The sequence below is a fragment of the Macaca thibetana genome, chromosome 9 (assembly GCF_024542745.1).
Source record: "Macaca thibetana thibetana isolate TM-01 chromosome 9, ASM2454274v1, whole genome shotgun sequence".
In the NCBI taxonomy this organism is placed as follows: domain Eukaryota; kingdom Metazoa; phylum Chordata; class Mammalia; order Primates; family Cercopithecidae; genus Macaca; species Macaca thibetana.
Genome location: NC_065586.1, coordinates 63,927,455 through 64,049,350, shown reverse-complemented (window position 1 = coordinate 64,049,350; position 121,896 = coordinate 63,927,455). Strand labels below are relative to the sequence as shown.

General features: G+C 48.1%; 1 protein-coding gene and 2 pseudogenes across 2 annotated transcripts; 1 reads left to right on the top strand and 2 right to left on the bottom strand.

Annotated features, from left to right (window-relative positions):
• Window positions 1–1,735: 1,735 nt before the first annotated feature.
• LOC126962260 (ATP synthase F(0) complex subunit C1, mitochondrial-like) lies at window positions 1,736–4,866 on the bottom strand (annotated as a pseudogene).
• A 12,129-nt stretch (window positions 4,867–16,995) lies between these two features.
• On the top strand, window positions 16,996–76,068 carry TSPAN15 (tetraspanin 15). Of its 2 annotated transcripts, XM_050805248.1 has the most exons (9): window positions 16,996–17,005; window positions 20,902–21,109; window positions 53,455–53,640; window positions 54,903–54,977; window positions 64,132–64,227; window positions 66,779–66,895; window positions 72,816–72,863; window positions 74,517–74,633; window positions 75,215–76,068. In XM_050805248.1, exons 2-9 carry the CDS (start codon window positions 21,014–21,016, stop codon window positions 75,362–75,364), a joined length of 885 nt encoding a protein of 294 aa, XP_050661205.1. In that variant the 5' UTR covers window positions 16,996–17,005; window positions 20,902–21,013; the 3' UTR covers window positions 75,365–76,068. The 2 variants fall into 2 exon arrangements, with proteins under 2 accessions (XP_050661205.1, XP_050661204.1); XM_050805247.1 differs by lacking the exon at window positions 16,996–17,005 and having other exon boundaries at window positions 20,884–21,109.
• Window positions 76,069–92,090: 16,022 nt separating this feature from the next.
• On the bottom strand, window positions 92,091–93,197 carry LOC126963181 (transmembrane protein 256-like; annotated as a pseudogene).
• Window positions 93,198–121,896: the final 28,699 nt, after the last annotated feature.

Here is a 121,896-nt window from a genome sequence, read left to right as displayed (position 1 = left end):
TCTGTTGCCGAGGCTGGAGTGTGGTGGTGAAATCTCGGATCGCTGCAACCTCTGCCTCCCAGGTTCAAGTGATTCTCCTGCCTCAGCCTCCTGAATAGCTGGGACTACAGGCACGCGCCACCATGCCTGGCTAATTTTTGTATTTTTTTAGTAGTGACGGGGTTTCACCATATTGTCCAGGCTGATCTTGAACTCCTGACTTCTCAAACTCTTCACCTCAAGTGATCCGCTCACCTTGGCCTCCCAAAGTGCTGGGATTACAGGTGTGAGCCACTGCACCCGGCCAAAAATTCTAAATGTACCTATTAAACTAAGTTTATTGATTTTATTGCCCAATCCTGTATACATGATTATTGTTCGCTTACTTGATTTATCAAGTTTTGAACATGTATATTAAAATGCCCAACTATATTGTTTTATTAATTTTGTCTGTAGTTCTAGGGATGTTTACCTTATATATTTGGCTGCTGTTGTTAGGTACATAAAGATTTCTGGCTCTTCCAAAGGTTTTTCTTTTTTTCTTTTCTTTTCCTTTTCTTTTATCTTTTCTTTTCCTTTTTTTTAATCTTATCTTTTCTTTTCTTTTTTTTTTTTTTTCTTTTCCTTTTCTTTTATCTTTTCTTTTCCTTTTTTTTAATCTTATCTTTTCTTTCTCTTTTTTTTTTTTTTTCTTTTTCTTTTTTTCTAGACAGGGCCTGGCTCTGTCACCCAGGCTGGAGTGCAGTGGCGCCATCTTGGCTCACTGCAACTTCTGCCTCCTGGACTACAGACACACACTGCCACTCCCGGCTGATTTTTGTATTTTTTTTTGTAGAGACAGAGTTTTGCTATGTTGCCCAGGCTGGTCTCAAATGCCTGAGCTCAATCAATCCACCCATCTCGGCTTCCCAAAGTGCTGGGATTACAGGCTTCAGTCACGGCTGCTTTTCCAGAGGTTTTAAAGTTACATAATATACTTCATCCAGTTTCATGCTTTTTCTTCTTCTTCTTCTTCTTCTTCTTCTTCTTCTTCTTCTTCTTCTTCTTCTTCTTCTTCTTCTTCTTCTTCTTCTTCTTCTTCTCTTCTCCTCCTCTCCTCCTCCTCCTCCTCCTCCTCCTTCTCCTCCTCCTCCTCCTCCTCCCTCCTTCCTCCTCCTCCTTCTCCTTCTCCTTCTCCTCTTCTCTTTCTCCTTCTCCTCCTCCTCTCCTTCTTCTTCTTTTTTTTCTTTTTTTTTGAGACAGGGTCTCACTCCTAGGCTGGAGTGCAGTGGCGCAGTCACAGCTGACTGCAATCTCCACCTCCTGGGCTCAAGCGATTCTCCTGCTTCAGCTTCCTGAGTAGCTAGGACTACAGGCTCCACCATGCCTGGCTACCTTTTGTATTTTTGGTAGAGACGGGGTTTCACCATGTTGCCCAGATGGTCTCAAACTCCTGCGCTCAAGCAATCCTTCTGCTTTGACCTCGAAATGTGCTAGGATTATGGACCTGAGCCACCATGCATGGCCGTTTTATGCATTTTATCTTGTCACATTGATATTAATGTTGTGATGCTGATTTTTTTTCGTAGGCTGCCTTTGCTTGCTACCTCTTTGCCTATTCCTTTATTTTCAACTTTCCTTGTTCACTTTGTTTTTGGTACATCTTACATTAACCATATATAGCTAGATTCTTTTTCAATGCAACTGACAATCTCTTGAATAGGTGCATAAACCCATTCATATTTGTTGTAGTAACTGAAATATTTTTATTCCTTTCATCATGTTTTACATTTATGCTTTATTTTAGGCAACATGGTTCTTTTCTCTGTATCTCGTTCTTTCCTTTTTTTTCTTGGTCAAATTCTAGAATACCTGCTTTGGAGTTTCTAACCACCTTAATTAAAGTTTTAGTTCTCTAATAATACATAAAATTAAATAGCTACATTTTCCCCAATAAGATATTTTACTTACTTTTTATTTTTCAAGGTAAATAAAATTTTTAGACAGTTTTCTGCCCCCCATTCTCTCCTCTTCTCCACTCAAGGTCCTGGGTTTCACCGATATCATTTAACTTCTTTAGTCCTTGGAGTATTTTTTCGTTTTGTTTGCTTTTCTTTTTATTTTTTGAGATGGTGTCTCATTCTGTTGCCCAGGCTGGAGTGCAGTGGCATGATCTCGTCTCAGTGCAGCCTCCGCCTCCTGGGATCAAGTGATTCTCCTGCCTCAGCCTCCTTAGTAGCTGAGATTACAGGTATGCGCCACCATGCTTGGCTAATTTTTTTTTTTTTTTTTTTTTTTAGTAGAGTTAGGGTTTCACCTTGTTGGTCAGGTTGGTCTCAAACTCTTGCCTCGAATGATCCACCTGCCTCAGCCTCCCAAAGTGGTGGGATTACAGGTGTGAACCACCTCGCCTGGCCTGTTAGTTTGTTTTTAGAGAAACATTGTGTTGAATGGTAAAGCTTAGCACACCCCAGCACCAGGAATGGCATGGAGTTGCAGCAACAGGGACAGGCAGGTGATCCCCACAGAGCCTCACATGGCGAAGAGGATGAGGAAGACGACCATCAAACAGAAGAGCCCCATGGCCTCAGACAAGGGAAGCCCAGAATGGCATAGGAGAAGAGCTGCTGCTTGAGAGATGGGTTCTTGGCATAGCCAATGATCAAGCTGCCAAACACAGTTCCAATGCCAGCCCCTGAAACAGCCACACCAACTGTGGCTGCCCTAGCACCAATCAACTTGGCTGCTGTGTCAATGTCTCCAGAGACAACACTGGTCTGGAACTCTTGTTTGGCTCTTGGAGTTGGGGGCTGCTGTAGGAAGGCTGTTTAGATGAATTCTCTGAGCTGTTCAAGAAGGAGGCAGACACAGGCCCTATTAGACACCTGGTACAACAGCAGATCAGAGCTGGAGAAATGAGTACTGCCCCGGTGGTCCATATTTTTTTCAGTCTCCCAGCTCTAGCCCTTGGTCTCAGCTGTCTTGGAGTATTTTTAAATCTGGATTATTTATTCCAAGAATTCTCACTTAAAAACGTATCTATATCTACACACACATACACACACACACACACACACACATTTCATACCCAGTCATGTTATCATAATCCATTTAGGTTTTTTCTTTTTTTGTAGAGATGAGGTCTTGGTATGTTGCTCAGGCTGGTCTTGAACTCCTGGGCTCAAGAGATCCTCCCGCTTTGGTCTCCCAAAGTGCTGGGATTATAGGCATGAGCCACCATGCCCAGCCCTAGATTTTTTAAAAATAAATTTTATTGTGTTTATTTAAGATATACATCGTGATATTATGGGATACATATAGATAATAAAAAGGTTACTATTGTGGAGCAAGTTAACATATCCATCATTTCACAGTTACCTTTTTTTTGTTTTTATGGCAAGAACAGCTACATCTACTCATTTAGCATGAATCTCATTGACAGTACAATTTTATTACCTAGAGCCCTAAGTAATAAAATTAGATCTACATTTTATTAGATCTACCTACATTAGATCTCTAGACTTCTTCATCCCTCATGTCTGGTACTCTACTTATGTCTTTCCATTTCTTTCTCCCTGACTCCCAGCTCCTGGTAACCACTGTCTGGTTCTCTATCTTTGTATATTTCAATTTTTAAAAAAGATTCCATATATAAGTGAGATCATGTAATATTTTTATTTCTGTTTGGCTTGTTTCACTTAGTGTAATGTTCTCCAGGTTCATCCGTGTTGTGGCTAATGGCAAGATCTCGTTCCTTTTTAGGGCTGAATATATGTGTTGTATACATGTACCAGTTTCTTTATTCGTTCATCTGTGGACAGACACTTGGACCCATTTGGCTGGGTCCTGAGTTCTTGTCCTGTGTCCAGGAAGAATGAACATGGGAGTGCAGATATCTTTATGAGGTGGTGATTTCACTTCCTTTGTGTATATGCCCAGAAGAGGGATTTCTGAGTCCTATGGTAGCTGTATTAGTCTATTTTCACATTGCTATAAAGAACTACCTGAGACTTGGTAATTTATAAAGAAAAGAGGTTTAGCTTACCCACAGTTCCACAGGCTGTACAGGAAGCATGGCTGGGGAGGCCTCAGGAAACTTACAATCATGGCAGAAGGCAGAGGAAAAGCAAGCACATCCTACATGTCTGGAGAAGGAGGAAGAGAATTAAGGGGAGGTATTACACACTTTTAAACAACCAGGTCTCATGAGAGCTCACTCACTATCACGTGAACAGCAAGGGGAAAACCTGCCCCCATCATCCAATCACCTCCCACCAGGCCCCTCCTCCAATGCTGGGGATTACAATTTGACATGAGATTTGGGAAGGGACACAAATCTAAACCATATCAGTAGCATTCATTTGGATTTAACTACATCTATTGCTCACTACTGTTTTCTCTTTGTCTTCCCCCCATCAGTGGCTCATGTTACGGGATCCTTGAAGGTACCGCTTTGCCAACCGGAAACGTCTGTGGCCAGTGGTGCCTTTGCCTGAGTTTTACTTGCGCCCACTGGGCTCCTTCTATCTACTTGACCTGGCAGGCTGCACTTGAGTCACGCTACTGGCCTGGATCCCATGCCTACCAAGGGTGAGCCAGGCACAGAGCGGTAAAGGGTGCATGAGTGAGTGAGCATGGGGTCTGGCCACTGCACACAGTCAGGCATGCCAGCTGTGGTGGGGTGGGCAGCTCCAGGCGCCAGCATGGGTGCTGGCTCCCTGCAAGGCTGCAACTGGACCAGGCGTACCACAAGTGGCCTCCAACGTGGGCACCTGGGAATGCAGTGGTGCCCAAAAGATTGGGGAATGCCAAGAACCACAGAGCCCCAAACAGGGTGTCACAGCCCTGTGCTGGGGAGCTCCTAGGTCTAGGATCCCCAAAGGGCTGCAGCTCTTCTCTCCTTCTCATGGTCCGCAATGTGGCAATCCAGCGGGTGGGTGTGTTTCAGCCCTGTTTGTGTTACAGCTCTTTCAGTCCTGCCATTTGGCTGGGTCCTGAGTTCTTGTCCTGTGTCCAGGAAGAATGAGGCACATGGACAATTGGAGGGTGAGCAAGGTGAAGAGGTGCTTTATCGAGCAATAGTGCAGCTCTCAGGAGACCTAAAGTGGGTAACTCCTTTCTGCAGGCAGGTTGTCCTGACAAGTGCAGCTGTCAGCAGAGAGGAGACCTGGAGTGGGTAGTTCCTATCCACAGGCAGGTTGTCCCGATGTCTCTGTGAGTCTGGTTGAGTCCAGGGTTTTTACAGGCTTCAGAAGGGAGGAAGTGTGTGCTGACTGGTTCATGGGCAGCCATGGGTGGGCCTGGAAAAAACACCCTTAAGTTCTCACTCTGGGCTGTGGACTCTACACAGAACTGACAGCCTGGCCCTATGCTTTAGGACGTCCCTGGCTTGAATGTGAGGCTTCACCAAGGACCTGCCCCTTTCCACCCAAGAGTCTATATGCCTCCTGCCGCCATCTACATGTCATCCGTGGCATCCAAGCAGTTCCTGCCAAGGCCTGGAAGGCTGGCAGGCCCATGCTGAGCCACCCTCAGTCCCACCTCAGCCTCCCTCCCAGGCTTGTTTGTGCCCAGAGTCAGGAGGGGGCTGAGGCAGCAGGGGGCTGGCATATCAGCACCGTCCCAAGCATGCACACACCCGGTTGGGTCATGAGAGTACCCGGGCTTGGTCACAACCTTGCTCCGTAATTGGAGCAGGCACTGGGGGCAGGGAGAGGCCAGGCAGTGGGAGCAGGCACTTCGAAGCCTGCAGGGCAGGGAGCTTCCTGGGCCCCTGAGAGTACAGGGATGCTTGGGTCTGTAGCTGCGGCTGGGCAGCTGCAGCTGTGCCCAGGATGGCAGGGCTCCCACCCCGCCAACTTGGAAGGAGGTGGGGCTCCCATCTGTTCCTGGCTCCCACCAGCTCCGTGGAGCACGTAGCCCTGGCTGAGCTACAGAGACAGAGTCTCTCTCTCTCTCTGTAGGCCAGGCTGGAGTGCAGTGGTATAATCTTGGCTCACTGCAACTTCCGCCTCTCAGGTTCAAGCGATTCTCCTGCCTCAGCCTCCCGAGTAGCTGGGATTACAGGCACATGCCACCACACCTGGCTAATTTTTGTATTTTGAGTAGAGACAGGGTTTCACCATGTTGGTCATGCTGGTCTTGAACTCCTGACCTCGTGATCCACCTGCCTTGGCCTCCCAAAGTGCTGGGGGTTACAGGCGTAAGCCACCGTGCCTGGCCGCATTTTATAGTTTTTAAAAACCCAGAAAATCTTATTGGAAGCTTATGTCCCATTGGCCAGAACTGTGTCATCCAGCAAGGGGAGCTGATAATGAGTACATTTTACTCTTCCAGTCTCCACAGTGGAGTCAGAGAAGGGAACGGATGGAAATGGGGTTGACTAGCCAGCCAACAGCAGCTGCTACGTTTCTTCATCTTGGATTTCGCCTCCACATCTCTTCTCGTTCCTTTCAGATTCCCACTTCTTTATGTTTTTGCTCTATACTGCAAGACGTCTCTCTCGCAATGTCTTCCGGACCACTGATTCAATTCTCAGCATTTACTGTCTTCTAATGAATTGCTATATTTGAAAGTCATGCATTTTAGTTTGCAAGAATCTTTTTGAGTGTGCTCTGATCACATCTTGAGAGTTCCCATACCCGTTTCCCTCCTTTTTCTTTGGAGTTCTTTTCTGCCTTTCCTACTAGTTCACCTAGGGCTTCCTCCTTCGTGTTACTGAGTCCTCTTAAACAGGTGCAATTTTTCTTTACTTGCTCATGTTTTTTTCCTCTTGGTTCCCCACAGGGACAAGCCTGTTGATATTTCTAGAGTAGGGCAAAACCAGTGAAGTGCTGGAAGATCACGTACTTTGTGTTCTCCTGGGCCCATGGTGAGGGACAGGTCTGGCAAACTGTCACTTCTTCACTCTCTCCTTCCCAGTTGTCCTCAGAGTCTCATGGCCATCTGGGATCCATCAGTCAGCTCGTGCAGTTTCCCCTGCTCCACAGAGGTCAGGTGGGTAGGGCAGGCCCCCAAGGGCCACACACAGCCTGCAGCAGAAGCAGCCCCTCCCTGAGAAGAGTTCTGCTGGTGGGGTCATCTCCAGACACCAGAAATTCCCTGCCATCTGATGCTGAAAGGAGGACGTGCCTTCTCTCTGGCCACTGGCCTCTCAGCTCTTGCTCAGGAGACAGAAGCCCCAAACCCATTCTTGTCCTTGGAGATGTCGGGGCTCTCTGGGCTTCAGGTGCGCCTCAGGGCTTCCTGATTATGTTACCCAAAGAGTGAGTGAACTGACAGGGTAAGGGAGGTGAGGAACACTGGCATTTAACGCTTCATCATGGAACTTTCAGGATCACTGGAGCCATATTTATATAGGTTTGACTGTTGTTTAATACCTCGATATTTGCTGTAGAAACAGATGTTGTAAATCCAAGTGCATCTTTCCTGTTTGCCAAAATGGGCCCAGCAAGGCTTCTCTGGAAGCATTCCGTCAGCAGTTTGATTCAATTAGATGAGTGCTTTCAAACAGTGGGTTGTGAATAGAGTTCAAACAAAAGGATGGTATAGGAAATAAAAGAATGCATCACATGGTAAGGGCGAGTTTGTTTCAGGCTCAGTTGCGTGATTTGTATGCACATTGTGCTATAGTATATCATACATTTCCGGGTAATGTTAAAAACATATGAGCAATGCTAAGCTAGAGGACATTCTGGGGGCAGTTGACGTGGCTTCCTGAGAGAATGAAATTGGAGGGAGTTTAGATCCGTTACCAAAAGAAGTCTATGACCCCTCTAGCTCCAGCTGACTTTAATTACAAGGTAGCCTCACAGCAGTTACACTGCACTATAACTAAGCACTAAATAGTAGGTGAAACTGAGCACCCACAGTGAATGTTTCAGCAGCCCCTAGCAGTGGTCTTTCCCCAGACCCCCTACTTCTATCCCCCAGGAATTCCGGGCTGACTTGGTTTCTCTGCAGTTGTGAAATGCTCAGGGCTGTATGCTCTGGCAGAGTGAGAAACTTTGGGCAAAAAATCTGAGACTGTCTCCTTTTGGGTAAACCTGGGAGAATCCTTCCTGTTTTTTTCTCCACACGGAGTGATTATGATGACCCATGAGAAAGAAAACAACAGTTTAGTCGACACATGTTGTAACGAACATTGTATTTTGTTAATGAAGCGCCTTCTGTTTATTCTGAACAAGGCTGAGAGGGATTTGGGTGTGTAAGATAGAAAGTAGGTGCTGCCGCTGAGCTGAGCTCAGTAAACAGGAATGAGGAAGTTAAAATGCCCTGAGGGAAAATAGGAAGTAGGAGAAAGCCAGAAAGTCTGGGAGCAGATAACTGACGCCTCCTGGAGACCCAACAAGATTGTCATCAAATGGCAACTGAATTTCAGGGGAAGCCTGGGGAAGGACAGAATTCTGCGGAATTCAGCAGAAGTCTTCAGCTGCCAGAAGTCTAAGGTGGGGCTGCCGGAGAGTCAGTCCTCATGGCTGAGGGGACAGCTGGCTTCCATGTTTAATGAGCACCTACCTGTGTCCGGCACCCCCCAGGCACCCAGACACCGGGGTGGCATCTGGAAATAAGATGGTTCTTCCCACCCACAGTGCTGACAATCCAGCAAGGAAGGGGGCACTCTCCAAGTAAATCTGCATGTGGAAAGTGCTCTAATATATGAGGTGGAGGTGCTTTGTCAACCGCAAACTGTAAAATCCATCTTTAAGGGCTGCTGGTGTTCCATAGCAACCAGCACATGGCCAGACGCTGTGGTTCGTTGATTGCTGCTCATGAACCAGCAGATCCGTGTGTGTTTTTGAATGTAAAAGCCTTCCAGCCTTTCTTCTGCCCACCTTCCTCTATAATCACAGGTTCAAGTCCAGACCCCATTTCAGTGTCCCCTACTACTCTATCCTTGGTACCCTCAGGCTGCCCTGGGAGCACAGCTGACTCCCCTGAGGTTCCCCTCCCCCAGAAGCACCCAATCTTTCCCAGAGCAGCTGCCCTGCCCTCCTGAGTGACAGGTGGAGCTGCTCGGGGCATGATGCCCAGGCACCGGGACATCGAACCTCTTCCAGTATGAGTCAGGCAGGCCTGGTCCAACATCCCATCAGCCAATGCTCCCCAGCTGCTTCCCCGGAATGCCTGGCTGAACCCCAACAAGGCCAGGCCCTGCAGGCAGATGGCTCTGAGACTCTTCCTCTGTCAAAGCTCTGCAAGATGTCTGGGCGCGGTGGTTCACGCCTGTAATCTCAACACTTTGGGAGTCCAAGGCAGGTGGATCACCCGAGGTCAGGAGTTCGAGACCAGCCCGGCCAACATGGCGAAACCCCGTCTCTACTAAAAATACAAAAGTTAGCCAGGTATAGTAGTGGGCACCTATAATCCCAGCTACTCGGAAGGCTGAAGCAGGAGAATCGCTTTAGCCCGGGAGGCGGAGGTTGTGGTGAGCTGAGATCGTGCCGCTACTATACTCCAGACTGGGCGACAGACAGAGACTCTGTCCACATCTCCCCCCAACAACAACAACAACAAAAAACCAAAATAAAACAAAACAAAAAGCTCTGCAAGACCAGCCTGGAGTCTCCTCATCTAGAAGGGCCCCTCTCCTGTGGCGATAAGAGGTGTGAATGGCATTTTCTCAGCCTGTCAGCCACCTGGCATTGGCCACTTACAAGAATCTCTTAATTGGAAAATGTGCAAAGGATAAAAACAGGAAATTTTCAGAAATGTGTGTCCTCAACCTCACTAATCATCATAGACATGAAAATTAAACAGGATATTTCTCATTTAGAAAACATTTTATTGTGCAATACAGCACATAAATAGAAGAGGACACAAACTTAAATATATAGCCGTGAGCAACACGCCACCCTTTTAGCTTGAGTTTCTCTATCCACTCATGTGGATGTTGGACACAATTATGTCTAAGATCCTCCCAGCTCTGGGACTTCTTGAATCACCACTACTGTCAGTCTTGGTTTACTGCTAATTCTCTCAATGACCTGGGGAAATAGTCTAACCTGTTTTCTCATTTGTAATTGGGCATACAAACAGTTACCCACCCTGCCTCACAGCACTGATTCAGGTGACTCCAAAAAGATTTAAAATTTTTTTGGGAGGTATAATAAGCTATCAAGCAATCCAAAAACTTTTGGTGGAGAAAGCCAGCCAGAAGACAGATACCTTACAAGGGTGGATGCCAAGTACAGGGCTAGCCCTGGGCTGTGAGGAAGAGAAGTGGCTCTGGGGGTCTCGGAGGCTTTGCCTCTGAAGGTGAGGGAAGATTTTCCCTCTACTCTCTGAGGGTTTCATATATATATGTATATATGTATACACACACACACACACACACACACACACACACACACACATACTGCCGAAAAATGAACAAGTCCCAAAAGATGCGCAGTTGCACCTGGGGTCCAGGCTGGGAAACTGGTCATACAGGAGAAGAATGGACATCTGCATATATATATATATTTTTTTAGACGGAGTCTTTCACTGTTGCCCAGGCTGGAGTGCAGTGGTGCAATCTTGGCCCACTGCAACCTCTGCCTCCCAGGTACAAGTGATTCTTGTGCCTCAGGCTCCAGAGTGAGATTACAGGCACCCACCACCATGCCTGGCTAATTTTTGCATTTTTAGCAGAGGCGAGGTTTCCTCAGGTTGGCCAGGCTGATCTGGAGCTCCTGACCTTAAATGATCTGCCCGTCTCGACCTCCCAAAGTGCTGGGATTACAGGCGTGAGCCACTGTACCTGGCCTGACATCTGCATGTTTCTATTTGAGGAGAACTCCCTTCCACTTTTTTCTTTTATAAAGGTGTGACCTCATCCTTATGAATGGAGGTACAGTATGTTTTGGGAAATAGTTATTATTATATTGAACTTACTGTTGTGTGTCCTGCCCCACATACCCTCCCCACTACATCATGAAATGGCCCAGCACCCCTATGCTTAGTGACCCACTAGCCTTCCCCAACTCATGCACTGCCATCACCTAAGGGCAGTGCACAATCAGAGCCTGTTGCCTCAGAAAGGCTCACCAGACACAGCAGAACTCTAGTAGGCTCTGCCAGCTCCTGACTGCATTCCCAGCCCTGGGACCCCAGCCTGGAGTGACCATCTCCCATAGCATATACCCACTTGCCAGATTCAGGACCCTCTAGTTTGGTTCTGTCATCTGGCCTAGGCCACTGTCTGCAGAACTCCCCAGATGTCCCCTTCTAAAGGCTGAAGATAGTTCTTCTGTGGGTTCCAAAGGCTTCATACACCTGCTGGTATCACCTCTCTGCTCCCCCTACCATTGCTGGGGATAAAGGCCCAGAAAGCCTGCTGAAGTCTCAGAACTTAAAGAACCTGACTTATGTTCCATTTCCACCCCCAAACACACAGACAGAACCTCAGGGTATGAAGAGCAGTTCCCAGCACACTCAATACCTTTCTACAACACCTCCAATGGCTGCACAGGGCTCACAGCATGGCTGTGTCAATCATCCACTAATAGACACTGTGGTTGGTCAGTTAGGTCATCATGAGGCCATCCACTCTCCCCAGCTGGTGGTCAGGAGCAGTCTTTCATCAGGGGATGGCAGGGGACAGGAGGAAGGACAGGAGTTCTGGGATAGGGGCTGCAAGGACGGCTGTTCAGTAGCCAAGGGTAGGAATGGCCCAGGGATGCATGGAGGAGGATCTGGGCAGTCGGCCTTCTGTGGGGGCAGTGGTGGGGGCTGCGGAGAGGAAGCCAGAAGGAGCAGGGCTTTTAGAGGCAGCTCTCCAGGGGATTTCTAAAACAGGAAGCCGCTGGGGTGACCCAGGCCCTTCTGAGTAATGAGCATTTTGCACGTCCTTGGAGGCTGTTGTCCTGAATCCCCTTGGGCCCAAAGTCACTAAAATGTGCCCATCTCCCATGTAGGACCCTAACACGGGTGATCATAGCCCAGTCTGGTTGTTTGACAATCATTGCAGAATAAGTTGTGTAATTTGCAAAGCCAAGCATAAAACATAAATAATCACTGTTGTCTTTAACTTTCCTCTTAAGTATAGAGCATAAAACTTTGAGGAGGTTGCTTTCAACTTCAAAAGAATTAGGAACTAGTGCCATGGGACAGCATTTCCCGAAGTATGTTTCAAGATATGTAGTTCCTTGAGATGTTAATAGCTGGTGTCTAGGGAAAACGTTGTGTCCTCAAATACAGTTCAGAGAGGCTACATATCCTTCTTTCCTCTTAGAGATACACAATACTGTATCTGTTCTCACTAAAGGTCATGAAGAAGTCCTGCAGTATTTCCTAGACTTATTTAATGGATCCTTTAAAAGAAAAAAACACTTAAAATCTCTTGGAACTACTATTTTGCAGTAACCTGCCTCTCCATGTAAAGCTTCAACTCCAGCCAGTATTGAACTGCCAATATTTGAACTGAGTGTATTGTTCCAATTTGCTTTTTAGCCACTTAGTTAAATCATTTTATTCTAATGTAGCTGGGGCTACAACTGCATTGGAGTAAAAAGCACATTGCTTGCTGGGTCAGGGGGCACTTTAACTTTTTTTTTTTTTGACATGGAGTCTCGCTCTGTCGCCCAGGCTGGAGTGCAGTGGCGCGATCTTAGCTCACTGCAACCTCTGCCTCCTGGGTTCAAGCGATTCTCCTGCCTCAGCCTCCCGAGTAGTTGGGACTGCAGGCACCCGCCACCATGCCCAGCTAATTTTTTGTATTTTTAGTAGTGACAGGGTTTCACTGTGTTAGCCAGGATGGTCTTGATCTCCTGACCTCATGATCAGCCCGCTTTGGCCTCCCAAAGTACTGGGATTACAGACGTAAACCACCGTGCCCGGCCCACTTTAATGGAGAAAAATCAGTTTACTTCTTTGAACTTCAGTTTCCTTATTTGCCAAATTCCATGGGTTGTGAGATTTAAGAGGTAATTATGTGAGAGCCCCCAGCTCAATGCCTGTTGCTAAAGAAATAACTAGTAGAGAATGAATATAGAGCCTTGGGAGTTGAAAGACAGGAGTCATGGAAAACCTGGACAACGGTAGTCCTTTTTCTTTTTCTCCTTTCCCTTTTCCTTTCCTTTCCTTTTTCCTTTCTCTCCTCTCTCCTTTCCTTTCTTTTCCTTTCCTCCTTTCTTTCTCTTTCTTTTTTGAGATGAGGTCTCACTATGTTACCCAGGCTGGTGTCAAACTTCTGGCCTCAAGCAATCCTCTCGCCTCAGCCTCTCAAAGTGTTGGGTTTACAGGCTTGAGCCACTGTGCCCAGTGAAGTCCTTTTTCTTTCTTTCTTTCTTTTTTTTTGTTGTGTGTGTTTTGTTTGTTTTTTGTTTTTTTTACTCATCACTCTACTAATGAGGATGAAGTCCCATTTCAAGAATAAGTATATAGATTCAAAATTGCAGTATTTCGGGGGAAGAACTAGAGGAATAGGAAAGAAAGGGATGGGTATTTGAGTTCCTTTTTTTTTTTTTAAGTATCTATGAGGCTGGGCGTGACTCACGCCTGTAATCCCAGCACTTTGGGAGGCCGAGGTGGGTGGATCAAGAGGTCAGGAGCTCAAGACCAGCCTGGCCAAGGTGGTAAAATGCCATCTGTACTAAAAATACAAAAATTAGCCGGGCGCAGTGGCAGGTGCCTATAATCCCAGCTACTCGGGAGACTGAGGCAGGAGAATCACTTGAGCCCAGATAGCAGAGGTTGCAGTAAGCTGAGATCGTGCCACTGCACTCCAGCCTCAATGACAGAGCAATACTCCATCTCAAAAAAAAAAAAAAAGGATCTATGAATGTAACAGTTAGCTTTTGCTGTAAAACAAATTACCCCAGAATTTAGTGCCTTAGTGCCTTAATACAACAATCATGCATTAGTTCATAATTCTGTGTGTGGACAAACTTGGGCTGGACTCAGCTGGGTGGTTCTGCTGGTCTTGCCTGGATCCACTCACATGGATATAGTCAGCGGTTGGGTTGATGGGCTGGATGGGCTAAGATGGTTTCACTCACATGTCAGGCAGTTGGTCAAGGAGCCATGGCTCTACTTCATGTGGTCTCTCCAGCAGGCTAGCTCAGAAGTGTTCTCATGACAAGTCAAGGCATTTGATTCCTAGGCTTAGAACTCAAACCTCACTTCCATCACATTCTATTGATGAAAACAAGTCAGAAGTGCAGCATAGACTCACAAGGTGGAAAAATAGATTCTACCTCTTGATAGAAGCTGTAAGGAGTTCATGGTCATTTAAAATCTCCCAAATAGAGGTTACTCTTGTGTATTTTGTGGAATGGGAAGAAGTCCATGTGCAAACTCCCTTGCGAATGGTTTCACAACTGCTTGAAGGAATGTCTTCTTCCCTGTGTTTCCTGTACTTGTTTCCTCTGCTTCTCGCCCTTCCTCTCTTTCATCCATTCTAATAAGGCTTTCACCCCGATGCTCTGTGGAAAGAGCTCTCATCAGGTCATTGTGACTCACATCTTGCAAAGCAAATGGATAATTTTCTGTGCTGCCCCTACTTGACCTCTCAGGACATAGTGGAAGCCTTGGCGCAGGTTGGAAGGGGAGTTGCCAGGACACGTAATCCTTTCCCACATCTTTTCTCCTTCTCCAAGCATCCCTGTCCCCTCACTGGCCTTATTTTCCTTCTTCCTTACTGACTGTACCTTCTCTGTTGCTGCCTCTCTCATTCTCAATGTAGGAGGGCCCAGGGTCGGCCTTTGTCTCTCTTTTTTCTTCTTGCTATACTTTCTCCCTAGATGACCTCATATAGGCCATAAATGGATCAAATGACTCTCAAATCTATATCATCCAACCCAAACCTCACCTCTGAGCCCCCCAGACAGCTGCACCTGGATTTTGAAAAGACATCTCAAAAAATAAAATAGCCAAATAAAGAAATTGCATTTTTTTAAAAAGCATATGTGCTGCTGAAACAAGCACAAAAGTAATTCCAGTTTTGGGCTAACCTCCCTTGCCACTCTTCTTGATGTCTCTTGCCTTTGTAAGTGACAGCAACATCTACCTAGTTGCTTGAGGCAAAAGAATTTGGGATCATCCTTGGTTTCTCTTTTTCTCACACTCCACACCCAGTGCATCAGTAAGCCCTGCTGGCTCTACCCGTAATGTATATCCCCAATGAAACTGCTTGCCACTATTTCCAGTGCTGTCCTCTTAGTCCAAGTCAAAACCTTCTTGCACTGGGACTGCTGCAATGGCCTCCTAACCAGTCTTCCTCCTCCCTCCCCTTCTGTAGGTTCCCCCAACTCCTGTCCATCCTCCATACAGGAGCCTGCCCAAGCACAAATCAGATTCTGTATCACCTTCCTGCTTAAAACCTACCAATGGCCCTCAGTGAAACTAGAAATAAATCTAAACCATTTTCTAAAGCCACAGGCTCAATGTCTCTGACCTTGCCTCCTTCCACTCTCCCAGGAGCCCATTGCATGAGCCACACAGATCTCTCCAAGGCCTTTCCTGTCTCCTGCCTTTGCACTTGCTGTTTCTTCCACTTCAAAGCTCTACTCTCAGATCTTTAGCAGGGATCCATATCTGAAATTATACTTTTCTGTTTTCCTTTATTTATTTATTTATTTATTTTCAGGCATGGCCTTGCTGTTGCCCAGGCTGGAATGCAGTGTTGCAATCATAGCTCAATGAAGCCTCAAATTCCTGGGCTCAAGCAATCTTCTTGCCAGTGACTCCTGAGTAGATGGAACTGCAGGCATGCACCACTGTGCCCGGACGGTTTAAAACATTTGTTTTTGTAGAGACAGGGTCTCACTTTGTTGCCCAGGCTAGTCTCCAACTCCTGGCCTTAAGCCATCCTCCCACCTCAGCCTCTCAAAGTGCTGGGATTACCAGTGAGCCACTTTGAGGGCTGAAATGATACTTTTCATGTGTCTGTTTTCATGTGTTGCATGTTCCTACAATCCCCCACTCTCCAAGAGAATAGAACAGAAGCTCTTGTGTGTCTTGTTTGCAGTTGTATCCTCAGAGCCTGGGCAGGACTTGACTCATAGGAGAAGCTCGTTGTGCATTTGCTGACTCATCTATTGACTGTGAGAATTACAGCTAAGATTGTTAGAGCTGGAAGAGAAACAGGCCAACCTCATTGTTTCACAGGTGGGGAAACAGAGGCACAGACAGAGTCCTTTGCCCAGTGGCATGAATACAGACATACTCAAGTCAAGTTGGTCATGCATGATTGTTAGCTTCTTTTTCACAAACTGTAATAGCCACTAAAGGCAAGGGTTAGTCATTTCCCCCTAAATCTCACTGCCAAGCTAACATGAAAACAGATCTCAGGACGGATTCTGCTGCCCATACAAATGTCTATAAAACAAACATTTATTAGCAAGTAGCCATAAAATTGGTTCATACAACCTCTTCTGTGAAACTCAAGAAGGCCCAGCTTTCTGTCCTTTTAGGAACTTTTCCACCTTGCAGGAAGGGTCTGCTGGAGGAAAATACAATGTTCTAAAGGCAAGATTCAGTTTGACAGATGGCTGCATTGGAATACTTCGAGACAGAAGCACTCTCAAGCCTTTAGCTCAGTATATTATCCATAAGTGAGAATTAGCAGCTTCCCAAGATTCTTTGACACTGTTTGAACAAGGAATGGGTGGGGCCAAAACTATTTTAGCCAATCTAAATATCTTGAATACTGTTAATTTCTCCAAAGGAGACTCATTTCTAATACCTGTTATGCTAATTAATAAGCCCGGAATTTTACCGCATTCATTATGCTAATTAGAAAGGCCTTGGGGTAGATTGAGATATGGATATTTGCATGGGATACTGAGTGATTGTTCCAGACTCTGCACGCCTCTGAACTCCCAAGTTCATTGACTTGAAGTTGGTAACTTAAAATCAGACATGGTGGAAGTATTTACTTTATGGAAATTGGAATCCCCCACACCAGCCAGTTTTTAAATATTTACCAGTATATCAGTGGATAGCTGAGTAAGTGGCCTCTGGAATGTGGCTTTCTGGTAAGATGTTGGCTGACAACCTTACCCTCATGACTACCTCTGTACCAGTGATGCTTAATTCTGGCTGCACTTTAGAAATTACTTGGGGGAGGCCAGACACAATGGCTCATGTCTGTAATCCTAGCACTTCCGGAGGCTGAGGTGGGCTGATGATTTGAGGTCAGGAGTTCAAGACCAGCCTGACCAACATGGTGAAACCCCGTCTCTACTAAAATACAAAAATTAGCTGGGCGTGGTGGTGGGGGGCTGCAATGTCAGCTACTTGGGAGGCTGAGGGAGAAGAATCACTTGAACTTGGATAGTAGAGGTTGCAGTGAGTCAAGATCATGCCACTGCACTCCAGCCTGGGTGACAGAGCGACACTGCCTCTCAAAAAAATAAAAATAAAAATAAGAAATTACCTGGGGAGTTTAAAAATAATACTGATTACCAGGTTCCTGTTGGTGGGGATTTTGACTTGACTGCAGTGGGGCTTGAATATCAGGATACATTTAAAGCTCACCAGGTGCTTTTCATCTGCAGCTAGGGTTACATTCACACCTGTATGTCACACTATGCCACACATTCTAACAGTTCTACAAAAAAGTAATGGCAAAACCAGGATTTGCACCAGGCCGACTGGCCTCTAGGCCAGAGTTCCTGGCTAAAGAAGGAAAAGTGGGAAACAGATGGCCATTTCTTCTGAGGTCTCAGTGTTTGCAAATATGATTCAGGAGGAGCGCTAATGCTTGGGGCCAGGGTCAGGGTTGCAGGTGGGGAGGCACAATGAAGGAGCCCAGCAGCCGGGGAAAGGCTGTGCCAGCCCCAAAGAGCTCCAAGGCTCTTTGTAGGGATGGCTCACCTCAAGGTCTTAGGGAGAGCTGAGAGGGCTTGCTAAGAAGCTTGTGTGTCACCAGGGAATATTTGAAAGATGAGAGAAAATGCAGCTGGTTGGAGAGGCCAGAAGGGAAGAATAGAAGTCCAGGGGCAACTAGGAAGGAAACCCGATGGAGGAGGTGTGTGGCAGTTGGGACTGTAGTTTAAATACGGAGAGTGAAAGGGAACTAGGAGGCTAAAGTAGCCTTCCAGGGTATGAAAAGGATTCCAAGCTTCTATGGGTGGGGAAGAGACTAGCACCTCAAATAATGGGTGTGAACTTAGCTCTGCAGGGCTGGATGGAGGCTCTAGCCCTCAAAGAGGAATAAAAAGTTAGTCTTCCTCCTCAAAGGACAGAAAGGACAACTTTTTTTTTCTTCTTCTTTTGGGACAGAGTTTAGCTCTGTCATCCAGGCTGGAGTGCAGTGGCGCAATCTTGACTCATTGCAACCTCTGCTATCCAGGTTCAAGTGATTCTCCTGCCTCAGCCTCCCGAGTAGCTAGGATTATAGGCACCCATCACCATGCCCGGCTAATTTTTGTATTTTTAGTAGAGCTGGGGTTTCACCACGTTGGCTAGGCTGGTCTTGAGTTCCTGACCTCAAGTGATCCCCCTGCCTTGGCCTCTCTAAGTGTTGGGATGACAGGCATGAGCCACTGTGCCCGGCCAAAATGGACAACTTTTAACCCTATGGTAAGCTGTCTTCTTGGCTCTCAGATAATCATTTGAGGGCAGCTTGCATTCGTCTCTGGTTCTCTTTCCACCTTTTTTTTTCTGTTTTTTTTTTAAACCAGGATCTGTCTTTGTTGTCCAGGCTTGAGTGCTATAGCACAATCATAGCTCACTGCAGCCTTGATCTTTCGGGCTCCAGAAGCGATACCCCCACCTCAGTCTCCCAAGTAGCTGGGACTACAGGCACGAGTCACCATGCTTGGCTAATTTTTTTTGATTTTCAGTGGAGACGAGGTTTGCTATGTTGCTCAGACTGGTCTGAAACTCCTGCACTCAAGCAAACCTCCCACCTTGGCCTCCCAAAATGCTGGGATTACAGGCATGAGCCACTGTGCCTGGCCCTGGTTCTATTTCTCTACCCCACACAAACATCCTCCCAAGGTTTGCTCGTTTTGTACCAGGAAACTGGTTTCCTTTTACCCTTCCAGGCATGGCACTGCCTCCCTCCCACCCCCCAACCTTGCTTTCTTCCTCCTAGGGCAGAGCCCTGGGGGCTAGAGCCAGCCTGGACTCAAGTCTCTGAGACTGTCCTTCTCTGTTGAGTTTGTGTATGCAGGAGCCCTGGGAACCCAGGACTGGGGACTTGTATAAGAGTGTCATTCCTGAAATCACCACCAGGGACCCCACCCAGCACTGCTTGAGCTTATGACCTCTGTGCCATGGATTTAATTACTGAAGGCCACAGCAGGGATTGTCTGGCTCCCAAGTCCCAGGCTGAGCTAGGCTTGGGGAGACAGGAAAGCAACAGTGAGTAAAACTGGGACCATCTAGCATGAGAGACAGGCTCACAGCCACCTCTGGTCCCAGGCTGAGAAAAGGCCAGGTGGGAGGAGGCTGGGTTAGTGGTTGGCTATGTGCAAGAGAGGGAGCTGCCTCCCTCATCTGTAGTTTCTGTTTGTTTGTTTTTTGTTCTTTTGAGACGTAGTCTCCCTTTGTCGCCCAGGCCGGAGTGCAGTGGCAGGATGTCGGTTCACTGTAACCTCCGCCTCCTGGGTTCAAGCGATTCTCCTGCTTCAGCCTCCTGAGTAACTGGGACTACAGGCGCGTGCCACTCTGCCCGGAGTGCAGTGGCTTGATCTCCGCTCACTGCAAGCTCCGCCCCCTGGGTTCACGCCATTCTCCCGCCTCAGCCTCCCGAGTAGCTGGGATTACAGGCGCCCGCCACTACGCCCGGCTAATTTTTTGTATTTTTAGTAGAGACGGGGTTTCACCGTGTTAACCAGGATGGTCTCGATCTCCTGACCTCATCATCCGCCCGCCTTGGCCTTCCAAAGTGCTGGGATTACAGGCGTGAGCCACAGCGCCCGGCCTCTGCCCGGCTAATTTTTTGTATTTCTTAGTAGTGACGGGGTTTCACCATTTAGCCAGGCTAGTATCGAACTCCTGACCTCAAGTGATCTGCACGCCTTGGCCTCCCAAAGTGTTGGTATTACAGGCCTGAGCCATCGTGCCCGGCCTTGTTTTTGTTTTTGTTTTGGAGAGAGGGTCTCACTGTCTCCCAGGCTGGAGTGCAGTGGCACAATCACGGCTCACTGCAGCCTTGACTTCCCCGACTCAAGCCATCCTCCTGCCTCAGTCTCCCAAGTAGCTGGGACAACAGGCGCACCACCGTGCCTGGCTTTTTATTTATTTTTTAATTATAGAGTCGGGGCTTGGCCATGTTGCCCAGGCTGGTCTTGAACTCCTGGGGCTCAAGCCATTCGCCCGCCTCAGGCTCCTTAAATGCTGGGATTACAGGCGTGAGCCACCGCGCCAGGCCTTCAACCTAATTTGAAGATGGCGTTTCCCGGGAGGAACCCTTCCCAAGGCTCGGTTATCACCTGGCAAAAGAAAGGGACTTCCGAGGTCGTTTGGTGAAGGCCTTCAGCAGATCTGTTTCACGAGCAAACCCCAGACTCCAGCTCCATGGGGGCCTATTGGCCCCACCCTGGTCTACCACACATCCCAAGATGCCGTACTCCGCCTCCCTGAGGCCGAGCAACTCCACTTCCTTATTCCATTCACGTTTGGCACACTCATTTGCACTTTCAACACCTGGGCGATTAATTCCTGCCCTTTTCCCATAGTTTTCCCTCTTGACAACAGAGGAAAGTTCGCATTTCTAAGTACCCCGATTAGGCACGCTCGCTGTCTCCCTAGAGCACCTCTGGGTCACACTCTCCCACGCCCCCCTGCATTAGCACAGGAGTTGCCAGAGTTGCACTCGAGCTATTTGCTAGACCGTCTCCCGGTCCCATCCCTTCTTGGTCCCCTCTAGGGCCCAGGGCAGCAGCTCCGCCCCTGGCCCGCCCCCTCCCAGAGGCTGGGCCGCCGCGGCCTCCCATTGGCCGCCAGGGCTGGCAGGCTTCCCGGCTGGGGCTGTGATTGCCGCGCGCCAGTGTCAGTCCCGGAGAGAACGCCGGTGGCGGGGCTAGTAGCCGGGCAGCCGCAGGTGGGGCCTCGAGCTCTGGCTGAGAGACCAAGCCGGAGAGCCCCGGAGCCCCCGTAACCCGCGCGGGGAGCGCCCAGAATGCCGCGCGGGGACTCGGAGCAGGTGCGCTACTGCGCGCGCTTCTCTTACCTCTGGCTCAAGTTTTCACTTATCATCTACTCCACCGTGTTTTGGGTGAGTGACCCCAGTAGGGCCCCGGGATGGGGGGTGTGGACCACACTCCGACCGCCGCCTCACTTACCCGGGGTTGGGTCCAGACTTAACCGCTCCAGGGAGTGCGCAGGGGAGCGCGCGCGAACTCCTTGTCTTTCTACCCGGGAACCGGAAAATTCTGGCGGCCAGAGCTCAGCCTGAATTTTCAGCCGCCCTCTCGGGAGTGTTAGAGCTGGTTGCCGACCGGCCGAGTGCCACCTGGCTCACCTGTGTGCACCCGGTGGGCGGTTTGCCCGCTGTGCGTCCGCTGGCCGACTGGCTAGGACGAGGTGACCGCGCTGGCCGCACCCACCACGCCTACCCGGTAGGACTGACTTTGCCTCTGCATCGGCCTGTGGAGCTTAAGTAGTTAGGCTTTGCAGTCGGGGTTGGGAGACCTGGATTCCGGGTCTGGTCCCTGCTAATTACTTGCAGATGCCCCTGAGCAAGAAAGACGCTTCCCCGCTGCGTCTTGGTTTCCTCTTTGGTGGATGCGCGTGCCTCCTGCGTGGCGAGGAGGATTCCATCAGACGACGTCTCCTGCACTCCTAGGTGCTCAGTTTCCGCTGTCGCTGGGCTTCACCTCCTCCTCTGCCTTGTTAGGGGACAGGATGGTAGCGGTTAGACATGAACCAAGCTTTGAATTCCGTCGCTCCCAGTGGTCTTTTATTTTACATTTTAATTTTTATTTAAAACATTGCTAATCTCTGTATTGTTCGAATTTTAGTTTGTGCATTTCTGAAATGAGCACTTGCTGAGTGATCTAGGGGAGGTTACTTAATCCTTCTCGGCCATGGTTTCCTCATCTGTAAATGGACACAGTAATTATTTTCAACATGTAGGATGCTCGCGGAGATTAAATGAAATAGGCCGGGTACGGTGCCTAGCTAAGAGCTCAAGAAGTGTGAGACATGATTACTATCATGCGCAGGGAATCTGGACACCTGTGGTGTAAGCTGCCCCAAAATACTGGGTTTCTGTAAGGGTGTCTCAGATTAGGCTGGGCCCTGGTCTAGAGATGAAGATATCTTCCTACAGGCCAGCTCTGCCCCGTCACTCCGGGATCACTCCCTGCCTCCAGTACGCCAGGAGAGCAGACTTGGCCAGGGACCCCAGGGTGGTTACTGACACCCCTTTCCCACCAAACACACACACTCTCCCCTGTTGTCCTCCTTAACCCCTTGCTGGGTCTCTTCTGCTAGCAGGAGCTGCTGGATTTGCCATCAGGACTGGTTTTGCCTGTGACCCCTTTGTGGGTGGGGCCTTGCCTAGTAATCGGATATCCAGATTCAGCTCTGTTACTGACTTATGGATATCTTAGGCAAGTCACTTCCCTGTTTTGGGCCTCAGAACTGTTCGTTGACTTTTCCATCTATAAAACTAGTCTGAGACCAGTTTCCAATCCAATTCTCTGACTCCAGGTAATGTGGAAGAGAGATGAGCAGTATGTTTGGGGTGGGAGGGTGGAGCAAGGACCTGTTAGTGGAAGCTCCAGGGAGACAGAAGGTCATATGTGGGATGGGAGTGCGGGTGATTTGAGCTAGAAATCAGCGATTGCATCAGAATCTACAGATTCTTGTGCCCTGGCATAGGTATTTATTTAAATTTACTTAAGCTTAATTCTAGTAAATTACTTACCAGAATTAAGGTAATTCTAGTGTGCAGTCAGTATTGAAAACTGCTGCCCTAGGTGGTCTCATAGGTCCTTTACGTCCCTAGGATTTCTGTGCCTGCCCCTTGTCTGGCCTGTGAGCCCTTCTCTCTGTAGATCAGAATTGAAAGAGGAGAGCCCAAGATTGATGGATAGGGAGGTAGGAAGATGGGAGTTGTATTTCGGGCTTCACCCTTTCCCCAGATGTATAATTACTAACCAGTCTCTCTACCTCCTCACACTTCCATTTTCTCATCTGTAAAATGAATAAGTGAATCTCTGCCCTGCACCTCACTGAATTATTTTAGGATTAGCAATATGGGGAAAGAGTGACATATGAGCAAAACAAGTGCAGTACAAACATACATCATGCAGTTAAATAAAACCGAACTCTTTTTTTTTTTTTTTTTGAGATGGAGTCTTGCTCTGTTGCCCAGGCTGGAGTGCAGTGCAGTCTTGCCTCACTGCAAGCTCCGCCTCTTCCCGGGTTGACGCCCTTCTCCTGCCTCAGCTTCCCGAGTAACTGGGACCACAGGCGCTCGCCACCACGTCCGGCTGATTTTTTTTTATTTTTTAGTTGAGACGGGCTTTCACCGTGTTAGCCAGGATGGTCTCGATCTCCTGACCTCGTGATCCGCCCGCCTCGGCCTCCCAAAGTGCTGGGATTACAGGTGTGAACCACCGCGCCTGGCCCCCGAACTCTAATTTTTAAGGCTTTGCTCTGTCGCTGTCCTTTGCAGCTCCCAGAGAAGCCCACTCAATGACCCTTGCCTTGCTTCTCTTGGGCAGGGTGGTTCTCAGAACTTGGACTCCCTCCTCTGCCGACTGAGGTTGCCTTACTAATCCTTAACTCCCATCTGGAGAAGTATTTCTGTTTAAAATCTCCACACCCATGCCAAGAACTCAGCCACCTGCCAGCTCTGCCAGGGCAGCTCCAGGTGCCAGAGTTTGACTGCAGGGCAGGGCCCAGTGTGAGTTAAGTAATTTGTCCTGGACCAGGTGTACTGTTATTTGGAAACCATTTACAGGAAAGCCCATTATCTCTGGGTCCATCTCTGGGGTTGAGGGAAGGGTTACTTGCTTTATAAGTACAAAGTGCTAACAATTTGCATCTGTTTTTAGGTCTAGAGGGTTCATAAGTTTTATGACAGGCTTGTACCTTCTGTAAGACTTTTTGCTTACTTTAAAAATTACTACTGGGGCTGGGCCCAGTGGCTCACACTTGTAATCTCAGCATTTTGGGAGACTGAGGTGGGAGGATCACCTGAGGTCTGGAGTTTGAGACCAGCCTGGCCAACATGGTGAAACCCCATCTCTACTAAAAATACAAAAATTAGCCAGACGTGGTGGCGTGTGCCTGTAATCCCAGTTGCTCAGGAGGCTGAAGCATGAGAATTGCTTGAACCCAGGAGGCGGAGGTTGCAGTGAGCTGACATCGTGCCATGGCACTGCAGTTGGGAGACAGAGCAAGAGTCAGTCTAAAAATAAAAAAAATTACTATTGGCCAGGTGTTGTGGCTGATGCCTGTAATCCTAGCACTTTGGAAGGCCAAGATGGGCAGATTGCTTGAGCCTGGGAGTTCGAGACCAGCCTGGGTAACATGGTGAAACCCTGTCTTTACTAAAAATAAAAAAATTAGCTGGGCGTGGTGGCATGCACCTGTAATCACAGCTACTTGGGAGGCTGAGGTGGGAGGATCACCTGAGCTCAGGAGATGGAGGTTGAAATGACTTGAGATTGTGCCACTGCACTCCAGCCTGCATGAGACTCTTGCAAAAAAATAAAAAATAAAAAATAAATTACTATTGATGGAAATGCATGGTTTCCATCATGATGGCTTGGTACAAAATTTAGAAGTAGAAAAGGGTAAAACTGGGTGAGGTGTAATCCCAGCACTTTGGGAGGCCGAGGCAGGTGGATCATGAGGTTGAGAGATCGAGAACATCCTGGCCAACATGGCGGAACCCCATCTTTACTAAAAATACAAAAATTAGCTGGTGTGATGGCGCGTGCCTGTAGTTTCAGTTACAGCTAGAGGCTGAGGCGGAGGATCACTTGAATCCGGAAGGTGGAGGTTACAGTGAGCCTAGATAGCGCCATTGCTCTCCAGCCTGGCAACAGAGTGAGACTCCGTCTCAAAAAAAAAAAAAAAAAAAGAGAAAAGGGTAGTGGTTAGTGAAGAGCCTCCCCTCCTACTCCTCTCTCCTGGCCTGCCCAGTCCAGAGGGGGCCTTTGTTATCAGTTTCCTGTCACTCTTTTCTGAGCTATCCTAGTCAAAGGATGTCCTAGGCCAAACATATGTATATTTAAAATAAGGTAGCACACTATGCACAAAACTATGTACCACTAGAGTGGAATCTATGCCACATTTATTTAATAGTCCCCAGCTGGGGAACTCTTAGGTTGTTTCCAATGTTCATTCGTTCTTTCTCCTTCTTTCCTTCCTTCCTTCCTTCCTTCTTTCTTTCTCTCTCTTTTTTTTTTTTTTTTTAACTGAGAACAGTGACACAGTGAGTATCTCTGAATGTGTCATTTTGCATGGGTGTATATGTCTGCAGAGTAATTTCTAGGCGTGGGGTTGTTGAGTTAAGGGGTATGTGAATATATGTTATACATGCAGACACACGCCTGTCATCAGTGTATTTAGCTTGATAAGTTTTCACAAAGTGAACACACCTGTACAGTGAGCCCCCAGGTCAACCAGCAGAATGGACAGCGGAAGCCAGATACCCCTCAAGCCCTCTTCTAGGCACTATCTTTTACCTTTGGGGGTGGTCACCACTGGATTATCTAGCAGTATAGAATAGCTTTGCCTGTTTTTGTATGTGTATTTAACATTTTGATGTTATTAAATTGTCCTATATAGAGGTGATACCAATTGTAATATTATTTACTTAATATGCTTATTTAAATTTACTTTTTTTTTTTTTTTTTGAGACAGAACCTCACTCTTTCACCTAGACTGGAGTACAGTGGTGTGATCTTGGCTCACTGCAGCCTCTGCCTTCCGGGCTCAAGCGATTCTGCTGCTTCAGCCTCCCGAGTAGCTGGGACTACAGGCACCTACTAACACGCTGGGCTAATTTTTGTATTTTTGATAGAGACGGGGTCCCACCATGTTGACCAGACTGTCTCAAACTCCTGACCTCAAATGATCCACCAGCCTGGGCCTCCCAAAGTGTTGGGATTACAGGCGTGAGCCACTGCGTCCAGCCTAAACTTACTTTTTAAACTTAAATTTCTTTTTCTTTTTTCCCTTTTTAAAATTATATATTTTTTTATTTTCTAGGCACATAGATTCAAGTTGCCCTGAATATACACGCCTTTAAATTTATTTTTAAAAGAAGGTTTTATGTTAGTATTATGAATGAGAAACCAAGACCCCTCATCATAAATAGCAGGTAAAGTTTTAAAGTAAATATAGTACAGGGAAAACAAAACAATGATACTAAATCCTAGCTAGATGTCGTGGGTGCTGAAGGCTGTGACCCTGATGCCCACCCTCTCTGTTCAAAAGGTAGGTTGGCAAGTCCTTGATGCAATCGGAGGGGTTGAAAGGGCATTGAATGAGGAAAGCTCAGTCTGTAAGTCCCTATGAATATGCCCCTAAACCACTTATGGTTATCTGTCCCACACTCAGGGCCCTCTTGTTTTCAGCAGGGAACTTTGGGGCTGCAAAAGGGTGTGTTTGAGGCTCACTTGGCAGAGCTGGCATATACCCCAGGTCTCCGCATCCTCAGGCCAGTGCTCCTTCGCCCTTCCAGTAAGTCATGGAGATGTCTGCGGGAGAAATGAGCTCACACAGAGGCACTTAGAGCCTCCTCTTCCCACCATACAGGGTGAATCATTCTGACACATGCACCCTCAGCCTGTTGGGGACACACCTCTAATTTTAGCACTGCCCACAGGGTATCTTAGAGATCCGCTTACAGGACTGCTTTCCTTGCTGGACTGTGGGCTCCCGGAGGTCAGGATTGTCGCTCATCCATATCCTCCTCTGAATGCTGGCCCTGGGGCCTGCACACACAGTAGGTGCTCAGGAGAGGCTTGTTGCATGATGGTGATTGAGTCCCACTTGTACCTACAAGGCGGGATCCAACGTGGGGCAGAGGCCTGGCTGGGGGTGTAACCCGCAGTGGTCAGGTCTGCTGAGGCCTTGACTTTGCAAAGTGGGCAGGGCTGATCATGGTGCTATGGGCTCCCCTCAGAGCACCAAGCCTATTTCCGTGATAACAGGATAGGACTTTCAAGTGGGTAGAGGTGTCATGGCTGGGGAGTGTTGACTAATCAGGAAGAAAAGGACTTGGTGGGAGTTGGGGGCAAGTAGGGAGGAGCTGAAGGTGGATAGGTCATGGAGGCAGTGAACGCCAGAGGCAATAGAAACTCTTTCTGGGCCTTCTCCAAGGATGAACCTACTTATCAGAGCTTGGCCTGTGATTTCTTACATTTCTTATAGTTTAATGGTTAAGAGTGTGGATTCTGTACCCTGTTGCCTGGGTTCAAATCCCAGCTCTGAGACTTAAAATTTAAGTGGCCTAGGCATAACTTCCATGCACCTCTCTAAATGGATATTATGTACCTACCTGAGAGTTGCTGAGAAGATTAAATGGATTAATACATCTGAAGAGCTTAGAGCGGTGCCTGGCACATGACGAACACGCCATCAACTACTCACGGATTAGCCATTCTCTTCCTGCCTTCCTCTCTGGCCTTGCTGCTCAAGAGCCATAGACTAAGAATGAGAAGGGCTGTTAAAGACACCTCTAGTGCAGCCTTTTAAATTTAACTGAGGAGAAATCAGAGGCCTGAAGAGAAGTGAGTTGCTTGAAAGCCCACGGCAAGTTAGTGACAGGCCAAGACCAGACCCAGGTTGCCTGACTCCAGTTTCTTCCTCGGGCCCTCATGACCTTTCCAGGCACCGTGTATGTTCCTCCCTGTTGTCAGGGTGACGGTGGAAGATAACCTTTCTGAAAAAGGCCACATCCCTGGCCTCCCAGTGAAGCGCTAGGTGAAGCCAGGCCAAAAAGAAAGCACTCCTCTGGAGACAGTTTCCAGAAGATTTTTTTTTTTTTTTTTTTTTTTTGAGACAGAGTCTCGCTCTGTCGCCCAGGCTGGAGTGCAGCAGGACGAGATTTTTACTTTTGAGAAGAGCTTTCTTGTTTTTGTGAAAATAATACATGTGCATAGCTTAAAAAATTAAGCCATTCAGGAAAGTACAATGAAAACAACAAAAGTCCCCTCTGATTCTACCACTGGGATTCAACCACTGTTATGTGTCGGTAAACATCCATCTGGACATCTTGTAAATATATGTAGACATTTTATTTCTTTAATCATTTTTCTTGTTGTGTTTGATTTGTCGAGCAAAGTTCATTTTCTGGCTGTAGATAAGCAATCCAAATACTGAAACTCAAATAGTGAAGATGAAAGTGGAGCAGCCTTCATATTGGAGAAGTGGCCAGCCGTGCCTAATGGGCCGTCAGAGATGATCTCACAGCGTCAGACTGGGCTCAGGCCTCGGGCACAGAGAGGTCCTCCCCTCCCCCAGTCTGGCCACAGAGCCTTTAATATCCAGAGAATCAGGCCTGCAGCCCTGCCCGGGGTGTGGAGAACCTTCCAACACCTTCATTTTATAGATGAGCAAACTAAGGCCCTGAGACATGTCCTTCGCTCTTAGCCTCGACTTTGTACATGGTCTCCTTCCCCACTTTAATAGGGGAATTGCTTTGTGTCATAGGACTGGACCTTGCTGCCTTTGGGTTGGTTCCTGGAGAAGCAGGAATAACCACCTGCCCTCCTGCCCGGAGCCCTTTCTCCCCAGGTGATTCACAATGCCACTGTGGGGTGGGGCTCGCGGTCAACCTGATAAGGGACTGATAATGACATTTCTGTACCAACTGGCTCCCCACAGGGGAAAGATGTTTTCTGGGTAAGTCTGGTCAGAAAACTTTGCGGGGGTAAAAAACAAAACAGACAAACAAACAAAAAAACAAGCTTTCCCAGAGAGAACTTTTAGATGCGAATGGGTTTGACTCGACTTCTTGTTGGAAGGCAGGAGCATTCAGTCTTAACCAGCCGTGCTCTCTGGTTGATTTGTTTGTTCATTAAGTCAACAAATAGTTATTTGATGCCTACTGAGTGCCAGGCGCTGTGATACTGTGATAGGTGTGGGAAACAACTATGAACAAGGCAGGCTTAGTCCAGGCCCTGGAAGACAGACAGAGCAGTAAATAAATATCACTTGGGATAGGTGCTAAGGAGAAAATTAGGAAGCAAGTGGGGAGGGATGGGCGTTTCTACTTTCGATGATGTGGTCAGGAAAGCCTTTATGAGGAGCTGACATTTCAGCTGAAGCTCAAATAGAGAATAAAGACTTGTCCAGAGAATAAAGACTCTGGACAGCCATACAGACTTGTCCAGAGCATCCCAGGCAGAGAGAGCCATGAGTGCAGAGTCCCTGAGGCAGGTCGCAAGCATGGCTGCCGCAGATGAGGAAGCCCAGGAAGGGCCGTGCTGTGGGTGGAGAGGGTGGCAGGGGCCTGGTTGTGTGAAGAGTTTGGGGTTCGAGTGACTGAGAAGCAGGGTTTCATTGTCAGGCCCTGTGGTCTTGCCATCCAGAGACTTAGATCAGGTGTTGGCTATTCTGTGTGACATTGGGTAAAGGACCAGCTCTCTGAGCCTCCAAGATGCCTTCTCTGTGGGTACCCCAGAGGGCGATGGGGAGGATCCTGTGAGATGAGAGGTACAAAAGCACAGGGTCTACTCTAGAGACCCCCGCCCACGGAGGGAGGGAGACTCTAGGGCCCCCCGCCCATGGAGGGAGGGAGAGTCACCTGGGAGTCTTGCATTGCCCAGGGGTAGCTGGGGAGATGATGAGATGAGATGAGATGAGATGAGATGAGATGAGGTGATGAGATGAGAACTTCTGGAATCCGTCTTGTCAGAGGAGGCTCCTTTGCCCCTAGGGGTACTCAGCCTGCCTAGAACAGATGGCTATGGAAGCAGCTCCTCCAGTCAGATGGTGTGACCCCTTGGGCGTGCATGTGGTCTTTTCTAGAGGCTGGGCCCCTCCCACCTCTTAGTTTCTTGGCTACCATGGCACACTGTCAGAGGCACTGGGCCACAACAGGCACGCAGGGCCAGGCAGGCTGTCTGAGAAGTGTCCTGCAAGGCTCTGAGAGGTCCTAGCCCTCAGTCAGCATGAGTTGTTTAGCTCCAAGTTAGGCCCCTGAGCCGGTGGAGGTGAGGAAGAGACACCATAGACTTACGGTGTCACCTTCCCCAGCTAGAGGGTCGGCCTGTGAAGGAGATGGCAGCCATCTCTGCCTCTGGTGGTGTGCCGTGGTAACCCAGGAACTAAGGGGTGGGAAGGGCCCAGTCCCTGGAAAAGACCACATGCATGCCCAAAGGGTCAGACCAACTGGCTGGAGGAGCTGGTTCCATCAAGGGCCAGTCTGAGCTGGGCTGCGTGACTGTGGTGGCCTGACTGCCACATTTTGCTTCATCTCTTTGGATTCTCAGAGTGACCCTCGAGCTGGGCAGGACAGGGAGTCTTGTCGTGTTTTACAGAGGAGTCCTTGGGAGGACTCTGAGGGCTTCACTGGGCAGGGAGGCCTCGCAGAGAGGAGTGGAGATGAGTCTTGGGAGAGGGAGGGCGGGCTACAGAATGTTTCTTGGGCCTGAGTGTTGAGGTCAGAAATGCCCTCTGGGAAGACCAGGTCTGGAGGCCAAGCAGAGCTGAGGAGGATGAGCACTTCTTGGTTGGCGGGTGAGGAGAATGTCCATGTGACTAGTCATGGAACACTCTCTGCGCCTTGGTTTTCTTGTCTGCTGGGAGGGGATAGCTGTTGTGCTGCCCACAGGGGTGAGGCTTGGATGAGGCAGTGCCCACAGAGCTCTGAGTGGGCATCTGGCTGGGTAACCGTTCATGCAGATGCTGGGAGGAGACGCCATCTGCCGCGTGTCTCGCCACACTTTGCATCATCTCTCTGCATTCTCAGAATGACCCCGTGTGCCTTGTCCCATTTTACAGAGGAGGAGACTGAGGCCTGAGCATGGAAGTAACTTGTGTGAGAACCATCATTTGCATCTGTTCCTGAGACAAGAACCGTTTCACTGTGGGAAAGGTGCCTGTTGGGTTTTAATTTTTTCCAAAAGGGACTTTCTCGCCAAGACATTTTGCATCTGGGCCTGCAGGGAAGCAAATGTTTCCCTGGAGGGTGGAAGGAAAACAGCCTTGGCCCAGACGGGCTTGTTTTTCCCTCCTCAGAGCCCTCCTACTGCCTGGGAGAGCAGGAACCCCCGACTCCTGGGGCTGCTGAAAGTCCCTCTCAGGATGTTGCCTGTGACCTTATATGAGTGACACAGCACCCCCTACCCACCCAGGCTGTTTCCCATCTCCTACCAGAGGGTTGGCCATGCCAGCCTTTCCAGCTGTGCTGGGTGTAGTGTGGGGAGACTGTGGGTGCTTGGGGTCAGGGTGTTCATTTCTGGGCACTCACCGTGTGCCAGGTGCTGGGTGCAGACATGGGCACACTGTGGCTGGTGGTGGGCTGAGGCCAGCCTCTGGCCCGCCCTGTGGCAGATTGGGACCATCTCCTAGGTGCAGTAGGGTGGGGTGTCGGCTGCTGAGACTGCACAGGATTCTGAGACTAGGTCACTTCCCAGAGTCAAAAGACAGTACCTTCTTGGCCAGTGGACCTCGACTTCATGGCTCAAGGCCTCCTACCCTGGGAGGATTTCACAAGGACATGTGTCTACTCCCGACCCGCCCCCATCACCAGAGCTTCTGATTCAGTGGGTCTGGGCTAGGCCCAGGCACCTGTAATTTAAAAAAAAAAAATTATAATTATAATGACAGGGTCTTGCTCTGTCACCCAGAGCAAGTGGTGCAGTCATGATTCACAGCAGCCTTGACCTCCTGGGCTCAAGTGATCCCCCCACCTCAGCCTCCTGAGTAGCTACAACCACAGGCATGTGCCACCATACCTGGCTAATTTTAAAGTTTTGTGTTTTTTTTTTTTGTAGAAACAGGGTCTCACCATGTTGCCCAGACTAGTCTTGAACTCCTGGTCTCAAGTGATCCACCTGCTTCCACCTCCCATAGTGCTGGGATTACGGGCATGAGCCAACGCACCCAGCTTTATCTGTAATATTTTTATTTATTTTTATTTTTTAATTTAATTTTATTTTTGAGACGGAGTCTCACTCTGTCGTCCAGGCTGGAGTGCAATGGCGCGATCTCGTCTCACTGCAAACTCCGCCTCCCAGGTTTACACCATTCTCCTCCCTCAGCCTCCCGAGTAGCTTGGGACTACAGTCACCCGCCACCACAACCAGCTAATTTTTTGTATTTTTAGTATAAACGGGGTTTCACTGTGTTAGCCAGGATGATCTTGATCTTCTGACCTCGTGATCCGCCTGCCTTGGCCTCCCAAAGTGCTGGAATTACAGGCATGAGCCACCGCGCCTGGCCCTACCTATAATTTTTAAACTTCCCTGGGTGATTCTAATCTGCAGCTGGAGGCGAAACCACAGCTCCGGGTGGTATCTGTAAGGGAATTCTGATGGTACTGGCGATTTCCAGGACATCTTTCTCTGTAGGTGAATCCTGAGTGATTTGAGACCTTCTTCTGACCTCTCTTACAATCTGGACAGGTTCTCTGAGCTGGGGAAAGTTAGCAAACACAGTTGGGAGAGGCCCAGAAAGAAAGAGAACACTCTAGCCAGGGGTTTGGGAGAAGAGTAGGGGGAGTCAATAGGGCCCCATGTAGGTGAGGAAGGGTTGGTGGAGGTATGTGGAGACCACCGGCCGGGAATGTGGGAGACTATGAGAGCTGGCTTCTCCTGCAGGGAACCAGGATGTATGTTGTGGGAGGGAGAGGAGTCTGTGAGTTGTAGAATTTTGCTTTCCTTTTGGTTATCTTCAAAACATTCTTTTATGTGCTCTAAAGACAAGGTTTCTGTGCGGTTACCTTTGTAACCGAATAAGTTTCTATAGAATCAGGCTTGAGTTTTATGAGTCAGGGATTCAGAAACTTGTGGGGTGGCCGGTGATAATTCTTCCTCCTTAAATGATATCTCGAGTTTGAGAAGTCTCGATGCAGGATTATCGTGTTGGAAAGCTGGCTGTGATCTCCAGGTCAGTGACCCCAGTTCTGGCCCCCATAGGAGAGGTGTGGCAGGCGGTGATCTATCCCCACTTCACAGATGGTGAAAGAGGGCCAAACAGGGGAGAGGACGTTGCTTGGGGTCATGGTGGTAAGCTAGGGGCCAGTTAGCAGAAGGATGAGGCCTTGATTTCTCACTCTGACGGGTGAGCTCTGTTGTGGGTTGAGTCGTGGCCTCATTAAAAAGGTATGTTCTTGGCTGGGTGCGGTGGCTCACACCTGTAATCCCAGCACTTTGGGAGGCTGAGGCGGGTGGATCACTTGAGGTCAGGAGTTAGAGCCCAGCCTGGCCAACATGGTGAAGCCCCGTCTCTATTAAAAATGCAAAAATTAGCCGGGCATAGTGACACATGCCTGTAATCCCTGTTACTTGGGAGGATGAGGCAGTATAATTGCTTGAACCTGGGAGGTGGAGGTTGCAGTGAGCCGAGATGGTGATACTGCACTCCAGCTGGGCATCAGAGCAAGACTCCGTCTCAAAAAAAAAAAAAAAAAGTATGAAGGTATGTATGTTTAGGTTCTAAAACCTGTGAATGTAACCTTATTTGGAAAAAAGGTTTTTTGCAGATATAATTCAGTTCAAAATCTTGAAATGAAATCATCTTAGGTGACCTGAGTGTGCCCTAAATCCAGTGTCAAGTGTCTTTATAAGAGAAAGGCAGAGGGAGATTTGAGATGGACAGAAGAGGAGGCCATGGGCACACAGAGGGAACTGAGTACATGGCCTTCTGTGAGCAGACGGAGGCAGACAAGCCGAGCAACTCTGGGAGCCACTAAAAGCTGGCGGAGGCAAGAGGGCTTCTCCCCTAGAGCCTCTGGAGGGAGTATGGCTCAGTAGACACCTTGGCCTCTGGCCTCCAGAACGGTGAGAGATTAAACTTCTGTTTTAAGCCACCCCATTTGTGGTCATTTGTTCAGGCAGCCATAGGAAAATGCAAGCCCTTCTGCCTCAGCAGGTGGCCTTACTAGGGAGGGGCCCAACTGAGCAGGGCCCTGAGAACCACCTTCCTTCTGTGGGTTGTGCTCAAAACCAAGGGGGAAGGAGCAGGGCGAGAACAGGGGGGCTGGGGGAGGAGTGAGACTGTGGGTAGTGAGGTTTCTGGCCCCTCCTCAGGCCAGGGGGCCATGCCCTACAGCTGGTTTCTTAGGGCTTCCCCTTTGCAAGGAAAACCTGATGGAAAGAGGTTTAAACTGAGGAAGGTAGATGCGAGCTAGCTCTCGGGAAGGACTTGCCAGTTGTGAAAACAGTTAAATCAAAACTGCTTGCCAAGCTGAGCTGTAAAACATGGGATTCCCTGACAGCTTCAGAACAGGAGCGTCACCCATTGTGTGGGGCAGTTAGGATGTGGCCTGGACTTCCAGTGGGTTGAACTTTGAGGGGCCATAGAGGGCATCTAGTGCTACCCCTTCCTTTCAGAGAGAAGGAAACCAAGCCCCAGTCTACCCAGCATGTGCCCCTGGTTCTAAAACTCTGCCAATGGGACAATCTCTAGTGTGCAGGGGGGACAATGGACACTACTCAGTGGTTTCAAACCAGGAGCTTCCTGTCCAGCCAGGGTGTGGGGACAGAGTGCTGACTTGTGACTTCTCACAGAGAAGAGAAGAATGTTCCCTGCCGGGTCAGAACCCAGGCTGAGGGAACCCTGTTCATGTCTCTGGCTTGGTTCTGACTCAGCCTCTGACCTGGGAGGGACCGGGTCACAGGAACAGATGAGCCAGCCCTGTCCCGTCCCCTTGAGAAGCTGGCGCTCACTGAGTCCTAGCAGCGTGCTCCGACAGCTGCAGACGTTCTGTGATCTGGGTGGAGCAAGCAGGCCTGGCCAGAGGCTCCCAGGAGGCTGTGGCAGAGACACTTAGCTTCAGGGTGTTGGGCTCTGGGCTTCCCCTGGGGGTGGCAGTGGCCATTTGGCTTTCCAACCACTAGGCGGGCAGACTCATGTTGAGAGCAGAGACAAGATGAGGGCAGGAGTTGCTCAGATACCCACAGACCCTGAGATGGAGTGGGGCCTTCTTCTGGCCTGTTTGTTTCTACAGTATCTTCCTTCTCCACTGTGGTCTCCTGGTGCTGGCCTCACATGGAATGAAACTTGACTTTTTTTCAGCCAGGAATTCCCCCACACTCTGTCTAGCTGGGTTGTGCCTTCTGCATCCTCCTAGGTTGTCCTATATTGTCTTTAAAACTAACAGTTAACAAGCTCTTCCTGTGTGCTAGGCTCTGGGCTGAGCTGTTTTCTAGCCATTCTCTCATTTCATCCTCCAGCAGCCTAAGAGACAGCGCTGCTCTTGCCTCATTTGCACTTGGGAAGGAGATGCTCAGAGAGTTAGGTAACTCACTCGTGAGAACTGGAGGTGGGGTGTGAAGCCTCTCTCTCTCGGCAGACTTACCGCTTCCTTCCTGGCCTAGATGTTTGTTCTTCTTTCTTGGGAGAACTTTTCTTAGAGAGATGGACTTTTTGGGGATGTGTTGTTTGTCCATTGGTTTGGTCATTTAGTCACTCATCAAACATGTTCTAAGCATGAGGGTGTCTCTGATCCTCCCCGAGGCTCTGCGCTTCCAGAAGGCCATCCCGGCTAGATTTGTAACTTTATGTAGAAGTTACAAGACATTGCTAACACAGGGACTGGTATCTCTGCTGGAGTAGCACCAGCTCCCCAGGGCAGGGGCCACAGGCTCTCCCAGGGAGGTGGGCTGGTTGCCACCTTGGGATGGAGGGAGCAAGCTGACCCGAAGTGGCACCGGACGCCAGGGCCCAGGTCCCATTGCCTCTCTGGAGCCGCAGGAAGGCAGAAGTGAGGCCAGCATCACTGTCCTTCAGAAATGCATCCTTAAATTTTTCTTTTTTTGGAGAGGATATGCCAGGGCGTGAGAAGTCTTGTTCCTGATGAGGGAGGGCGGCCTGTGGCGGACAGATCACTGGCCTGGGAGATGGGAGACCCAGGTTGCAGCTGCTGAGTGAGGGCTAATTTGCGGTGTGACCTGGTGGGAGTGCCAGCCTCTCTCTCAGCCTCAGATTCCCATCTGCAAAATCATGGGGTTGGGCCAGATCAGCGTCCCCCCCGCTGATTCCTGGCGGTGCACGAGATGATTGTAGGTGGGCTATGGGGGAACATTTAAACATTTTAATGTGCATGTGGGAAGTGTGATGTGTATTAAAAAAATAATTAGTACCTCAAACTTGTGATTGTGTAGGTCTTGATTAGTTTAGGTCAGGACCGTATTTACTTGAGTAAGAAAAGCCAGTGAGGTTTTATTAAAACATTGAGTTAATAATAATGCAAGTAGCTGGCCAACCTGACCACGTGGAGACGTGATAAGAGAATGGCTGGAGTTTGGGAGACACTGGGAGTTCTTAGTAGTTTCTTCCAGCTCTTTTCTGAGAATGTAGGCAGTGTGGCATCTCCTGGTCAGGTGCAGACACTTAACACAGTCTGTGTACTGCTGACTGTTAAGGAAGTGGCTTCTCATTATGGTCCGGCATCTTACATTTACAAAGGAGTTTCGCCACCTCAGAGTCTCCTTCGCGTGACCATTATATTCCCATGTCACAGTGGAGAGGCAGTTGGTGCTCTAAGGGAGATGGTCTGTCCAGCATCACGCAGCTCGTAAGTGGTCCAGCGCCTCCAGCTGGCCTAGGCTCTTTGCTGGGTCGCATCAACGCCAGCCCTCTGGGAGCCCGTTTCTGACATTTACCTCCTTTCCCGGCTGCCACTTTCTGCACAGGGTTTCACAGTCATATTGGCTTGTTGCATGCATCTTCTCTTGTCCTGATATTCTTAAAGCAGAGGAGAAAAGGATTTAAGATGACAAGTGACCCTCCCTTTCCCTTCCCCCAGGCCTCTTCCCCATGCAGCGAGGAGCGTGTTCTAAAGCCCTCGGCACCCTGTTTCCTAATAGGTGCACTTGGATGTGTAATAGGCAGGTTCCCATTACAGCCTGTATTTAGCTCCAGGGTAGCAGTTAGTGAAACATCTGGTTTGGGCATTAATTCCAGGCCAGAACAGGCCACCAGACCGAGGCCTCGGTGAGCTCACCCTTGCCTGTGGCCACTGAGACTTTCCTGATGGCATGGAATCTGGTCTGGAGTTTTAGGCAAAGGAAGATTCAAACCTGTAGTAAATAAACCTCTTCCTTTAGCCTGGTATGGTGGCATGTGCCTGCAGTCCCAGCTACTTGGGAGGCTGAGGCAGGAGGATCGCTTGAGCCCAAGAGGTTGAGGCTGCAGTGAGCTATGATCACACCACTGTACCCCAGCCTGGGCAACAGGGTGAGACCTTGTCTCCTCTAAACAAAACAAAATAAAACAACACACACCCACACACACACACACACATACACACACACACACACACACACACACATAAAACCTCTTCTTGGAAAACATAGAACTTGCTTGCTATAGACAAGGTAAAAGAATGTTCTTGGATATAGTTATAGCCACAACACCATTGTCATGCCTAAGAAAATACTAAGTTTATGCCAAAGCATACCTAATTGTCCCTAAAACATCTCTCATAGCGCATTAAAAAAAATCAGGACGCAGCATCACAGCTTATACATTGCTTTGGGTTTCTTTTTGATAAACAATGGCCCAGTGCATCTGAAACTTGAGGGGTGACCTCTGAGGCCCTGAATGTTATAGGTTCTGGGGTCCTGGTGGGGACTGTCGTGTGTTACTTGCCTACATTGTCCCTGATCCAAGACCTACTGGGGCCAGGTGGTTCCTTTCGTTGCTTAGGGGAAATTCAGAAAGCCAGTTAGGAAAGGCTTGCCTGGAAAACTGTCCCCACCCACGAGACTCCAGGCCCCGCCCCCTCCCCCACAGTCTCATTAGTAGAGCTGATCAGTTTCTGGAAGCCAGACCCAAGGCTCCCTGAATCTCCACCCTTAATCACCAGGTGCACACACTGGGCCCCGTGCCAAGCACTGGGGAAAGATGCTCTAAAGGACTGAAAGACCCCCAGCTGGCGGTCCACAGCCTGCCTGGGGAGACCCAGTGTGCCCTGGTGTGGCCGGGTCATGGCTCTTGGAAAGTTAGTGCACTGATGTGTGGGGCAGCGGCTCTTTGTTCCTTGGTTCTGATGCTTGGGATAGGCTGGGGTAGGGCCGAGAGAGCCCCCTTCTCTCATACCAGACGGGGAGCATTATCAGGCGGCTGGAGTATCCCCTAATCAATACTTCCTGTATCAAGCTGCGATAGGGGAAATGGACTTTTATTTTTTTATTATTTTTTTTTTTAAGTTAAACCCACAGAAAAAATGGAAGGAAGAATTCAAAGAACATCTGCCTACCTCTGAGTTATCAGTTATGGACATCTTGCCTTAACAGCTCTCTCTAAATACACCACTTCTTTTTTTTGCCAACCTAGCTACAAGGAGACTGCAATCGTTGTGACCCCACTCCTCTAAATACCCCAGCATTCGGGTTCCCAGAAAGGGCATTCTTCCTCACACCACTGCTGTCCATCTGATTAAAAAAAAAAATCATCATGAAATCAGACTTTTCAGTCCTACATACAGGCCACATTTCTTATGACATTCCTGTGTTATAAAAAATATGTTTGTTCTTTGTCCCCAGTTCCTGCTGAGAGCTCTTAAAACCCTTGGAATTTCCTGATAAGAATGCCTTTCGTTATTAATAGTGAGCCCATTTCGTCACACCTGAGTTTACGCTGATGAAACGACTTAGGGTAAGGCCCTAGACGGCCTTAGGATGGGGCGAATCACCAGAAACACCAAATAATTAGAGGGTTGGACAGTTCAGCCTCTCCCATAGGCTGGACAGAAAGGGTGTGGGTGGTGGGGGATGGGGGCTGGAGATTGGGCTCTATGTAAAACTTTTTTTTTTTCCAACTCTCAACCAGTAGAAGAGAAAAACTCTTGAACAATGAGATTAGATGAGCTTCTGGGTTTGGGAACTCACTGAGGTGTTGAGGGGTGGGCGTGGGCCCAGAGTGGGCCTGGGAGCTCCCTGCCCACCTTGCCCAGTGCATCTCCTTCTGGCTGTTCCTGAGTTGTATTCTTTGTAATAAACTGGTTAATACAAGTAACCCTGAGTTCTGTGAGCCATTCGTGCAAATTATCAAACTTGGGGAAGGGGTTGTGGGAACCCCTGACTTACAGCCAGACTTTGAGTCCTGGACTTGTGATTGGCATCTGAAGGTCAGGCAATCTTGTAGACTTTTTTTTTGCATCGGAGTCTCACTCTGTCGCCCAGGCTGGCCGGAGTGCAGTGGCTTGATCTTGTCTCACTTCAACCTCTACCTCCCAGGCTCAAGCAATCCTCCCACCTTAGCCTCCCAAGTATTAGGTTGGTGCAAAAGTAATTGCAGTTTTTGCCATTACTTTTAATAATACTATATTTTTTTTAAATAGCTGGGACTACAGGTGCACGCCACCACGTTCAGCTAATTTTTGTATTTTTTTGTAGAGATGAGGTTTCGCCATGTTGCCTAGGCTGGTCTCAAACTCCTGAGCTCAAGCAATCTGTCCACCTTGGCCTCCCAGAGTGCTAGGATTGCAGGCATGAGCCACCATGCCCAGCCTAATCTCGTGGGCTTGAGCATGTTAACCTGTGGGATCTGATGCTAACTCCAGGTAAATGGTGTCAGAATTGAATTACATTGTATGACACCCAGCTGGTCTCTCAAGAGAATCAGAGAACTGGCTGATGGTGTTGGAAAGCACCTCATTTCCCAAATGTCCTTTGTGGCTGATATTTTACCCAATCCAGGATCCAACCAAGGTTTGTACATTACTTCTGGCTCTATATCTCTTTAATCTCCCCCAGCCTAGACTGTCCTTGCTTCTTTTGAGTCCTTTGAAGCCTCCAGGCCACTTGATCTGTGGAATGTCTGGATTTGCTTCAGAGCTTCACAGCTTCCTCATGATTAGGTTCATGCCACACATTTCCTGCAGGAGCATTTCACAGGGGGTGCAGCGGGAAGTACGGAATATCCCATTAGGGGTGTGTGGCCACACTGATGGCCACTTTCCCCACTTTCATAGTAATACTAAGCCAGATAGCACACACCATGGTTGGCCATCCTGAACGTGACCAGCCCTCTCCATTGCAATGGCACCTTTCCCCATCATGATGAACACATAGGCTGATGTGAAACACTCTGGTGAAAGAACTTTTAAAAGTTAATCTGAATATGAGACTCCCCTGCTTAAATTATTTCAATTATTTCCCTATTCCAGCCTGAAAATACACTGCCTGCTTCTGGACACCCTTCACATGCCCACTGTGGTCCAGGCCACTGTCACCTCACATTGGTCACCAGAGTAGCTCCCTGACCGGCCCATCCCACCTCCATCTCCCACTCTCTTGGCATAGCAGTCCAAGCAACTCATTTAAAGATCACAGCCAGGCGTGGTGGCAAGCACTACTTGGGAGGCTAAGGCGGGAGGATTGCTTGAGCCCAGGAGTTCGAGACCAGCCTGGGCAACATAGCAAGACCCCCGTCTCAATTATTTAAAATAAAATAAGATCACAGTTGCAACAGAGCACTTCTCTGCAAACTTTCAGTGCCTCCCACCCACTCAGAGCAAAAGTCAGTCTTCTCAGTGGCCTCAGAGTTCCTTCCTGATCAGCCCACTGCCTCATCTCCTAGATGCTCCCTCTCCAGCAGCCCCATCCCCCTTGCTGTTTCTTGAAAACACAGGCACATCCCAAGACCATGGTGCCTGCTTGGATGCTCATTCACGTATCCGTGTGGCTTGGTGCCTCCTCTGCTCCAAGTCTTTTCTCAAATATCACTTTCCCTGGCCACACTGATGGCCACTTTCCCCAGCTTCCCTAGCCTTCTTCCCCAGCCTTCTTCCCCGTTTTATCTTTCTTGGTAGCACTTATAACCATAGCATAGTAGATATTATTCTTACATATTTGCCTCTCCCCAAGTAGAATGTGAGCTCCACCAAAGCTGGGATTTTTGTGGTTTTCTTTCATTGCTCTCGTTGCACATCCAGTTCTTAAAATAGTAGCTCCCAAAGTGGGTCTAGGGACCTCTGCGTTCCACTGTCAGGTGCTCTTGCATCTAGAACCACTTTCATAGTAATACTAAGACTCCTATTGTCACTCTCTCGGGAGCATGTGATGGAGTGTCCCAGAGGCACCTGAACACTTGATGTGGCAATGGAGCCGATGAGGAGCAGATCTGAGAATCCAGCTGCCTTCTCAGCAGCCAGACGTTAACATTTACAAACATGCAGAGCCCATGCCACTCTGCTCACTCAGTTTTTGTGTGTTTTTTTTGGGGGGATTTTTTAAATTAAAAAAATGCTATTTAACATATAAATCAATATTTCTTTCTTTTTTTCTCTGTCTCTCTCCCTCTCCCTTTTCTCCTTCCCCTCCCTTCTTTCCTCCCCTCCCCTCCCCTCCCCTCTTTCGACTCTAGTACCCAGGCTGGAGTGCAGTGTTGCAATCACGGCTCACTGCAGTCTTGACCTGAGCTCAGGCCATCCTCCCACCTCAGCCTCCCAAGTAGCTGGGATCACAGAGCCGTGCCACCACACCTGGCTAATTCTTCTTACTTTTTGTAGGGATGAGGTCTCCCTGTGTTGTCCAGGTTGGTCTTGAACTTCTGGACTCAAGTGAACCTTCCACCTCTGCCTCCCAAAGTACTGGGATTACAGGCATGAGCCACTGCTCCGAGCTGTCTCTTGTTATTTCTAAATGAGCTAATAAATATTTAAAATAAGTCTTGGTTTTAATTTATGGTAAATAATTGATGGGTATCATCATAAACAAAAGCTCCAGATCTTCAAACATTTTTAAGAATGAAAAGGAGTTTTCAGGTCAAAAACTTTGAGACCCATTGGCTTTAAATAATGCCTGGTGTGCAACAACCACTCAGTCAATAGATGTCATATGAATAAATGGACTTCTTGGCTTAACCCATGAGACCTGGCCTTGGTGCTGTGGCTTCTGTGAACCTCCCTGTCTGCCTCCCCTTCCCTCGTCCTCTGCCTGTCCTTGATTCCAGCTCTGCTGACCTGACCTGCTGTTCCTGTGGTACCTTCATGGGCATCTGGAACTCCTTAACCCTCTTGTCCACCTTAGGAATTCCTGCTTGTCCATTAAATGGACTCAGTTCAAACATGACCTCCTCCAGGAAGCCTTCCCTGATCTTGCCTTTCTCATTTAGTGTCTCCTTCTCTCCGGCGCCTTTGCACACATGATCCCATCTACCTCAGGGTTTTGATGACTCCCACATGTGTTGATGTGCTGGTAGGTCTCTCACCAGACAGAGCTTCTTGAGGACAGGAACTCATCTGCTTATTCCCAATGTCTGCTACATAAGAGGTGCTTAATGTATGTGGAATCAGTGAGTGCTGCCTTGGAATTCAGAATAGGGACTCCTCCCTCCCTGGAATTAACCCTGGACCAAAGAGGGTCTGAAGGGGAAATGGTTTCTGGCTTCTGACTTGGGTTTTGAAATGTCAGCATTACAACAGCACTACATGGTTACTGGGGAAGAAGTAACATTTACTAAGTGCCTGCTGGGTGCCAGGAGCTTTCGCGTGGCATCTGGCTTCAGGACATTGTGGTTTACTTGGCCATTGTGAACAGGCTTGGGCCCTAACCACTTTCTGTCTGGGTTCCATGAGGAGAGTGTGGTCTGGTAACTAAGCCACCAAACTTCTGTGAACTTCTGGGACATCCTAATGCATTTGCATAGTACGTGCAGACTGTGAAGTTGTTGAGGGCAAAGTTGTGTGTGTTGCTGGATCTTGCCACCATGTCCTGCATGCTGTCCATAAGAAATACCTGGAATTCTCTGTCCAAAGAGCATAGTTAATGCTGTCAATGTCACTACCAGCAAGGGCTTCCCATTGTTGGTTTTATAGATATTCAGAAGTGGAGAGATATCCCTGTAGCAGGGGTGATCCAAGAAGGCTTCCCAGGGGAGGAGGGCATTTTCTTGTTTTTAGACAGAATCTTGCTCTGTCACGCAGGCTGGAGTGCAGTGGCACGATCATGGTTTGCTACAGCCGTGATCTCCTGGGCTCAAGCAATGGGAGGAGGGCTTTGAGCTGAGCTTGGAAGATGGGTATGAGCCCCTTTTGGCTTTATTATTTCCAGGAAACCATGTCCTTTCCGAGGCTGCTATGGGAGGCAGTGCTGGAGGTGTGTGCCTTCATCAGGCTGGGGAGGGAAGGCATTGCTGTCTGCTTTAGGGTTTTACCCTTGCAGAAATGTGACATCCTTGGGCTAGGTGGGAGAGCAGAGGGTAGCCCGTGGGGACGGAGTCAGAGCAGTGTGTGGGGCGAGAGGAGGAGACAGGCCGCCCGCAGTCTGCTTATTTGCCAGGATTTGAGGGGAGTTTCCATGGACTCCCGGAGCAGTGGAGCAACCCTGGGGGTTGTCATGCCAACTGGGAAACTGAGGCTCAGAAAAGGTAAGGGACTTCCCCAAGGTCACAAAGAGTTGGTAGCAGAGCTGGGATTGGAGCCTAGGGTGCCCATGTGACCAGCTGCCCAGTGCTCCTTTCCTTTCCCCTTTGTCCTCTTTGGAGACATGAGCCCTTGAACTGGGGCCCTATGTCTTCATTAAGGCCCTGCGCATTCCAGACACTTGAGATCTGACTGCCGCCTCTGCCTTCTATCCATAGTTCAGGGGCAAAGGGTACAGTTCAGATGTGGGATTCCATGAAAAGGGGGAAAGAATAAACCAAGGGCCACATATGTAAAAAGCAATTTGATGCATTTCTTTTTTATATAGAGAACTACATCTGACATTAAAAACAAGATCCATGAAATAATCATAAGCCTTAGCACTGCCCAAGTTGTGTAGAGATAGTTTATATATGCCCGACTCAGCCAGGTGTCTCCTGGGAGCCGGCAATTCTGACTGAGCCTCACATCCTTGGCTCCTGCTGTTGGAGTTCCCTTCATCTCCGCCCACCTCCTCCCCACGCCTGCTCTCCCCACCGCCTGCTCCTTTTCAGATGGCTCTCCCTCATGGTGGCTTCTCGTCTCGGCAGCCCAGAGGGGTCAGGAGAGTGAGACCACAGGGCACTCCCAGACCCCTTCCCTGGAACTCCTGTTGCCCTCACGTCGGGCCCCATGAGGATAACTTTCAGGCAGTCTATAGGGAAGACCCTAGGCCAGTGGAGGAACAGGGGATGCATGGAGCAGTTCCCAGACAGGGTGGGCTCCGAAAGGCTGCCAGGACCTTGGACTGGAGGCTGTTGTATAGGACAAAGGCCTCCTGTCATCTCTGTGAGCCCGTGTCTCCTTTCAAAGGGTCTGAGAGAAGGGAGACCTGGGCCATCTTACTCACTCCTGCTGGCGGCGGCCTACAGTTATGAGTGGTGGAGGCTTAGCTGATTGGGTGCTGTGGGCTGCAGAGGGACACGGTCCTGGCCAGAAGGAGGAGGAGGGGTGACCAGCAATGCTTTGACACAGGAATATACCCGTGAGCGGTTACCCTGGGAGGAGGCAAGCCCCACCCCACCCCACCCCACCCAGCTCTTCATTCCTGGGCTCCCTAAGCCCATACCCAGACTTCCAGCCTCCATTCCCCATTCCTACCCCTCAGCTGGAGCTCCAACCCCAGACAGAGGATGCTGCCAGCAGTGGCCTGAGCTGGGGCTTCCTGTCTCGCCACCAGGGCCAGACGTCCAGGGTGCATCCGGGAGCACTGTCTTCTGCTCTGATTGACCTCTGGCTACTCAGTCAGCTGGGTCTGCGGGGGCCTGGCCGGAGGTCCACCCGGGGCTGAGATCTGTGAACAAAATCACCAGACACCATTTCCCATGTACGCTGGGGACACAGCCCTGGGAGGCAGGCTCTGACTCTCTTGGTTCAGACACATGGAAGGTGGGGAGAGAGAGACAGAGAGGTCTGGAGAGTGAGGGAGAAAGAAAAGCAAGGCGAGGAGGGTATTGGGTGGAGATGAAGTCTCTCTTGACTCTCCTTCCCATGGCTGTTTCTGTGGTTCTCCGATTAACCATGAGTCATTCTTATCCTTAAGCCTTGGAAGGCTCTGTTCCAGACTGGGATCATCGCAGAGTTCCTTCTTTGGGCTTACAGGCGTCTGAAGCCATAAACCATTTCTCAGATTTATTCTTCCAGCAGATATATTAGGCCAGTCCCTGTGTTCAGGGAGGGTCCAGTTGCGTGAAGTCAAACTCCGTGCATCCTTCAGAGTCCTTCTCTGGTTTCCCCAGGAGGAAGTAATTGCTCTGCATCTTGTCTCAGAATGCCTTGGTCACTTATTTGTTCTACCGCTTCTACCTGCCTGTCCCCAAACTCTTCCCCCAAACAGCCCAAGGCATGCCACCCCCACTCCCACCCTGTACTTCATTCATTTGTGGTTGTCCTCGATGAGAAATTCCACTCTCTGCCCTGGCTGGATTGAATAACTGGGGTTTGCAAAACTCCCAGCATAGCTCCTTCACAGCCTGGAATGTGCTGTGTGCCTGTGGGAGTCTTAGATCAAATTTCTGCAACTATTGCCAACAGGAGGGGTAGCAAAACAGACTGGTGTGCCCACTTTGCTTCCTAGAGAGGTTTGTTTTCCAAAGGCCATGTTTGTCACCTTTGAACTGATGAACCCAAGACTTTAGATGTCTTTCTCCAGCTCTGCTCAGACACCATGGAAAGCTTGAGGGAGGCAATGAGAACTGTTGTTAAAGAAGCCATAATTGTTTAAAGAAGACATAAAATAAGAAGGGATTATTATTTATTAATATTAATAAAGGGATAATTTACAAATAATAAATATTTATTTACTATTTATTCCATTTAGGAGCAGGAAGACCTGCTAGAGTAGAAATGCCATTTCTCCCCAAACGGATCTATAGATTCATTGTGGTTCCAATCAAAGTTCAGTTCAGTTGATTTTTTTCCTGAGACTTGAGAAGATGATTCTAAAATGTGTATGGAAGATTCGAGATCTAAGAATATCTAGGACACTTCTGAAGAAGACAGGAAGAAGAGACTTGGCCTACCAGATGGCATGATGTGTTGTAAAACTGAAGTTATTACAATAAGGAGGTTTGTTTAGAAACAGACAGAACAACCAATGGAGGAGATAGCCAGAAACAGCCCCAGGCTTATGGAAAACCTTAGAGTATGACAGTGGGGTCATAGCAGATCAGTGGGGACAGAAGGACTGGTTTGATCAATGGTGCTCTGACATTAACAAAAGTAACAAACAAAGTTGGGCATGGTGGTTCACACTTGTAATCCCAGCACTTTGGGAGGCTGAGATGGGAGGATCGCTTGAGCTCAGGAGATCGAGGCTGCAGTGAGCTATGATCACGCCACTGCACTCCAGACCCAAAGTGCTGGGATTACAAGTGTGAACCACCATGTAATGGTCTCAAAGGGTCTCAAAAAAAAAAAAAAAAAAGAGTAACAAAAGAGGCTGTGTCAGAGAATGTCAGGGACCAAGGATTACAATTAACTGGGTTCTCTGTACTTGATGTCCAGTTTTTATGAAGGAAGAAGTCCTGTCCAGAGTCAAGGCAGGATTGACAGCAAAGTACAAGTGACAAAGACAAGTGAATGCGTCTTTGCTGGTGGCGGGAGGCAGCCTCTGCTGCTTTCTCAAGAGCTGGCTTTGATTTGGGGTTGTGGGGGAGCCCCGTTCCTCAAGCATAAGTAGGGCCAGGTCAGTGGGATGGAGGTTCAGTGTCCCCAGAGCTTAGAGTACGGCCTGGTGGTCCTGGAGGTGGGGCTGGTGCTCCCTAGGGGAGACAGAATGGGCCCTATAGCAGTTTGGATTGGGGGCACTGCCAGGACCTCCTATCCTTGGTCTGTTTTGCTTTCCTTACAGGAAAGGGGAGTGGGAAGGCAGGAACCCAGCTGCCCTGGCGATGTAGGAGAGAAGACTGTTTTCTCCTAAGTTGGTGAACACTTGCTGAGCCTTCCGTAGCTTGTGGCAGGAGGGTTGAAGCATGTGCCTTTTTCTTTTTCTTTGAGACAGAGTGTCACTCCGTCGCTAGGCTGGAGTGCAGTGGCGCGATCTTGGCTCACTGCAACCAACGCCTCCCGGGTTCAAGTGCTTCTCCTGCCTCAGCCTCCCAAGTAGCTGGGACTACAGGTGTGCACCACCACGCCCAGCTAATTTTTGTATTTTTAGTAGAGGTGGGGTTTCACCACATTGGGCAGGCTGGTCTCGAACTCCTGACCTTGTGATCCACCTGCCTCGGCCTCCCAAAGTTCTGGGATTACAGACGTGAGCCACCGCACCTGGCCACCTTTTTTTATAAGGATGGAGTCTACCTTCAGGAAGGAACCTTGAAGGAGTGGTGAGGGGCAGCACCAGTGAGAGACGCTCTAGACTTGTGCTGTCCAAAATGTGGCCACCAGCTGCTACCTGTGGTTGAATTTAACTTAAAGCAAAATAACATGGAAAGTTCAGTTCCTCAGGCACCAGGGCCCCGTTTCAAGAGCTTGCTAGCCACACGTGGCTCGTGGAAACCACACTAGGTGTTGGCATCATCTAGGAAGTTCTTTCAGCACTGCTGCTCTGCTATTGTCGGCTTTGTATTTTGCAAAGGTGTTTCCACCTCTTTCCCCCCAGTTCTTCACAAAAGGCCCGTTTGGTAGCCTTAGTGGCTGGCCAGGCAGATGAGTTTTGGTTGTGAATCCTGACTCTCTCATGGGTTCTGTGCTGCTTAGTCTCTTTGGGCCTAGTCTGTGAAACGAGATTAGTCGTTTCTTGGGTGTTTGAGGGGGTATGTTGATGAAAGGAAATGAGATGATGCAGGTATGACCCCTGACAGGATAGTGGCACAGCATAATCACTATAAGAGCCAATAGGCTTTACTGTTTTACAGGTGAAAAATGAGGCCCACAAGCGGGAGTGACACGGCCAAGGGTACTGAGCTCACCCATGGAGGCCCAGAACTCCTGCCTCCTCTGTTGCCTCTGCTGCTCCCGCCAGCACCCTGCTCTGGGACAGGGGAAGCTGGGGCAGCAGTGTGCAGAGCAGACGACTGTCTGCAGGGTGGGCTTGGCCCGGGGCCAGGCAAGACGGGCCTCGGGGCAGAGAGCCTCAGGAAGGGAGGTGCAGGGTTTCTCTGGGCAGGAGGAGGGGGCCCTGCTAGTCTCACTTTATTCAAAACCTCTCTCAAGCCTTGGAGTGTAGCTCTTCCCCACCCCCTTTCAAGCTAGAAAGTCTGAAAAGCGCTTTGTTTTGGCCCAACATGGAGCCCTGGACCTCGATTGCTCCATGAGACGGTTGCAGAATGAAGTGGTTCTCAGGGCCTTCCAGGAACTGCGGGCTCCGACAGGGGGCTCATCCTGAAGTCCCGCACTCTCCCTCTTCCCTGTCCCTTTCATTCAAATTCCTAGAGCCCTCTTCACCTCTCCTGGCAGGAATGATATTTGCTTCCTCTAAACCAGGGGTTCTTACTTTTTGTGTGCCAGGGACCCTTTGGTTCTCTGGGGAAGCCTGTGGATCGATCCTTTTTCAGGACAAGATACTTAAATGCATAAAATGAAATACACACGGTTACAAAAGAAACCAATTATAGTAGGATACAATTATTAACATTTTATACAACCAAATTTTTGATGTAATAATGTGCAACTTTATCAGTGCATTCACTCACAAGATCTAGCAGTGACTAGCAGTGAGTCGAATACTATCGTAAGTTTGAAGTAATGAGGAATGTAAATGACATTTTAAGATATGAGATTTCTACTGCTGACAAAATTGCAGGTGCTGTTAATATTACTTCAGTTTGTTGCCACATCCCACATGGAAGGGATATTTCAGTTAGAGGTAAACAAAAGTAAAGATGTGGATTTTTCTCCATCTCCAGTTTGAAAGCTCCCTAAATTCCATCCATGGGACCATCAGTTCCAGCCTCTCTTACCCTCCCTTCTCAATAGTCTTCTGGCCCCTTGTGAGCCTACAGAGAGTAATACAGGGCCTGGAACACAATAGAGCCTAGCGTTTGCCTTTTGGGGCTGAAAATGGGCCTTGCAGGTCCTCATTAAGCACAGATTTGCCCCAGCTGTGGTGAGCCAGCCAGGACGGGTGACCAGATGCTTCCTTCAGGAGGCACAGGTGCTGGAATGCCTCACAGAGTCTCCTGCTTCCCAGCAGCTGCCTGGAGCTGGGCCTCTCCCTGCACAGGAGGAAGCAGGGTTCCAGGATGCAGGGCTCAGAGGGGACCTTCAGGCCTGGTTCATGTGGGGCCACAGGGCTCCTCTGCAGCCTGTTGAAGATGCCATGTGGTTCACAAAGCCTGGGCTTTTGGGCTTGGCTGTGGGCTGCCAGCAGCTCGCATTTTCCCTCTTTGGCCCTAAATGGGCATGGCCGTGTGCCCCCCACCCCCAGCCCTGTTTAGCTGAGGCCATCCTGCTTGACAGATGGGCCATTTGCTTCCTGTGCTAGAGCTGAGTGGCCGGCTGCCTAGTGGAAGGCTATAATTAGCAGAGTGGAGCGGATGGGATTGCATGCTGGCATTGACAGATAATTTTATCCTCAGATGGATAAACTGATGTCATCAGAGATGTAAATATCATTTGGAAATTTCAAAGTTCCTGGGAAGGTTTATGCCGGCCTCTCCCCATGCCTGCTGCTCTTGGGGGCACTTGAATGGGGAGGCCAGAGAGGCCTGTGCTGTATGAGGAGCTGCCTGGGAGTTGCCTGCCAGGCTGCTGGGAGGGTTGGGGTGGCAGCTCCTTCTGCTAGACCAGGAGAAATAGGGCCTAGGATGGCTTGAGGGAGTCCTTGGTTTACATTTGCTTTGGGAGCTTTTCCCATGGGGTTTATGGTCTGGAAATGTCTCAAGGCTAACTAGCAAGGAAATGGCAATGCTTTATAACAGCAGAGAGTGAGATCAGAGCAAGGGAAGTTTTGTTTTCTGCTGGCAAGGGTGTTCTGGAGTGGGTCCCAGGGCTCTGGGGAGCTTGTAAAAATAGAAGAAGCCACTGACTGCCTTTATGGAGCGGGTTGGGGTCAGTTCTGCTCAGCATTGGGGCCAGTGGCAGCTCCGGTACTTGGGGGATGGTTTCCAAAGCAGAGTACCTTCACTCAGAAGCACAGCCTCAGGCAGGAAGGAGGAATGGGGACAGGCTGGGGGCAGGGGAACGGGGAAGGATGTCAGCTGTCCCCATCCTGCCAAGGAAGAAAAGGATTTTTTTTTTTTTTACAACAGGGAACATAGAACTTCCAAAAGTATATTGGGCCAGTTCTGAAAATGTTAAGATATAATAGTTGTGTTGGTTCCACGACAGGGTGAGAATTATGCTTTTTATCAAAATGGAAGATAAAACCCTACCTCTGCCACCCTCAAGTACCCGAGTCCTTGAATATTTTATTTACTCCATGCCTGGGCTCTGAAAACTTCCATGCTCTATGGGGTTCTTATTTAACCATGATTCTCTGCTTTGAGGTGGATGAGCCTCAGGGCTCTTTTATTTGTCCAGGTTGAGTTTAGTGAGTGATTCCTCACAGGTGGAGTCACTGAGGAGGGGGATTGGCCTTTTTTTTTTTTTTTTTTTTTTCTTTTCTTCTTCTTTCTCGAGACGGAGTCTTGCTCTGTCACCCAGGCTAGAGTGCAGTGGCGCAATCTTGGCTCACTGCAACCTCCACCTCGCTGGTTCAGGCGATTCTCCTGCCTTAGCCTCCTGAGTAGGTGGGATTACAGGCACGTGCCACCATGCTCGGCTAATTTTTGTATTTTTAGTAGAGATGGGGTTTCGCCATGGTGGCCAGACTGCTCTCGAACTCTTAATCTCAGGTGATCTGCCTACCTCAGCCTCTCAAAGTGCTGGGATTACAGGCATGAGCCACCGTGCCCAATCTGGACTTGGCTTTTTAATGGCTGCTCACCATTGCTCTCCGAGGACCTGGGGTACTTAGGCTGCCCTCGAACAGTGATTTCTCCATGTTCTGAGTTTTGGAGTATGACTGACCGGATAGTCTCTGGTTTACCTTTCTTTACCAAAAGCAAATATTTTCATGGTCTCCATTTTCCTGTAGAGGGTGAGTATGTGTGTATGTGTGTGTGTGTGTGTGTGTGTGTATGTGTGTGTGTGTGTGTGTGTCCTGCCTTCTAAGGCCAACTTGTTAGTAAGTGGCTGGTGGCCGAGCTTGTCAGTGTCTTGAGTCCCTCCTGGCCCATGTGTTGGAAAGGCATCCTTCTAGACTGGGGGAAGGGTCTCACTAATCCTGGATTAATTTTCAAGCCAAGGGGAATGGCACTTAGCCTTGAAACATAGCAGCGTACTGGATCCAAGTGAGATGGTTTCCTGGTAATCCTCTGTTATCCTGTGTTTCTGCATAAGCTCTGTCTGCTTGTTTGACTTCTGGCTTCCCTGTCAGGCATCAAAGCTTACGAGGAAGCAGTCACTTCCCTTTACTCAGGATTTAGCTCTCTTTAGAAGGAGGTCATGGACATCTACTTGAGGACATGATGATCAGTAAGGAGACCCATGAAGTCAGTTTAAGGCTCAGGCAGCCCTGTGAGTGGCTGGAGGGGCAGCCTCCTCGGTGTTCTGCATGGTGACACTGGGATGGCTATGCTCATGTCACTTCCCACCAACATCTGTCTGTATCATCCCTTCCTTTCCTTGGACCCTAGCTGACAGCACCATGTCACTTACTCTCCCATGCTGCCTTCAGCTTAGTGGAGAAGTCCAGTTATCTGATGACTTGTCCCTGCCCTTTGGAATATGTGGTCCAGAAAGTCAGAATCTTTGGACAGTCAGGGGACTGGGTAGACAGTGCCTGACTTGAATTCAGAGGGTCTGTTGGAAAGCCCAGATCTTGTTCATTCAGCAGATGTTGATCATAAATGCTGATTCTACTTCCTCAGTGTCAGAATGTCTAGGTGCTGGGGATGTCCGAAGCAATTGAAAAACCCCTCCTGGAGCTTATGTTCTAGTGAGGAAGACAAATTTAAAAAAAAAACAAAAACATAAAAAAACCAACCAGAAATAGTGTAGTATGTTAAATATGGGTAAGTTCTAAGGAGAAAATAAAAAAGAGAAACGAGATCAGGAGTTTCATGGGGAGGAACTTCCCATTTGTAAATAAAGTGGCCCTGAAGGGCCCCCGTTTGCAGGTGGTAACTGAGCAAAGAAGAGAAGGAGGTGGGGGAGTGAGCCATGCAGGTGTCAGGGGAAGAGCATTCCAGGCCGTCAGAACTGTCTGTGCAAAGGCCCTGGGGTGAGCACACATGGCAGTTGACAAGCAACAAGAAGCCTGGGTTTTCCTGGTGGAAAGTTACAGGGTGTTCTGTAACAGCATGTCCACTGTTAGAAAAGTTGAGAGTGAGGGATTCTACTTGCGAATTCCCTCAAAATTCTTCCTGCTTCAACCTTTGGCCTTCTCTGTGGTCATGCTGAAAGTAAATTCTGTGTTATGGTACTGTGTGAAATGTCTGTCGCCCTGAGCACTTCTGGAATGTTTTTTGGGTGACCTGCCTGTTTAATACAGGTCACGGTGGCCTCACACTTCCAGGTCTGTAGTGTTTCCACGTTCATTCTCTCACGAGAGCCGTGGTGTGAGCAGTGCAGAAATGAATGTCTTCATGCCTGTCTTTCAGATGAGAACACAGAATCACATGGAAATGCCTGTCCAAGGCCAGGGTTAGCAAGTAGCAGAGCTGGGGCTCGAACCCATGTTCTCTGACCCTCCAGCCAGTGGCATTTCCCCTAACCCATCTGTACTCTCCTCTAAAGTGGCATCTCCAGATTGGGTCTGTATTAGTCTGCTACGGCTGCCATAACATCAAGTACCAGACTGAATGACTTAAACAACAGACATTTATTTTCTCACAGTTCTGGAGGTTAGAAGTCCAAGATCAAGGTGGCAGGGTTTTTTTTTGTTTGTTTGTTTTTTGTTTTTGAGATGGACTCTGACTCTGTCACCCAGGCTGGAGTGCAGTGGCACAATCTCGGCTTACTGCAAGCTCCACCTTTTGGGTTCACGCCATTCTCCTGCCTCAGCCTCCCGAGTAGCTGGGACTACAGGAACCTGCCACTACGCCCGGCTAATTTTTTGTATTTTTAGTAGAGATGGGGTTTCACTGTGTTAGCCAGGATGGTCTCGATCTCCTGACCTCATGATCTGCCCGCCTTGGCCTCCCAAAGTGCTGGGATTACAGGCATGACCCACCGTGCCCGGCCTGCAGGGTTGATTTCTTCTGAGGCTTGTCTCTGACTTGTAGATGCTGCCTTCTCCCTGCGTGTTCACACGGTCTTCCCTCTGTGCGTGTCTGTATCATAATCTCTTCCCCTTATAAGGACACCAGTCATATTGGATTAGGGCCACCTTAGTGACCTCATTTTAACTTTAATTAGTTCTTTAAGGACCCTGTCTCCAAATATAGTCACATTTCGAGGTACCGGGGGTTAGGATTTCAATAGAGGAATTTTGGGGAAACAGTTCAGCCACTAATAGGACCCTTTATGTGCCGTAACCTGGGGCAAGCCTCCCACACAGCAGGTACCACAGCCCCAGATGACTGTTTGCTTTGGAAAATCAAGTGACCTTAGTCTCTCTCTCACCCTCTGTTTTCTTGCTGCAGCTGATCGGGGCCCTGGTCCTATCTGTGGGCATCTATGCAGAGGTCGAGCGGCAGAAATATAAAACCCTTGAAAGTGCCTTCCTGGCTCCAGCCATCATCCTCATCCTCCTGGGCGTCGTCATGTTCATGGTCTCCTTCATTGGTGTGCTGGCGTCCCTCCGTGACAACCTGTACCTTCTCCAAGCAGTGAGTGGACCACACCACCCCTCAGCTGGGACTCCCCAGGAGAGCTGCGGCGCCTGCCCCTGTGCCCTTGGGCAGCTCAGTTTCTTTGGTCCCTGCCTCAAACCACCTCCTTTAGAGAGCTCCTTAGATCAGCCCATCTGATCACACTGGCCCAAGAGTGCCCAGGCCACCTCCCCTTCTGCATGTTAAAGCTGATTGGAATACTGCTCTTACTTAAACTCTGTGTTCATCTGGATGCTCAGTTGTGAGTAGGAAAAACCACACTCAAATGAGAGCAAGGAAAGACAAAAAAAGGAGGTGGTGGTGAGTCATTAGCTCATGCAACCAGCAAACCCACACTGGGTCCAGGGGTTTAGATGGCACCACTGGGCAGGGTTGGGCAATCTCCCCAGCCCCTCCCAGCCAGGGCTGCCCCCTTTGCGGTGGTCGCTGCTGGCCTCAGGCCAGCAGAGTCCTTATGGTTCTAGATTTCAGGGAGTCTTTCCTACCAGCCCTGGCCAAAGTCCCAGGACTCTGGTGGGCCTGGCTTGGGCCATGTGCCCATTCTGGGATGGGGCATGGGGAGTCAATCCTATCTGCATCCCATTATTGTGGGGTGAGGGATGACTCCCCAAAGTTGGGGGTAGTGAGTAGGCAGATCCATTCACTCTGCACTTGTGTGTCTCTTGACCACATTGTCTCCCCCTATATGGGAAGCCCCTGCAATCCGCTATAAACCGGGTTTGGGTGCTACTTGAGGCTGGAAGTTGCTGAAATCAGTTTGGATAATGCCTGCTCTCTAGTAAAGGGCAGAGGTGGGGGTGCATATCCTCTAAGCTTCAGCCATCCCCCTCACCCACTCTGGGGGATCTGGGAGGTCACGTCTGAGGGTTCTCTGTGGGGAGCTGGAAATACTGCCCCGGCCTGCCCATTAAGCCCGGCCCAGCCCCTCTAGCTCAGTGGCAGTGAGGTCCAGCTCTCTTATGGTGGTGGGGGAAGGGTGTGCTCTTCCACATAGACCCCCAAGACGAATGGAGGTGACGATCTGGCTGGGACAGCTGAGTCACTCTGCTGCCCTCCGGCTCCAGAGACAGATTTTCCTGGGGCCTGCCTGTCCCCGTCCACGTTCTCAGGGGAGGAAGGGGCAGAGGCCTGGGAGCTGATAGGAGCTCCCCTAGGGACGCTTCTCCTTGTGCTTGCTGTTGGAGCAGATGGTGCTTCCCCTGTACCCCACACATGCCCTCTGCCCCTCTCCAGGTGAGTCTCTGAATTCTGTTTTCCAGTTCATGTACATCCTTGGGATCTGCCTCATCATGGAGCTCATTGGTGGTGTGGTGGCCTTGACCTTCCGGAACCAGGTGGGCCTGTGGATTTGTGTATCGGCCATGTGTGTACGGAGCACCCACTGTGGGTGCCTTAGGCTGTTAACTAGGGGTGCAGCAGTGAGCAGGGCAGATAACCCCCATGGAGCTTTCATTCTGCTAAAAGAGAATGACAGACACTGAACAAGTAAAGCAGTGACTAAGAAAATGAAGCAGGCTGACATGAGAGTGCCTGGGGAGGAGATGGGAGGACCGTGCTGAAATGGTAAAAGGAGCCAGCCGAGTGAGGTCCCAGCAGAGGGAAGCTGAGCAGAAATGAGCTTAGCATGTGAGCAAAACAGCGTGGAGGCCATGTGGCTGAGGATGGGTGGGGTGGAGAGGGGTGGAAGGTGACGACGAAAGGGCTGGTCAGGCAGGTCACAGAGGTCCTTGTAGGCCATGAGTTAGGAGCTTGGAGTTTTTTCTAGAGGTGGCAGGAGCCTTTGGAGAGTCTTACGTGGGAAGCGATGTGACCCAGTTTATATTTTACCATGGCTGCTGAGTTGGGGAATGGACAGGGAAGAGTTGAAGGTGTACACAGGGGCCCAGCTGGGAGGCTGTGGGGGTCATCCTGGGAATGGGGTAAGATGACTTGGACTGAAGTGGAGGCAGTGGGCCTGGGCTGAAGAGGTGATTTGGTGTGTGTTTTGGAGGCAGTACCGTCAGAGGCTGTTGTGCTGTCGAGAGGAGTGAGGAGAGGGGCAGGTTGACAGGGTGATGCCTGGCATCCTGACCCTGGCAGGGTTTGCAGAATCAGGGCGCCTTAGAGCCAGAAAGGTTCTCATGGCTCCCGGCTCCGGCTCCTTCAGGCAGGATGTATGCACTTCATACTAGCTGTGCCACCTTGGGTGAATTGCTTGGCCTCATGGATTATTAGGGGACACCTAGCTCACAGATCTGATGAGAGAATGCATGTGAAGGACTGGGCATGGTTCTGGCACATAGTGGTCAAGTCCCCACAAGAAGCTGGTGGTGGAGCAGGGCTGACTCCAACCCAGGACTCCGTCTTTCCTCCCATAATCTTCTTCCTTTGTCCTCATCCTGCATTGCTGCCATAGGTGGGGCTCGAGGAGCAGGGCATGTTTGTAGAAACCCCATTCTCTCTGTCCACTGCCTGGCCTGCACCCCTCCCTGCCCCAGATAGCTTGGTCCTGGTGCAGCTGGACAGTCGCTGCTGGGACATGCATTAGGGCTGTGAGCCAAGTTATCTTTTTTTAAAAAAAATTGTTTATTTATTTTTTTGAGGCAGGGTCTCACTCTGTCACCCAGGCTGGAGCAGTGGTGCGATCATCGCTCACTGCAGCCTCGAACCCCTGGGCTCAAGTGATCCTCCGGCCTTAGCCTCCAAAGTAGCTGGGACTACAGTCATGCACCCCTGTGCCCAGCCAAATTATCTTTGTTGTCAGCAGTTGCTTTTAAGGCAGCAGGTGCTGTCCCACAGCCCGCGTTGTGCAGACCTCTCAGATGGCCCAGGGTCTGGCCCTGTGAAAATGTTCATGGGAGTGTGATTCCAGCTCGGGTGGGAGCAGGGACCACACTAGTTCTGCTGGGACCTCCTGCAGTGGGACCTAACCACAGGCAAGTCTGCACACCTGGAATCCAGGGGCCTTACTGTCTTATGAGCCCCAGGAAAGGGGCTTTATTCCATTTGCCCATGAGACTGCTTCTCCCTTTTCCTCTTTTCTACCTGCCCCTCCCTTTGCCTCTTTTCTGCTTATCAGAGCCTCTCTTCTGAGCTGGCAGATCCAGCATGCTGGTTCACTTTCCAGCAGACTTGAGGGGAGAGAGCTTTATTCCATTTGCCCATGGGGCTGCCTCTTTGTGCAGGCAGCAGAGCTCCCGGCCGGCCTGCGGCTTTCCAGGGGCTACTGGTTAGTGCTTTCCTGGCTGGAGCCCAGGTCCAGTTTGTGGCCAACTAAACAGACTGCTGGATAGAAGGAGGAATCTCCACTAGCCCCTGACCCCAGACAAGGTTTCTGCTGCTAGGCATGGCTTGATGGTCAGACTGGAGCGGCTTCTCCACCCATACAGGGGCAAGTGGCCATCCCATCAATGGAGTCATGGAGGCACACAGAAGTTAAGAATTCCCCCGAGAGCACACAGCAAGGCAGAGGCGCCTCAGGAATGCTTCCCAGTCCTGTCTTGCTACGTGCCCCTCCCTGTCTCTCTTTTCTACTTGTCAGAGCCTCTCCTCTGAGCTGGCAGATCCAGGATGCTGGTTCACTTTTCAGCAGCTGTGAGGGGAGAGATCTTTATTCCATTTGACCATGGGGCTGCCTCTCTGTACAGCCAGCAGAGCTCCCGGCCGGCCTGCGGCTTTCCAGGGACTATGGGTTAGCGCTTTCCTGGCTGGAGCCCATGTCCAGTTTGTGGTCAGCAGCATGCATGGCCTTCATAAACCATCCTTCCATGATGGGCAGCAGTTCTAGTTTCTAGCGCACTGCTGCAAAGGCCATTTGATTTGTCATTTTCCGGTGCCCTGTAGGTCAACAGAACATCACCTCCTTCTTTCAAGTGATGGAGCTGGGCTGAGGTGAAGGCCTTGGCCGGCGGAACGTCCAGGGGCCCTTCAGTGCTCACAGCTTAGGTTTCCGTGGGCCTGAGGTCAGGCCTGATGGTTTCCCGTCGTCCCCAGACCTTGCAGGTGCGGTAGCCTGTGAAGGGTGCTCCTTCCCCTTGGGTGGTGTCGCCTCATGGGGAGGGCCTTGGTATGCAGCCCAGGAAGGGTCCTCACTGACGCCTCTCCGCTGTTTGGAGGCTCAGGCCATGATTCATCATCTTGAAAACTTAAAAAATGAGATACAAAATTATAAATGCAGTAAGATCTCTACAATGAAAAAAAAATAGGTCTAGAAAAAGACTTAAAGGAATGGAAATATCAGCATGTGAACTCATATTTCCTCTGAGGGATGAGACTAGGGTGATTTTTCTCCTCCCCTTTATATTTTTCCCTAGCTCTCAATTTTTTTTTTTTTTTTAATAATCAAGGGGAAAATATCACAAAAAGAAAAATAATATCCCTTCCAACTCTAATGTGATATGATTTTGTAAAACAGGAGTCAGGCCAGTGGTGGAGATGGGGAAGGAGTGGCCTGGCTGTTGATGATGGTAGGAAGGGCAGTGTAAGATGGAGAAAAAGGTGAGGAGCAATCAAGGTCAACCTCCAGGAGGAGGTGATTTCCCAATTCCATTTTTCCTTGATCAAGAGGATTTCTCTGAGCCACAACGTAACAAGTTCAGTCTCCAGTGCCACGGGCCCTGTTAACTCTGAGTTATGACAAATCAGAACAAGTCATTAGGCTAAGGATTACATGTTGGGTTCTCAGCGAGGTGCACAGACCACAGCCACAGCCAGGCATTGAAAGCTAAACAGACTCCTGGATATAAGAAGGAAACTCCCCCAGCCTTTGACCCCAGGCAAGATTTCTGCTGCTGCAGTGAGGAGTGGCCTGAGCCTGGGTCGGACTGGAGCCGCTGGATATAAGAAGGAAACTCCCCCAGCCTTTCATACGTGGGGGGCGACCGGAGCCGCTTCTCCACTCATACAGGGGCGAGTGGCCATGCGCTGGGGAGCCGGGCACAGAGCAGGCCTTAGGAGCAGGAGAAGTATGATACCCTGACCCCAGCCAGGGGCCAGAGGAGGACCTGAGTGACTTCCCCAGCTGTCTGGGTCTCAGCCCTCTTGATACTTGCTCTTGTCCCAGCTTGTTCTGGGACTTCTCGTGAGGGTGTCAGGTGTCAGAGGTGGGCAGCTCCTCATGTTCCCAGCCAGGTGCAGCTGAGCATGGACACCTGGAGGGTCCGGGCAGTAGCGGGTGTGTCTATATCCCCATCCCAGGCCTCCTCTCTCTACCACCATGGTAGGATCAGTGGACACTGTGGTCCTACCTGACACTGTGGTCAGGGAACAGTGGGGAGCACCAGCCTGCCTATTTTATCATGGCACTGGCACAAGCTGGCTCTGGGCACAACCTTGAGGTCAGAGGCAGGAGAAAGTAGGTGGCACCATGGCTGTCTTGGCCAACACCTGAATATATACAGTTGTCCCTTGGTGTCTGAGGGGGATTGGTTCCAGGACATGCCCCCTCACCAAAGGATACCCAAATCCACGCATGCTCAAGTCCTTTACATAAAATGGTGTAGTACTTGAATATAACCTACACGCATCCTTCCGTAAGTCACTCCTAGATTACTTGCAAATACCTAATACAGGACCGGGCATGGTGGCTCACGCCTATAATCCCACACCTTGGGAGGCCAAGGCAGGCGGATCATTTGAGGTTAGGAGTTCGAGACCAGCCTGGCCAACATAGTGAAGCTCTGTCTCTAGAAAAAATACAAAAAGTAGTTGGGTGTGGTGGTGGGCACCTGTAATGCCAGCTACTAGGGAGGCTGAGGCAGGAGGATCGCTTCAACCCGGGAGGCAGAGGCTGCGGTGAGCCATGATCACGCTACTGCACTCCATCCAGCCTGGGTGACAGAGCGAGATTCCGTCTCAAACAAAAAACAAAACAAAACAACCAAATACCTAATACAGTATAAATGCTGTGTAGATAGTTGCTTATGCTGTATTGTTCTTTAATTTGTATTATTTTTTTTACTGTTGTGTTGTTATTTTTTATTTTTCCTTTTCCCAAATATTTTCCATCCACTGTTACTTGAATCTGCGGGTACAGAACCCGTGGATGTGGAGGGCCGGCTGTGTGTCTTTCCCACCTACAGCAGAGCTGTTGGCTGTCCAGAAGTAGAGAGTGCTCCTCGCTGGTCTGGCCAGGCTCCCCAACAGGTGTGCCCCACTGTGGACAGCCGTCGGGGAGTGAGGCTGGAGCCCCCAGTCCCAAGGACACTGAAACATAACCCTCCCCCACCATGGAGATGAGCCTGTGACCCCGGCCAAGCTCTGAGGGAGGGTCTGGCAGATGCTCACTCCACACACCCCTTCCTGCATTCTCTTTTCTTCTGGCTCCCTGGGTTCTCTTCCATTCCTGGTTGTCACATTAGGCTTCTATCGGGACTGGAGCAGACGCTAGGGTCCAGGGGCAATGAGGACAAGTCCCCATTCTAGAGGGACTGGGGAAAGGCTGAGATGATGGCTTGGCTCCAGGCGCAAATGAAGGAAGAAAATCCTGGGCCAAGCACCTCTCCTCCAAGTGTTTGTTTTGTTTTTGAGACAGAGTCTTGCTGTGTCACCCAGACTGGAGTGCAGTGGTGCAATCACAGCTCATTGCAGCCTCAGCTCCTAGGCTCAAGCGGTCCTCCCACCTTAGCCTCCTGAGTAGTCGGGACTACAGGTATATGCCACCATGCCTGGATAATTAATTGTGTGTGTGTGTGTGTGTGCAGATGAGGTCTCACCATGTTGCCCAGGTTGGTCTCGAACTCCTGGACTCAAGTGATCCTCCTGCCTTGGCATCCCAAAGTACTGGCATTATAGGCAGGGACCACCGTGACCAGCTCTTCCTCCAAGTTTGAGAGCTAGGCCCGCACTAGACCAGCAGCAGGGCCTTCCCAGCCTCAGGTCTCAGGTTGACATGGAAGTGGTGTTAGCCAGAGGCAGCCTAGGGGAGCCCTAGCCTGCTCCCTCCCCAGAGAGGGTCTTAGTCCTATGCAGGCAGCTGGCCTGGTAGGAGACTCCAGCAGCCGCCCCTTCCACTCCTTTTCCTACCCCTCTGTCCTCTGTGCTGGAGGAGCTGCCGCCACATGCCTCACCCGCTTCAGTTCCTCATTCATTTAAAAACCCTGAGAGAGGGGTGATGTGGAGGCTTCAGATAAAAACTAGGTTTAAAAGACAAAGCTAGAAAGGACAGTTCTTCATAGCTTTCTTTGGTGCTTTAAACAACATGCTTTCAAACTTTGTGGCCTTTGATGTTTGCTTACTCTTTGCTTAATTTAGCTTGGTTTTCTAGTCCTCACTGGAACTGCTCCTGCTGGCATGGCCTGGTTTGGAGGGGGATGGGGTGGGGGCAGTGGCACTGCGTATGTTGGGCATCTGAGAAGGGCAGAGGAAGCTAGAATTCTCTCTTCCCTGTCCTCTGAGTGGCTCCCCTGGTCTCTCAGAACATTACCAGTACTGTTAACGTGGGCATAAGCACTTTCCAGTTAACAAACTGCACAGCCAGCTTGCCTCATGGGATCTTCTCACACACACCCCCCACCCCACCATCGCCCCTCACAGCACAGGAACCATCTCAGTGTCCTCCTCGTCTCCCTGGTACACATACACACGTGCACACAAATACAAGTAGTGCACACTTGCAAGAGCCAGCACGCCTCAAATTGCTCCCTGATGGGTGTTCGGGGCAGCTGCTGTCCATGAAGCCCAGGGACATCTGTTGCTCCTGCAGGGCCCCCCTTCCCCCAAAAACTGGGCTCAGCTTACCAGATGGAAGGCCTAGTTTTTTGAGGCCCCTCTCGAAGTCCGAACCTTGGAAAGTGCCCAGGAGCCGGGATGGTTTGGGGATGGTTTGGAGAGGCAGGCTGTGGCTGTTCACCAGAGATGCAGAGCCTTTCCCCACAGCCACAGAGCAGCCTCTACTCTGCCACTTCCCTTCCTTCCTGCCCTGGGCTTCCCACCTTCATCACACCCTGTTGGCAGCCCTGGGAGAATCCAAACAGCACAGTGGCCAGTGGGGGTGCTGTAAGTGGGCCAGTGGGCCCAGGTAGGTGCAGAGGACATGGTGTCCAGGACTGTGTCTGTGGTGCCTCGAGAGTAAGGGCAAGCCGCCTGGGAGGAACCTCCCCACGTGTGGCCTTAGGCAAGGCCCTGACCCTGGCGGCACCCCAAGAGTACGTAGCTCAGCCAAGCGTGTCGTTCAATGCTGTAAGCTCATTCCCCTGCCCCACCCTGGTGTCCTGTTTTTTAGGCACCCGCAACCACACCCTAGCCAGCTGGCTTGTCCCTTCATCACCCAGAGGAGCAGGCACCCAAGGATGAAAAAGCTTCGTGAGCTGGGGGCCTCTGGGAGGGTGGGCCCGGGGCCAGGAGAATCCTTGTTCTGCTCAGGCTGCTCGGCTGGAAGGCAATGCTCCCACCCAACTTCTGCCCTGGGGGTCAGTGCCAGGCCCGCGAAGGGCCATGGGTTGGTGAGTTGACAGCCGTTCACAGGAGCCTGCATCTCCTCTTTTCTCTTGGGGCTGACTCCAGTCTTCTGCAGTCCCAGGCCTGCTCCAGAGCTGCGTTTATCATCAGCAGAGGACTTTCCTTCTGGCTACGAAGGCCAGTTTCCCCGAGCCCATCTCCTTTTTTTTTTTTTTTTTTTTTTTTTTTTTTTTTTTTGAGATGGAGTCTCGCTGTGTTACTCAGGCTGGAGTGCAGTGGTGCCATCGTGGCTCACTGCAGCCTCTGCCTCCCAGGTTCAAGCGATTCTCCTGCCTCAGCCTCCCAAGTAGCTGGGACTACAGGCGCATGCCACCATGCTCCGCTAATTTTTGTATTTTTAGTAGATATGGGATTTCATCACATTGGTCAGGCTGGTCTCGAACTCCTGACCTCAGGTGATCTGCCCACCTCGGCCTTCCAAAGTGCTGGGATTACAGGTGTGAGCCACTGCGCCAGGCCTCGATCTCCTTCTTTACCTTGACTTTGAGCAGAGTGAGGCTCAGGGAGGAGGTGGGTGCTACAGTCTTTGTTCCTCTTTTCCTGATCCTGGAGATAATTTTGGGAGATGGCTCCAAACCTGAAACTTGGTTTCTTAGCAAGTTTGTCAGACTGGGAGTTTGACACCCTGGTCCCAGCGGCTCTCTGCCAGTGGCGAGCTGGACGACCTTGGACTAGCCATATCGCTCTATGGGCTGCAGGGTGTTTGTGAGAGTGGGGCTGGCCAGGACTCGTCCCTCAGAGGCTGCCTCCATCGCAGTCAGTTTTTTGAATAAGAGTTGGGGCCTCGGTTTCCCATGGGATTTGTTTTCCGCCACCGACATGTGGGTGCGAAGTAGTACCATAGAGCATTCGTCTCCTTGAAAAACAGACAAATCTTGAATAATAACACCAGGACCTACGATGTGCCTGGTGTCCTGCTAAACACCGTCACAGCTTTTGTTTATTTAAATCTCACAACATTGCTATGAGGCAGAGAGTGTTTTCCTCCTGATTTTTCAGGTGAGCAAACAGAGGCTCAGAAGTTACAAGAAGTAGCGGAGGCCCGGGTGGCTGTGGGGACCGTGTCCTTGATTATGAGGCTTGACAGCCCCTCTGGGACTTGGTTTTTGATCCTCAGAGCTGGAAGTTACCTTAAAGATAGGCCTACGGGTTTGGCTCACAGTGGAGAAGCTGAGGCCCAGAGAGGAGAAGGAAGCCATGATGGGGCCTGGAACCAGGATCGTGTTGTCCCAGCGTACGCTGTGGTGCCACCCCCGGGAATTGTCTGGCTCTTCATGCCGGCACCGCAGCCGAGAATGCCCCCTTTGTCCCCAGTCTCTGCTGATACTCGACCTCCGTGCTCTGAAAGCTGCAATTGTTACAGTGAGCTGGACTGCCCCCACTCCTGCCCCCGCCCCTTCCCACTGTGGGGCCCTTTGTGCTCCTGGGTCTCAGCACAACAGCCAGGCTGTTGATCCAGAAAGTGCAGCGTGACTGGGAGAGGGCGGCCTGCCATGTTCCTCCTGGCAGGGATTGTCCCAGCCCCAGCCGAGGGGGACTGAGCGCTGCAGTGATGAAGAGAGCGGTCCATGTGAGGGAGGTCAGGAGAACTGAATTCCAGTCCTGGCAATACTCCACCCAGCCTGCTCTGTGACCTCACTCCCTCCCCAAGTCTCGGTCTCCTCATCTGTAAAACAAGAGGCTGGATAGTGGAGGAGTGTGGAGAGGCGCTCTGGAGGGCAAAGGGAAGATTCCAGTGTGGGCCCATCCCCGGGCGGTAGAAAGAACACTGGGCCTGGGACCAGGACAGCCAGGTCTCAGCTCAGGCATGGCGGCATCAGAGCTGTGTGTCCCCAAGCACAGCCCCAGCCTCTCAGGGCCTGGGCTGTCTGGTCTGTAAAGGGAGTGGAGTGAATTACTCCTGCTGGGACATAGCACAGGGACTCAGGCATCAGGTGAACACTGGAGGCACCAGCACATGGCATTCTCTACCCATCCAGGCTTCCGGGGAACCTTGAGTTGGACTCCAGGAGTGTGTGGTTCTTTTTCTTTGTAATTTCTCCTTTTGAATAGACCATTGCCTTCCTTAACGACAACATTCGAAGAGGAATTGAGAACTACTATGACGATCTGGACTTCAAAAACATCATGGACTTTGTTCAGAAAAAGGTGAGCCAGGTGCTTTGGGGTAGAGATGCGCCTCCCGTGCCCATAGCCCCCCATTCAGGCCCCTGCTCAAGAAGATGGGGTGAGGGGCCAGGTGACTTATCCATTCCCAAAGCAGGTGACTGGCCAGGTTGGGAGGCAAGGGTGAGCATGGATGGTCCACCAAGGATGGGGAAGCCAGGACCCAACCTTCTCAGCCAGTCCTCTGCCCACATTCCTGGCCCAAAACCTTGTCACCCTTCTGTCCCTCTCCAGTTACACTGGCTTCCTATCCCCCACCCCCAAATACAAAGTCAGGCGTCGCTACAAGCAACCTTGTGGGGTCCTAGGGTACCACCCTCCAATGGGCAAGGATCCTCCTTCCTTGAGGGTGAGCAACCTCGAGGGGAGAAACCTCCCCCAGTCCAAAGCCCCCTCTGCCAAGTCTCTTCAGTGACAACTCACTCCTTGTCAAGTGAAAGACAGCCCTGATTGGGAGAAAGCTCTTCACTGATTTCAGTTTCCCCCAAATATGGGACACTGAACCAGACTCCTCTCTTACTTCCATGACACTTCTTGAATGTGATGATGATCCTGTTCCTTTTGGGAGACCATCTCTCCCCTCTAGGTCCACCCAAATCTGTTGGTGCAATACTACTACTAGTAATAGCAGTGGTAGGGCCAGCCACTGTCCTGGGTGGCTTTTGCATATCAACTTCACTTGGTCCTGAGCCTCAGCTTCCTCACCTGCATAAGGGGAATAATGACAGGAAGTTCTTGGGGTGTCGTCATGGGATTACCTTGACTTAATTTAGGAGACGTGCTTAGAACGGTGCCAGGCACAGGGTGAGACCACAGCGCCAGCCGCGGGGATCATTGGTATGTTCTCCTGGGTGAGGACAAGCAGAGTGAGGGCCGCAGGACCACTCAGCCGGGGCAGCACTTCCTGGGACATAATCTTGGGGGCCTCAGCTGGCCTGGGCCCCTGTGCCAGCCCTCAGTGGGGACCAGCCTCTCCCCACACGCAGGGCCACTTGCTGTGGCTGCACCCTTGGCCCAGACCTTGTCTTCAGTCACAACAGGTGCAGCCTCTGGAAGGCCTTCTCCTGCCAGGGATGTGCCTGCCAGCTTGGGCCGGGAGAGCTGACTTCTGCTCCGGGTGGAGTGAGATGTTTTTATTGGAACCAGCCTTTAGCTGGCTTGGGGATTTCATGTCTCCTGGGGTGAGGTAGGAGGTGATTAATGCTGAATGAACACTTGCTTGGTGCCAGGCCCAGTTCTGAGTGCTTCATGCATGGCACTATGTGTAATCACAGCTCAGCTGTGCAGAGCTGCCATCTTTATTCTTGCTTTACAGACAACTCTCTGAGGCTCAGAGAGGCTGACCAACTTGCCTGAGGTTGCACAGCAGGGAGTGGTGGTCTGAGGATTTGACCTTGGGTCTGTTCCATTGCAAAGCAAATGCCCTTTGAACTGCATTGCAGAAAGACACTTCCAGGTCCCGAAACCTGATGGCTTAAGGGGCACTGTGGGGACTCTGAAGGGTATCTGGCTACCAGGACATGTACCACAGCCCTGGTTGAGCCCTCCAGTCCCAGCTCCCTGCTTCAGCTGGCTGGCAAAGCTTTGCATGGTCCAGCCTGTGCTGCCCTCTCAGCCTTATGCTCTGCGCTCTCTCTGTTCCAGGCTTGCTGGCCTCCACACCTGTTGCTGAAATACAAGCTTGTTTCTGTGTGGGGCCTTTGCATGAGTCGGCTGGCTTCTTCCTGTTTCCGTGTTTCAGAGGAAATATCCTCTCTATAGAGAGCCCTTTTGTGACCTTCCAACCTAGAGCCGCCCCTCCCCAATCTTCCCCTGTTTCTCCATTTCCGGGGTGCACAGCACCTTTCCATCCAGTGCTCACTCTGTCTCTCCACTGGAATGTGTTCCACCTAAGCAGGGGCTGCGTTGCTTTTGCTCACCCTGTCTCTCCAGTGCCCAGGACAATGCCCGGCACATACCAGCCATCAGGAGGATTACCAACTACTTCCTACAGGAGCAGGGAGGGGAGGCAGGGAGGGTTTGGCTAAGGGGAGAGTCCCAGGCAGATTGTGAGGTTCGGGTGCTCTCCTTGCTAAGGGCAGGGCCAGCTAAGCTGGACAGGGTGGCTCCTAGGGCAGGTGCGAAGGTCAGTTGAGGTGCAGGGACTTTCACAGAGTCATGCTTGGTCTCTGGGACTTCAAGGGCCATCTTTTCCAGCCCAGCACCTGCACTTGGGGACACGAAGATGAAGAAGGTAGAGGCCAGTTGTCAAGGAAGCCCCTTTCCTCCCAGTGTCTAGTCACTATCCTGATATTCCATCAAGAGGCAGCCCAGCCTTGGCTTCCATACCTCTCCAATGACAGGGGGTTCACTACCCTGTAGGCAGCCATGTCACACTTTGACAGCTCTGAGTTGAAAGTGTACAGCCTCTCCCTGCACCAGGGTGACCCACATCATGAACTGCGTCCGTCTTCTGGCAGGGCCCTTTCCTGTTGTGGGAGCAGGGCCCGGGTGATGACGGCAGCTCCTTTTTCCTGCTTGCTTCCCTCCTTAGTTCAAGTGCTGTGGCGGGGAGGACTACCGAGACTGGAGCAAGAACCAGTACCATGACTGCAGTGCCCCTGGACCCCTGGCCTGTGGGGTGCCCTACACCTGCTGCATCAGGAACACGGTAGACACTGTTCCTGTGGGGGGTGGGGGGCTGTCGGGGACCCCAAATGGTACAACTCTTCTCTTGTTTCTCTCCCCAAGTTGAAGATGGGTGGTGTGGGTGGATGGCGGGGAAGTAGGAGTTGGTGGCAGAGCGGAGGCTTTCCTGATTCTCAAGGGCTTCTGGGGGTTGGGGGTGGGGAGGCCATATCTTTCTTAGTGCTGTTGGTTAACATCTATTGAGCACCTACCTTGTGCAGGCCTGCTCTGGGCACTTTGGTGGTATTTACTCATTTAGTATTCACAGCCCTGTGAGGTACGTACTGTTATTTTACCCACTTTACAGATGAGGAAATTGAGGCACCCAAAGGCTGGGTGTCTTGCCCAAGGTTGGCAGGGCTGGGATGAAGTGCAGGCAGCTGTTACCTGAGCTACACTCTGGAGAACTGTGCAGGCCAGGTGAGGGCAGCAGGGAGAGGCACCCAGGCCAGGGGAGCTTAGCGGGGAAGAGCTGGCTCTGCAGTGTTAGTGGAGCCTGGTAGGACCTGCACCTTGGACACCTCTATTAGTCTTTAGCCTTGAGGTCCTGGTGATCATCAGCAGCAGAGTGCTTGGAAGGGGGTCTGATGACGTAAATGCCAGCCTCTTCCTCTCCCCAGCACAATCCTCTCGGCTCTGTCACCTTGGTCATTTGGGATGATGTCCTGTGTAGTCAGCGCTTAAGTGAAAGTCTTCATCAGTCCTTGTGTTTGACAAATGTGTCCAGAAACTGTTTCAGGATTGGAACGAGGTGGAGAGCTTTGCAATTACTCATGGGCCAGATAATCATGGAAAGTTTCTCTCCTGACATCCCCACCATTCTGTGCCCACTGCCAGATTCTGTAAACTGAGCAGCTGCGGGTGGGGGCCTCGCCCATGAGTCAGAGAGCCAGTGCCAAGTGCACTAGCTCTAAAAAAGGCTGGGCCAGGAGGGAAACTTTGTTTGGAAATGTTAGCTGCCATTTTAGGGTAGTTCTCTGGGAAGGGGGTTGCTGAGGAGGAGCAGAGTTTCCAGAGAGGCCTGCATGGGGCGATCCTGAGCCTCGTCACCCAGGGCAGCAGCATCTGAATACCTAAGCTGAGATGTGAAAGCCGAAGTTGTATTCATTCATTCATTCAACACATTTTGGCTGAGGACCTACTCTATGCCAGACACATTTCCAGGTTCTGGGGGTGTAGCAAACAAAGTCTCTGCCTGCGTGGAGGTGACATCCTACTGGAGAAAACTGACAAAATAAGTAAAAGATAGTTAGAGGGTCATAAATGCTAAGGAGAAAAAGAAAGTAGGGCATAGAGGATTGCAGTTTGGGATACTGAGAAAGGTGAGATCTGGGTGAAGCTCTGAAGAAAGCGAGGAAGGTGTCTGGGGGAGGGGCATTCCTGGCAGCAAGAACAGCTGTGCCAAGGCCCCGGGTGGGAATCACCCCAGGGCGTTTGAGAAATGCACGGAGTGGCTGGAGCACAGGGAGTTACAGGGGAGGATGGTAGGAGTGGAGTCAGGGAGGAGTGACGGGGCCATACAGGGCTGCATGGAAGAGCGGCACTCTGACTTGGTTTCACAAGAATCAGCCTGGCTGTTGTGAGGGACATGCTAGATGAAGGGATAGAGTTAGGGGCTGATACGCAGTGATCCAGGGGTCACAGGTCATCTTGTCCAGGAAGGTGCTCTTGGATCAGCACCTGTGGCAGCGGGAACCAGAAGCGGGACGGGGCAATGAAGGGAGCTGAGCAGTGATGCAGCCTCAGCTCAGTTCGGCTGGGCCTCAGCCACATCTACAAGGACAGCCCTTCAGAGTTGTCCCCTACTGGGATGAGGGGGCCAGGCCTTCACACTCCCACCCACATTGACCAGGCATTGCATGAGTCCAGTGGTCCACCCAAGAAGGGACTTGCTGGCTCTGTTCAGCCAAGAACAGACCAATACACCAAGAGCAAAGAGAGGGATTGATTGATAATAAGGAATTGGCTTGTATAATTATGGAGGCGGGCAAGTTCCAAGATCTGCAGGGTGAGTGGGCAGGCCAGAGACCCAGGAGAGCTGAGGGTGGAGCTCCCATTCAAAGGCCGATCAGGCTCCAAACCTAGGAACAGCCAGTGTTTCAGTTCACGCCCGAAGGTAGCCAAGCAGGGAGAAATCTCTTATGGTCACTGAGGAGAGGGCAGTCTTCTGTTCAGGCCTTCACTGATCAGATGAGACCTCTCCCCCTTGGGCAGGGCCATCTGCTTTACTTAGTCTGCTGATTTAAACATTAGCCTCATGCAGAAACATCCCCGCAGAGACACCCAGGATAATGTCTGGCCAAATATCTGGGCATCCCATGGCCCGGTCACGTTGACATATAAAATTAACGATCACATGAAGTAGTTACTGCAGGGGGCTGACAGCTAAGGGCTGCCCGCAGCATCCCTGCACCAGGCAGGAGAAGACAGATGCTTGGAGCTGGGTGGTGGTGGTGGTGTTGGAAGTGGTGACATTCTGGCTGTATTTTGCAAGTAAGCCTACAGGATTTGCTGGCATAGCAGATGTGGGCGATGAGTGAAAGAGAGAAATCAAGGAGGATACCCAGGTTTTGGTCTGAGCCACAGGAAAGATGGGGCTGCCACTGCCTGAGAGGGGAGGACTGAAAGGAGGCAGGAGGCGACCAGGAGCTCAGTGTGGACATGGGGGGCTTGAGAGCCTGTTCAGCATCCCAGCAGGGATGTCAAAGATGCGGTTGGATATAGGAGTCTGGAGTTCTGGGGACGACTAGGCTGGGGGTATAAACACGGACACCGTCTGCAGAGAGGGTAGAATCTGAAGACAGCATCTGAATGAGAGCACCGAGGTAGGGAGGAGCCTTCCCCTGGCTGGGGTTATCTGACCCTGTGTTACACATGACCATTGATTCTCCCTGTGCCACCACACCTGGATGATTTTCTCTAAATGTGAAACAGGGCATTCCCTTCCTCCATAGAACTGGTTGATTTGTGTCTAAATCTATTTATTTTACACTATACCATTCAACCTAGGATTTGAACAAGTACACAGGAAATATGTAGTGTAAAAAACTAAAATAACATTAAAAATCAGGACTGTGGAAATTGTATTCTCAGATAGGAGGCCTAGATGGTGGAGAAAAATATAAAATCCTGCTATCTAAGCCTCAGGGCCTCGTGGACTCACTGAAAAGGAGCTGAGCCTCATTTCTGGTGGGTTGGAGCAGGGCTCCCCCACCTCCAGGCCATGAACCAGTACCGGTCAGTGACTTGTTAGGAACCAGGTCTCACAACAGGAGGTGAGCAGAGGGTGGGGGAGCATTACCGCTTGAGCTCCACCTCCTGTCACATTGGCAGTGGCACTAGGAGCACGAACCCTATTGTAAACTGTGCATGCAAGGGACCTAGATTGCGTGCTCCTTATGAGAATCAAACTAATGCCTGATGATCTGAGGTGGAATGGTTTCATCCTGAAACCATCTTCCCCCACCCCTCCGCACCCCATCCTGTGGAAAAATTGTTTCCCTTGAAACCAGTCTCTGGTGCCAGAAAGGTTGGAGGCCGCTAGCTTAGAGTTTCCTGGCAGCCAAAAGGAAAAGGGAGACATGGTCTGTTACATTGTTACTGTTCAGCAGAACATACCAGTTCTTCAGGAAAAGTAACTTTTTCTCTAACACTCAGCTTTAAAAGAAATGTCTTAAATGAGCTTCCAATAGAGGATTTGAGCCATAGAAGTTCACATAGGGCTGTAAAATCTGGTTATACCAGGATATATCCCTGGGAGCTGTTGGTGCAGAGGGCAGCGTGCTTCTACATTAAATGGCTCCAGACTGCTGTGCCTGCTGAGCTCTTAGGACAAATTTTAACGAACCTCCCCTTCTTTGTTGTTGGCTACCCCTTAGGGGCCTGTCGTGAAGGCCCCCCTCCCTGTCCCATTAGCTGCTCAGTCTGCTCGGGGTGAGAGGATGCACACACGAACGTTGCTGTGATCTTCTAGCTGCCCAGGAGTCCCCTTTCTGACTTCCTGTCCTGTGGCCCTGTGCAGGATGGAAGAGGCTGCTGGACCCTGGTCTTGGGGCCTGTGAACTTCAGCAGAGCCTCTTGCAGAATATCGATTCTGTGGTCAGGCAGGTAAACCCAGGCAGGCTTTACTTTTGGAAAGACTATGGATGCATCCCCTGGCAGGGCGAGGTGAGTCCCCCCTGGGCCTGGAGAAGGGTTCTGGGCTCTGGCACCAGAGAGGCCTATGCCAGTCGCCTGTCTGCTAAGAGACTTATCACCCCCGGGTCACCAGGGCTGGCCCAGTGAAGTCACTCTTGTCACCTCCTTACGTACCATGCAGCTTACCTATTTGTTATGTTCATTATCTCCCTTTCTGCAGCGTAAGTTCCATGAAGGCAGGGACTTTGTCTTGTTGTTCAAGACTTTTGTATTTCAAGTGACTAGAACTGGGATTGGCATGCAATAGGTGCTCAGTTAATATTTGTTCAATGAACGAATGAATGATGAACCAACGAGATGGAAAGCATTCACTCCCATCATGTGCCCGTGCACCTGCTCTCCAGGCCTGACCCTCTCCATTGGGGTCGTGTTTATGGCCTGGAAGGGCCAAAAACACTGGCTGGAACTGAGGCTACCTGGAGAACCAGCTAGACCGAGGGAAGTTATCTTGCCTGCACATCAAGCCCTGACATTTAGATTGACCTAGATGACAGGAGCCCAACCCTCTTTCTTGGAAGGAGAGAAGACACCCTCCCTTACCTTTCCAAGGGCTGGAATTATGAACAAATCACATCTGCCAGCGTTCCTGTGCTTCTCCATGTGTCCGGCCCTGTGATAAGCACTTTACATGTGCATCTCACTTTATGTCCAGAACAGCCCTAGGAGGTGGGGTTCTGTGATCATCACAGCCTATTCATTCATTCATTCATTCATTCATTCATTCATTCATTCGCTCAGTTAACAAATATGTATTAAGTACCTCTGCGTGCCGGTTCCTTGGCAGCCCACCTAAGGTTGGTCACAGCTCCTAAGTGGCAGAGCAGGATCTGGACCCAGGAAATGTAACACCAGAGGGTACACTGGGGGCTCTGCTGTTGACTCCCTGAGTCATCACTGGCACCTGCGGCATCCATCCCCCACGGCAGTGTTCACTTAGATGTAGAGCAGCAGGGCTGGTGGGGGTCATGGGCTGGACCAGGGAGTCTCACTCTCTTCCCTGGTGGTTGGAGAAGGAGACCCTGCAGGGCACAGGTGGTGATGGGAGGTGCCCGCGGCAGCCTGTGAGTTAGGGCTTGCCTGGGGAGGGGTTTGACGAGGTCTAGGGCGTGACCACAGCTTTCCCTATGCCTGAATTAATCAGTAGTTGGGAAATCTGGAGAGCACCTCTCTTCCCAAGAAGGAAGTTTTGGCAGCCCTCTCTGCTGGTGGAGCAGTGGTCTATGGAACAGGGAAGCGTGGCCAGGAGCCCTGGCCTGGACTTCAGGTAAACCACAGCTGACCCTGTGCCAGCTGTGGTCTGAGGTTTTCCTCCCCAGGAGCCAGTGGTACAGGAACAGCCCCACCCCGACTTCTGAGATGGTGCATTACCATGTGAGCAAAGCGGTGCTCTGGGGCGGTCATGGCCCGGGAGCCTGGGCAGCACGCCTTTCTCTGGGGTCCTGATCTGCTGCTCGTGGAGGGGCGGTTCTCCCTTGTAAAAGTCATGGAACCTGCGTTCCTACAGTTTTTTCACGGGGCATTTCTCAGAGGAGGAGGTGGTTATGATGGAGACTCAAGCCAGACTGCCTGGGTCGGAATCTCAGCTCCATCCCTGCTGGACAGTGCAACTCTGTGCTTCAGTTTTCATCTGTAAAATGGGTAGGATAATAGTGCCTTTTTGTGTTAGAACCGTTATAAATATTAGCTATTATACATTTCCATTTCAGACAGAAGTTGTCAACACCATGTGTGGCTACAAAACTATCGACAAGGAGGTAATGTCTTTGAAACGCCTTTCCCTGGAAATGTTGCTCTTCCTGTTCCACCCTGGGGTGATTGGAGGGGTTTATTGAGGTCGGGGTCCTGGCCACTGAGATTTTCCAACATTCCTGGCTGTGACCCAGAGCCAGGGCTGCTGGGGTTTTCCACCCCCACCCAGACACAGAAGGGCTCAAGGAACCAAGAATTCCCCCAGGCTGGGAGATGCCGCCTGTCGGGGTTTACCAAGCACCTACTGTGGGCTGGGCCACATGAAGCCACCACGGCCCTTCCTGGTACCCGCAGTGTGCTGTGCGCTCAGCCATGCTCAGTACCAGCTTGCCTCTGCCCCTGGGGCCACCTGGGACCCAGGAGTCCTAGAGGATGGTATCCCCCTCTGGGGGCTGCCCCTGGGTCAGCTTCCTGGGCAACACTCCTGGTCTAGGAGAGAAGCAGGGGTGGTGCTGAGAAGGGACCTAAAAGGAATGGTGACCTGACGTGCAGAGCAGTGGCTTTCAAAGTGGGGTCCCCAGTCCAGCAGCAACAGCATCCCCTGGGAATGTAAGAAATGCACATTCTTGGGATGGGGCTAGTGGCTGATTCTGACACATGTTTGAGAGCCATAGAACAGCAGTGGTTCTCAACCCGTCAGAACCAATGGCCATTTTAATAACAAACAGTGGTAATGTCCTATGTATTATCCCCAAGTGAAATTCACAGATAACCTGCCTACATGCCCGATTCCAAAACAATTAACATAATGATCTGAGATAAAGTAGAAATGAAATACAGCAATTTACAGCTGTTTAACATAGTTCATCATGTAAGTGCTTAGGCAGTGAGGGGTGCAGGAGAAGATACAATGTAGTCAGGTGTCTGCACTGATGTGAGGCATCCCTGAGGCTGCAGTAGCTACAGGGCAGCTGATAGTAGGCATTGTGTTGGCGGCTCACATACCATGGGCATCATTTTTGCCATTGGCATGGGCATGGTTTTTAAAAATGGTGAACAATTCTTGATAAAGTTCTGAATTAGATAATGTATAATCATTCCTTAATTTACCTAGTAGTAGTTCTGGAAAATTCATGGTATATTAAAACCAATGCAGAAATGCTTTTTTCCCCCCCGCCCCCCAAGAGACAGACAGGGTCTCACTGTTGCCTAGGCTGGCCTCAAACTCCTAGGCTCAGGCAGTCCTCCCAACTGAGCGTCCATAGTAGCTGGGACTGCAGGCACATGCCACCATGCCCAGCTCTGCTTTGTTTTTTATATGTACCTAGAGTGGGGCTGTTGGCTTGGATAATTATAGACAGGCTTTCCATGTATGGAAAACATCCGTGAGGCTTTTCATGCAGGGATATCTGAGAAACACGCAGGCAAGGCAGTTGTTTGTGGAGTAGGATTACCCTGAGCTCTGCAGTCCCTCAGCCCCCAACCTCGATTGCTGGGGCAACCAAAAGTGCCACCACGGTGTCCCCAGTCCTCTCTAGAGAACAGTACTGTCCGTTAAGAACCAGAATCTAGGGCCACCTTCTCATGCTGCATATGGGAAACTGAGGATCACAGCGGTTGAGGGACTAGCCTGGACCTTGTGTAAATGGCAGAGTCGGGGCTGTGGCTCTTGCCAGCCCAGGTGCTCTTCTGCGCTGACCCAGCTCCTTCCCATGCAGCGCTTCAGCGTGCAGGATGTCATCTACGTGCGGGGCTGCACCAACGCCGTGATCATCTGGTTCATGGACAACTACACCATCATGGCGGGCATCCTTCTGGGCATCCTGCTCCCCCAGGTGGGCCGGCTGTGGGTTCAGAGAAAGTGTGGCCTGGTGATTGCAGAAGGGCAGAGAAGGTGCAGAGCGGGAGAGCGAAGGGGCTTTTTCCGTAGAAGTCCAGGACTTGCCCAGGGAGGGCTGCACGGCTGGAAGGAGGGGCGAATGGCAATAGCAGTGGTGGCAAAGCTCTTCCAAGTGCTGCGCAGGCACTGCTGCTTCACTTCTTTTTGTGAGGGAGGCACTATTACGATGCCCATTTCACAGAGGAGGAAACTGAGGAGCCGCAAGCTTCAGTGACTTGCCAAGATCCCCTAGATAGTGTGTAACAGAGCTGGGGTGGAGGCAGAAATCCCAGAAGGGAGGGGCCCTTGCTGATCGGGCACAGCGAGGAACTCTGGGATTTCCTGGGAGAGGGAAAGGGGGCCCAGCTTCTTGGGCAGTGTGGGTGCTGGGAGAAGTCTCTGCTGTGGGTGTTGCCCAGGTCACACAGGGCCATGAGGGCTTGGGACTGGCTGCTTGGATTTCTGGGAGCCGGGAGCTGCAGGCAGGGCTGCCCTGATGCCCAGCAGGCCCTCACCAGCCCTGCCCCTTCTTCTCAGTTCCTGGGGGTGCTGCTGACGCTGCTGTACGTCACCCGGGTGGAGGACATCATCATGGAGCACTCTGTCACTGATGGGCTCCTGGGACCCGGTGCCAGGGCCAGCGTGGAGGCGGCGGGCACGGGATGCTGTTTGTGCTACCCCAATTAGGGCCCAGCCTGCGATGGCAGCTCCAGCAAGGACCGTCTGGGATAGCACCTCTCAGTCAACATCATGGGGCTGGACAGGGCTGCGGCCCCTCTGCCCATACTCAGTACTGACCAAAGCCAGGGCTGTGTGTGCCTGTGTGTGGGTCCCACGGCTGCTGCCTCCCCAGGGGGCGGAGCCTGGGCCTCCCCTAAGAGGCTTCCCCCAGGCAGCTCCAGAATCTGTGCCCGCCTGGGGCCTGGGGAACAAGGCCCTCCTTTCTCCAGGCCTGGGCCACCGGGGAGGGAGAGCCTGGGGCTCCACTCAGGGCCCGTTTCATCTCTGGCAGTGCCTTGGCCGGTGGTATTCAAGGCAGTTTTGTAGCACTTGTAATCGGGGAGAGGGAGTGTGCCCCTCTGGCAGGAGGGAAGGGCATCTGGGGAAGGGCAGAAGGGAAGGAGGGAAGGAGGGAAGGGCTGTCCCCACAGCCACGCCCATGACCAGGTTGGCCTCTTCTCAGCCTCCCAGGTGCCTTGAGCCCTCTTTTGCGAGGGCGGCTGCTTCCTTGAGCCTAGTTTTTTATGTGATTTTTGTAACATTCATTTTTTTGTACAGATAACAGGAGTTTCTGACTAATCAAAGCTGGTATTTCCCCGCATGTCTTATTCTTGCCCTCCCCCCAACCACTTTGTTAATCAAACAATAAAAATATGATTTATTTTTATTTATTTATTTATTTGCCTTTCCTGTGTGCTGTTTTGTTGGGGCGGGGGTAAGGAAGGGTGCAATCTGGATTTGGAAACCTCTTGTGGATGCGAGGATGAAGAGGGAGCATGGGATGAAGATTTGGTATAGCTTGGGACATAGGCGGAGGTGGTGGTGGGGGGAAGCCACAGGGCCAGAGGTGACCACGCCTGTTTTACCGAGAACCGAGGGAAAGAGCCTGGGCCAGGTATAGCATGAGACTCCACCTCCAGGAAATGGGGTGAACGGGGTACCAGGGAAGCGGAGTTGCCCACAGGTCCACTTACAGCTCTCCCTGCAGCCCTCAGTGTGCCCAGTGGCTGCCGCGCAACGCATGCAGAGCGTGGTGTCCGTCGACCCCTGCTGGAGATGCCGGGACTTGCGTGAATCAGTCCACCCAAACCTTCCGGCCCCAAGACATGGGATCTAGATTTTTTGTGAGGCTCTTAGTAGCCAGGGCAATAGAAATAAAGTAGCAAGAGGCCGGGCGCGGTGGCTCACATCTGTAACCCCAGCACTTTGGGAGGCCGAGGTAGGCCAATCACGACGTCAGGTGTTCGAGACCAGCCTGACCAACATAGTGAAACCCATCTCTGCTAAAAATACAAAAATTAGCTGGGCGTGGTGGTGCACGCCTGTAGTCCCAGGTACTCAGGAGGCTGAGGCAGAAGAATCGCTTGAACCCGGGAGGTGGAGGTTGTGGTGAGCCGAGATCCCGCCACCGCACTCCAGCCTGGGCAACAGAGCAAGACTGTCTCAAAAAAAAAAAAAAAAAAAAAAAAAAAAAAAAAAAAAGACAAAGAAATAAAGCAGCAAGAGCCCCAAACGTCCAAACGTGAAGAACTCTAACGGTGGGAACCGTCTATACACCCAGAAGTCAAGTGGTCAGATGCTTGGTCTGCCATGTGTACCAACCCCATGTGTAAGAAGGGGCAGGAGGAGGGTTTTTAAAAGTATGCAATAACACAGCAATAACACACCATAGAGCATACTTTGCCAGGAACAATATTAACTCTAATCCTCACGACTAGGGTAATTCTTATCTCCATTTTTTTAGTGGGAAAATTGGGCACAGGGCAGTTAAGTAACTTGCCCAGGCAGGCAGCTGGTAAGTGACAAAGCCATGACTTGAGCCCAGGTAGCATCTCTTGAGCCATTCAGCCCCTCTGCTGTACTGCCTCTGTTGCCTCCTCTGCACACACGGTACTAGGCGTGCAAAACCAGTGGAGGCTGCAGCTGCCTCTGAAGCTCTGTCCCGGGGATATTCACTGTAGCCACTGCTGCAGCCTCTGTCTTGTCCCAGTTTGACCTAATGAACACAAGGACAGGTCAAGCTCTGTGTCTGGCTGGAGGACTTGTAGTCCTGGAGACTCTGGCTGTTCTGAGAACCCCTTTTGTGCCCAGAGGGGAGACAGCAGCTGCCTTTAGGGGCAGCAGGATGGCAGGGGTACCGTGGGAGATGGGCTGCTCCGAATCGCTTATCCAAGGTCACCTTACCTGGAACCCGGAACCTGGACCCCCTGTCTTCCCTCTTTCCAGCACCACTCACAGACACCCCTCTACCTCACACTGCTTCTGTGGCCAGCTGCTTCGGTGGACCAGCACTGGTGCCACAGATGGCTAAGCTCCAGCAGACACTCATCTCCTCTTTTCCAAACCTTGGTCACTCACCTCTCAAGAAATGGAAGCATAAATATCTTCTTTTTTTGAGAAGTGTGTGTTAATATCCTTTGCCCACTTTTTGATGGGGTCGTTTGATTTTTTTTTTTTTTTTTTTTTTGGTAAATTTAAATTCCTTTAAATTCTGGATATTAGCTTTTTGTAAGATGGATAGATTGCAAAAATTTTCTCCCACTCTGTAGGTTGTCTCTTCACTCTGATGATAGTTTCTTTTGCTGTGCAGAAGCTCTTTAGTTTAATTAGATCCCATTTGTCCGTTTTGGCATTTGTTGCCATTGCTTTTAGTGTTTTAGTCATGAAGTCTTTGCCCATGCCTATGTCCTGAATGGTATTGCCTAGGTTTTCTTCTAGGGTTTTTATGGTTTTAGGTCTTACATTTAAATCTTTAATCCATCTTGAGTTAATTTCTGTATAAGGTGTAAGGAAGGGGTCCAGTTTCGGTTTTCTGCATATGGCTAGCCAGTTTTCACTACACCATTTATTAAATATTAAAGAGGGAATCCTTTCCCCATTGCAGGTTTGCCAAAGATCAGATATTATAGATGTGTGGTGTTATTTCTGAGGCCTCTGTTCTATTTCATTGGTCTATATATCTGTTTTGGTACCAGTACCATGCTGTTTTGGTTACTGTAGCCTTGTAGTATAGTTTGAAGTCAGGTAGCGTGATGTCTCCAGGTTTGTTTTTTTTTTTTGCTGAGGGTTGTCTTGGCTGTATGGGCTCTTTTTTGGTTCCACATGAAATTTAAAGTAGTTTTTTCTAATTCTGTGAAGAAAGTCAGTGGTAGCTTGATGGGGATAGCATTGAATCTATAAATTACTTTGGGCAGTATGGCCATTTTCATGATATTGATTCTTCCTATCCATGAGCATGGAATGTTTTTCAATTTCTTTGTGTCTTCTCTTATTTCCTTGAGCAGTGGTTTGTAGTTCTCCTTGAAGAGGTCTTTGACATCCCTTGTAAGTTGTATTCCTAGGTATTTTATTCTCTTTGTAGCAATTGTGAATGGGAGTTCACTCATGATTTGGCTCTCTGTCTGTTATTGGTGTATAAGAATGCTTGTGATTTTTGCACATTGATTTTGTATTCTGAGACTTTGCTGAAGTTGCTTATCAGCTTAAGGAGATTTTGGGCTGAGATGATGGAGTTTTCTAAATATACAATCATGTCATCTGCAAACAGAGACAATTTGACTTCCTCTTTTCCTCTTTGAATACCCTTTATTTCTTTCTCTTGCCTGATTGCCCTGGCCAGAACTTCCAATACTATGTTGAATAGGAATGGTGAGAGAGGGCATCCTTGTGCTGGTTTTCAAAAGGAATACTTCCAGCTTTTGCCCATTCAGTATGATATTGGCTGTGGGTTTGTCATAAACAGGTCTTATTATTTTGAGATACATTCCATTAATACCTAGTTTATTGAGAGTTTTTAGCATGAAGGGCTGTTGAATTTTATTGAAGGCCTTTTCTGCATCTATTGAGATAATCATGTGGTTTTTGTCTTTGGTTCTGTTTACGTGATGGATTATGTTTATTGATTTGCATATATTGAACCAGCCTTGCATCCCAAGGATGAAGCGAACTTGATCGTGGTGGATAAGCTTTTTGATGTGCTGCTGGATTCAGTTTGCCATTATTTTATTGAGAATTTTCACATTGATGTTCATCAGGGATATTGGCCTGAAATTTTCTTTTTTTGTTGTCTCTCTGCCAGGTTTTGGTATCAGGATGATGCTGGCCTCATAAAATGAGTTAGGGAAGAGTCCCTCTTTATCTATTGATTGGAATAGTTTCAGAAGGAATGGTATCAGCTCCTCTTTGTACCTCTGGTAGATTTGACTGTGAATCTGTTTGGTCCTGGGCTTTTTTTGGTTGGTAGGCTATTAATTACTGCCTCAATTTCAGAACTTGTTATTGGTCTATTCAGGGATTCGACTTCTTCTTGGTTTAGTCATAGGGAGGGTGTATGTGTCCAGGAATTTATCCATTTCTTCTATATTTTCTAGTTTATTTGCCCAGAGGTGTTTATAGTATTCTCTGAAGGTAGTTTGTCTTTTTGTGGGATCAGTGGTGCTATCCCCTTTATCATTTTTTTATTGTGTCTATTTGATTTTTTTCTCTTTTTTTCTTTTTTAGTCTTGCTAGTAGTCTTATCTATTTTGTTAATCTTTTCAAAACACCAGCTCTTGTATTCATTGATGTTTTGAAGGGTTTTTTGTGTCTCTATCTCCTTCAGATCTGCTCTGATCTTAGTTATTTCTTGTCTTCTGCTAGCTTTTGAATTTGTTTGCTCTTGCTTCTCTAGTTCTTTTAATTGTGACGTTAAAGTGTCGATTTTAGATCTTTCCCGCTTTCTCTTGTGGGCATTTAGTGCTATAAATTTCCCTTTAAACACTGCTTTTGCTGTGTCCCAGAGACTCTGGTACGTTGTGTCTTTGTTCTCATTGGTTTCAAAGAACCTATTTATTTCTACCTTAATTTCATTATTTACCCAGTAGTCATTCAGGAGCAGGTTTTTCAGTTTCCATGTAGTTGTGCAGTTTTGAGTGAGTTTCTTAATCCTGAGTTCTAATTTGATTGCACTGTGGTCTGAGAGACTGTTTGTTATGATACGAACAGACACTTCTCAAAAGAAGACATTTATGCGGCCAACAAACATATGAGAAAAAGCTCATCATTCGTCATTAGAGAAATGCAAATCAAAACCATAATGAGATACCATCTCACGCTAGTTAGAATGGCAATCATAAAAATGTCAGGAAACAACAGATGCTGGAGAGGATGTGGAGAAATAGGAATGGTTTTACACAGTTGGTGGGAGTGTAAATTAGTGGAAGATGGTGTGGCGATTCCTCAAGGATCTAGAACCAGAAATACCATTTGACCCAGCAATCCCATTACTGGGTATATACCCAAAGGATTATAAATCATTCTACTATAAAGACACATGCAGACGTATGTTTATTGCAGCACTATTCACAATAGCAAAGACTTGGAACCAACCCAAATGCCCATCAATGATAGACTGGATAAAATAAATGTGGCACATATACACCATGGAACACTATGCAGCCATAAAAAGGGATGAGTTCATGTTCTTTGCAGGGACATGGATGAAGCTGGAAACCATCATTCTTGGCAAACTGACACAGGAACAGAAAACCAAACACCGCTTGTTCTCACTCATAAGTGGGAGTTGAACAGTGAGAACACATGGACACAGGGAGGGAAAGATCACACACTGGGGCCTTTCAGAGGGTGGGGGGCAAGGGGAAGGATAGCATTAGAGGAAATACCTAATGTATACGATGGGTTGATGGGTGCAGCAAACCACCGTGGCACATGTATACCTATGTAACAAACCTGCATGTTCTGCACGTGTATGCCAGAACTTAAAGTACAATAATAAAGAAAGAAAGAAAAAAAGAAATGGATGGAAGCAGAGTACCAGGAGAGGGCTTTGTCCATCCTGTGGTTGGGGACTTCCTGGCCATGACACCCTTTTGTGCTTCAAAGCCAATGGCATTATCTTGGCCTCTTGTCTCACAAGGATGGAAGAATGATCCATAAACGATTCCTTTCCCACACCATGACACACATAGAAAATAATAATATTTGTGCAGCCTACATCATTTGTGAAGTTGGGGAGATTTTGGGCTTTGCTTTTCGATTTATTATATAATTATTTTTTATAAGATGCATTAAGGAAGACTGATTTTGTATAAAAATGTCCAATACAATATTCTTGAAATATATTTTTAACAATTTATGGAGGTATACGGGATATAAAATAAACTGCATGTATTTAAACTGACAAATGTGTCAGTGAAACCATTACCACAGTTAAGATAATGAACACATCCATCACTCTAAAAAATGTCCTCTTGTCCCTTTGTAATCTGTTTATTATAACCCTTCCCGCCACCCACACCCTATGCTCAAGCAACTAGAGCTCTGCTTTCTGTCTTTATAAATTACTTGGTATTTTCTAAAATGTTATATAAGTGGACTCATACAGCATGCACTCTTTCTGTCTGGCTTCTTTCACTCAGTAATCATTTTAAGATTCATTCATTTTGTAGCATATATCAGAAGTTCATTTCTTTTTTTTTTTTTTTTTTGAGACGGAGTCTGGCTCTGTCGCCTAGGCTGGGGCGCAGTGGTGTGATCTCCACTCACTGCAAGCTCCACCTCCCGGGTTCATGCCATTCTCCTGCCTCAGCCTCCCGTGTAGCTGGGACTAGAGGCGCCCACCACTGCACCCAGCTAATTTTTGTATTTTTAGTAGAGACGGGGTTTCACCGTGTTAGCCAGGATGGTCTCGATCACCTGACCTCGTGATCTGCCCATCTCGGCCTCCCAAAGTGAGCAGTATACTGTTATATGGATATACCATGGTTTATTTATCTATTCACCTACTGATGGACATTTGTGTTTCTAGTTTTTGGTTGTTACAAATAAAGCTGCTATGAACACTTGTGCATGTGTCTTTATAAAAACACGTACTTTCATTTCTCTTGGGTAAATATCTAGAAGTAGAATGGCTGGATTATATGTAACTATATGTTTAGCTTTTTAAGAAAGTGCCAAACTATTTTCCAAAGCGGTTGCACAATTTGCACCAGCAGTGTATGAGAGTTCTGGTTTCCCTACATTCTTGCCAGCAGTTGGTATGGCCAGTTTTTCTTAGTCATACTAATGGGTGTGTGGTGATATTTTACTGTGGTTTTGATTTGCATTTCCTTAATAATCATGTTGAGTGCTTTTCTTAGACATATTTGTCATCCACATAATTTCTTTGCTGAAATGTCTTTCGAAATATTTTCTTAAAAAATTAGATTGTTTTTGTATTATTGAATTTTGACAACACTTTGTATATTCTGGATACAGGTCCTTGATTAGTTGTATGATTGAAAAATTTCAGTCTGTGGCTTGTCTTGTTCTCTCTCTCTCTCTCTCTCTCCTTCATGTAGAGATTGGGTCTCACTGTGTTGCCCCAGCTGCTCTTGAACTCCTGGGTTCAGGATCTTCCCACCTAAGCCTTCTGAAGTGCTGGGATTACAGGCATGAGCCACTGTGCTCTGTGGTGTGTCTTTTCAGTCTCCTAATGGTGTTTTCCAAAAAGCAGGAGTTTTTAACTTGATGAACTCCAATTTATCAATGTTTTCTTTCATGCATGATGCTTTTGGTGTCATAGCTAAGAAATGTTTGCCTAAACCAAGGTCACAAACGTTTTCTCCTACATTTTCTTTTAGAAGTTTTATAGTTATGTTACAATTATGTAAAGCTCTTACATTTAAGTCAAGGATTCATTTTGAGTTAATTTTCTAATATGCTACAAAGTATGCATCAAAGTTAATCTGTTTTGTACATGCATATCCAATTGTTCCAGCACCACCTGTTGAAAGCAGAGGTGAATTTCCACTGAATTGCCTTGGCACCTTTGTTGAAAAACAATTGACCATATATGTGTAGGTTTACTTCTGGATTTTTCACTACGTTTTGGTCAGTGTTGCATAGCAAATGTTGGAGCAGACATCCTTGACTTCGTCCTGATCTTAGGGGGAAAGTGTTCAGTCTTTCATCATTAAGTATAATGTTAGATGTAGGTTTTTCATGGACATTCTTTATCCAGGTTTACTAAGTTCTCTTGTATTTCTAGTTTACTGAACATTTTTGTTGGGACTAGATGTTGGGTTTTGTCGAATGCCTTTTCTGCATATTTTAAAATTTGCGAATATGGTGAATTTCATTGATTTTCACATGCTGAATTCCTAGAATAAGCCCCATTCAGTGATGATGAAGTACCCTTTTAATACATTGTTGGATTTGGTTTGTTAAAATTTTGTTTAGAATTTTTGCACCTTTGTTTAGGAGGATTGTTTTCTTGTAAAATCTTTGTTTCGTTTTGGTATCAAAAGTCATGCTGGCTTCATAGCATTAGCTGGGAAATATTCCTTTCTTTTCAATTTTCTGGAAGAGTTTGTAGAGTTGGTGGTATTTCTTCTTTAAAAGTTTGATAAAATTCACTGGTGAAGCTACCTGGAAAATCTTCTTTGTAGAAAGATTTTAAACTATAAATCTAATTTCTTTAATTGATATAAGATTACTTATTTCTTCTTGAGAGCTTTGGTAGTTTTGTCCTTCAAAGAATTTGATAATTTCATCTAAGCTGTCAAATTTATTGACATACAGTTGTTCATAACACTCCCTTATTATTCTAGAACCTGTAGTGATTTCATCTCTCTTATTCCTGGATATTGGCAATTTGTCTTTTTGTCTCTTTTCCCTAATTAGTCTGAGTGGGGTTTATGGATTTTAAAGATTTTCTCAAAGGGCCAGCTGGACCATTCTCATGAGCATATAAATAGGCTCTTAGTATTCCCATCTTAAACAAGCACACAGACAAGCAAAGTCTCCTGATGATTTCTCCTCTCCAGCCCCTGCCCTGTCTCTCTTTCCCTTCACAGCAACTGCTTTGAAAGAGGGTCTGTCCTCTCTGTTTCTGGTTCCTCTTCTCCCATCATTCTTGGACGTCCCTAATTAGACTCTTGTCCCACTCACCCCAAATTGCTCTCATCATCACCAGTGACCGCTGCATTGCCAGGTCCTATGTCCCTGTGGCATTACTCAGCTCCTTGGCTTGTCTGCCACATGTGGCCAGTTGATCATTCTCTCCTCCTTGAAATGCCTTCTTGTTTTTCCTCCAAGACACCAACCTAACCTAGTTTTTCTCTTACTTCTGAGGCCCCCTCTTATGAGTCTCAGTTGTTGATTTCGCTTTCCCAACCTCAGCATTTGAGGGCCTCATCTGTCTTTTCTATCCACAATCCCTGGTTGACCTCCTCCAGCCTGGAATTTGAGGTCCTATCCACCACTCTAGCCTCAGCCCTGGGTCCCTGCTCTAGTCAGCAGGTCACCAGGGCTGACTCGGTTCATTCGTAGTTCACACGATTCCATCTGTCCTCTCACAGGAAGATCTAGCTCCCAACACTTTCACATCCTCCCCCGCCTTCCCATCTCCTCTGAGGCTCATTTCAATTTTGTGTGTGGAGGGACTTCTTTTATGACAACCCATTTTGCAGGAGAGAAAGATAAAGGTCAGACTAGCTTAGTAAGTTGCAGGCCAAGAGGCCCTGCCAGCAATCCCAGAGCCTGGCTCCTTCCAAGCTCTTGCCTTGCCTACCACCTTCCTGGGGCCTGAGAAGCACCTGGAAATATTATGGGGCCACTGGCTCTGGCACAAGGTCCTGGCTTTCTATAGCTTGTGACACCTTGGAGGGAGCCTGATTTGCAGTCCTGAGAGCCCAGGCAGAAGGCACAAGTGTTCCTAGCAAGAAAATGAGCAGAGTTGACTTGGGGGCATGTGGTCGCTAGGTGGCGCAGCTGACCCACTGCTTGGCACCCAGCACTCAGCAACTCCACCCTCTCCACTCCCTAGAGCCTGGGCACCTGCTTGGGTGGCAGCAGGAGTCTGCCTTCCACCCCGTACCCCAAAAAGAGCAGACCACAAGGTGAGGGGACCTAAAATACTATAGGTCCTGATTATAGTAGGCGCTCAATAAATAATTGTTGACTAAAAGAGTGATCATTTTGTGAAGCTGGGATAGATGAGACTTTCCTACTCCCATTTCATAGGCTGGGAAACAGGCCAGATACTAACAATAGGGGTAGCAACCAAGGTTACTGTTATTGGCTCTCATTCGGTCACTATGTACCAGGCATTTGCTTAGCACATTTCATTCTTCATCCCATTTAGTCATCACAGCAAAAAGGCAGGGCCTTTATGATTTGCATTTGGCAAGTAAGGACATAGAGGCTTAGAGATCAGCTGACTTATTCAGGTCATACAGTTAGTGGAATAAATGGAAGAACCAGGATTTGAACTACTCTGCCTGCATCTGAGTAGCTGAGTAGGATCAGGGCCACCTGTTGGCCCAGTGCTGCCTCCTTCCCCCACCAATAGGATCTGAGGTGAAGTCTCCCAGCAGTGCCTCCACCTGGGCATCATGTGGCCACCAGAGGGAGGCTTTAGACAGCTGCAGAGGGCCCTGGACTGAGGCTGGGGAGGGTGGCCACGACTTAGATGCCAGAATGAGAAGTGGGAGTGCTAGGGCTCTGGAGGGCAGGTTCTTCGTCTGCAAAAGCAAGAGGATGATCCCCAGTTGGTCGGGTCTCTGTGAGGAGGACATGGGATCATGCATGGAAAGTTCTTAGCTTCCGCAAGGGCTCAGCACCCACCCCTCCCCCAGCACTTGCCCTTGCACTGAACAGGCTATATTAACAGGTCATGATAATAAACCGCAATCACAGGTATCCATTTCACTGATTTGTTTGTGTATGGTCAGTCTCCCCCACTGGGGCGTGGGATCGTGACCTGCTTTCTGCTCTGCTGTCTCCCGAGAGATGAGGCTGCGGTGCCTGAGACATAAGGGGTGCTGACTAAGCAGGTGCCAACCCAGGGAACGGAAGTGGCCTGGCACTGTGGCCCCTGCACTGTCTGGGCCCCCAGGACTCAGTGGGCTCACTGGATCCCATGTGTGAGCCCCAGAGGGCCAGGCTCAGTGTGCTGGACTCCTTATAGGCTGTGGTCAAACCTTTGTCCCTCTCTGGCCTCTACCTTTTCCTCTCCAGAAGGGGCATCTAAGGCTTTCCAGGTGTAATGGCTCAGGGAGTGGCTGTGCCAGATGTACGGGTGCCCTTTAATGCCACCTGTTACCTCGCTGGTGGCTGCACTGTCCCTTCCTCTCACTGCTCCTGTGTCTTCTCCTCCATCTGCCAAAGTCAGCATGCCAGGGCTGCCCCCAGTCCCAATATCCAGTGGAAACACCCGGAGAAATCACACAAATAGAAAATATCCACATCAAGCTTGAGAAGCTAAGCCTGCGCTTGAGGCAGTACTTGGAGCAGTTCTAGCAGAAGCCCACACCGACACCATCAGCAAGGAGCTGCCGGGGGCTCGGCCTCCTCAAGGGGGATTTTATGACTGGCCTTAGCTGCCCTCCTGAGTCTGACAAGGGCTCCACTGGGGAACCTCTGGGCAAGTCGGTGGAGGGCCCCTCAGCATCATCTGGGCCTTACTGGCAGCAAAAGTGGGTCTCAGAAACCAAGTCCCATGAGAGAAGCCACCTGGACAGAGAGTGGGCAGTGAGAGCAGGACACAGGTTCCACCACAGAGCAGCAGAGACACCCAGAGGCTCCTGGCCCATGGTGCCTGGGGGATCAGAAGGACTCATACCCGGAAGGGGAATGGGCCTGTGGAGAATGTTACCTTGGCCAGGACCCGGCTGGCACCACATACCCCAATATCCCTGCCTTGGCTCTGTGAGGAGGGCTCTGCCAGGGTTTGAGGGGCCTGCGTGGGAGCCAGGGCAACCCATGCATACAAGGGCCTGTGGAAATAACTCTCCGTTAGAGGAGCCACCAGGAGGAAAACTGGGCCCATAGGAAAGGGGGCAGTTACAGGGAAAGGAGAACAAGAGGGCGAGGATTGCATCTTACGATCACTGTAGCTCCTGCACCTCCCAAGACACGTAGTAGGTGCTCAATAAGTCTTTGTTGACTGGACACACAACTCGGAGTACAACCTTCCTCAACTGAACATTGTATTGGCAAAGACAGAATATGTGTACTTCAGGCTCTATGTAAGGTGCAAGAGAGTACTTCTATTAGATAAGAGCAATCCGTGGTAGGAGACAGTGATAAAAAATACAGTAACTGACTTCAATTTGCATTGAACGCAACAAATAGCAGACCTGAAAATGTAAAAATCAAATGCAAGATATCAAAGGGCCAGATGGAGAAATGTGCAAAGGATGCAAAGGAAAAGGTTATGGACAGCGCATCACTGAGAACACACAAGGACAAGGGTCACGGAAGTCTCACCCGAGTGCCTGCCATACCCTCCCTCTACCAACACCCCCACCACCCTAGAATAAAGGAAACAGAGGAACAAATAGAAGTTGTTAAAGAAGTAAACTCTTGATTTTTTTTTTCCCTTTTTTTGAGACAGAATCTCGCTCTGTCACTCAGGCTGGAGTGCAGTGATATGATCTCGGCTCACTGCAATCTCCACCTTGTGGGTTCAAGCAATTATTTTGCCTCAGCCTCCTGAGTAGCTAGGACTACAGGCACGCGCCACCACGCCCAGCTAATTTTTGTATTTTTAGTAGAGATGAGGTTTCACCATATTGGCTAGGCTGGTCTCGAACTCCTGACCTTGTGATTCACCTGTCTTGGCCTCCCAAACTGCTGGGATTACAGGCGTGAGCCACCACGCCCAGCCATAAACTCTTGATTTTAAAAAGTAAAAGAACTCGTAAAACTAACAATGTGCAACTCCTATGGGGCAGTCCTTCCCAATGTCTTCAATGCTTATAGAGAAACATAATATCTATGAGTTCCCTGGGTAAAGGGAGGAGGCACCCAGGCCCTGGGCTTGGGGGATTAGAAACTCAACTACCTGTAGCCCACTCACTGCCCGCAGATGAGCCCTAGAGACACTCACATAGGTGCTCTAGGAGACCGTCACGAGGGTGCCTGTTGCAGCACTGTTTGTAATAGTGAAAAATGGGAGGACTGTGGTATGTTCCCGTGTGGAATATTATACAGCACTTTAAATGAAGGAACTAAAATTCCATGTATCCATGCTCAAGAACACAATGCTGAGGAGATAAGCTAGTTGCATAATGATACATAGGGCTGGGCGCTGTGGCCCATGCCTGTAATCCCAGCACTTTGGGAGGCTGAGGCAGGTGGATTGCTTAAGCCCAGGAGCTTAAGCCCAGTCTGGGCAATGGGAGACCCTGTCTCTACAAATAATAATAATAATAAAACTAGCTGGCCATGGTGGGCTGCGACTTTAGTCCCATGTACTTGGGAGGTTGAGGTGGGAGGATCTCCTGAGCCCAGGAAGTCAAGGCTGTAGTGAGCTGTGATCGCACTATCGTACTCCAGCCTAGGTGACAGGGAGACCCTGTCTCAAAAAAAAAAAAAAAAAAAAAAAAAAAAATATATATATATATATATATATATATAGCTTCTGCATGTCTGTAAGAAGAAAAGTAAAAAAAAACTGGAAAGAGATATATCAAATTCATGAGACTCTCTAAGGGGAAAAGGAAATGCGCCTGTGGATCAAATGATATTCGACTTTGTAGGAACAGCTTTATTTATTTTCTTTAAAAATCAGAAGCAAAAATGTTCAAATGTGAATATTTGTTCATTTGGGATATCCATAGATGGAAATGTATGTTATTCTCAGTAGCTTTCTCTACTTTTTGGTGATTTTTAAAAAATTGTGCTAAATATATTAATACATAACATAAAATTTACCATTGTAACCTTTTTTTTTTTTTTTTTTTTTTTGAGACGGAGTCTTGCTCTGTCACCCAGGCTGGAGTGCAGTGGCCGGATCTCAGCTCACTGCAAGCTCCGCCTCCCGGGTTTACGCCGTTCTCCTGCCTCAGCCTCCCGAGTAGCTGGGACTACAGGCGCCTGCCACCTCGCCCGGCTAGTTTTTTTGTATTTTTTAGTAGAGACGGGGTTTCACCGTGTTAGCCGGGATCGTCTCTCGATCTCCTGGCCTCGTGATCCGCCCGTCTCGGCCTCCCAAAGTGCTGGGATTACAGGCTTGAGCCACCGCGCCCGGCCAAACCTTTTCTTTTTGAGAGTTTTGCTCTGGTTGCCCAGGCTGGAGTGCAATGGCGCAATCTCGGCTCACCGCAACCTCTGCCTCCTGGGTTCAAGTGGTTCTCCTGCCTCAGCCTCCCAAGTAGCTGGGATTACAGGCGTGTGCCACCACACCTGGCTAATTTTGTATTTTTAGTAGAGATGGGGTTTCTCTGTGTTGGTCAGGCTGGTCTTGAATTCCTGACCTCAGGTGATCTGCCCGCTTTGGCCTCCCAAAGTGCTGGGATTATACGCATAAGCCACTGCCCCCAGCCCCATTTTAACAATTTTTAAGTGTACAATCCAGTGCCATTTAGTGTATTCACCATGTAGCGCAACCATTGCCCCTATACATTTCCGTAACATTGTCTTCATCATAAACGGAAGCTCTGTACCCATTAAGCCATACATCCCCACTTCCCTCTCCCTCAGTCCTTGTAATCTCTATTCTATTTTCTGTCTCTATGATTTTGCCTCTTCTAGGCTCCACACAAGAATGGAATCATATGATATTTGTCCTTTTATGCCTGGCTTATTTCACTTAGCATAATGTTTTCAAGATTCACCCATGTTATAGCATGTGTCAGAATTTCATTACTTTTTATGGCTGAAGAATATTTCTGGATGAGTTGGTGGCTCACACCTGTAATCTCAGCACTTTCAGAGACAGAAGCAGGTCATTTGAGCCCAGGAGTTTGAGACTGGCCTGGGCAACATAGGGAGACCCCCATCTCTACAAAAAATACAAAAATTAGCCAGGCATGGTGGCACATGCCTGTAGTCCTAGCTACTCCAGAGGCTGAGGTGGGAGGATCACTTGAACCCGGGAGGTGGAGGTTGTAGTGAGCCGAGACTGCACCACTGCACTCCTGCCTAGGCAATAGAGCAAGACCTTGTCTCAAAAAAAAAAAAAAAAAAAAAAAAAAAAAAAAAAAAAATTCCATTGTATGCATATACCACATTATGTTTATCCATTTATCTATTGATGAACATTTGGGTTATTTCTACATTTTGGTCATTATGAACAATGCTGCCATGAACGTTGATTTACAAATACCTGTTTGAGTTTCCACTTTTGATTCTTTTTGGGAGTATATATCTAGAAGTGGAGGTGCTGGTCATATGGTAATTCTATCTTTAGCTTTTTGAAGAACTGCTGAGCTGTTTTCCACAGTGGTTGCACTGTTTTACATTTGTACCCACAATGCCTAAGAATTCCAGTTTCTTCACACCCGTGCCAACACCTGTTATTTTCCGTTTTTTTTTTTTGACAATAGCTGTGATAGGTAATTTCATGTGTCAACCTGACTGGGCTGAAGGCTGCCCAGATAGCTGATAAAACATTATTTCTGAGCATGTCTGTGAGTTTGTCGCAGAAGAGATTAGCATTTGAATCAGTAGACTGAGTAAAGAAGATCTCCTTCCTCAATGTGGGCAGGCATCATCCAATTCTTTGAGTGCCTGAATAAAACAAAAAGGCAGAGGAGATAAGGCGTGGTGGCTCACGCCTGTAATCCCAGCACTTTGGGAGGCTGAGGCGGGCAGATCATGTGAGGTCAGGAGCTTAAGACCAGCCTGGCGAACATGGCGAAACCCTGTCTCTACTGAAAATACAAAAATTAGCCAGGCGTGGTTGCAGTGAGCCGAGATCACACCACTGCACTCCGGCCTGGGCAACAGAGCAAGACTTTGTGTCAAAATAAATAAATAAATAAATAAATAAATAATAAATAAATAAATAAATAAAGCAGAGAAAGGGCAAATTCGTTTTCCCTGCTTGAGCTGAGACATCATCTTTTTCTGCACCTGGACATTGGTGCTCCCAGTTCTTGGCCTTTAAGACTTAGAGCAGGACTTACAACATTAGCTCCCTGCTTCTCAGGCCTTCAGACTCAGACTGAATTACATCACCAGCTTTCTGGTTCTTCAGCTTGCAGATGGCAGACTGGGGACTTCTTGGCCTCCATAATGACATGAACCAATTCCTGTAATAGATCTCCTTTAATGTATATCTCTCTATATGTTATTGGTTCTGTTTCTCTAGAGAACCCTTATACAACAGCCAGCCTAATGGATGTGAAGTGGTATCTCCTAGTTTTGATTTGCATTTCTCTAATGACTTCATGATGTTGAGCATCTTTTCATGTGCTTATTGGCCATTTGTATATCTTCTTTGGAGAAAAGCTAATTTGGGGCCAGGCATGGTGGTTCACACCTATAATCCCAGCACTTTGAGGGGCTGAGGTGAGCAAATAGTTTGAACCTAGGAGTTTGAAATCAGCTGGACAAATGGCAAAACCCTGTCTCTACTAAAAATACAAAAAAAATTAGCTGGGTGTGGTGGCAATGCCTGTCATCCTGGCTACTGGGGAGGCTGAGGTAGGAGGATCACTTGAGCCTGGGGAGGTCAAGGCTGCAATGAGCAGTGAGCGCAGTGGCACGATCCTGCAACAGTACTCCAGCCTGGGCAACAGAGCAAGACCCTGTCTTAAAAAAAAAAAAAAAAAGTAAATTTAAGTCTTTTGTCCATTTTTGAACCAGATTGCTTTTTTTTTTTTAATTGTAGGAGTGCTTTACATATTCTAGGTATCAGTCACTTATCAGTTTTATCAGGAGTCTCCAACCCCCAGGCTACGGACAGGTACTGGTCTGTGGCCTATTAGGAACCAGGCCGCACAGCAGGAGGTGAGCAGCGGGTGAGCGAGCATTTCCACCTGAGCTCTGCCTCCTGTCAGATCAGTGGTGGCATTTGATTCTCACAGGAATGCAAACCCTATTGTGAGCTGTGCATTCAAGAGATCTAGGTTGCATGCTCCTTATGAGACTCTAATGCCTGTTTCATCCCGAAACTATCACCCTCCACCCCGCCCCCATTCATGGAAAAATTGTCTTCCATGAAACTGGTCCCTGGTGCCATAAAGGGTGGGGACCGCTGAGATATATGATTGGCAGATATTTTCTCCCATTCTGCAGGTTGTCTTTTCATTTGCTTGATAGTGTCCTATCACAAAATTTAAAACAAAAGTTTTAAATTTTGATGAAGTCCAATTTATCTATTTTTTTTTTGGTCACCTGTGCTTTTGATGTCATATCCCAGAAACCATCACCAAATCCAATGTCAGGAAGCTTTTCTCCTGTGTTTTCGTCTAAGAGTTTTATAGTTTTAGCTCTTACATTTAGGTCTTTGATCCATTTTGAGTTTTGTGTATATCCAATTTTTGTATATGGGGTAAGGCAATGGTTCTTTGCATGTGGATATCCAGTTTTCCCACCATTTATTTAAAAGACTGTCCTTTTTCTGTTGAATGGTCTTGGCACCGTTTTGTTTTGTTTGTTTGTTATTTGCCTTTCCCTTTTAATCCTTTTTCTGCTCCAACTCTCAAAAAATTGCCCCAAAAATCCCAGTAATGAAACAAAAGGGAACTCAAAGAGCCAAAGCAAACCAGCCCAAGAGTAGCAGACTCCCTCCCACAGGGAACAAAGTCTGGATGCTGGGGTCTCCACCCCAAGCCTGGTAGTAAAAGACGTAAAGAATAAGGTCGTTCTGGAGGCTAGCAGTAACCCAGCCCAGAGGGGCTTTCTGCAAGAGGGCACCCCTAACAGGGCCAGACTGTGTAAGAAGTGGTACTTGTTGGCCTTGTCAAAGAGCTCCTTCCCACAGGCATGTGGGAATTGGGTGTCATGTATCTGATAGGAAGCCAAGCCAAAGGCCCCAGCACTGGACGAGGAACTCACGCCAGTGGAAAGCTGCTCCTGGCCCAGCCATGGCTGTGGATCGTCAGACGCTGGATGAACAAACATCCTTGACACCCTTTTGGAAACTCATTGTCCATAAAAATAAGTATTATTTCTGGGCTCTGTACTTTAGTCAGTTGGTCTGTATATCTGTCCTTAGGCCAATACCAAATGGTTTTGATTACTGTAGCTTTGTAGTAAGTTTTGAAATTAGGAAGTATGAGCCGTCCAACTTTATTCCTCTTTGCCCAGATTGGATTGGCTATTTGGGGTCCTTTTTCTATACTTTTAGACTTGTCAAAAGAAAGGGGATGGGGTGAATGTGTAGACTCAGGATTCACTCTGTATTCAGCAAAAATTTAAAGAAGGAAATCTACAACTAGATATATATTGACAAATATTTTAACATAAACATCTCTGTTTTATGATGTTTCAGAGATAAAGAATTATCTCAGAATATAAGCAGAAAATAAAGGTTACACACAAATTAACAAAATTAGTGTGGCCTTCAGTCCTGATGGTTCAGTATTAAGAGATTTAGTTTTAGTGTATCCATAGATCAAATCCGGCTGGGCACGGTGGCTCACACCTGTAATCGCAACACTTTGTGAGGCTGAGGCAGGTAGATCACTGGAGGCCAATAGTTCAAGACCAGCCTGGCTAACATGGTGAAATCCTGTCTCTACTAACAATACAAAAATTACCTGGGCGTGGTGACGTGCCTGAAATCCCAGCTACTCAGGGGGCTGAGGAATGAGAATTGCTTGAGCCCAGGAGGTGGAGGTTGCAGTGAGCTGAGATTGCACCATTGCACTGCAACTTGGGTGACATAGTGAGACTCTGTCTAAAAAAAAAAAAAAAAAAAAAGAAAAGAAAAAAAATCAAATGCAATACCCATTTCTAGAAAAACTCCTTCTTTGTGAAGAACACAAAACACCCATAAGTCCATATGTGCCAAACTGTGCCGCAGTTAAGTAAGCACAATAACATATTTTAAAGCTACAAACAGAACTTACAAAGTAGATTAAAAAAAAAAAAAAAGGAAAACTACAATCATAGTGGGTAATGTAAACATAAATTTCAGAATTCCACAATTCAGTAGACAAAAAAAAAAAAAAAAAAAACCAACAAAAAAAAAAACACACACACACACACAAGGAAATTGGGGGTTGAATAATTAAAATAACAAGATTTTATATATATATATATGCATTTTTTTTTTGATATGAAGTCTCACTCTTGTCACCCAGGCTGGAGTGCAATGGCGCAATCTTGACTCACAGCAACCTCCGCCTCCTGGGTTCAAGTTATTCTCCTGCTTCAGCCTCCCAAGTAGCTGAGATTACAGGCACCTGCCACCACACCCCACTAATTTTTGTGTTTTTAGTAGAGACAGGGTTTCACCATGTTGTCCAGGCTGGTCTCAAACTCCTAACCTCAGGCGACCCACCTGCCTCAGCCTCCCAAAGTGCTGGGATTACAGGCGTGAGCCATGGCGCCCGGCCTATATGCATCTTTTTTTAAAAGGGACAAGTCTAGCTCTGTTGTCCAGGCTGGTCATGAAGTCCTGGCCTCAAGTGATCGTCCTACCTCAGCCTCCCAAAGTGCTGGGATTATAGGCGTGAATAAACACTATTAAATAACCTCTGAATTTTTAGAGTTCATAAAATGTGAAATTTAAAATTATCAAAAGGAGAGCAAATTATATAAAACTTACAGGATGCATTTAAAACTCTTCACAAGAGAAAATATATAGATATAAAGATTTTTATTATTTAGAATAAAAGACTTAAACCAGACTCACGCCTGTAATCCCAGTACTTTGGTGCAACTGAGGTGAGAGATTGCTTGAGCTCAGGAGTTCAAGATCAGCCTTGGCAACATAGCAAGACCCTCATCTCTTTAAAAAAAGTAAAAAAGAAGAAGACTTTAAACCAAGTTAATTAAGTATTCAACCTGGCCAGGCACAGTGGCTCATGCCTGTAATCCCAGTACTTTGGGAGGCCGAGACCAGCAGATCACCTGAGGCCAGGAGTTCGAGACCAGCCTGGCCAACATGGTGAAACCCTGTCTCTACTAAAAATACAAAAATTAGCCAGGCATGGTGGCAGGCCCCTATAATCCCAGCTACCCAGAAGGCTGAGACAGGAGACTAACTTGAACCTGGGAGGCAGAGGCTGCAGTGAGCTGAGATTGCACCACTGCACTCCATCCTGGGCAACAGAGCAAGACTCTGTCTCAAAAAAAAAAAAAAAAAATAGTCAACCTAAGATAAAGATACACAGATGATTAACACTGATGAACAATATTAAGCTCCTATCTGATGTATCTGAAGAAAAGAATAATAATAAAAGGAATAAAATAGACAAGACAATTAAGGAATATCTAAAAGATAAACATTGAAATAAATAAGTAAAAAGAAATATTGGTGAAAAAATTTAATAAAGCAAAACTGTATCTTCTATAAAAGATAAAACATTCACCCCAGACAAGCCTGGATAAGATTGAAAGAGTAGAAAAGAAGCTAAAATATACAATATTAGGAAGAAGAGATATGATATAACCACAGATATTGAAGAGATGAAAAGAATTATAGGTGAGTATAATGTGCAATTCTATAACAGTAAGTATGTTATAGAACAGTAAGTAACTACTTACTTCTATAACAGTAAGTAGTTTTGAAAAAACTAGAGAAGTGAATCATTTTCTAGAAGACTATGTTACCAAAACTAATTTTAAAAAATCTCAAATAGGTCTATAACCATATACAAGATTAAAATGTGATTAAAAATCTATGACTTTGTACAATTCAATAATAAAAAGAAAAATAACTCAATTAAAAATTGGGCAAAGAACCTGAAAAGATATTTTCCCAAGGAAGATAAACAAATTGCCAGATTGTCAACATCATCAGAGAAATGCAAATTAAAACCACGATGAAATGCCACTTCATATCCACTAGGATGGCTAGAATGAAAAAGCCAGATAGCTGGGCACCATGGCTCATGCCTGTAATCCCAGCACTTTCGGAGGTCGAGGTAGGCAAATGGCCTGTGCCCAGGAGTTCAAGACCAGCAAGGCAATATAGTGAGACTCTGTCTCTACAAAAATAAAAATTAGCCTGGCATAGTCATGTGTGCCTGTAGTCCCCACTACTCAGAAGGCTGAGATGGGAGGATTGTTGGAGCCTGGGAGGTTGAGGCTGCTGTGAGCCATGATTATATCACTGCACCATCTGGGTTACAGAGTGAGACCCTGTCTCAAAAAAGAAAAAAACAAAAGCCAGATTATAACAAGCATTGGTGAGAATATGGAGAAATTGGAACCTTTGTATATTGCAGTTGGGAATGTAAAATAGCGCAGCCACTCTGAAAAACAGTCTGGCAGTTACTCATATGATTAAATATAGAGTTTCCATATGACACAGCAATTTTATTCCTAGGTATATGCCTAAGAGAAACGAAAACATATGTTCACAGAAAAATTTGTATACAAATGTTTATGGCAACATTATTCATGGTGGTCAAAAACCAGAAACAACCCAAATGTTCATCAATGAACAAATGGATAAATAAGTTGTGTTATGTCCATACAGTGGAATGTTATTTGGCCACAAACGGTGCTGAAATTCTAATACATGCTAGAGCATTGGATGAACCTTTAAACAGGGGTGTTCAAACCTTTGGCTTCCCTAGGCCACATTGGAAGAAGAAGAATTGTCTTGGGCCACACATAAAATACACTAACATTAGTGATAGCTGATGAGCTAAAAAATTTAAGAAAGTTGGCCGGGCACGGTGGCTCACGCTTGTAATCCCAGCACTTTGGGAGGCCGAGAGAGGTGGATCGCCTGAGGTCGGGAGTTTGAGACTAGCCTAACCAACATGGAGAAACCCTGTCTCTATTAAATATACAAAATTAGCCGGGTGTGGTGGTGCATGCCTCTAATTCCAGCTACTTGGGAGGCTGAGGTAGGAGAATCACTTGAACCCAGGAGGCGGAGGTTGTAGTGAGCCGAGATCATACCGTTGGACTCTAGCCTGGAACAACAGCGAAACTCAGTCTCAAAAAAAAAAACATTTAAAGTTTAGGAATTTGTGTTGGGCCACATTTAAAGCCATCCTGGGCCACATGCAACCTTTTATCCATGGGTCAGACAAGCTTGCTTTAGGACATTACGCTAAATGGAATAACCCAATTGTAAAAGACCACAGAACTATGTGTTTAGATTCATATGAAATGTGTAGCATAAGAGTTTATGGAGACAGAAAGTAGATTCATGATTGCTTGGGACTGCGTGTGGGGGTAGGAAAATTAGGGGGTGACGCTAAAGGATATGGAGCTGCTTTTTGAGGTGATGAAAATGTTGTAATTTACTTTGATGATAGTTGTATATATCTGAATATACTAAAAACCATTGTGTTGTGGGATCTTTGGGGTGTCACTTTTCTGGCTGGAAACCTGTGTGGCCAGTGGTGCCTTTGCCCAAGTTTTGCTTGGGCTCACTTGGCCTGGCACACTGCACTCACGCTATCTGCCTGGATTCCATGCCTGTCAAGGGCAAATCAGGTGTGGAGCAGCGAGGAGTATGTGAGCGAGCATGGGGTCCGGCCACTGTGCACAGTTGGACACACTGGCTGCTGCCGCAGGGCAGGCAGCTCCAGGTGCTGTCTTTCCGTAATGCTGCGGCTGGACCAGGTACACTGCAAGCAGCTTCCCTGGCTGGCATTAGGGAATGCAGTGTCACCTGGAAGCTTGGAGACACTAGGCACTGCAGGACCCCAAAGAGAGTTACACAGCTCTGACTGGGGAACTGCCAGGTCTGGGGTCCCCCAAGGGCAGCAACTCTTCTCTCCTCTTCGCCCACAACATGGTCATGGGCAAGGGGCCCAGCCTGTTGGTGTTACAGTTTCAGCCCTGTTGGTGTTATAGCTCTTTTAGGGAGGCAGCTCTTCTCTCCTCTTCACCCACAACATGGCAGGCAAGGGGCCTGCCTTGTTGGTGTTACAGTTTCAGCCCTGTTGGTGTTACAGCTCTTTTAGCCCCACCATTCAGTGGGTCTCAAGTTCTTGTCCTGTGACCAGGAAGAATGAAATATGCAGACAAGTGGAGGACGAGCAAGGTGAAGAGGAGCTTTACTGAGCAATGGAACAGCTCACAGAAGGCCCACAGAGGATAGCTACTTTCCGCAGGCGGGGTTTCCTGATGATGGTGCCCTGATGAGAGTGTTGAGCCGCTAGCAGAGAGGAGACCCTGGAGTGGACCACCCCTCTCTGCAGCTGGTCACCCGGACCATCTCATGCTCAGCTCTGGCTGAGCCTGGGGCTTTTATGGGCCTCAGAGGGGAGGAAGTACATGCTGATTTGTCCATGGGCAGTGATGGGCAGGCCTGGAAAAGGCACCAGAAGTTCCCACTCCAGTCGGTGGGACTGGCAACCCAGCCCCCAGCTTTCAGACCCTCCCTAGCCTGAAGGTGGGGCCTCACGGGGAATCCACCCCTTTCTGCCCAGGAATCTGTCTGCTGTTCATAGTGCCCTGGGTCTGCCAGACTTTTCTCCAAGATTGGAGTGGGTGCCAACAGCAGGGAGAAGCCAGGCAGTGGGAGCAGGAACTTCTGAGCCTGCAAAGGAAGGGGGGCCTTCCTGGGTTCCCAAGAGTACAGTGATACCTGAGTCTGCATCCACTATTTGGGTGGCTGCAGTGGCACCTGGAGAGCTCCCACCCCAACTCAGAAGGGGCAGGGCTCCCACTTGTTTTTGGCTTCCACTGGCTCCATGGAGGTGCAACTCCATGGCATGTCCCTGCTGCAGCCGGTGTGATGGCAGCTGGCCCAGCCATCTGAAGTGGCCACTGCCATCAATTGCACAGTACATTTTAAATAGGTGAATTGTATGGCATATGAATTATATTTCAATTAAACTGTTAGAAAATCCACGACTTAGAAATATATCAAGTCTGGATGATTTTACAGTTGACTGTAGTATTAATAAGGTAATGCTAACTTCTATAACTTCCCTCCTTATATCTCAGGGGCTTAGCACAATGGAAGTTTACTTTGTACTCACATAAAGACCAAAACAATGTTTCTCATTGTTAGGTGACAATCTCCCAATTGTATTTCAAGATTCCATGTTACTTCCATCCTATGTGTCTACTTTCTTTATTTTTTAAGTAAGTTTACTTTATTTCAATCATTTTTGGGGAACAGGTGGTTTTTGGTTACATGGATTAATTCTTTAGTGATTTCTCAGATTTTGGTGTACCCTTCATACAAGCAGTGTACACTGTACCCAATGTGTTGTCTTTTATTCCTCACCACTCCCACCCTTACCCAGCAAGTCCCCAAAGTTCATTATCATTCTTATGCCTTTGCATCCTCATAGCTTAGCTCCCACTTTTAAGTGAGAACACACAGCATTTCATTTTCCTTTCCTGAGTTATTTCACTTAGAATAATGGTCTCCAACTCCATCCAGGTTGCTGCAAATGCCATTATTTAATTCTTTTTTATGGAGGAGTAATATTCCATGATGTGTGTGTGTGTGTTTATATATATGTATATCACATTTTCTTTATCCACTCATTGGATGATGGATGTCTACTATCTTTAACAGGTGGTTCCAAGGTCATTGCAAAAGAAGGTGCAAGGAGGATGGAAAATTGAAGGTTCCTGTGCCCCAGGTCTGGAAAGGATCTGCTTCTGCCCTGTTCAATTAGCCAGAACTCAGTCACATGGTACCCTAACAACAAGCAAGGCTGAGAACCGTAGTCTAGTGTGGGCCCAGGAGATAGAAGAAATGCCGAGTCCTTATCAAATTTTAACAAATGGAAACTTTGTTATTCTTATTATTCCAGATGGTTGAAAAACATTGCTAGACACTTTATAAAGCAAACATGACCTTAACAAAATCTGATGAATAAGTTCCCAGAACATTATAGACCTAAAGTCTGTAAAATGGCCTAAAAAATTATAGACCAATTTCACTTAAGAATATAGATGTGGCTGGGTGTGGTGGCTCATGCCTGTAATCCCAGCAGTTTGGGAGTTGGAGGCAGGTGGATCATTTGAGGTCAGGAGTTCGAGAGCAGCCTGGCCAACACAGTGAGACTCCATCTCTACTAAAAATATGAAAATTAGCCAGGGGTGGTGGTGCGTGCCTGTAATCCCAGCTATTTGGGAGGCTGAGGCTGACAATGAAAATCTCTTGAGCCTGGGAGGCAGAGGTTGCAGTGCCCAGCCTAGGCGACAGAGTGAGACTCTCTTTCTCTCTCTCTCTCTCTCTCTCTCTCTCTATATATATATATATATATATATGCAAACATTCTCAGTGCACACAATTTAAAAGTAGGAAATCTGTCAACATAAATGAAGGATACTTTAAAGACAAAGATCACATAATTCTGTCAATAAATGCTAAAAATACTACTTACAAAATTCCAAAGTGATCTCTTCTAACAACTCTAACATAGGAATACGAAGATTATAACTAGACATGATTAAGGCTGGGGTTGGAATAAAAACTGCTCGAAACAGGAAAAATAAAGATGAAGTAAAGAGCTGATCTAGGTAAAAATGGGGCAAGGGAAACAGAACTAGGAAATCTGAGCAAGCAAGCCACTATATTTTTAACACTATATAAACACAACAGAAGAGACTTATGTAGTCATAGAAAATATCTTGACTATTCCTTTTTCTAAAAGTTCAGGAAAACTAATTTCACATAAAAATAAACAGGAAATACTGAGGTCAAATCTTATTCAAAAGTATTATAGGCTGGGTGTGGTGGCTCGTGCCTGTAATACCAGCACTTTGGGAGGCCAAGGCGATTGGATCTCTTGAGCACAGCAGTTTGAGACCAGCCTGGGCAACATGGCAAAACTCCGTCTCTACTAAAAATACAAAAACTACCTGTGCGTGGTGGTGGGTGCCTGTAGTCCCAGCTACTCAGGAGGCTGAGGTGGGAGGATCACCTGAGTCTGGGAGGTCAAGTCTGTGGTGGGACGTGATTGTGCCACTGCACTCCAGCCTGGGTGACACAGTGAGACTGTCTCAAAAAACAAACAACCCCAAAGTATTGTAAGAAAAAAGAGAATAAGGAGGAGGAGAATATTACTACAGAAAGATATACCTGCACAAAAAGTCAATAAATGTGATACACCGCATAAGCAGAATTAAAAACAAAAATCACACGATTATCTCAATAGATGCAGAAAAAGCATTCAACAAAATCCAGCGTCACTTTACAATTAAAACTCTCAACAAAATCGGCATACAAGGGACTTACCTCAATGTAACAAAAGCCATCTATGACAAACCAAGAACTCAATCTCTTTTACAATAGCTGCAAACAAACAAACAAACAAACAAAACAACTTAGGAATATTAACCAAGGAGGTGAAAGACCTCTACAAGGAAAACTAAAAAACACTGCTGAAAGAAATCATAGATGACACAAACAAATGGAAACACATCCCATGCTCATGGATGGGCAGAATCAATATTGTGAAAATGACCATACTGCCAAAAGCAATCTACAAATTCAATGCAGCTCCCCTCAAAATACCACCATCATTCTTCACAGTTAGAAAAAGCAATTCTAAAATTGTTTTTAGAATTGTTTTTAGAATGTGGAACCAAAAAAGAGCCCACATAGCCAAAGCAAGACTAAGCAAAAAGCACATATCTGGAGGCATCACACTACCTGATTTCAAACTATACTATAAGGCCGTAGTCACCAAAACAGCATGGTGCTTGTATAAAAATAGGCACATACACCAATGGAACATAATAGAGAACCCAGAAATAAACCCAGATACGTACAGCCAACTGATATTTGACAAAGCAAACAAAAACATAAAGTGGGGAAAGGACATCCTTTTCAACGAATGGTGCTGGGATAATTGGCAAGCCACATGTAGGAGAATGAAACTGGATCTTCATCTCTCACCTTATACAAAAATCAACTCAAGATGGATTAAGGATTTAAATCTAAGACTTGAAACTATAAAAATTCTAGAAGATAACATTGGACAAACCCTTATAGACACTGGCTTAGGCAAGGATTTCATGACCAAGAACCTAAAAGTCAATGCAAAACCAAAGATAAATAGCTGGGACTTAATTAAACTAAAGAGCTTTTGCACAGCGAAGGAACAGGCAACAGAGTAAACAGACAACCCACAGAGTGGGAGAAAATCTTCATAATCTATACATCTGACAAAGGACTAATATCCAGAATCTACAATGAACTCAAACAAAGCATCAAGAATAAAACAAACAATCCCATCAAAAAGTGGCCTAACGACATGAATAAGTTCTCAAAAGAAGGTATACAAATGCCCAACAAACATATGAGAAAATGCTCAACGTCACCAACAATCAGGGAAATGCAAATCAAATCGCAATGTGATACCACCTTAGTCCTGCAAGAATGGCCATAATCAAAAAATAGAAAAAACAGTAGATGCTGGTGTGGATGTGGTGATCAGGGAACACTCCTCCACTGCTGGTGGGAATGTAAACTAGTACAACCACTATGGAAAACAGTGTGGAGATTCCTTAAAGAACTAAAAGTAGAACTACCATTTGATCCAGCAATCCCACTACTGGGTATCTATGCAGAGGAAAAATAGTCATTGTACGAAAAAGATACTTGCTGATGCATGTTTATAGCAACACAATTTGCAATTGCAATTGTGAATCATGGAACCAACTCAAATGCCCATCAATCAATGAGTGGATAAAGAAACTGTGACATACATATACATATATATCTCCTATATATATATATGCGATGCCTAAGCCATCATATATGTATGTGATATATATATAGGATATATATATGTGATATACATATATATATATATATATGATGGAATACTACTCAGCCACTAAAAGGAATGAGTTAACGGCATTCACAGCAACCTGAATGAGATTGGAGACTATTATTCTAAGTGAAGTAACTCAGGAATGGAAACCCAAATGTCGTTTGTTCTCACTGACATGTGGGAGCCAAGCTATGAGGACACAAAGGCATAAGAATGATACAATGGGCTTTGGTGGCTTGCGGGGAAGGGAGGGAGCGGGCAAGGGATAAAAGATTACAAATAGGGTGCAGTGTATACTGCTGGGGTGATGGGTGCACCAAAATCTCACAAATCACCACCAAAGAACTTACTCATGTAACAAAACACAATCCATACCCCAATAACCTATGGAAAAATAAAAAATATAGAAAAAAGAAAATCAAACCCAAGGAGGGGGTCATGGGAACTCCAATTTATAGTCAACTGGTCAGAAGCACAGGTAAAACAACCTAGGGCTTGTGATTGGCATCAAAAGTGGGGAGCAGTCTTTGCATACCGAGTGCTCAACCTGTGTTATCTGATGCTGTATCAAGGTAGACAGTGTCAGAATTGAATTAGTGGACACCCAGATGGCATCTGCTGCAGAATTGATTGCTTTTTTGGTGTTTTGGGAAAACCCACAGACATTTGGTCATAGATGTATTCTGTATTAAATGTGGCATGACAGCAGAGGAAAAACAGTTTGTGTTTTCCACACAGTACTCTAGGAAAATTACTAGGCTTTGAAGAAAAAGAAAAATTCTCTGGTCATCTAGGCAAAAAAAAATCCCTTAAGTTAGAAGGGAAAGAAAATTGGATTATTATCATACTTTTAGGCAGTAATACTTCATGCCAGAAGAAAATGGAGTAACATATTTAAGATCTTCAGTGAAAGAAAGTGTAAAGCAAGGATTTTATATCCAGCAAAGCTGACTTTTAAGTACAAAAGCAGAGACAAACTGTTACCAACATGTACGAGCTCAGGAAACGTTGTTTCCATTGCCCCTTCCTGTGGAATCTACTAGAGGAGCTTCAGACAACCAGAAAGAATAGTGAGACACCAGCGTAAAGAATCATGGTGAATGTTGACATATAAATACTTGTAGAATGTAATGGTTATATGATCTGATTGTGTAATTATGGTACAATCCCCCAAAATAATGGGGGCACAAGGAGAAGGAAAGAGCTTATCAAAAATATTTTAAAACATTTTCAGGAATCATGTTGGTGGTGATAGTATTAGTATGACTACTCTGATACTGTTGTGTGTACAATGTGGAATAAAGCAAATGAGTGTTTATGAGATTTCTAGTCAGTTGATCCTCTGTGTATTGATAACCAGAACTCTTGGCACGGAAGAAAGAAGATACAGATCTAATATAGTAGAGGTTAAATAAAAACTCTATAATATAATATTGGGCCAGATGTAAAATATGGGCTCATGCCTATAATCCCTGAACTTTGGGAGGCTGAGGTGGGAGGATTGTCTGAGGCCAGGAGTTTGAGACCAGCCTGGGCAACATAGTGAGACCCTGTATCTAAAAAAAAAAAAAAAAAAAAAAAAAAAAAAAAAAAAAAAGGCAGGGTATGGTGGTACACACCTGTGGTCCTAGCTGCTTGGGAGGCTGAGTGTTGGAGGATTGCTTGGGCTCAGGGGTTCGAGGCTGCAGTGAGCTGTGTTCATGCCAGTGCATTCCAGGTTGGGTGACAGGGTGAGATTCTGTCTCAGAAAACAAACAGCAAAACTCCAAATTCTAATATTGAATTTGAATTGGAAAACCCAGTATGAACTGTTGAGGTATTTTATCTTAAAATATTTATATATTTTATTTCTATTTTCTAGTTCTGTTGATCAAAAACATCTGGGCATAATGACCACCCAAATGCAGTGAGCATTCCTACGACCCAGATTATAGCACTGAAATACCCTTTCCTATGAAAAATAAACGAGGATTTTAGAGAGATACTGTGAGGTGAATCTGGAATATCTTGTCATACTGGATAGAGAGGAACTTCTTAAGCCACAAAGGTTGTGTCAAAAGGACCCAGGAGTCAACTTGAAGAGGCTTCCAGTAGCCAAAATGGGACAATGTGAGCTTCAGTGAGGAAAATAATTATAATGGACTGAAATCTATCAAATGCTTAACCCATGAGTTCATAATTATACTAAAAAAATAAAACCCACAAACCAATTTGTCTTTTTTGGAGGGTGACAGAGAAGAAATACGTTGTCTTAGATCCTGGTAATTAAAGGGAAAGAATCAAGCATTTATGCCGCTTCTGTTATATGAATGGTACCATGGAGTAACCAAATAATAAACACCTTATAAAATCATTCTAGCTAAGAAATAGAATATCTGGTGTGATTTGAAGGTTTTCACCTCCAGTGTCTAGGGCCAGCTTTCTGCCCCTGGCACCCACACCCAATTCTCAGAGGCTATGGTTCCATTTATTTCTATGCATCCTGGCCCTCACTCTCATCTGATACATGCCCTTACATTCAGGAGATGCTCATAAATCCTCCCTAGAGTGATGTGAACCCAGTCCAGAGTGAGGCTTGGTAGATGTATGGCTTTGCGGGATAGAGAGCCTGCTCGCTGTCCATCCCTCATCTCAAAGAAGAGCTGCAGAGATTTTTCTCCCAACTCTCTCCCACTGTCCCAGGGGTTGTGGGGGCAAATCCTGTGCCTGTTTCTAAAACCCAGACCCAAAGGAGTTCAGAAATTGCAGGGATGGAGCATCTTCAAACTTGAACCTACTTAGAAGGAGGGAAGGCCAGAGGTCACTTAGTTCATCCCATTGCCACCAATTCATGTACAGGATTGAGGAAGCCACCTTTTTGGGAATAAAAATGTTTGACATCCTGTCATGAAGCCCTGGGCCAGGGGGACTCAGTGAACAGGTTCTATTTGACATTTGACTGTAACCTATTCCTTCCTGACTCCAGCCCCAGATCAATTGCTACCTCAATTATAAAAATTCTTGCCCCTGACCGCAGAAGAGTGAATTAGAGCATGTGAATGACTCCATGGGAGCCATCTCAAGGTTCTGATCCAGCATCTGACCAGCATTATATTGTCATGTAAGAGTCATGCATGCTCACTGACCATTCCTTCAGATAGTATTTTTTTGCCATCTACCAGGTACCGGACACTATGCTAGGCATTGAGATACAGACAGATGAAGAAATGGTGCCTGTCCCCAAGGATTTCATAGCCTACTGGGGTAAAGAGATGGTACAGTGGGTGTATTCGTCTGCTAGGGCTGCCATTTCAAAATATCAGATTGGGGTCTTAAACAACAAACGTTTATTTTCTCCCAGTTTTGGAGACTGGAAGTCTCGGGGTTGGTTTCTCCTGAGGTCTCTATCCTTGGCTTACAAACAGCCACCATCTTGCTGTACACACCATCTCTGTACACACCCATTCCTGGTGTCTCTCTCTTCTTACAAGAACACCAGTCCTGGCCGGGTGTGGTGGCTCGCGCCTGTAATCTCAACACATTGAGAGGACGAGGTGGGTGGATGACTTGAGGTCAGGAGTTTGAGACCAGCCTGACCAACATGGCGAAACTCCATCTCTACTAAAAATACAAAATTAGCCAGGCGTGGTGGCAACACCTGTGATCCCAGCTACTTGGCAGGCTGAGGCACGAGAATCACTTGAATCCAGGAAGCAGAAGTTACAGTGAGCCAAGATCGTGCCACTGCACTCCAGCCTTGGCAAGAAGAATGAAACTACATCTTGGAAAACAAAACAAAACAAAACAAAACACCAGTCCTATTTGATTAGGGCCCCACCCTTATGACCTCATTTAACCCTAATTACTCCTTAAAGGCCCTGTCTCCAAATACAGTCACATTAGGGATTAGGGTTTCAACATATTAATTTGTTGCGGTGGGGAGTGGTAGTTGGGAATTCAATCCTTAACAGTGGGTTTTAAGAATTATAATAAAGTCAGGACCAGGCTGCAGGGCAAGAGCACCAACAGAGACTCAGATAACACATGCCTAAATAGTTAGGGGTTATAAATCAAGCTATCAAACTTGCAATATTCTCCTACCTACTCAAAGATGCCTTCATAAAGACCTGAGACTGGCTCCAGGTCCCAGCTCCCAGCCCAAGGCCACCTCACTTCTTTTTCCACTTCTAGTTCCTCTCCATTGAGGAGCCCTGAATGCATGTACGTGGAGGCCCCAGCTTGCATGTCCAGTCTCTGTTTCCACCTTCCCCAAAGAACTGTCCCTCAAGCCTGGGGGAGTACACATTGGTCAAGCAGTCTGTCTTCTGAAGAATGGACCCAGGGAAGAGATCCACAGAGGCCCTGGAAATGGGCAGGGAATTCTGGGACCATGGGTACCCAAGTGTGTCATGTAGAGAAGAGACAGACTCCCAGTGGGCACGTCCCCTAGGTCCAGGGCTTCTTGCCCTGAAGGGAGATGTTCAGCCAGAAGAAGACATGGGGAAGGGGCTTTGTTACCAACGAGGGCTGTCTTGAATAAAGGCATGGATGTATTGTAGTGGGGTAGAGAGGGGCATCTTAGGAAAATTCATCAAAAAGGGACCCCAGACCCACGAGTGGGCAGTTTTCATGGGGAGTAGCCCTGCAGTGTTGCAAACACTGAAGGTGTGAGAAGCAGCACAGTACATTCAGGACTCTGCAGCGACCATGACATAGGCGTAAGAAGAGAGCCTGGGATGAGCTGGAGCCCTGGGTGGGGCTAAGTCATGCCATGGAGCTTGGACATGAGAAGAATGGGAGCTGCCAATGAGTGTTGGAGCAGGAGAGAGGCTTGGTCAGGCCTGTGTTGTCCATCCCTCTGCTAGCTGTCAGGAGATAGTTAGAGAAGGGCAAGGCAGGAGGCGGAGAGACCAGTGGGAGTGTATTCCCATCCTAGGGCTGCTGTAACAAAGCACAGCTGCTCCTCTACTTACCATAAAGCCACACCCCTGTGAACCCATGGTAAGTTAAAAATATTGGAAGCTAAAGAGGCATGGAATATGCCTAACCTACCGAACATCATAGCTTAGCCTACCCTATCTTAAACGTGCTCAGAACACTTACATTAGCCCACTGCTGGGTAAAATCATCCGGCAACACAGTACACTGCAGAGACTCTGTTGTTCACCCTCATGACCATGTGGCTGACTGGGAGCTGGGCTGCAGCATTGTGGAAGGACCCTGTCTGAGAGGTGAGGACCCTTCCTCCCAGGTATGGCACCGCGTATGGCTGGCCTGGGAAAAGATCAAAAGATAATATTTGAAGTATGATTTCTACTGAATGTGCATTGCATTTGCAACATCGTAAAGTTGAAAAATCATTAAGTGAAATATCATAAGTCAGGGACCATCTGTGCTGAAAACTGGGTGGCTTAGAACAACAGAAACTGATCATCTCACAATTATGGAGGCCTGAAGTCTGAGATCAAGGTGTCAGCAGGGCCAGGCTCCCTTGTTCCTGCCCTCTCTCCTAGGTTCTGGTAGTTGGCTTGTGGCAGCAGAAATCTATAATCTTCACATGGCATTTTCCCTTTTTATAAGGACACCAGTCGTCTTGGATTAGAGGCCTGTCCTGCTCCACAATGACCTCATCCTAACTCATTACATCTGCAATGACCCTATTTCCAAATAAGAACACATTCTGAGGTTCTGAGAAGTCAGGACACCAGCATATGAACTTCTGGGAAGAACGTGATTCAATCCATAACAGGAAGCTCTGGAAAGAGTCCTGACACGATCTGATGGAGGCCCAAACTAAGGAAGTGGAGGCGTGGATCCTGAGGGTGGGGACTGGGCATTGGCTTAGTTCAGGCTGCTATAACAATATACCATAGGTTGGGGGCCTTAAGCAACAGACATTTATTTCTCACAGTCCTGGAGGCTGGAAGTCTGAGATCGAGACCTGCATGGTTGAGTTCTTGTGAGGGCCCTCAGGCCAGTTGCAGACAGCCATCTTCTCACTCTAACTTCATGGGGTAGAGAGGAAGCCCTGGAGTCTCTTCTTATAAGGGCACTAATCCCATTGTGAGGACCCCAGCTTCATGACCTCATCATAACCTAATCACCTTCCAGAGGCCCCACCACCAAATACCATCACAGTGAGTGTTAGAGCTTCAACCAAATACCATCACAGTGAGTGTTAGAGCTTCAACCAAATACTGTCACAGTGAGTGTTAGAGCTTCAACCAAATACCATCACAGTGAGTGTTAGAGCTTCAACCAAATACCACCACAGTGAGTGTTAAAGCTTCAACACAGGAGTGGAGGGGGGACACACAATTCATTCCCTAACAGGAATGGATTTGAAAGTTACTGATACGGGGTTTGCCTGGTTTGGTGATGGCTGAATATGGGTTGGAGAAGGAGGTGAGAGGTGAGGACCCTGTCTGAGAGGTGAGGACCCTTCCTCCTAGGACCCTGGCTTTTCTGAGGGCATGAGTAGTGGCACTTCTGATATGCAGAGGGCTGACAGAGGAGCAGGGGGTTTGTTTGAAGATGTTGAGTGGTTTTAGGCCCAGGCTCTGGAGCCGGACTCCTGGGTGTGAATCCCACCATCCCCACTTACTAGCTACAGTGGCCTTGGGTAGTCCCTTAACTTCTTGATGCCTTGAGGGGAAGTAACAGCACCTGGGGTCACAGGAGTGTGGGACTCCACGGAGGGTGATAATCCACATAAAGTGCATCGCCCAGCCTGGCTCACAGTCAGCACTCAGTGAGGTCACTCATGACCTTTACGATGATTGACTAGAGGCTCCATAAGCAGCTGGCATGAAAGGAATTCTGGTTTGAGAGATCATGACCAGCCTGAGAGTTATTTTCCCACCTCCAGTTCCTTCCTGTGTGTTGAGAGCTTGCATGCACGTGTAGATGCCGCAGCCTGTGTGTCCAAGCTCTGTCCACAGCTCCCTGCTAAGAGCTAGATTAACTTACCCTGCAGTAGTGTGCAGTATGAGGGAAAAGGAAGCCATTCCTGGTGAGAAGCTTGAGGGAGGACTAGTCAGAGAGAGTGTGAAGACATGAAAGAAGGAACAGAGAGATTCCCAATGAAGGGAGATAGCTAGAGAAGAGCAAGGCATTGGGAGCCTCCAATATTGAAGAGACTGCGAGTCAAATGAAGGCTGAAAAGTCCTAAATTTAGTTCATAGAGGTCCTTGGTGACATTAGCAAGGACAGTCCCTTGGAGACGGAGGGCAGTTCATAGAGTAGGAGCCAGGCCTGGGGGCTTGAAGGCCTCTGTGAGATGGAATGGAAAACCAAATATTATATGTTCTCACTTATAGGTTGGAGATAAGCTATGAGGGCACAAAGGCATAAGAATGATATAATGGACTTTGGGGACTTCGGGGGAAGGGTGGGAGGGGGCGAGGGATAAAAGACTACACACTGGGTACAGTGTGCACTGCTCAGGCCACGGCTACACCAAAATCTCAGAAACTACCACTAAAGAACTCATTCACATAACAAAAAAAAAAAAAAAAAAAAGAAGAAGAAGAAGAAGAAGGTCCAGCCCCTGCAGGATTAAGGAATAGAAAATTCAAAGGAAAAGGAAAAGGAACAGGGCTCAAACCAGACAGTGTCTCTCTCATGCTGAAGAAGTCTCCAGAAATTAGTTTGGGGCTGATTCCACGGGGAGAGGAGCTCAGATTCCTTCTATTATGTTGCTCCCAAAGGAATAACCTGTCTCCAGATTTACCTCAAGACCAATACAGCTGCTCCTGCTCCAGCCATCGTGTTCATGTTCCAGCTAGTAAGAAGATGGGAAAGAGTGTACAACACCCTCGTTTTAAAGAAAAGACCCAGAAACACAGAGATCACTTTTACTTGTCTCAAATAGGCTAGAGCTTAGCCCTCAGCCACACTTTGCTGCAGGGGGATGCTGGAAAATGTAGTCTTTTTTTTCTTTTCGAGACAGAGTCTCGCTGTCACCCAGGCTGCCATAGCCACCTGAATAGCTGGGATTACAGGCGTGCACCATGATGCCCAGTTATTTTTTGTATATTTAGTAGAGATGGGGTTTCACCATGTTGGCCAGGCTGGTCTCGAACTCCTGATCTCAGGTGATCTGCCTGCCTCGGCCCCTCGAAGTGCCAAGGCGGGTGGATCACGAGGTCAGGAGATCTAGACCATTCTGGCTAACATGGTGAAACCCCATCTCTACAAAAAAAATTTTTTTTAAAAATTAGCCGGGAATGGTGGCAGGCACCTGTAGTCCTGGCTACTCAGGAGGCTGAGGCAGGAGAATGGCGTGAACCCGGGAGGCGGAGCTGACAGTTGAGCCAAGATCGTGCCACTGCACTCCAACCTGGGCGACAGAGTGAGACTCTGTCTCAAAAAAAAAAAAAAAAAAAAGTGCTGGGATTACAGGCATGAGCCACCATGCCCGGCCAAATGTAGTCTTTATTTTGGTGCCCATGCACAGCTTAAAATCCTCCCAAGATGAAAAAGAGGAGGAGGGTATTGGGAAATAGTCATTTGGCCACCACTTGTAGGCAAGGGGGCATGAAAATGAGGGGATTTCAATCAGAAAACTTCTATTTTTTTCTCCATGAATTACGAGGTGAGGTCCCCAGCGACAAAATGTGGTGGGAGGGTTGAATGTGGCACCTGAAGTTTTCGATTCTCACTGAGGGGAAGGGGAAGCCAGCTGCCCTAAGTGGTGCTGGAGGCCTGGCTGAGAGTGAAGTCTTTGTGTCTGTTCTATGGAGGATTTACCCCAACATGCTCACATGCTGGAGGGCGGAGCTGCTACAAGGTGGACTCTCTGAGATGGGGTCTGGGGATCAGGGCATGTGGTTAGAGATGTTCAGGAAATGGACCTTGGGGTCTGGGCTCTGTAGGGAAAGCAGTGTGACCAGGAGGGAGGGGCAAGGTCTTGGAGAAGGTGAGGAAGGTCAATGGGGATGTGTCCTGAGTTCAGGAGGAGAACTATGGGGCGAGGAGGCTGCAGCTGGTAGGAAGTCTCCAGCATCTGCAACATCAGAGTGGATGGCCCCGGGTGGTGCCAGCCTCCAGGGTGTGGGCTGCTGAAATGAAGTAAAGGAGAACGTCCCCAGAGGAACAGAGGTGCCAGGTGAATTTTCCTCAGGATGTGGAAGTTTCCCAGAATGATGGCAGATGGAGGGGAAGGAGTCAGTGTGATACACGGGCTGCTGTTCTTATAAATATAGGGATATTGCCATGTCAATCAGACTGTGACCATGACTGATCACTGGGGGCAGTTCATACTGGAGAGAATATACAGGAAGGGTTTGGGGGTTTCAGTGGGAGGAGGGTAAGTTAGAGGCGGAGGAGGGCAGACCAAGAGAGGCCAGGGGAGGCAGAGGCTTGCAGTTGTGCTCTGGTGGTGAGAGGACCAGGAGATAAGATTAGTTGGCTCCAAGGTTCCAGTGGCACTCTTAAGTAAAGTGGTTTTGAATCCCAGCAGTTATAGTCCAGTCTTCACTCACAGCCCCTGCTTCCAACTACAATAACACACTACATCTTTCCTCAGAAAGTTCTTCCTTGTGCTGAGTCCCACCTATCTCCTGGTAACTTCCTGCCCCATTCCTCCATGCACTGGGGAGCTGAATTCCATCTGTGCAGTGGTGGCTCCCCAGCTGCTCACAGATGAAGAAGGAGTTCCCTTGAGTCCTCAGTTCTGCACAGACATGGATTTGTGCCTTTGCTCTTTAACTGGGCTGTGACCAGAGCAAAGACATGTGGGAACTCTCCTGGCCCTCATTTTAAATGTCAATGCCATCCGAAATTGCATTTGCTTTTTAAGCAGTGTATTAGTCCATTCTCATGCTGCTAATAAAGACATACCCAACACTGGGTAACTTATAAAGGAAAGAGACTTAATTGACTCACAGTTCTGCAGGGCTGGGGAGGCTTTAGAAAACTTACAATCATGATGGAAGGGGAAGCAAACACATCCTTCTTCACATGATGGCAGGAAAGAGAAGAATGAGCAAAGGGGGCCAGTGTTGGGTGAAGCCTGTTATAAAACCATCAGATCTTTTTTTTTTTAAGTTTTTGTTTTTAAATTATACTTTAAGTTCTAGGATACATGTGCACAACATGCAAGTTTGTTACATATGCATACATGTGCCATGTTGGTGTGCTCTACCCATTAACTCATCATTTACATTAGGTATATCTCCTAATGCTATCCCTCCCCCCTCCCCCCACCCCACAACAGGCCCCGGTGTGTGATGTTCCCCTTCCTGTGTCCAAGTGTTCTCATTGTTCAATTCCCACCTATGAGTGAGAACATGAGAAAACCATCAGATCTTGTGAGAGCTCACTTACTATCACGAGAACAGCATGGAGGTAACTATGATTCAATCACCTCCCACCAGGTCCCTCCCATGACACATGGGGATTATTGGAACTACAATTCAAAATGAGATTTGGGTGTGAACACAGCCAAACCATATGATTTTGCCCCTGGCCCCTCCCAAACCTCGTATCTTTGCATTTCAAAACATGATCATGCCTTTCCAATGGTTCCCCAAAGTCTTAACTCATTCCAGCATTAACTCAAAAGTCCAAGTCCAAAGTCTCATCTGAGACAAGACAAGTCCCTTCTACCTATGAGCCTGTAAAATCAAAAGCAAGTAGTTGCTTCCTATATACAATGGCGGTACAGGCATTTAGTAAATACACCCATTCTATATGGGAGAAATTGGCCAAAACGAAGGAGCTACATGCAAGTTCGGAATCCAATAGGGCAGTCATTGAAACTTAAAGTTCCAAAATGATCTCCTTTGACTCCATGTCTCACATCCAGGTCATGCCAATGCAAGAGGTGGGCTCCCACAGCCTTGGGCAACTCCACCCCTGTGGCTTTGTGGAGTACAGTTCCCTTCATGACTGCTTTCACGGGCTGGTGTTGAGTGTCTGTGGCTTTTCCATGTGCACAATGCAAGCTGTCAGTGGATCTACCATTCTGGGGTCTGGAGGATGATGGCCCTCTTCTCACAGCTCCACCGGGCAGTGCCCCAGTGGGGACTCCATGCAGGGGCTCCATCGCCACTTTTCCCTTCCTCAGTGCTCTAGCAGAGGTTCTCCATGAAGCCTCCACTCCTGCAGCAGACTTTTGCCTGGACATCCAGGCGTTTCCATACATCCTCTCAAATTTAGGTGGAGGTTCCCAAACCTCAATTCTTGACCTCTGTGCACCTGCAGGCTCAACACCTGTAAGCTGCCAAAGCTTGGGACTTGCATCTTCTGAAACAATTGCCTAAGCTATACACTGGCCCCTTTTAGCCATGACTGGAACTGAAGCAGCAGGGATGCACTGGCCCCCAAAGCCATTTTTCCCTCCTAAGCCTCTGGGCCTGTGATGGGAGGGGCTGCTGTGAAGACATTCACATGCAGACATTCATGAAGACATTCCCTGGAGACATTTTTCCCATTGTCTTGGTGATTAACGTTCGGTTCCTCGTTACTTATGCAAATTTCTGCAATGGGCTTGAATTTCTCCCCAGAAAATGGGTTTTTCTTTTCTATCTCATTGTCAGGCTGCAAATTTTCTAAACTTTTATGCTCTGCTTCCTTTTGAACACTTTGGTGCTTAGAAATTTCTTCTGCCAGATACCCTAAATTATCTCTCTCATATTCAAAGTTCCACAGATCTCTAAGGCAGGGGCAAAATGCCACCAGTCTCCTTGCATAGCAAGGGTGGCCTTTACTCCAGTTTCCAACAAATTCCTTATCTCCATGTGAGACCACCTCAGCCTGTACTTCATTGTCCACATCACTATTGGCATTTTGGTCAAAGTCATTCAACAGGTCTCTAGGAAGTTCCAAACTTTCCCACATTTCCCTGTCTTCTTCTGAGCCTTCCAGACTGTTCCAACCTCTGCCTGTTACCTAGTTCCAAAGTTGCTTCCACATTTTGGGGTATATTTATACTAGTACGTCACTCCTGGTACCAATTTACTGTATTAGTTTGTTCTCATGCTGCTAATAAAGACATATCTGACACTGGGTAATTTATGAAGGAAAGAGGTTTAATTGACTCACAGTTCTGCAGGGCTAGGGAGGCCTCAGGAAACTTACAATCGTGACGGAAGGGGAAGCAAATACATCGTTTTTCACCTGGCAGCAGGAAGGAGAAGAATGAGCAAAGGGGGCCAGTGTTGGGGTAGTCCCTCATAAAACCATCAGATCTCATGAGAACTCACTATCATGAGAACAGTATGGAGGTAACCGCCCCCATGATTCAGTTACCTCCCACTGGGTCCCTCCCATGTCATGTGGGGATTATGGGAACTACAATTCAAGATGAGATTTGGGTGGAGACACAGCCAAGCCATATCGAGCAGTAAACCTAACAATTAAGGTACACAGGCTTTGGAATGAGACAGACCTGGGTTTGAAAGTCTTGGCCACTATCAGCTGTGCAATTTTGAGTAAATATTCAACCTCTCTGGACCAAAGTTTCCACATTTGGATAGCGGGGGTAGAGGTGGGTTATTTATCTTTCTCCCTTTAGGGCAAGTCTTTCATGGTTGGAGATACACATCACTGCCTTTCCATCCCATTTGCCCCCATTTCTTTGCTTTGCCTAGAAGGCCACAAGGAAAGACTCCTGAAGATGTCTGAATACTAGGAACCCCAAGGACCAGAAGAATGCATTCACCTGTGGTTCAAGCCAAGTATGGGTAGTGCCAAGATGGTTTCTGATTTGGTCTGTACCATGTACAGTGATTCTGAAGTGGGATCAAGACATCCTTTCTCCTGCCCCAGCATCAGCCCTTTACAGTCTATCTCGGTCTGCTTTTCAAGTACCCCTAATATCTTGGAACTTCCCCATGGTGAAAAGTCTCCTTCCTCCCCTTCCTGACCCCATACCTGTGCCCAATGCCCAAAGAACATTTGGAAGGATGCTCTTAAACTCAAATTCCTCCATTGTTTATTTGCTGAGATAAGGTGAGGTGACAACCGCAGTCCAAGGGGACTACTAGCAGCCTCAGAACCCAGTCACCCAGCCCTAGCCTTGTCAGGGCCATTCCTGGGCTGGGCACACTGGTAGGTGGGGAGGGAAGGGCAGCATTGTCAGAGAAGACAGGCCAAGCTGCAGCTGCCCTACTGGGAGGCTGGGAAGCCTGAATAGCTTCACAGCACTGGGCCCTGCTTGCTGAATGGGGGCTTGGCTCCTCCCTGGCGGTGGTCTGGAATAGATGACATTTTCATTGCAAGCTAACAAGGGGAGAAATCCAATTACTTCACAAAGAGGCTCCTGAAGGGGCCTCACAGCCTGGAGAAAGAAGGGGAGGAGAAGAGGGGGAGAGGGAAGGAAGAAGGGGACTCTGTGTGTGTGTGTGTGTGTGTGTGTGTGTGTGTGTGTGTGTGTGTGTGTAGGGAGGCTCCCACCCAGACCAGGAAAGGAACAAAGCCCTCAGGCCTCCAGGACATGGCCTCCTGCATGCAGGCAGGGAGATGGAAATGGTGGGCTTTTAATTGATTTCCAATGGGTCAGAGGGTCTGCCTGGAAACTCCAGGTCTCTGAGAGCTCCAGGCAATCAGGCTTCCCCGCTGTGGAACAACCTGAGTGGTGCATAAGATGCCCCAGCCCTGGTCTCTCTGCCTCATCAGACTAAGGTTTCCCTGACCTGAGTCATCAAAGACCCATTATACACTTTTTTACTTTTGTTGCATCCACCTAAACTATTAATCCCTTTTTAAAACATTTATTTAAAGTGTATTATTTAAGCTTAGTATTTTGGAAGTTTATATCCTAACTGCAAGTAGAAAAAGTAGAAGCTAATTCTAAATAGAAATACAATTCAAATAACCCAATGTTGTTGAACCTCAGGGAGCTGAAAGCCTCTTGGGCTCTCTGGAGTGGCGGGTGGGAGTGGTGAGGTGGTGGGGTTAGCAAATGATTGCAATCCGGATTTCTCCCAGGTCTAATCCAGGAGGAAGAGGATTGAAAAGGGAACACTTCTCTCCTGCAGCCGTTCAAAAGCTGCTCCAGGCAAGGCTGTGCCTCCAGGCCTTCCACTCCTGCCCCCATGGCAGTGGGTGTGGTGGCTTCATGGCCTGGCTGCCCTTAACTTTGGTTGCTCAACAGCTAGCTTAGTCCTCTCTTTTCCTCTTCCGGAAAAGAGAGGCAAAGTGAGGATCTATTGTGTACTGGATAGACCTACTTTCTGTGAGTTGTGGGGTGGTCACTGGAGTCCCAGAAAGTGTGAGGGGCCTGGGGGAGGTGGAGGACAATGGCAGTTCCAGGGCCACAAGCGTGTCCAGTCTCCCGCTCTCCCCCCCTTCGACATGGGAGGAAGGGCTACGGACCCCATCCAGGAGGAAATTAGCATTCGCTTCTTCTGGCTCAGCCAGAGCAAATCGGCCTTCAAAAGCCAGCAGCCTGGAGGCCACACAGCGCGCCCCTTTGTGGCTCCCACGCCGTCACCCCTCCCTCTCCCCCAGCCGACTGAACTCCCCAGCCCCGAAGAGAGCAAATGGGAGTCTCCTGAGGCACAAGGACCTGGGGTGGGGTCGGGGGATAGGGGGTTGTCAGGATTTACTCTTCCTCAATGCCCTCTCCAAATAGGGGGTGCTGCCTGCTTCTCCTGTTCTGAGGCTTTTTGGTGAGCTTTGGTCCCAAAGGAGTTTAGGCCCCAAGGATGGCACAGTGCTAGTCTTCATTCCCCCTGCACCCCTGGGAGATTCAGGCCCAGTGGGAAGGCTGAGGGAGGGGCAGTGCTTGCTAGAAAGTGTGGCTCAGGTTAAGCCCCACCCACTCAGATCTGTGTCCAAAAGTGGACGAGGACCACCCTGGGCTCTGGGGACTTCCTGCTCCCCTCTGATCTCCCCAGGCCATTTCTGTTCTCAGAATGCTGGAGGAGAGGAGATTAGGGAAATGCGGGTCTGATCCAGATACTCAGGGGCACCCCTAAGTCCTCAGTGGGCTTGCCAGTCAAGTCAGTTGCCTGGGAGGGAGGCCGAGGGGAAGGGCTAAGGTGAGGATGATCTGCACAGTCAGACGCAGTCAAGGAAGCTTAAAGAAGGTGAAGAGAGAATAATCATAGCCAACAAAAGCAGGCACCAGGATTTCCTAAACACCTAAGGGATTAACTGCTTTACCCTCCACTACTCTAGGAGGTAGCTGAGGCTGGGTAACTTGCTTAAAAATCCCAGGTAGGCTGGGTGCGGTGGCTCACGCCTGTAATCCCAGCACTTTGGGAGGCTGAGGCAGGTGAATCATGAGGTCAGGAGTTCGAGACCAGCCTGGCCAACATGGTGAAACCCCGTCTCTACTAGAAATACAAAAAATTAGCTGGGCGTAGTGGTGGGCACCTGTAATCCCAGCTACTCAGGAGGCTGAGGCAGGAGAATTGCTTGAACCTGGGAGGTCGAGGTTGCCATGAGCTGAGATGGTGCCACTACACTCCAGCCTGGGTGACAGAGTGAGACTCCATCTCAAACAAAACAAAACAAATAAACAAATAAACAAACAAAAATCCCAGCAGCGGGTGGCCGAGTTTACCTTGTATTTACTTGCTATCTACCCATTCCTAGTCCATATTCTTCACCTGCTTGTGGCATTTGGCTTTGTTGAGACTCAATCTTTTGGCTTCCAGAACTCCACTCTCTTCCTGGACTCTTCTAACCTCTCTGATCATTCTATGTGCATCTTCCTAGGGGCCCACCCAGGGCCTCTGCTGCCAGGGCACAAAGAGAGAGCCCGCATAGTCTCTAGATTCCAGATACCCTCTGGAGTAGTGCAGTTTGGCAGTGTTGGCCCTACCCCTTGAATGTGCCTCGGGTTTATTCCTTGGCCTTCTCATCTGTAACCAGACTCATTGTTTTAACATTATCTCCTCCCTGATGACTCCCAAACTTTTGTCTCCATCCTTGACAAATCCCATGGCCTATGAGACACATTCACCTGGATATCTCAACTCCAAAACACAAGAGGCCATCAACTGAACTCATGCTTCCTCCAAATCTTCTCCCACAGGAATTTCTGTCCTAGGCATCCAAGGTGGAAACTCTTGGGTTCTCATTGATTCAACTCTGCCCTGACACCCTCATCTCCCTTTCCAACCAAACACTTCCCCTGCCCCATTGTTTTGCCAACTGAACATCCAGTCACCAAGGTAATTCTGCCTCTGAAATCTCTCCTGCATCAGCCTCCTTCCTCATCCACTAAGTCTCCGTCATCTCATACTTTGACTATTTGACATAGACCCCTAACAAATGTCACTGCTCAGTCTTTCTGCTGCAGACAAAGAGCCCTTCAAACCCAGTCTCAGCACAAAAATCTCCCTGCTTAAAGAGTTCTGTGAGGCCGGGCATGGTGGCTCACACCTGTAATCCCAGCACTTTGGGAGGCTGATGCGGGCGGATCACATGAGGTCAGGAGTTCAAGACCAGCCTAACCAACATGGTGAAACCCCATTAAAATACAGAAATTAAAAATTTAAATATAAAATTAAAAATACAAAAATTAACCGGGTGTGGAATTACATGCCTGTAATCCCAGCTACTCAGGAGACTGAGGCAGGAGAATCTCTTGACTCCAGGAGATGGAAGTTGCAGTAAGCTGAGATGGCACCACTGCACTCCAGCCTGGAACAGAGAGAGACTCCATCTCAAAAAAAAAAAAAAGTTCTGTGTCTTCCCTTAACAAAACTCCTATCACTTGCTCTTCATCTTCCATGTGCTATGCACCCTATACCCCACTATAGGCACTGATCTAAACATTCCTTGTCTTTTCATATTTACTCATTCACATGTCCCATAATTTTTTACTTGATATCATCTATGAGGCAGGCCCTGTGCTCACCGCTGGGAGAGATAAACGTGAATCAGACCCTGGCCCTCCTCTCTGGAGGATGAAGTCTAGTCTTCATGTTGTTGCTATTCTGCCATTTTGATGTACCCTTTTCCATCAGAAAATGTCTACTGTCATAAATAGGAGGTCTTATATTTTTCCCACACACCAGTGCATCATTTTGTGTATGCACTCCTTGGAGTATATACAGTGCACTTTGAAGACATCTGGACTAAGACCCAGAAACAGGAAGTAAACAGTCAGAGTTTTTTGGTTGAAAGTGACAGAAAACCAACTCAAACAAGTAGGAAAGGGAATTTATTGGTTCACATAAGCAGGAAGTGCAGAGGTAGAGTTGACCTTAGAGACTCCAAGAACACATCACCTGTCACTCTCTCTGTCCCGCTCCTCAGGCCTTCTACCTTGATGTCTTCTACTGAAGTGATGGGTGAAGAGTAGATGGTAGATCTGGTGGCAGAAAGCTATGAGCTTATATCAATCCAGCCTAGTGATGCCCCTGGAAAAATATGTTATTTCCTAGCATTCATCTAAAAATCTTAAGAAAGGGTTGTCATTGGCCCAATTTGGATAGTGTATTCATTCCTGAATCAGTAACTGAGAGAAGGGGATGAAGAGCTCTGAATGGATAGGCTTGAATCACATACTCATCCCTGTGGTCTGGAGGGCACTGTGACTGGCAGCTGAAGAAGAACCATATGGAATTGGGGAGGAACAGTTCTCCAAAGGAAGGTGAGTGCTGTAATCAGAAGAGGGGAAAGGATCGGGGGCAGACAAACACAAAAAATGCCACTACAGACAGTGTGGAGGCAAAACTAGACTCCTGATCCTTGATTCTTTCCATTGCATTACAGTGTTGTAGCTAGATGATCAAACCACATATCCTTCAGAAGACAGGTATGATCCTAAGATGGTCCAGTCCTCATTATTGTGCAGGAGCTGCAAAGGTAGAACATTTCCTTACTCCTGATGTTTCTTTCTAGACTTCAGTCTGTTGAGGAGACAAAGAAGAGAATTCAGGAGGTTGAGGCAGCTAGGGTTTGCATGTAGTGGAAATATTTTTACAGAGAAAGTTTCAGAAACATGCATAGAGCTCTCTTGAGTTCCCGTGAAGCTAACTAAAAAAAAAAAATCCAGGGAAAGGACAATTACTTGGGAGAAGTAAGATAAAAAGATTCTTGGAGTTCACACAGGTTGGGGAATCATTTGAGGTTCTACTAACCAGGATGGAGAGACATTGCTTAATGTATGAGGCATTTATATATTTGATGAAAGATTCTAGAAGGGTCATATTTCACTGGTGGGGCTAAACTAGCTCTAGAGCAAAGGTTACTGAAGTTCCATTTTTTTAAGAGCTTGAAAACAAGTTTTAAAAATATTATACTTGTCTTTTAATGGCCTCCAGGACAAAATGCAACCCCTCTTTAATGGAATGCAATAAAATCAAGCACTCAATGATGTAAATTTGCATTACCCAGCATCTAATCAAGAATGACTAGAAATACACAGAATTAGAAATATGTTACCCATAATTAGATGTGGAGGCTAAAGCAACTCCATCTTGGATGCTAATCTGCCATGTTGACTTCTGATTAACCCTGTTCTGGGAATGCCTCTAATATTTCTACTTTATCTACTGTTATCATACATGTTGCCCATAGGTCAAAACAACCTTGATCATAAATTCTTCTCTCAGGCAGACTAACACAGCCTTCTTGCCTTTCCCTGAGGAGTTGACTTCAACCGTCTTATACACTCCTTCCCTGTGGTATATAAACCCCGGGTCTGGGGTAGGGTAACAGTGTGAGGACCCACCATCTTGTCTTACCACCATCTGAAACATGGCTTCTGTTCATAAGTCCCTATTAAATTTTTCTTTCTTATAAACTCTTTGTCAGCCTCTTTCTTTGGGTTCTCAGCTTCCTTGGCCTTTGGGGGGAGGTTTGCACAGATCTGCTCACTTACAGAACACTAGGAGAAAAAGCAATCAATGAAAATACATCTGGAAATAACAGATACTAAAATCATTCTTACAAATATGCCCAACAATTTAGAGAAAAGTATGAATATAATGAGGAAATAAATTGAAGATAAGAAGA

Bases quoted from the DNA above. Each gene is read 5' to 3' on its own strand.
- TSPAN15 (XM_050805248.1), top strand. From the start codon at position 21,014: ATGCCGCGCGGGGACTCGGAGCAGGTGCGCTACTGCGCGCGCTTCTCT. The intron at 54,978-64,131 runs GTGGGCCTGTGG...CCTTTTGAATAG, and splicing joins CCTTGACCTTCCGGAACCAG to ACCATTGCCTTCCTTAACGA. The intron at 72,864-74,516 runs GTAATGTCTTTG...CTTCCCATGCAG, and splicing joins ACAAAACTATCGACAAGGAG to CGCTTCAGCGTGCAGGATGT.